The sequence below is a fragment of the Equus przewalskii genome, chromosome 26 (genome assembly GCF_037783145.1).
Source record: "Equus przewalskii isolate Varuska chromosome 26, EquPr2, whole genome shotgun sequence".
Classification (NCBI taxonomy): Eukaryota; Metazoa; Chordata; class Mammalia; order Perissodactyla; family Equidae; genus Equus; species Equus przewalskii.
The window spans coordinates 19,176,828-19,318,552 of NC_091856.1; the positions used below are offsets into that span (position 1 = coordinate 19,176,828).

General features: G+C 47.7%; 4 protein-coding genes and 1 long non-coding RNA gene across 8 annotated transcripts; 2 read left to right on the top strand and 3 right to left on the bottom strand.

The window, feature by feature from the left end:
- The first annotated feature begins 12,767 nt into the window (after positions 1 to 12,767).
- Positions 12,768 to 19,869, top strand: ATP6V1G1 (ATPase H+ transporting V1 subunit G1). The gene is made up of 3 exons (XM_008535952.2): positions 12,768 to 13,007; positions 16,487 to 16,587; positions 19,081 to 19,869. The coding sequence occupies exons 1-3, from the start codon at positions 12,926 to 12,928 to the stop codon at positions 19,252 to 19,254; spliced, it is 357 nt and encodes a 118-aa protein (XP_008534174.1). The 5' UTR covers positions 12,768 to 12,925; the 3' UTR covers positions 19,255 to 19,869.
- A 2,267-nt stretch (positions 19,870 to 22,136) lies between these two features.
- On the bottom strand, positions 22,137 to 29,784 carry LOC103561298 (uncharacterized). Its single transcript, XR_547413.2, has 3 exons — positions 29,628 to 29,784; positions 28,612 to 29,115; positions 22,137 to 22,343 (listed from the first exon to the last, which is right to left on the bottom strand). It is a non-coding gene; the product is annotated as an uncharacterized lncRNA (long non-coding RNA).
- On the top strand, positions 24,348 to 53,118 carry TMEM268 (transmembrane protein 268). Of its 4 annotated transcripts, XM_008535610.2 has the most exons (10): positions 24,348 to 24,648; positions 26,723 to 26,845; positions 31,409 to 31,597; positions 36,268 to 36,377; positions 37,786 to 37,893; positions 38,857 to 39,006; positions 43,252 to 43,362; positions 45,351 to 45,431; positions 46,568 to 46,753; positions 50,379 to 53,118. In XM_008535610.2, exons 3-10 carry the CDS (start codon positions 31,489 to 31,491, stop codon positions 50,556 to 50,558), a joined length of 1,035 nt encoding a protein of 344 aa, XP_008533832.2. In that variant the 5' UTR covers positions 24,348 to 24,648; positions 26,723 to 26,845; positions 31,409 to 31,488; the 3' UTR covers positions 50,559 to 53,118. The 4 variants fall into 4 exon arrangements, with proteins under 4 accessions (XP_008533832.2, XP_008533917.2, XP_070451228.1 ...); XM_008535695.2 differs by lacking the exons at positions 24,348 to 24,648; positions 26,723 to 26,845 and adding an exon at positions 26,910 to 27,189; XM_070595127.1 differs by lacking the exons at positions 24,348 to 24,648; positions 26,723 to 26,845 and adding an exon at positions 27,201 to 27,341.
- A 3,190-nt stretch (positions 53,119 to 56,308) lies between these two features.
- On the bottom strand, positions 56,309 to 58,215 carry TEX53 (testis expressed 53). Its single transcript, XM_070596573.1, has 3 exons — positions 57,350 to 58,215; positions 56,468 to 56,700; positions 56,309 to 56,422 (listed from the first exon to the last, which is right to left on the bottom strand). Exons 1-2 carry the CDS (start codon positions 57,522 to 57,524, stop codon positions 56,582 to 56,584), a joined length of 294 nt encoding a protein of 97 aa, XP_070452674.1. The 5' UTR covers positions 57,525 to 58,215; the 3' UTR covers positions 56,309 to 56,422; positions 56,468 to 56,581.
- Positions 58,216 to 68,740: 10,525 nt separating this feature from the next.
- On the bottom strand, positions 68,741 to 78,365 carry TEX48 (testis expressed 48). Its single transcript, XM_008536063.2, has 5 exons — positions 77,550 to 78,365; positions 73,227 to 73,333; positions 72,874 to 72,996; positions 70,239 to 70,367; positions 68,741 to 69,072 (listed from the first exon to the last, which is right to left on the bottom strand). Exons 2-5 carry the CDS (start codon positions 73,228 to 73,230, stop codon positions 68,969 to 68,971), a joined length of 360 nt encoding a protein of 119 aa, XP_008534285.1. The 5' UTR covers positions 73,231 to 73,333; positions 77,550 to 78,365; the 3' UTR covers positions 68,741 to 68,968.
- Positions 78,366 to 141,725: the final 63,360 nt, after the last annotated feature.

Below are 141,725 nucleotides of genomic sequence, written 5' to 3' on the forward strand. Positions count from 1 at the left end.
ATGTCTTATTGAGAAAAGATGGGGTTGGTCCACACCCTCCCTAAGAGATAGAAGCAGGGCACTGAGAGAGGTGGAGGTGGTTGGCTTTGTGCATAAGGCAGTATTTGGGCAGGGAGGCCCCCTTGTCCTCTCTCGAAGGCCAAGACTATTGCAGGGCTCCCGCTGTGGTGTCTGCAAGAAAGGACGCTGGCATTTTGTTCCACAGCTGGACATCTGTTTAACCAGCTGGTTTGCTAAGCTTCTCATCTGCTATCTGAGCAGGGAAAAAGAAAATCGTTAAGAGATGGCACTGTGAGGGGTGATCAGGTAGAGAGAGTGCCAGCCATGTGAACTTGAGTGCCTACTTCCTAAGCGTTAAAGAAGACGAGTCCACACCTCCACATAAAACACACTGTGAATGGCGCCCAAGGAGGTGAGCAACATGGCGGCCCTGAGGCATCGCCGGGGAGGAGGCGGGAGGCACGGGGCCCAGTATCACCACCTCTATGCTCAAGGGGGAAGGACGGTGCTCAGCCTGGCATCTGCCACTCAGATCTGTCCCAAACCATTTGTCTGGATCTTCAGGTCTTGTAGAGGGAGCCGTAATTAAAACTTGAATGAACCATCTCTGATTCTCTGACACCAACTGGGTGTCCGTCATTTCAATCTTATTCCAACATGAGCCACCCAGAGCTGGACTCCACAGGTTTCAGAACTCAGTCCTGCCAGACTGCCCTCACTTCAGATGCCAGGCCCAAGCTCTGGGTCCCCAAGCTATCCGCACTTCTTTCTGACTTGGATACAAATTTGAGGGCTCTCACACACCCCCTCCTCCCCTTCTGGTTTGATAATTTGCTGGAACGATTCTAGCCTAGCTCTGGGATGTCTTGTCTCCTGAGAAGCTCCTCAGGCCCTGTTGTAAATTCAGTCAGTTCTGCTATAATGTGACATATGTGCTCCTAAAAATCACCGTGCTGCGTAAAATTGTGCAATTACAAACCCCAAGGCATATGGGAAATATGGGGTTAGGGCTCAGTACTCAGAAAATTTGTCAGTGACACACTTAAAAAAAAAAGACAGGAACCTATTAAAATGGTGTCATGGTCTTGCACATGTTACCTGGTTAAGAAATATGTAAATACCACAATAAACATGGTACCATGTCTTACTGTGAGAAAGACTTGAAGTTTGCTTGTGGAAGTGGAAGGAAGGGTTACAGCTTGTGAGTTCTGGTGAAGTGGCGGGAGGAGGGTTATCTGAAATCAGAGAGACAGCTGGAACACCAGATGGGCGGAGATGTGGCTCCTAACCCACGTGGAGAACCGAGGCAGCTGGTGGATGGCTGAAGCGTGCGCCTGCGTGTGTTTTGCCCATTCCTACTGCCAATACTGAATTTAACTGGAGTCCTATATCCTGGAAAATAGCAATGGCTAAAGAAATCCCCTCACCTTTTTGTGTTCCAGAAACAGCTTCCTTGCAAAGAACCACACTTCCCGTGTGACTCAGATAAGACTCATGGGTGACTCCCTTGTTAACCTGCGTCAAGGTGAGACACAGACTCTCCCCACTCCCGTCCTGCGCCTTATGAATGGTTAGCTGAATTGTTTTGTCCCACTGATCAATCGGAACAAAATGCTTAGCCACACTTTGGTTTAAGACTCTGTCCTTCCACTAGGGCCCTGAACTCAGGGCCACACTCACCCAGAGCCAGCATACAGCCCCTCCTTAGAGGTCCTCCTGAGAAGAGGCGACATTCTCTGAGCTGCTCTGTCCATCCGGCCTGTCGCCCTTTGTTCCACACCTACTTCTTTCTGGCCTTGATGACTTCTCTCCAAAGAAGAAAAACCAGAACCCCTTGGCCTACCCCCTTGAGAGGCCTGCCGATCTCACGGTGAGGGATTGTCCCTGTTGCAATTGTCCCTTCCCCGTTTCCCCTCCTTGCAATGAACCTTTCAAATAAAGTCTCTCCTTGCCTCGGTCCAGATTTGTTTTCTATTTGACACTGCAGAGTCAGTTCAGGTGGGGGCCGTTTTCTGCTTTCACCCCATGTCCCTTGCGGATGAAATAAAAATTTGCATGATGTTCCAAAATTGTTCTCCAGTATATCAATGGCACTGGAACAAATTCGCATTTTCAAAACAAGCGTTAAAGCAGACTGACTGTAGATGTCTGGCCCAGACATTCTGGATCTTAGCAGTAGACACAGTTTACTCACATGCTGGGGGCCCGGTCACGTGATGGTTCCTTTAAACTTATGGAAAGGGAGATGCTGGCTTCGTACCCACCTCCCATCCTTATCTTTATCTTCAAGGAAAGCCTTTTTTCACAGGGCTTCCTCCTAGACTAGAGACCTCACTTTCATAAAAATCATAGAATTTCAAGGTAAGAAGGAATTTAAAAATCGCTTAGTCCAATGCCTGTATCTTACAAAGAAGGAAAATGATGTTGCCTACGGTGAACTCCTCAGGGCAGGTCCTGGGCCAGATTCGTATCTGAGACCTTCCTGCTTAACTCAGGACCGGGTGGGATCAGGCCCTCGGGAGGAATTGCGATGAATTCAGACCCCGAAGGGAGGATGCGATGACAGCCAGCAAGGCAGGGGGCTGGCTGGGTGGTCTCTCGAATTACTCCAGCTGGCCAAAGGCCACTCTTCCTTCCAAAGGTCCTGCTCTCTAGATGTTTCCTAAACCACCGAAAATATAGAAGCACTTTTGGGCTCAGGGAAGACTAAATTGGCTCTTTTCTATTTTTCCTTGTTTGATTATTTTTGCGCATATCACAGTAGATGATGCGGACTATAAATGGTCAGTCTACATACTCTAAAATGTGACTCCTCTGGGAGTTTTTAATCTATCCAAGACACAGACAAGCACAGCAGGGAAAAACGAAAATATCTCAGCTTCATTAGCGGAAATTTATGAGCTTGCCTAGGGTCGCCATGGTGACCAAAAGACAGGAACTATTTGCGGATGCCAGTACCCGTAGATCTCAGGTAAGCGATGGAGATATCATTATTGACGACAAACTGTGTGTCAGGCTGCTTCCACACATTCCCTTATCGAAACCTCACGCATCTCTGTGAAATGGCTAGAATTATTATTCCATTTGGAACTGAGGAAACCAGGGCTCAGAGGTGCTAAGTCATTTGCTGAAGACCACACAGAACTGATCTGAACTCGAATCTGTCTGACCCTGAAGCCTCTGGGAGTTAGACAATTGCTTCCTCTTCTTCTTCTTCTTTTTTTTGGTGAGGAAGATTGGCCCTGAACTAACATCTGTTGCCAAGGTTCCTCCTTTTTTTTGCTGGCAGAAGATTGTTGCTGAGCTAACATCTGTACCAATCTTCCTCTATTTTGTCTGTGGGACACCTCCACAGCATGGCTTGATAAGCGGTGTGTAGGTCTGCACCCGGGATCCAAACCAGCAAACCCTGGGCTGCCAGAGTGTGCAAACTAACTGCTAATCCACCAGGCCGGCCTGAAGTTGGACTTCTTAAGATTGTCAGGATTGCCATGATTGGGTCGACTCAGGTGACTGAAGTTGTTATGAAACTGCTCAGAGACGTATGCATGCCTGGGAAAGCACATTAGTAGGGTGGCAGACCCACCACCAGCCTCCTGCAGGATGCCACAGGCCACCATTCATGGGATCCAGCTCATCTGTTGCTATTGTCTTTTTCCCGCTTTAGTTTTTACCATCTCTGCCCCCTGAGAAGAAGAACCAAGTTGCTTAGGTTAATTATAATCATGTGCAGAGTGACATTCTGGCCAATCATGGGTGGCTGTCTTGGATCAAAGCTCACCCCTTGTCTAATCAGTTGAGCCTGGTGGTTAGCGTGGGTTCTCTGGGAAGCAGACACTGAAGCAAGGATCTGAGCACAAGTTTTTATGCGGACGGTACAGGGCAGACCGGTGGGGAGTGGAGAAGTGACCAAAAGAAGGCGCAGTGCATTATTAAGCCAGCGACCGCAGTGGGAGACTAGAGTTATTTCCCTGGGGAAAAACCAGTTCAAAATTACCAGACTATTGCTCAGAATTATCCCACCCAAAGGTCGAGGCAATAGAGAAGTTCCTTCCACACACCAACTCCTCAGTGCCACTGGTTGAGGGCTGCTCCCTGGGGTTGTTAATTCCAGGTCACTTTCAGCTGGTTCTGTGTTCCCTGTTCTGGAAAAAAAAAAGCCTTCGGGCTGAGATGCAGATAGCGGCAGCTGGAAATGGGCTGGAGCCCATAAAAGGTCACAGGGAATTGGGTGGGGCAGTGACAGCTTCTGCTACACCAGGGTTGCAGGGTCACAAGAGCAAAGGCATGAGGACCTGTGTGCAAGGATCTGCCTCCGGCCACTTGGCTCCTAAGTGAGCTGAGAGAGTGGCAGACACTGAGTGTGACCTAGATTCTTCTCATAGACAATGGCTTCTCCCTCCTTCCAGAAGACCAAACTGTTTTTCCACTATAGCCCGTAATAACAACAGGCTCACATTTCATGCACGATCTCAGTCTCTCATCGACCTCCCAACATCCCTGTACGGGAGGAACTATGATTTTCATTTTACAGAAGAGAAAACTGAGGCTAAGATAGCAAAGACAATAGTACCTATCTGGAGATATCTTTTTCAAAAGGTTGTTATAAGGGCTCAATGAAAGCTGTGATGATGATAACCCGTTTAAGAAGTAATAGTGTACTGCTCCTGGCAGGTTTATCCTCCCAGTCTGCACGCTTCACAAAGCGCTTTGCATGTAGAAGATGCCCAACGAATGGCGTGTTCGACTGGGTTGAAGCCACCCTTCCCGCCTTGCACTTAAGTGCCAAGATCATAGTTTCCAAACCAAGAAGTTCTGGTTTCTGAATTTCTTTATCTGAAAGATCTTGTCAAAGACGAAACACACAGGGGAATGAAGGAGACGATTTTATTCAGACTATTGCAATAGGGCGAGCCATCGGATGTGAAGATCAACGTGTCTCGGGCGAGTGGCTTTACCTGACGCTTTTATAGACAGAAGTAGACAAGTTACAGGTGGGGGTATGGAGAGTTGGGGTTGTTTTGCTGTCAGAGGACGTTTCAACCAGCTGATCAGAAAGTGTTTCCCTTTGTGTCTGGCTAGTTTCTGAGGGACAAACAACTCTAATGTTAATCACTCATGAGACAAAGAACGGGAAGCTGGAAAGTGGTCTGTGTTCGGTCTCGCCACAGGTACACAAAGGAGGCATCTTCGAATTTGCAGAGTCTTATCCGATTTATATGAGGAAGAGTGCTTCTTTCAGCTAAGGCATTTTCAGAAACACGAAAGGATGAGGGATTTTGGAAAACAAAGGTTAGGGGGATTTCTGAACTGTGGCCGTTTTCCACGAGCACAGCACTCGGATAAAGTTCAACATTGTCAGTCTCATGAAAAAAGGATAAAAATTAAAGTACATTTAATTTCATGGTAAGCCTCATTTACTAAAAAAACAAAAATGACTCACACACATACAGACAGATGCAGCAAGAGCAAGCCCAGCTACTCCACCGCTGGCTTCCCATTGCTTGTGTTTTGTTTTTTTTTTTTGAAAGATTGGCCCTGAGCTAACATCTCTTGCCAATCTTCCTCTTTGTTTTTTATCTCCCCAAAGCTCCCAAGTACATAATTGCATATCCCAGTTGTAGGTCCCTCCAGCTCTTCTATGTGGGAAGCTGTCTCAGCTTGGCTTAATGAGCGGCGCCTAGGTCTGTGCCCAGGATCCGAACTGGCAGAATCCTAGGCTGCCCAAGCGGAGGGTGTGAACTTAACTACCCAGCCATGGGGCTAGCCCCTTCCCATTACCTTTAAGATAAAGATTGACGTCTTTAGCAAGCCTCCAGGCCCCACCCCATCTAGCACCTGTCTGCCTCTCTGGCCTCATCTCAGAGCCCTCTACCTCTCCATCTGTGCACTCTAGCCTCATTGCTCTTTCTGGAACATTCCGTGCTCTCTTTTGCCTCAGAGTTCTTGCCAAACTTGTTTTCTCTGCCTCAAAGGCTCTCCACCCGTCTTGACCTCAACGCCACCCCAGCATAGACACCTCAAGCTTGGCTGGTTATCTGTTCACTTTTCTTTCGTCTAGATCAGGTTCCTATGTTAAAAATCCTCGGGGATCCCTGAGCTACCAGAAGTTTATCAACCTGTTTGATCAACTACTTATCTTCATTTGAACGTCTTCTAGAATATGTAAAAAGTAATAAATAAATGTATTTTCCATGTTACATGTATAAGAACGTCTATAATTGTATATGTGCCTTTGATGTATTTTCCCTTCAAGATTATCAACTGTGTGTTTGACAAGTGTATATTAAATAAATCTGTAATCAGTTGAATTTTTGGTTATAAACGTATTATAATAGGAATTGTCTCACAAACACAACACGTAAAGAAGTATTAAATGTTTAGCAAGCAAGTGTTCCGTAACTACTTTAAAAAGCGGTTATTTCTTTTTGCTAAAAAAAAAATCCTCGGAGATAAAAATTCTTTTCCTCTAGAGCAGCGCTAATAGAAACACAACGTGAGCCACATGTGTAATATTCAGTTTTCCTATTGGCACCTCTAAAAAGGTAAAAAGAAAAGGTGGAAGTTTTTATTTTTCAGGTGTGGTAAAATATACACAACATAAAATCGATCATCCTAAGCATTTTTAATTCCACAGTTCAGCAGTGTTAAGTAGATTCACATTGTCGTGCAACCGATCTCTAGAACGTTGTCATTTTGCAAAACTGAAACTCTCTGCCCATTAACAGCTTCCCATCCCCCCTTCCCCGGAGCCCCTGGCAACCACCGTTCTATTTTCTGTCTCTATGAGCTTGACTACGCGAAGCACCTCATGTAAGTGGAATCACAGAATATTTGTCTTTTTGTACTGACTTATTTCACTTAACAATGTCCCCAAGGCTCATCCGTGTCGAACCACGTGTCAGAATTTCACCCCTTTGGAAGGCTGAGTCATACTCCATGGGATGGTTTGTTTAGCCATTCAAGGACACTCGGGTTGCTTGTACTTTTTGGCCACTGTGAATAGTGCTGCTACGATCATGGGTGTACAAACGTTTCTTCAAGACCCGCTTTCAATTCTTTTGGTACAGATACCCAGAAATGGAATTGCTCAATCATATATAATTCTACTTTCCATTTTTTAAGAAACTGCCATACTGTTTTCCACAGCAGCTGCACCATTTTACATTCTCACCAAGGCACGAGGGTTCCAATTTCTCATCCTCACCAACATGTTATTTTCTGTTATTTTTGTTTGTTTTTTTTTAAATAACAGCCATCCTAATGGTTACGAGGTGGTGAAATTAATTTTAATAAGACATTTTCTTTAGCTCAGTATATCTAAAATATTTGTCAAGTCTACCTGTAATCAATTAAAAATTATTGAGATATTTTACTCTTTTTTTTCCGTACAAAGTCTTTGAAATCTGCTACGTATTTTGTACTGAGAGCACATTTCAATTAGGACTAGCCACATTTCAACTTCTCAACAGCCACCTGTGACTAGTGGCTCCCATATTGGATAGCCCAACTGAAGAGCCATTAACTCAATTCAATATTATGTACTCATTGGTAGGCATTTCTGATTGACTGTCTGCCCCATTCAGGCCAAGCTCCAGGAGGAAAAGAGTGTGTCTGTTTTGCTCACTGTAGGGGAGCAGAATTTGCCACCCCAAAACGCATCTCTTTGGCTTGATTATTTTTAAGAACAAAAGACTCAGGAAGAAACTTTGACATTCCCCTTAACTGCCTAAAAGAATTTAAGATGGAAGGCCCATTCCAGAAAGGAGCTATCACCATAGATAACTATAGTACAGTGTGAACTAGATGTGGTAGACAGGTAGGAACCTAGCCAGGCCCCTTTGATCAAAGTCCTCTCCAGCCATGTCCACTGTCTCTACAAGGCATGGTGAACATTTGCTTTCCCATCTCCGTGTGAATGGCCTTCCTCCTTTGTGAAGTCCCAAACCACTACCCCCAACATCCTCTTTTGTCTTTAGCTGAAGATGGTGTTTAAGGTGGTGGCTTCAGCCATTTTGCTGAGTCACTCAGCTTTCCTGGGTTTCTCCCATGTAAACATGTTATTAAATTTGTTTGATTTTCTCCCATTATTTAATTCTTAGACCAGCCAGAAGAACCAAGAAGGATGGAGGAAAGTTTCGTTCTCCCCCACATCACATAACAGCAGCTGGCTGAAGGTTGCCACATATAGACGCTCAATAACATTTTTCAATGAAGGAATTACTAGAAAATGTTGCTATTAATATCTCTGCTCATGGCTTTGTTCAGACTCATTCGTAGCTCATTTCTAGGAATAATTTGCAATTCTTTGTTTCCTTGATCCTGGCGGGCGGGTTGGATCTACGTCTGAAGAGACTGAAATAGCAAGGAAATGCTTTTGGAGGGAAGGAAAAATATCTTTCCTCTATTCACTTCAGGTTCTCAGCTGGGTTTCTGGAACAAAAGACAGATTAACAAGAAGAAAGCATGCAGAGTTATTTAGGATAAGTTTGACATGACAACAGAGTCTCCATAAGGAAATGAAGACCTGAAGAAGTGGTTAACCCTGAGCGTTCTTCTGCTCGGTTTGACGGAGAGTGGAAAGTCGTGGAAAATGTGATAGGATAAAAGTTGGATGAGGTAAGCGTAATAAACTGGAGGAACCTTAGCAAAGCCTGTTTGTTCTGCCCTCTAGGTCTCGGAGATAAGGAGGTTTCTTTCTTCTGCACATAAGGAGGGCACTTCTCACCAGCGGGCCCTTTGACCTGCTTCAGCAGAAGGTCAGAGTCCTTCCTGCACCCACTGTTCCCCAACTTCTTTCAGCCTAAATATTCAATAGGTCAACGTACCATATTTTGGGGTGGTATGTCCTGAACCTGGTCACTATCATGGCAACACACAGCAAACTGCGTTCATGAGAGGATAAATCTTATCTAATACCAGTAAGATGTGTGAATATAATCTTAGCCTGCTTATCATTATTTTCAGTATAAATCAACGGAGAGCAAGGGTTAACTATTAATCACTAGCATTCCAACATGGAAAATGTATAAGCAGAGGCCAGGGAGCTGTCTCCCTGGAGGCCCCACCTGGGGGTGGGGCGGGGCATTTAGTTCCACCAGGAGTTTTCCATGGTGCGTGTCAGATCCTCATCCTGGATGTGGTCACAGGACTACAACGTGACCCCATGGAGGCACAGTCTCCCTTCCTTGTGCAGGGAACAACCTGTTCAGTCAATTGCAGTGGTCCCGTGAAATCTCTCTAGAGCCATCACACTGTCTGAGGTCAACTTCCATTATTTAAACGAGGTTGACGCATAAAAGCAGAAGGCCCACTAATTATTTCTTGTCGGGAAGTCACTATCCTAGAGATCCAAATATTTATGTTCTTACGAGTAGCAGAGTACACTCTAAGCTAGTCACATGTATTAACTAATTTAATCCTCTTAATAACTCTACTATACTATTATTAATCCATACGAGGAGCCTGAGTTTCAGTAATTTGCTGAAGGTTGTGACCACACAAATGGGGGTCTCCTACTGAGGGGTCTATGCCAGGTCAAGTCAGACTGCCATGTTGCATTCAACCTGTTTTGACTGGTTTTGTTCAGCCATGTTGTCCTTCCTTTCTTTGCGGTTTCCTGCAAGCTAAAAATAACACATTAGGTTTATTCTGAGCAGGCTTGTGGTTAATGTCTTATGGGGCCAGGGGCAGGGGTAACACTACCCAATGCACATCAAAAAAGCCAATTATTACAGCATCACCTTTTGGGAAAAGAAATCAGCTTTATTCTGAGAAACTGATCTTCAGGGAGACAGGAGGCATGTGCCCTCACATCTGTCTCCCTGATCCAGGGCTTGGGGGGCAATTTATGGGATGAAGGGCAGGGCGGTCTGAAGTGTGGAGATGGATGATTGGAGGCGAGGAGAAGTGAAGTAATTGATGATCTGTGCAAGCGTGGCCAAGCTTCACAGCTCTTCACAGGACACACGTTCACAAAATGGCGGAGTTAGCATGATCTGAGCGTGGAGTTTTTAGCTCCTTGACATCAAAAAGATCACTTGTGTGGCATTTGCACAGGCCCTGTTGATGGGTTGCTGGTCTCAACCTGCCTGAACTGGACGAGGGGGTCTCAGCTCCTGTAAAACCCCTCTTAATTACTCTGTTGATAAGATGGGGTCCATTGAACTGGTCCTGGAGGGCCCCAGGAAGTAAATGACAGGGCTGGGATTTGAACCTTGTCTAGTTTCCTCAGCCAAGGCAACGACAGACCCCCCCTTCCCTTAGTCATTGCTGACCTGGGGCCTGGAAAGATCTCTGTTGCTCCTTCATCTTGTTTCAGGCTTGTGTCTGAACAGCTACACTTCAGAATGAGCACACTGTCTTCTTAGACTTGCTAATACATTCTCTCATCAGAACACAAGGCCTGGGAGCCCTTCTGTACCCTTCAGATGACTTTGAGAATCTTTGCTCTGACCTGCCGGCTCAATAACTGAAGGCTTCCCTTGGAGGGCCATTGCTTTACCCTCATTTCCTAGTTATTTCAGGACATCTTCCCCGGGGTACCCAAGTTCTGACAACTAACACCCACTCCAATAATCAGAAAATCCAAACCAGTCTGACAACTTCAGAGCGTGGATTGTCTAACATTTCTCTCTTTACACAATAAACTTTTGAAATGCTGCAAGCAAAAAAAAAAAAAAAAAAAGAAAAGCTGGAATTTGTAGATATTTAGATGCTTGGAGGCAGCTGGCTGTTAGAGGAACCCTGATGTGAAGGCTTTTGTTAAGTGGAGGACCAGATTTGTAAACCAAACAATTACCCCCAGCCAGATAAAAACAACAGCATCCATTTCCTGGCACTTGCTACAGACCAGAAACTGTGCCAGGCCTTCATATCCATCATCTCTCGCTCGCTCACTCGCTTTTCATAACAGCTTTATTGTGAAATGACTCACATACTGTAGCATTCACCCTTTTAAAGAATGCAATTTGATGTTTTAAGTATATTCATAAGGATGTGGAACCATCCCCATTATCTAATTCTAAGACATTTCCATCATCCCAAAAGAAACCCCATACCAGTTAGCAGTCACCCCTCATTCCCTCTCTGCCCAGCCCCCGATTAACCACTAACCTACTTTCTATCCCTCTAGATTTGCCTATTCTGAACATTTCACATAAATGGAACTGCACAGTATGTGGTCTTTTGTGCCTAAATTCTTTCACTTTGCATCACGTCACCAAGCTCCCTCCCTATTGCAGGATGTGTTAGTACCTCATTCCTTTATATGATCAAATAGTATTCTAGGGTACGGATACGCCACATTTTGCTTATCCACTCATCAGTTGGTGGGCATTTGGGTTGTTTCCACTTTTCGGCTACCATCATCTCTTTGAATCTTCATCCCACCCCTAGAAGTGGTTGTTGTTCTCCGTTGATTGAACAAATTATGGTTTCTTAGAATACCAAAAATGACAAATATTCCCAAGAAATCACCGACTGCACTTAAAAGTCCCAGAGACCAGTCAAGTACTGGTTCTCATATCAGGAAAGGATAGGAGTTCTGGATTTTAGACTTCTTTCAAACCTCATCTGTAAACTCAATCAAATGAAAATGTCCTGAGCCATGAAGCCGCCTCCTGCCTGAGGGCAGGAATACTTCTTTCAAAGAGTTCTGGCATCGTTTGATGCTGTCAGGGCTTGGTGGGCTCTAGAGATCTGGTCCTTTCCACAGCCCACAAGATTCTTGCAGAAGAGCACTGTGGATTGATGTTCCACTCGGCGGCCCTGGCTGGATTCAGATACCCTGTCTGACAGTTAATGGGGTGTGACTTTGGTCAAGCTACCTAAACTCTCTAAGCTTTAGTTTGGTCATCATAGAACGGGGTTAATACCAGCACTTGAAGTTCCAGTCAGGAATCAGGACAGTGCCTCTCACACTGTAAATCCAACCAGTGACTTCTCATCCACCTATTCCTTGTGGAGGATGTCTCTGTGTACGGTTGCTCCCCCTAAATCCACACATGCTGGTCCTTTTCCCCTGATCAACCCCAATTCTGCCCTCCTTCTTTCCTGGCTAACTCCTCATTCTTCTGATCTCATTTTAAATGCTATTTCATTGGGAGAATGGCCTCCGCATCCCCTCTCCTCATTCCTTCTGAAAAGACCCTGCATTCTTCCTTCATTACTTTATCACACTTGTCATTTTCTGTTTATTTTAATCTATTTTTCGTCCATAAACTGTGTGCTCCACTAGGGACGTTATTTATCTTGCTCTCTGCTGTACCCTCAGTGCCAACGTCAGCCGAGGATCATAGGGGTCATTCAGCAAATCTTTACGCAAACTTGTCCAATCCTTTCCTGAACTGGGGTTCCGAGACGGAAAGCACCCTCCCCAAATCACACAGATTAGCGCAGACTTGACCCCGAGTATCGCTATTCCCAATCCAGCCTCTATCCCCAGAACCGGGCAAGAATTTTCCTAACCCACTCCCTAACATGTTTTGAGTGCCAAAGAAAGTTCCAGAAAGGGAGAGAGTGAAGCAGTTTACAGAATAGGAGAAAATGATTTTGTTTGTCGTCTCCTCTCTGGACCTTAACGTGGGTATATTATAAAATCAGAGATTATGGCAATAACGACGCGGCTGGGCGGCCACAAGGATCGAACCGGCGAAAAAGCCGCCACTGCGTCGGGATTGGGCTGGCAGAATGGAAGACAGGCTACAGATCCTGCGCAGGCGCAGTCGAAACGCTCAGCACTTCCCTCCTCCGCCCCGCCCCTTCCCGCTGGAGTCAGCTGACGCGGCGCCGCGGCGGTCACGTGGCGGTGGGCGTGGCGGCGGCGCAGTGCGCAGGCGCTAGAGCTTGGGCGGCCGGGTCAGCTGACCCCAGGGGGCGATCTAGGCTCTTGAGGCCGTTCCCCTCGGCCTGAGTCGCCGCCGCCATGGCCAGTCAGTCGCAGGGCATCCAGCAGCTGCTGCAGGCCGAGAAGCGGGCGGCCGAGAAGGTGTCGGAGGCCCGCAAGCGTGAGTTTCGGGGCGGGGTAGCTAGGGGGGCGCGAGTCCGAGGAAGGCGGCCAGGCCGCGGGCGGGGCGGGGGGCCGAGGTCCGGCGGCTGCGGGGCGGGGCAGTGATGGTCGCAGACGCTGGGGGTTTCGATGCTCTCCATCCGAGGCTCGGGAAGGCCTCCAGGTCGACGGGACCTGCGCTGGGGAGAGTAGGTCGGGCGTGGAGACAATACTGGGTGTGCGCTCTTCTTGGGGTCTGGGAGGCGGTAAAATGTGCCAGACAAACGGGACTTTGTCTTTCCCCTCCCACTTGCTCCTTTGGGCTGCTCCGTCTCAGTGAAGGGAGCCACCATCAGTCGCCAACTTAAGTCGGTCGCCAAGGTGTCTTTATCTCTTTGCTTTTCCTCCATCCCTGCAGCCTGCATCTTAGACTAGGACACCAAGTTCTCGGAGTCTCCCGTAGCAGCCTAATTCGTTAATTCCTTAAGATTTTTTTTTTTTTTAACGCGGTTAATATGTACCAAACGCAGTGCCCGGTGCATCTGTGGTTTCCGGCACCCTGATGTTCAAAGTCCTGGTGAAGGAAGCGGAATAATCGCGGGAGGGATGAGGGCTAGAGTTGGGAAATGTAAGGTTGCTCAAGAACTTAGCAGGTGGAGCTCATCTAGTCTAGTGAGTGGGAGAAGGCTTCCTGCTCTGCTCCATTCCGGCCTCGCTGCAGTCAGAGTCAACTCGCTCAGATGCGAATAGGGCTTCCCCACCGCCTTAACAGTCAGCAAAGCGTAAGGCCCAGATTCCCTACTAGGGTGTAGAGGCGCTTATGCATCAGGCTCTTCTCTCATCTCACTTTTCGGTGCTCTCCTTCCGACATCCTGAACTACTGTGCTTCTTCCAAGGCTCCTTCTAGATTTCACTTGCAGCCTTTGCGCAGCTCTTGGCTTTGATGGGAAGAGTCATTTCCTAGTTTCCTTTTTTTGTTCTCTAACCCCTCGTCTTTAGATCTCAAAATTTAGGCAGCGCTTCTTGCAGGAAGCCTTCTCTGAGTTGTCCTTCTCGCCTCAGACCAGGCGAGGAGTCCTCCCAGGTGCTTCTTTCTGTCATTGCAGTGCAGTCACCTGTTTATATAGCTCAGTCACTAAAGTCGGGGAGAACAGGGACTGGGTTTAATTTGACTTTGTGTGTTCAGTTTCCTGTCTGGTGAGAGAGGAGTTTCTGTCCCTGTTTTACAGATGGAGAAAATGAGGCTCAGAGAGAGGTGATTTGACCATACCCCAGGAAGCTGTGTAGCTGGAGCTTAGAGGCCCCTTTCCCATGCAAGGGTGAAATACCAAGATCTATTAGTAATTCCTTGCTGTTTCTCCTAGTATGAGATAGACTCTTGATCCCACACCCCAGTAGATTGCAAGCATGGCTCGCTCTTTCTCAATTAGAGGTTGTGTGTTACTCTGGATTTCACAGAAAAGCTTTCTTTGACGGAGCTGGGGATGGCAACAAGCCTTTTATTCTTGCTTTGGCAACTGGAAAGTTCTGTGTTCTTCGCAGAGTTTTTCTGCTCATGCCCTTGATACAGTATTTCCAGAATGACTTGTCAGTTTGTCCTGTGATGGCTCATTAGTAACAGAAGCTCTGTCTGTTGGGAAGTGTGGGAGAATGCTTGGGGGAAGTGCAGGAGCAAAGACTTGGAAAATGGGAAGAATAATTCGGAGGGTCTTGGAGATAGGGGTCGTGTTTTGCCCCTTTCATTATTCCGTCAAGCCTGGAGCAGGGTCTTGTATATCTCAGGTAGCCGATCCTTGTTTACAGAATGCCTTTGTTTTAAAGGAGCGAGTTGATGGCTAATATACATCTCAGAATTTTCCATAATTAGGAACAGAAGTATTGAGAAGGGCTACAGTTTGGAAAAATTATTGCCTCTCTTGCTTTGTAATTATGGTTAATATGCCCACTTAGGAACTGGGAAGAGGCAGTGCATGAGCTGGTAAAATGGTGCAACCCACGTCTTTCATGAAATCATCGCTTTGGACCCTAAAATTTTAGAAAACCAAAATTTGTGTTATGATTTATTTCACTGGAGTGAGACGGAATACTAGCTCCCACATGCCCACATGTAAGGCCCTCAAAAAACAAGATTTAAAAGAAATAAGATTTTCTGCTCCAATATTTACTTTTGGCTTTCAGAGAAGCATATCAAAATTGAACTTTGAAGATGTTTGCTGATAGGCAGAGAATATTATCATCTTAATTAATTCAGCGAGCCGTGGGCATTGGGAGTGATCAGGAGAGTGGTATGGTGAAATTATGTGGAGCTAGCATAATGTTCAGCCCATAAATGTTATTTTAGATTGTTGGTTTGGAAAAGATCTTTGGCGTTGAAATATGGCTTTGAATATAGCTGAGGAGGAGGATAGCGTGTGGAGGGTTGGGGTAGCGGTCAGCTGGAGCAGAGTGCAGTGGGCCTTAAATAACACTGGAGTAAATATCTACTTGCACAAATAGTCCCTGGGGTGCCTGGAGAGACACCTGTTGATTGTTTCAGACCAGCCTGGTGATGTGTTGATGACATGGGGTTATTAAATGTACTTAATCACGAGGTGGAAGGTTTCAATTTGGTTTCATTCGTCCACGTGGGTTGAGTAGGGTTTGGGCAATTGATATACAGTGATGTGTAACAAAGTTCACCTTTAGATGCAGGATGTCCTTCCCTTGGAATTAAAGAAACGCTCAGGTTTATAGTCTAGGATCCCCTCCTTGTTTTCCATTGGGGTGTCTGAGAAGTTTGATTGGTGAGCAGAGAATCAGAGCAGAGTGTGTGCTGGTTGGTCTTCTGGTCTCTTTTCATGCAGCCTCTGATGGAACCTGGAGAATTTGTCGAGCTCTCGGTTAAACCGTTCTCTTCTAGAACCCGGAGCACCTCTGAGTGTCTGCTCACTTCTTAGGTGCTCATGCTGTCCTTCTGTCCCCTGCTGCCATTCAGGATTCCTCCCGGACCACTTTCATTACTTCTTTCCTGGTGCACAGGCATGGTTGTTAGTTTCCAGTGTTACATCATCTGTTTCATTAGTTACATTTTAGGTTGATGTCCCTTGGGAGCATATTAGCCTCCTTGCTAAGGTTCTGAGCCAAGCTCCAATTGTGATCAGCAGCATACCTAGCTGTTTGCTTTTGGGAGGAGCAAGAGTTCCCCAGATGGCTAGTGTCACCTGTTTTATGTTGGTTCTTAGTATTTGAGGTTGAGAGTATTTTGACACATTCTCAGATTTTTTCCATCCTTTTTCGGTCTGTAGTTATGGAGGTGGTCCTTTTTGTAACAGCCTATAGGAGGCAGGAAGCGATGTCATTGGTTACCTTCGAATTCCCTCTCTCCCTCTCATGTCTTTTGGGACTGGATCTTAAAACTGTTTTCTTTGTTTACTGTTGGAATCGTCCATCTCAGGGTCTGTTTCCTCTTCTGCTTGTCTTTTAACCACTTCCTGACACAGCTCTTTCCTTTGACCACAGGAAAGAACCGGAGGCTGAAGCAGGCCAAGGAGGAGGCTCAGGCTGAGATTGAACAGTACCGCCTGCAGAGGGAGAAGGAGTTCAAGGCCAAGGAAGCTGCGGTGGGCCCGCTCCCCTCATCACTGCTTTAGTCTCCCGAGGCTGCCCTCCCCTCCCCTCCCCCGGCTCTCCAAATAGCCAGCATTGTGTATCAATCGGAGATTCTGATTCTGGTAGAAATTTGAAAATTGGGTTATTGAGTGCTGAGGCTGAGTCTGTTAGGGTGATCAGTATTTAACTGACATTGAATCCTAGTGTTGTTCAGTCATTTAACAGATATCCATTGAACAGCTAGTGTGTGCCGGGTTCTGGGCCAAGTGCTGGGGGCTCAGCGGTGAACAGAAATAGACGAGATCCCTGCCGCATGGAGCTTAGCTTCTAGTCTCATCAGGGAGACTCAGTCATAAAGTGCGAGTCATGAAACCCACAGGTGTGGACAGAGCTGCCACCATCGTCAACACGAGTTAAATGGAGCCCCCCTTGAGTGTCGTGTAGACAGCGCCACTTACCAGGAGTATAGGGTGGACCACGATGCGTAAGATGCGTATGATAATAGTACAGAAACAGGTTGCAGAGAGTACAGAGGAAGCGGGGAAGATTCTGGAAAGGGGAAAGGATGGAGGAGGGCTTCACAGAAACTGTCGGGGACTCTTAGATACAGGTAACAGGAAGCTATTCCAGTTGGTAAGCACAGTAAAATTTATTGGCCTATATAATTAAAAACCCAGTGAAAGACTAACTTTATTTTCATCCGGGAGCTTAAATAATGATCTGAAGACTCTATTTCCATCTGTCCCCTCTGCCCTTGGCTCTCTGGGCTTCAGGCTCAAGTTCTTATTGCGGCCTCCGCTCGTTCACAGCTCCCCCCTCCAGTCCAAGTCCATGATAAAGACGCGTGCTCCCTCTCAGCAGTGAGTGGCAGAAGTTTCGTTCCTCTTTGCACTGGTGATTACAGTGCTTTTAAAACTTCACGTGTTTCTGACTACTGAACTGGGGCGCGTTGGTGCGTAAATTGTCAGACTGGTCACGAAACACTGCAGAAACACTCTCGTCAGGGCAGCCCCCTCGCCTCCTTGTTTTTACCTCCGGGTTGCAGTTGCTCACAGAGGCCCTGTCAGTGCCGCACTCTAAGCGTGAGCTCTGACTTGTTCCGAGTGCCACTGTAACCTCTTCGGTTTTAGCGTCCTGGGGCTTGACATACAGTTTACATTCATAGGAACAGAGATAGTGGTTTTTTTCTTTTTTCCCATGAGCAAGCGTTACGGACTTTTAAAAATACGTGTTAGCAACTGAGCTCACCACTGTGCAATGCCCCGGGGTATTCCTGTTACGTGAACAGTTGGAGCGTAGTGTGATGAGCCCTCAGTTTGAACTCAGAAAGCTTGGGTTTGACTCCCCGCTCCCCTTGACCTCTGAGCCTTGGTTTCCTCATCTCTGGAAAGGGCAGCGATGCCCTCCTTGGAGGGCGTGGAGGGGTAGATAACGTGAGAGCGTGCTTCGTAAGCTGTAATGTGTCACATAAACAGGAAGGGATGCAGTTGTTGATGTACACATAATGAGGCCAGAGCAGCTTAGCTGACAGAAAAGGCCAGACGCAAGAAGTTACGTCTTCACGAACCCGAGGGGGGCATGTTCTAGTAAAGTAGGCACAGAAGTTAACAAAACGCCAGCCATCCTGTGGAGACCGTAGAAGGTGAAAGAAAATTTATCGGTCAGTGTATGTTAATTGGGAGTGGAGACTGAAGGGTCAGACATGCGTATGATAAAAAATGCAAGCAACAAAACGAGGCGACAGTGAGAAGCGAGTGTCCCTCCCACCCAGACTTGCAGTCTTCCTCGGAGACCGGCACTGCCAACAGTTCCTGCTGTGTTCTTCTAGAACATTCATATTTAAAAGAACAGGTGTCATGTATTCATAATAGTGAATCTGCTGCTGAACTTAGAGCTAAAACATTAACTAGTAATGGCGAAACTCCGTATGTGCCCCTTAAATTGAGCCCCCCTTGTGTTTATTGTTTTCACACCATCTGTCTCCCTTTTGAAACCACACAAGGACACGTAGATAGGAACCACACTGATACGATTCTGTCTCTTGCTTTTTTCCCCTTAAACTGCATATTTTACAGTTCATTGCATCTTGCTGTACACATCTGCCTTGTCTTTCTTAATGGCTCAAGAGTGTTCTCTGGTGTGATGCCCCGTCATTTGTTTAACCAGCCCCTCGCCTCTTGAGGTTCATTCCAGTCTTAGACTCTAGAGAGAGGTGAACATATCACTCTGGGATAATTTCTGTGCAGATTACCTTTTGATAGGCGTTTTAACGTTGGCCACCACAGTGCTTGCATCAGTTGATGCTCCCATTAACTCTGTGGGAACGCCAGCTCCCCGCATGCTCGTCAGTCATGAGGTTGCTTTGCCGATTGCTGATTATTTATATTTATCGCTGAGACTGGGTTTCTGCGGAAGTAAGAAAGCTGCTTACCAAATGTTGTTCCTGGCCACCCGGCGTGCCGTCCTATGTGTCATTGCTGTGTGTCATTGCTTCCCACCCCCAGGCTCTGGGATCGCACGGCAGTTGCAGCAGCGAAGTGGAGAAGGAGACCCAGCAGAAGATGAGCATCCTCCAGACCTACTTCCGGCAGAACAGGGATGAAGTCCTGGATGACCTCTTGGCCTTCGTCTGCGACATCCGGCCAGAAATCCACGAAAACTACCGCCTAAATGGATAGAGGAAAGCGGAAGATGCGCCTGTTCCGTGGGTGGGCATTTCAGATGCCTTCATGGAATATGAAGCTTTAGCAGAGCTTGAGTTGCATTCTTGTGGAAAGGCATTAAATTATTTCTGTATATTATGTAGTAGATCCCTTTGCTTTTTGGAGAATAGCAAATCTAGCTTCTTCATACAAACTTAGAGCTTATCCAAAGATTTCATTTTTTTCACCTCATTTCTTAGAATTTTAATAAGTATGCATTGTTTGTTTTCCTATGCCTTTTAGCTCAAGCAGTATATATATCTATACTAACTTCTTCTGTCTTAGATGTAGTAAAAACTTTTTTTTAAGAAAGAAAGGGATAAAATATTTTTTTCCCTAAAGCTTTCTTGAAGGTCAGGGGCTTCTCTATGAAAAAGTAGTAAATAGTCATTTGTAACGTGTGAAGCAGCAGCCGGCCTTAAAATAGTCGTTTCTGCCTGAGGGTTAGAACAATGAACACCACTATAATTGCTTGGGCTGCTTTTAGTGTATCTAAGTCAAAATTGCTAGATGATAGAATTCAAGAACTTGTTACATGTTATCCCTTGGTGTACAGATAATCATTTAAAAGTAAAGACTCTTTGTCGTGCATTTTTTCCCCCTCTGGTTTATCCTTTTTGATAATGCAAAGTGCTCTTTGACCCGGATGTTGTGCAGAATTTCCCTTAGGAAACTCAGTTAGCACGTGTCACACGCACGTTCACACACATAGTTAGGAAAATATTCATGGTCTGTATCTTAGCAGGAAGGAAATCACTTGTGATTTTATCTAACAGCTGTTTTGAAAAATAGCAAGAAATTAATATGTCTGCAGTGTGCCTTTCTCTGTGGTGCGTGTCCTGGGGTAGGGCGGCCTTGGGCAAGTTATCACGTATATTTCCTTCCTGGTGGGCTAAACGATGTGTGTATTACATGTAGTAATGTGACACTAGCACTTAAGACTTAAATGCCCTGTGACCCTGCCTCTGTGAGCCAAAAGTCTTTGGCTGTGAAATAATTTCTGGTAGGCAGAAACCGTTGAAGGAGAACATTATGGGATTTCCTTGCTTCTGAAATATTACAAGAGAGTTAGATGGCCTTTTAAAAATCTTCTGTTTATGACTCAGGATGGGTTGATCTCAGGCCACTTCTGTCTCCAGTTCCTGTTCCTTTTTACGGTAGAATTCCTTAGAAGAGTTTTCTGTACGAGATTTTCCATTTTTCACTTTGAAGACAGTCAGGCTCGGCCTCCGCTGGGACTGCTTGTCAGGGTCAGCAGTGAGGACCAGATGGCGAGGGCCAGTGCTCTCCGCACTTGACCTTCAGTGCTGTTTGACAGGGTTGGCTGTTCCTTCTGGAACCACCTTCTTAGCCTCCGTTCTGCGCTCACGTGCTGCCTTGCTCCTCAGTCTCTTGCCTGTTCCTCTTCATCCTCCCGAGGATTTGCTCTTGGATTTCTGTACGTTCATTCCCTTGTTGAGACCATCTCCATTGCATGCCTTTAGGTACCATCTATATTGAAGACTCAAATTTATATGTCCAGCTTATCTCGTCTCAACTCTAGAGTTCTCAGATTGCTTATTTGATATTTTGATTTGGCTGTCTGGTAAACAGTCTCCATCTTAACACGTGCCAAACTATACCCAGTTTTGTTAGGGCTTTTTCTCTTGGTATTGCTAAGTGTACCTCTGCTTGCTGCAAATACCGATTCCCCAAACTGGAGGACCAGGAAGAAGAAACGCCTGCATTCACTGGTTTAGTTAGTATCTTTAGCTTGGTTGCCACCAGTCTTTCTGTCCTGGATTAATAGGGTTGCACTTTTATGACTGCTTGACTGTTAATTTCCAGCCAAACAGCTGAATGTTGCTAAAGTCACGGAAGTAACAGGGAAGTATTTCAAAAAATCACCATCTGAAAATTAAAGAGCTTGGTGACCTGGGAGGGAGGAACCTAAATGGTTTGAAGGGTGAATTGAAAGTGAGTGAGTGGAGAAACCCTGGGCTGTGAAGGGAAAGAAAGAGCCGTGGTGGTGGCTGATGGAGGACGTGGTTGAGGGAGGTGATGACATGTGGGCTGGTGGGGAAGGGAATAGAGGGAGCGAGACGAAGTCGCTGGGTGGAGTGAGATGCCCGAGGCTTCTGGAGGCCCCGAGATCCAGGGCCCAGGTGGAGGGCTTAGTCCTGTGGCTCTCCACCTTGACTGGAACCCGAGTGGGTACGCAGGCCCCTCCCCGGCCAGTTAAATCAATCTCGGGGGTTGCCTTTGGGAAGTCTAGGGGGCGGGCCTTCCCTTGTGGCCCGTGTGAGAAATTAGGATCTGTTTCCTTGACCGCTGAGGTAGGTACGTTGGTTCGGATCTGGAATGAACTCCAGAATACACATGTGCAGATCCAGGTGTGTGGTTTTTTCCCCCCACCTGAGTACAAAAAAGGATCTACACATGCCTATCCTTCTCTAGGCGGAGTATATCCGGGTATCCGGAAGGTAGAAGAAACCGGTGGCCATGGTGATTCCCTCTGAGAAATGGTTTGGGCTGCGATGGAGGGTTTCTGTTTGTACACAGTCTATAGGGGTGTTGACCAGTGTCCCTGACCGCTACCCACTAGGTGCCAGTCGTACCCCTTCAGCTGTGACCACCCAAGATGCCTCCAGACATTTCATTGTCAGATGTCCCCCTATCAGTTGAGACCCAGTTGCACTTCCACAGCAGCAACAGAATTATTAAAAATAAAGCACCAAGCATGATGCCTGGAACATGGTAGGCTCAGTAAATGTTTCCTCATTTTCTAAAATTTGCCTCTCCTTTTCTCATCGTAATCACCCTCGAGTACGAGTCTAATAATCGCTGTACTGGGCAGGATAGGGTAGGCTCCGAGACCTCAGGGCTTAATACAACAAAGGTTTATTTCTTAATAATCGTCGATACAGGTTGGGTAACTCCAGGGCAAGCTGTTCTCCACGCAGTGACTCAGCGACTCAGATGACTTCCACTGTGTGGCTCTTACATCTCAGCACACGGCTTCCACGATTGCAGAGGCAGGGGAGGAAAAGTTGGCAAACAGGCACCAGCTGTTACACGCTTCAGTCCTGAAACATGTGACACTTGTTCTCATCCCTTTGACCTGCAATGGGTCACATGAGCCAATCTGACCGCAAGAGAGGCTATGAAATAGGGGAAACCTACGGATATCTGGAGAGTAAAAATCTCTGCTACAATTGCTAACAGCTTTCTCGATGCCAGGTAGTATTCCAAGAACAACTCCATTTATATTAACTAATCCTCATAGCGTCTCTACTTATGGGATAGGAGGTGGTGAGGTTAAGATCCCAGCCCGAGGGTGTGCAGTGGAAGAGCCAAGATTCAGACTGGCTGCCTGCCTTAGCCTCTGTGCTTAACCACTGTGCCTGTGCTTGGTACGAAGCATACTGCACCCCTTTCATGTGTCTCACCTACGTGATTCTTCTCCCTTTACACATCCCAGATCCTGGACTGAATGCTCCTCTGGGCAACTTCATGTCCTGTCAACTCGTCTGGAGAGAAGGATGCCCCCAATATTGCCCCTTACACGCACAGAAACTGCCCATTCCATTTAGTGCCAAAGCTCAGACCTGCTCAACTTCTTGGAGAGAAGGTACAAAACAGCTTACAGTGAGGCAGATCTTGTGTAACGTCTTACACAAATTCCCTGAAGATTGAACCACTTCCACTTTATGGGGGGAAGAAAGCCCCGATGTTCTGAGAGGTGAAGCAGCTTGTCGGAGGCCATACATTGAATCTGCGTGCTTCTAGCCAGGGAGGCCCATTACGTGCCAGGTTCTTTGTGTAAACGTACACGGCCCTGCAGGTCAGGCAGTGCAACCCCACTTCCGTGGATGGGAAAGCTGAGCCCGTGGCTAATATTCCGCCTTTCTCGGCACTCTTGGCCTCTCCTCTGCACAAGAAGAGCCATGGGACCAGAAGTCAATGAAAGCTGTTAGCAGGAAAGGACCTGCTCTGGTGACTCTTCATGCCCCTCATTTTTCACCCTTTTTTCTCTCCTTCAGGGACAAATCTGGTAGATCTTAGAGTGTTTTCCTCCTGTCAGCCAATCTCCCATCACTCGAGTGGCTCTGAAATTACTGAAAAAGCTCCCGCACAGGCAGGCGGGACACATTTTGTTCCCCCGCTCCTCTTCAGGTAGGCAGGTCGTAAGAGCCAGGAGAGGCACATCCTTTATTGAAAGATCTGGGCAGTGATTCAGGGAGAGGAAGCTGCCAGATCGTGTCAACATCTATCTTCTCTGGCTTTTAAAACATTGCGAATGACGCTGACTGGCTCCTGGGTCAAGTGTGAATTCAAGGCCATACACAGCTCACTGTGTTGTGGGGGGGCAGGAAAGGGGGATGACTGATGGGGATCAGTGGGCTTCGAGGGCCTGGGGGCACTCAACTCCTTTTTTTCCTACTTGAAAACAGCCTGCAAAGGGGAGAGTGGCCGCATTCTAGAACAGATGGCAGCAGCTGAAGATAAGATTAGGAGAGAAGCGAGGCTGGTTGTTCCGAGGGAGCATGAGTGGGTTATTAAAGACCGGCCGGTTGAGCTTGCTGGTTTAAAGCTCGATTACCTTCAACTGCCCTTCCTTCCCGTCCCCAGCCAGATGGGAGTTCTCCGTCTTCGGGCCCTACCCCATTTTATTCCTGTTGTACCCGTCTGTGGTTGTGTACACAGCGTAGCAACAGATCCCCGACCCCTCAGGGGGATCGGTGGCCTTACTGCCAGGAATTCAGAGTATTTCTTCGGGTTTTGACCCAATTTCCTGATAAACAGCATGTGACTTGTCTTACTGCCCGCACATTCCTGACAAGGACAGCTGTGCCTTCAGTCCCCAGCTCTCATGAGCGTGTCTCGTAGTGGAGCACTCACTGCACGATGTGACTTCCAGGATTTGGACGCAGTGTCACGGAGCTGTTAGCAGTGGAGCGTGCTGCGGGAGCTGCTTTTGGGAACACCTTTTGAGTGGCAAACCACTCTCGAATGAGTGGCAAAGCCTGGATTGGAACCCCGGCCCACCTGACTTCCCAGCCCGAATTGCTGTCTGATTTACTTCAGTTTGCTCAGGCCATGGTGTCGCTTCAAACAGTATGTTTCTGAAAGAGAAAGTCAGTGAACCTGTAACCGGCAGGCTGGTTCCAAAACACAGGACCTATTTTTACTCTTTGCTTTTCACTGACTCATCCAGTGGTTCTGAGGCTCTCCCCAGACCGTCTGCTGCCACCCTTGAAGATTCTGCCCAGCTGGGAGGAAGTTCCGTCCCTCTTCCTTCATCCAGGTTGCCAGACAGTTGGCAGCCAGCCCTCAGGCACGGGTCTGCAGCCCTTGCAAACACAAGAGGACAGATGGCGCGAATGCGGAGTAAGGGGGGGCTCTGGCTGGGGTTTGTGGCTATTTGGATTTATCTGTAGTTGAGGCCCTGATGATTTCATCATAGCTCTTCATTCCCTAATTCAGATGCTATGACACACACAGAGGGCAGGGTGCTGGGGGCCAGCTATGAGCATGGGCAGAAACAGCCCCATGCCCCAAAGGTCAGCTCTCTCTTTGGGAGTGGGGACATTGAACAATGACCATACCGTGTGCTAGTGTGCTAGGTGTGGCCGTAGGTTAAGCAAGGGTCACTAGGAGAATGGGGCCTGGCCTGGGCGCAGGACAGGAAGGGGCTCCCAGAAGAAGGGCCCTTTCAGCTGGGACCTGAGATGAGGTGGTGAGGTGGGGATGGGGTTTGGGGGTTACTTGCCGATGGAGAAGGATGGCAACCACTGAGAACTGGAAGTGAGAGCACGGGGTGTAGGAGGAACTGAGAGATGTTCTGCATTCCTGGAGCTTCTGCCTTTTAGAGGTTGGAGGAGCGTGGGTAAAGATCAGTACAGAACAGGCTGGAGGTGGGCAGGGGCGTGGGCCCACTATATACAGCCTTGTGAGTCCATCAAGACGGCACTCCTCAAGTCTGCTTTCCAGGGTCTTTGCTAGACATGACTCCCCCTTTACTGGACTTTATTCACCTGTCTCCATTCGACGCGGAGGCCCGCTCCCTCACGCCACAGGGCCAGGCCTTGCCACGGGCTGTAGTTTCAGAGATGCAAAAGGCATGTTGCCTTGCTGCCCAAGAGTGCCACTCACTTGTGCTGAGCACTTTCTGCCAGGCACCTCATCACCTCGTTTCATTCTCAGTCTCTCAGTTGAGCAGGTTTGCTATCATTCCTTTATAAAGGAGGGATGGAGGCACAGAGACGTGAGGCGACTTGTGCAAGGTCACCTGCTGTAAGCGGCGGAGCCTGGTCAGCCGGTTCCAAGGGCCCACGTCTTCTTGCCTCCCTGGCCAAGGAGTTGGATGTGTCAATACCTAAGTTCGTGCTGGAGTGACCAGCAGAGAGAACGCAGAGTGAAGGCAGCCTGGCAGAAAGGGCAGGGGTATGCTATCGGGCTTCCCGGAGCAAGGAGGCCTTGCCCAAGAGCAGGGTTTATATAGACACTGCCCCGGCCACACGTCTGTCCCAGGATCCCTTTCAGTATCCTATGAGCAGTTAGTAAAGCTCCAACGTCTCACAGGCCTCTTGCTCCCATGCCCCCAAATCGTGTTTTGGGGAATTAGGCAAACTACTTAGGGATCCTGTGTGTCTTGCTTAGTGCTGTCCAGTACAACGCCTGGCACTTAGCAGGCGCCGAATGTCCATCTGTGGATGAATAAATGAATGAACCTCACTTTTAGTGTCCTACAGCCTGGATCCTCACTTGCCTGGTGAATGAGGGCGCCTGGGCCTTATCTGTCACTGCTCAGTTCCTCAATCACTGCTCACTGGCCCCGAGCATGCCACCCCCGCCTCTGGCCCAGCAAGCTGCCAGCTAAGTCCTGTGGTCTGAGAGGCCCCTAGCACTTTGGCAATACCTGCTGAAATTAGAAATGCATCCACAATCTGACTCAGCAAGTCCACTGGTAGCAACGCAGGCTGTGGCATGTACACAGGCAGCACTGTGGCCACCATACGGGCAAGGCCTGTGAGCAAGAGTGGGAACCCCCTCTGTGTCCCCACTGGGGAGGGGCACAGGAAAGAAAGACTTTTCTTACAATGCATGGAGGTTTAGCAGTAAGGCAGGGTGGAGTCTACTGGCATCATGTGACCACCAAGCAACTTGGTGGAATCAAACAGCAGGGTCCCCAGCAGAATAGAATAGGTTCCCTTTTGTATCAATACCCACGTGTGCACATCCATCCGTATGTGCTCCATGGAAAAATAAACAAGGTTAGCGCCTTCCTCAGGGGAGGGGTCCTTTTCACTGCAGATGCCTCTGAAATCCTGAGTGATGGTGGTGGGGGTGGTAGCCAGCATCCAGCGGGCAGTTATGCTATCTGGCACTTGTGACCACGTCACACGTTATCTCATTAAAGCTTTACATTATCCCATGACACGGTACAATCTGTTTTTTACAGAAAACTAAGGCACAGAGAGGTGAAATACTTGACCAAAGATGACCTACAAATCGGAGGGAGAGCTGGCCGAGAGCTCAGGCGGCCTGATCGCCACACCGATGCGCTTCCCAAGACGGTGCCCATGTAATTTTTCCTTAAAAAGCAAGTCCCTGAGAAATTTCTGGTCCCCAACATTGCCCCATCCACCGGATCCCGTGACTGTGTTGGGCGGGGACTGGACCTCGGAGGCAAGCCTGTGCTCTCAGGACGGGGAGACCGGGGCTGGGGGGCGGGACCCTTGTCCCCGGCGGGGGCGCAGGCGCCCCAGGACCGCTGCACGTGGCGGCCGAGCGCACAGGCGCTGCCCCGCGGCCCCGGGGGCTGCCCGGCTGACGAAAGGCGGCTCCCAGCCCGGCTCCGGCGCGGCCCCGGGAGAACCTTCCCTCCGGGCCTCGAGGCCAGCTTCCCGGGCGGCTCCTCCCGGTGGGGTGAGCGCGCGCCCCGGGGGCGGGCCCGGGAGGGCGGGGCGCGGCGGGCGGCGCGGAGGGGCCGAGGGACGGCGGGCGGCGGGGCCGAGGGGCCGAGGGGCCGAGGCCGAGGCCGGACCTTCCGCGTCCCCGGGCGGCGGCGGCGCGGCCGGGTGAGTGTGCGTGGGTCCGGGGCGCGCGCCCGAGTGTCTGCGCGCGGGCTCGGCCGGCCCGGCTCCCAGGCGCCGCATCCCGGCCTGGGGTGGGCGCCGCGGGCCGCACCAGGGTGCTGCCGTGCGCCCGGGTCCCCTTCCCCGCGGGTCGTGCGTGGGAGCCGCTCGGGCCGCTGCTGCTGTGAGCCCGTGGCTGGGGGCCGGGGGCCGGGGCCCGGGTGGGGGTGGGGTGATTTCTGGGGTCAAGGAGACGCCGAGGCAGCAGACCCGGGACAAGACTCGAGGGCAGCGCCTGGGACAAGACACCGCTGCCCAAGGCCAGGTGTGGAGGGACCTCCCCGGCCCCAAGGGGCCCGCTTCCGTTCTGGCGCCGTCCGGCCCGGCTCCTTGACCCTGGATAGTTCACTTTCGTTTCTGGGTCTTAATTTCCTCATCTGTAAAGTGGAGTGCTTGGACCCATTGTCTCCAAGGCGTTTTCACCCCGGCACTTCTGGGACAGCCCCCCTTAGGGACCCCTGGTGGGACTTTCCATTTTAACAAAAACAAAACCTGACTTGTGAAAACTGTAAGGTCTTTCTCTCTCTCCCTCTTTACCCCCTGCACAAATCTCAGTGGGGGACCTGGGTTCTGGGGAGACGGGGCCCTCAGCGTCTACTGAAGTGGGGACCCTGGCTCGGCGGAAGGTACGGCTGTCTTCCCTTGCGGGGGCTCGGCGTGGCTTAAGAAGGTGGATAATCGGGAGTTCTGGGTAAATGCAGACTCCGCAGAGGGAACTAGGGACACAGAGTGGATGACTGGTTAGTTTCGGGTGCCTCAGGGCTGTGCTTACTCCACGCCCCCCTCTTCTCGCCTTTATCACGCCTGTCCTGGCCTCTGCTCTGTCCCTCTCCCTCGTTGGCAGCCCCTTCTCCCACTTCCACCTTTCCCAGGCCTTTCCCCCACCCCAAGGTACTGCTCCCTCCCTCTGACTATCTTGTTGGGTCATTGTCTGTTTCTTCTTTCTCTTTCTCTGTGGTCATCCTTCCCACCAGGTGGTAATCCCCAGCCCAGAGGGCTGAACAGGGATTTAAGATTTTATTTCTGGTTTTATAGTCGAGAAAGCACAGGGCCTGGCACCCAGTGGTTCTTAGGAAATGTCTGTGGGGTAAAAGTGGTGACCCCTGTATTCCTTGGTCATTCCTATTTGCCGAGTGCCGCTCAGAGGAATTTACACGAATGAACTTTTTAAGCCTCGAAACAACCTAAAGCTCCCATTATTATCCCCACTTACATGTGAAGAAACTGAGGCAGAGAGCGGTAACTTGCTCCAGGTCACACAGGTGGGAAGTGGCAAGACTGTGCAGGTAACTTTTAGCCATGACACGAAATAGCCTTCAGGTGGATGAATGAATTCTCCTGATGCAGACGCTGTGGGAGGCTAATTGGGCCAACTGGGGTGCCGGGATTTCTTCTGGAAGACAGTGCCTAATTGTGGGATTTTGCCACCAATGGACTCTTCCATGCAGACTGGGCAGCTCCAGCTTGTGGGTGGTCCCTCCTGCCTGGAGAAGGGAGGATGGGCTCCTGGGTCCCACGGGCCTTTCTGGGGCTCCAGTCCGGCTCCCTGGGCTGCAGGCTCCCAGCTCTGATGTCCCTGCGTTCCTTGTCTGGATGATGGATCTGAGGATTCTGTTTACCTCGTGGGCCTGGCAGGTGCTCAGAGGAGGCAGGAAAGGGCTTAGATGATTGCTGGGGGCCGGGCAGACATCCTTGGGCTATTGTTGTTTTCATGCCCCTTGGGGGTACAAGATAAGAGGAAGGAAGTAAGGTGACACGATTGCCTGGTAAATGCTCAGCAGTATTTGGGAGTGGCCGCACGTGGGCCAGGACCTGGCTAGGTGAGGGGGATTTGGTCCCTGCCCTCCCGGAGCACAGCATCTCAGATGCTGACTGGAATTTCTTGCTGGGTCCCCCCTGGGAGATGCAGTCTTTCCTGACCCACTGTGGTTTTTTTTGAAGGTGGTGTAAGGAACAGGCTCCGAGACAGCCAGACCTGGGACCTGGGCTCAGGGACAGGACTCTGGAGCCAGATGGCCTGGGTTCACCTCCTAGCCACTCCACCTTGGACGGGTCCCCTCACATCTTTGACCCTCAGTTTTTTCTCCTGGGAGGAAAGGGGTCTGTTCGGTGGCCGGGGTACCAGACATCACGCTCCTGTCTCCCCGTTATCCCTGCAGCAGCTATGCCAGTCGCCCACCCTGAACCCATTTTACAGATAAGGACAGCAAGGCTCGGGGAGTTAAGTACCTTGACTGCAAATGTCACCCGGCTTGTGAGTGGCCCAGCGAGGATTCAGGTTCAGGTTCTTTGGTGCTAAAGTCCTTGCTCTTTTCATGATTTTTGTTGCTTTCTGGCCTCAGAGCCTGGTGTGGGGTCGGTGTTGGTGAAAGGCCCATTTTTGTATGTTCTTGGTTGGTGGGGGGGTGCTTAAAGTAAGGCTGGCTCCAGGTGCATCCTGTCTGCTCGTGCGCACCGGGCCCCCCACTTAGGACGGCTCCCCGCTTGGTTTAACGCTCTGCTGTCGCCATCTAGAAATTCCTCACCATTTTTGAACAAGGGCCCCCACCTTTTCATTTTGTGCTGGGCCCCACAAATTACGTAGCTGGTCCTTTGTCAAGGACCAAGAGTAACAGAAGGTGGTGAGGGCGTGTGAGTCAGGCTCCCCCCTTTAGGGGACCTGAGGGTAGGTGGTCAGCCCTCAGGCCAGCTCTGAATCAAGCAGATGTGTGCCGACTGCACACTTGCTGTCTTCACCAGCATTCAGAACCATGGCAGCGTAAGATGACTCCAGTAGACTCTTCAACAAGGTGGTTGGCAGGGCTGGTGTGTCACCCAGGGACTTAGGCATGATTTTCCTTGGTGGGGGGTGATTCTGAGGGCCCCAGGGGGACACATAACAGAGGTTAAGTGTGCAGGTTCCAGCTGGAGTGGGTGGCACCAGAGACTCCGTTTCGGCATCGAGACAATACCCATGAAGAGCATTTCTGCTTTTGCTGACCAAAGTGGGTAAGGGACATGCCTGCTGTGCTGTCACTGACCCAGCTCCCAAGACTTTAGAAGCCTTTCTGAGGTCTTTTAGAGGCTACCGCCAGGAAGATGCGTTGCTCCCCTCATCCTCCTTTTTCTTTTCTCCTTATGGGTAACAGGAACTGTCTCACGGACAGTATTTCCATTTTTGCTTTGGCCACCTGGAAGCTCAAAACCAAATTCTTGGCTCAGGCACGGCAACTGTGTCAAACCTCAAAACAGCAGCGATAAGGGCTAGTATTTATGGGATGTGTCCTTTGTTCCAGATGCTGTGGTCTGTCCTTGGCAGGTTTCTTCCCATCCATTCTTTGCAGCAACCCTGTGGGGAAGGTACCATTATTTGAATACAGGGAAGCTGGAGCTCTTTGAGGTTAAACCACTTGCCCACGTTTAGATAACTAGTCGGTCATGGAACTGATGATGCTTAAACGGGTTAGTCTGACCCTGGAGTCCATGTTCTTGAACATAGCCCTCCACCACCTCTGCTAGGGACCTCATTGTCTGAGTATCTGGTTATTTTTATTCTTCATGGGTCATTTTTTTTTTTTGTTAATTTATGTGTCCCACCATCTTGATGGTTTTCATTGCTATTTTGCAATGTCTCGGGGGAAGTTCTTTGAGACCCTTTGTATGACGAAGGCTCCTCATGCTCAATATACGTGTCCTGTGGCTGGTCGCCTGTAAGGGATCGGCAGTCCTGGATGCCCGGGGGTGGGGCCTGGCCAGCTCGTGAGTTCTCCGTGTGTGGGTCCCTGGATGTGTCTGAGCTGGAGAAGGCCCAAGACCAGAAAGGGCGTTCTCAGCCGAGGCCTTGGGGGATCTGAGTTCCTCCTCCTCACTCCCGCTGCCAATGTTGCTCAGCAGGATTGGAAAGACCAAAGTCTCTGGGAAGATGCCAGTGGCTCTCCCTGGCCCTGTGATGACCTCAGCCTTAGACGGCCCAGGGAGCCTGGCGTGCCCGGCCCCCGTCCTGAAGCTCTTTCTCGTGCTGTTTTCCGAAGGCGAGCGAGGCTGAGCCGACTGCTCCAGAATGAGCCACAGCTCTGAGAAGAGGAAGTAGAAACCCAGCTGGCTCTCCGTTATGGCTTGTGAACCGCAGATGGAGCCCCGTGGGGCGGCAGGCCCCGTGCCACCCTCCTCCCCCGGCTGGAGCGCCCTGCCCGGGGGGAGCCCTCCCGGCTGGGGGCAAGGTAAGGTCATAACCCTTCATTTCCTCCCCTCCTTCTCCCCCGAGGATGCTGAGCTGGACTCAGCTAGTATGACTGAGACGAGGGGAGTGGAGGGGCACAGAAGGGCCTTGACGTAAGGGTGGGCATTTTGAGATATGTTTCCAGGCCAGTTTCTGGACTTTCCACTCTTTCTCTCTGTCGCCAGCTCCTTAGATCAAGCCACCATCACACTCTGCTTGGATCTCTGGTGTAGCTTCCTAGCTGATCCCCTCGCCTCCTCACCTCTTCCCTCCATTCTCTACGTGGTATCCAGAGAGATCTTTTTAAAATGCACAACCAGCCATGTCACTTTCTGCTTCAGAGTTTCCCACTGGGCTTAGCGTGAAGATCTATCATTCACGGCTTGGAAGGCCTGCCTTATGGGCTCCTGCTGCCCCCGTTCTCAGTTCCTGCCATGCCATCCTGCCTCAGGGCCTTTGCATCTGCTGTTCCTTCTGCTTGTGTTGCTCTTTCCCTGCTTCCTTTCCCCTGCTTAATTTCCATCCTCCCTTCAGAGCTCCGTTCACATAGCCCTTCCATGGGGAATCCTCTCCCGATGGCCCGGCCAAAGTCAGGACCCTCTGATATATTCCTTCTCCTCATAGCACTTGTCACGGTCTAGGATTAACTAAATACCTGTGGAACAAAGGGTTGAGTGTCCGGCTTCCCCACTGGAATGTAAGCTCCATGAGGGCAGCACTCTGTGTTGTCCCGTTCATCCCTGTGTCTACAGTCCCTAGCACAGGCCTTGGCCCAGGGTCGGTGCTCCATAAGTATTTTCTTGAATGAATGAATGAATGAGTGGCTGGTTGTGGGAAGGGGAGACAGCATTCTGAACTGTAGGAGCCACAGAAATGGGGCTGGTTCCTTCCATGGTCTGCAACTTGACGACTTCAAACGAGTTTCTTTTATCATTGCTGTTATTAGGAAAGCAATTTACACACACACACACACACACACGCACGCAGGGCAGTAGAATGAAATGGAAGGAAATAATATGCCTTCAGAACTTTGAAGACATTGCTCCAGCAGTTTTTGGCAAGCCAGTTCTTGCTCTTTTATAGGAAATTGCTCTCCCCTACACACAGACACACACACACACAAACACACACACACACACCTTCTTTGGTAGCTTTTCAGATCATTCTTCCTGGCCTGGGTGTAAAAACAAGTATTTCTAAGTGGAGGGCTAGCTGTTCGCACTTTAATGAACAGACGAGAGAGATCATGGCCAAGACTCCAGGGACTTGTGGTTCGCAAGGCAGACAGAGACGCGGGGAAATGTCTTTGCGTGGCTGGGCAGGTGCCTTCCTCTGTACGTGAGGAGCCAGGCGGGGAGGCGGTGCAGACCCCCGGCCTGGAGTCCAGAGCCCCGTGGGCTTCCCTCCCGGGCTGTGACCGTCAGTCAGAGGCCCGGGGCCTGGCTGCCCGCCCTGGAGCGCTCGCTGCCTGTTCTCCCTGCTTTCACTTCCCCTGGTAACCCCGGCCGAGTTCTTGTTCGCCTTTCAGAGGCTCCGCTTCCCTTTCGGTGATCGTGGTGTCTAGCTTTGCGGGCTCTCCGAGGGTGAATTGAAATCTGGACTGTGGGGCCTGAGCCCCAGGCCATCCATAGAAGTCGAATTTTATAGTTTTGTCTTTTCACATTTTTTTTTTTGTGAAGCCACCGTACATCCTTTCTAGAACCAGGTGGCTGAGGGTAAAAACAAGTCCAGCGACATCACTGTTGCTTTATTGTAACTTTTGAGTTCTGACAAGCTTGCTTTTAAGTATGGCAACACTAGCGGCTGCTTAATCAGACCCATTTCACGCCACGTGCTTTATTTTCATCGTCCTTGTTATTTGTAAGGCCTCCGCGGGGGTGTGACGCTCCTCTGAGTGGATGGCTGCGGGTTCACATTCCTTCTTCAGGGTGACCTTAGTGAGAGGCTGAGCTACAGTTTGAACCCCAAGCTGTCTAGCGTGTGTTTTTCCCCGACTTACCACCCTGCCTCCATACCCCTCACCCCTTGCAAGATGTTTTTTTAAAAAAAGGGAAAGCAAAATAAAATTCTTTTTGGCAGGGGGTAGGATTTTTCTGGCACTCTTGAGATCATAGGCCATACCTTGAGGTATAAAAAAAAAGAACCCTATCAGGCTTGGGGACCAGAGTTCTATCATCTTATTTCATTTATACATCAAACATTTATTTAGTGCCTACTGTATGCCAGGCACTGAACTCAGCCAGAGGATTCAGTGATGTGCAAAACCAATGTGGGAGTGTAGAGTCTGATGGGGACAATGGACTTTAATCAAGTAATGGTATACATACAGAATCAATAATTGCATGGTATGTACTCATCGTTGATGAGCATAAAGGAGAAGAGCAGTAGTTATGCACAGGGTTAGCAGAAGGATTTGATCTGAGAGTTTAGAGTATCAGGGGAGACTCTGGGACAGTGATTAATGAGCTGGGATACAAATGATGAATAGGATTTAACTGCGTGAAGCTGGGTGGAAGGGGTCGAGGGAGAGGGAACATCATATGCAAAGGCCCTGAGGTAGGAGAGAACACTGCCTGTTCAAGGAACAAAGGAGGCTGGTGTAGCAAGACCCAGAACAAGGCCAGTGGCTCAAGGTGAGTTTGGCAGGAGGCTGGTTCTTCTAAGGGCTGGGGGAGCCTGGTGAGGTGGGTCGGTTTTCCCAGCAGAGCACCGAGAAGCTGTTGGAAGTTTTACCAGAGGCCTGGTATCGCCTGACTTGCACTCCGGCCGCCATGTGGAGAATGGGTTGTATGAGGGAAGAGTAGGTTTGGAGGAGCCAATGAGGAGACTCCTGCGCGGGAGAGGTGAAGCTAACTTACCCCGGGGTGTGGTGAAGATGCCAAGAGCTGCGTGGGTCTCGCCAAGATGCCGAGAGAGGCAATGTGTGTTGGCGCAGTTGGCAGGGCCCAGTGATGGACGGCGTGAGGGGTCGAGGGAGTGGGTGGGCCAGCGATGCCCAGCGAGGTAGGCTCCTCCTTTGGCCTGGAAGCCTCAGGTATCGCCCGGCGCTGCGTTCGGAGGTGACCGGAGTCTCGGCCAGCAGGGAACGTGTTTGCGGTCGAGTCCCTTCAGTGCTGCCTCATTTTCTAAGCAAGGGCCACGGAAAATGTGTTACAAGGTCCAGTCCCCAGCCTTGCCCGGCTGGACACGGGGAGCCTAGTCTCAGGCGGGGTCCCGCACAGCCCCTGGCTGCTGACTGGTGGCTCCCAGGGCCTCACCCCGTGTGGAGGGAGACCCCCATCCTCTGGTCTGGAGGGTCTTAGTCAGAGCCAGTGGCTGGTGGGGCTTCAGCCTCTGCCCTGCCTCCCCGGCCTCGCCTGGCCTCGTGGTTTGGCTTTGTTGCAGCCCTGCAGGGCGAGAGCTGTCATAGCTGTCATGACCAGCCTGGCTGGACGTACTCACTTTGAGATTAAGCTCAATTTATGCTTTTAAAGTGTTCAGGGAGGTGCAGATCCCCCGGGGAGGGCTTGCCCATAAGTCAGTGCCTTCGTTTTCTGTGGTCGCGGTAACAAGTAACCGCCAACACAGGGGCTTACAAAACGCCCTTGTTCCCTTGCAGTGCCGCAAGCTGGACTCCGACACCGGCCGTTTCACCGGGTCAGTGGCTGCCTTCCTGCAGGAGGCTCGGGGAGAATCTTTCCTTTCCTTCTCCAGCTTCTAAAGGCTGCCCGCCTTCCTTGGTCCAGGATCCCCGTCCCTGTCATCAGAGCTGGCCGTGTTCCATTTCTCTGTGTCTTTCTTCTGAAGTCACGTCCTCCTGACCCTTCTGCGGCCCCTTCTTCCACTTTTAAGGGTCCTTAGATTACATTATGCCCACCCAGATAATCCAGAATAACCTCCCTATTTACGGCCAGCTGATTAGGAACCCTAAGTCCCTCTGCAACCTTAATTCTCCTTTGCCACATAAGGCAACATATTCACAGGTCCTGGGGAGTAGGTGGGGACAGCTTTGGAACCTCATTGTTCTGCTTTCCACACTTGATCTCTCTCTCTCTCTTTTTTTTTTTGGTGAGGAAGATTTGCCCTGAGCTAACATCCGTTGCCAGTCTTCCTCTACTTTGTATGTGGGATGCCTCCACTGCGTAGCTGATGAGTGGAGTATGTCCTCACCCAGGATCTGAACCCGTGAACCTGGGCCGCCGAAGTGGAGCATGAGGAACTTTAACCACTCGGCCACAGAGGCGGCTCCCAGTGGGTTATCTCTTACTTAGCCTCTGAGCCCACCAGGGATGTCCGAGTTATTTGGTTGAGTTTCCTTTGCAGTGCTCAAATCAATGTCTGCTATGTCGTCTCCTCAATGTAGTTAGTTGTTCAGTCTCTGTTTAAATATCCTCCCCTGTGATGGGGACCTCACTACCTCGCGTTCTGTGTGTGGACAGCTCTCATTCTTGGGGAGTTCATCCTCATATAGTCTTGCATTGGGTCCTACTGGCCTCCACGCTCTGGTCCTGGTTCCCCCTCCTGGGGGCTTTTGGGTCCAGTCCAGTCCTTCTCCCATAGGGATTAGTGGACAGCCAGTGTCCCTTTTTGCCGTGAGAAGGTTCTCACGGCCAGAGGAGGTGACGCCATCAGGCTCTGGGCTCATCCAGGGTCCTACGGCTCAGCCACACGAAGCCTCTGGTCTGCTTCCAGGGCTGCACAATGGACAGGTCCTCACGGTTCTCCGGATCGACAACACCTGTGCGCCCATCGCCTTCGATCTGGGGGCCGCTGAGGAGCAGCTGCAGACCTGGGGCATCCAGGTGGGTGCGATTTTCCTGGCTCTCTACCATTTCCCTTCTATCCGTCCGTCCACCTGTCTGTCCGTCCATCCATCCTTTCATGCCGTTACTCACAGAATCTTTATGAAATGCTCCATGCCCGATGTGGTTGGGGATAGAAGGGAGATGTCTTAGAACCAGCTCCTCCCAGTGCATTCACGTCACAGATGTGTGGTGTGGGTGCCCACCCTGTGCCAGCCAAGAACCTGGGCAGTAGGCACAGTATTCAGTGGTGAAAAGGACCCACTGCCTGTGCTCACCCCGCTCCCAGAGCCCCGTGGGGGCGATGGACATGCGTCAGATAGCTCAGGACAGCGTGACATAAATGCTGCCGTGGAGGAACATGCAGGACGCCAAGGACACGCACAGGAGAAAACGATAAACCCGCCTGGGGAAGCCGTGGTTGTGAAAGCTTCCTAGATGAGCAGATACTTGATCTGGGATCTAGCAGGAAAAATAGGAGTTGGCTGGGTAAACAGGAGGAAGGGCATTTTAGGAGAGGGAACTGCATATGTGAAGCAAAGGGTACATAAATTCATTAGATAATAATGCAGTGCCTTCAAGCATCGTGACTCGAGGCATAGGCTCCCAAGATCCGTAGATGTGGATGCAGATCCGGCTCTGCGGCTCACTGCCGTGTGACTTTAAGCAGGTGACTTAACCTCTCTGAGCCACAGTTTCATCATCTGTAAAATGAGGGCAATATGAATAGAGTTACACAGAGCTTCTGTGGGGATTAAGTGACATAGTGTTTGAGGAACACTTGCACTGTCTCTGACACCAAGTGAATGTTCAATAAATTGTAGCTATTGGTGTTGTTAAGGTCCCACCTGTCTGCTTCTCTCTTCCCGAAGCCACTAGGCCTCCTCCCATACGCCAATACAATTGTTAGCTTATTTAATCTGCACACCGCCCCTACAAGGTGGGTGCTCTTATTATCCTCATTTTACAGAGCAGGAAACCGAGGCTCAGAGAAGTGGGGTAACGTGCTCCAGGTCACACAGCACATGAGTGGCAGGGCCAAGGTTTGGACCTGGGATTGGCTGACTCCAGGGCCTGTGCCTTAACCATTAGGCTCTCCTGGGTCTGCCGTGAGGTCCTGAGCCTGGGGCTGTGGGCGTCCCTGTGCGGGATGTCCTCCTGGGTCTTCAGCTGCCCACCTCCCCAGTGATACTGGGCCTTCCCTGAGCCAGCAGCTGCACCCTGGGATTGCCACCCAGCACTCCGAGCCCCTCACTCGGCCTCCTGGGTCAGCCCAGAACGCCCAGAACGAGCCTGCTCTTCCTCCTACACGATAGTCACATGACCTGGAAGTGACTTGCCGCTGGCGGGTGGGAGCTGGGGAGTGGTTCTCCTGGCTGATCGTTGCTTTGCTTTGGGCACCGAGCAGGTCCCCGCCGACCAGTACCGGAGCCTGGCCGAGAGCGCCCTCCTGGAGCCCCAAGTCAGAAGATACATCATCTACAACTCGCGGCCCATGCGGCTGGCCTTTGCCGTGGTAAGGAGGGTGGTGGCCCGCATTCGGACCCTGCCATGGCCCCGTGGCCCTGCTGACGTCGGCGTGGCCTCCTGTCCTGGAGGGGTGGGTATGGGATGTGGGGGCTGGTGGCCCAGCTGCCTGGGAGAGAGCAGTCCACAGGGGCCTGGATTTGTGGGGAGGGGAAACTTACAGGAGAGAGTTGTCACCAGGCCCCCGGGGAACGGAGGGGAGGCAGGGTTTCCCAAGGGCGGAGCTGGGGGCTGGGGATCCGCTGACCCACCTCTGAGGCTCTGGACTCCGTGTCTGGCTGGGTCAAGACTTTCCTCCCCTCTGGGACTTGGTTTCCTCTCCTGTTCACTAGATAGGTCCGTTTCAGCTCTAATCCTATATACTTGTGTAGACACACACACATACCTATAAACATATACACCTGCGCACACACACACCTATGGCCAGAACGGGAACCCAGGCAGACTGGATTCAGCATCTGTCTTCACCGTGTTGGCTTGCTTCCTCTCTGTGCATAAATGGGCCAATAGCACTCAGACTTCCACCTCCCGCTCCTAGGGAAGGAAAAGGGATGGCCATCGACATTTATTAATTCCCTGATAAGTGCTGCGCTGTCACGTATGTTATCTTCCTAACCCTGATGCAACCCTGCAGACTAGGTATTACCCCATTTTATAGATGAGGACGTTAAGGCTCAGAGAGCTGTGACACCTCGTCCAAGCCCACACAGCAGCTGAAGGACCAGCGTGGGCTTCTGACTCTGCTTTATCTTACTCCCAAGCCCCCTGCCCTTTTCTGTTTTATTTAAAATCCGGGCGAGCAAGGATCCGGGGCAGCTATTCTCAGGCCTGTCCTGTGCATGAGGACCAAGGGCTCCGCGCGCAGACCCCCATCCGTCCCTTTTGGCCCTGTGAATGCAGCTGCCTCGTCAGGACAGGTGTTCTGAGCGCGCTCCGTCTCTGGCCCCTGCAGGTGTTCTATGTGGTGGTGTGGGCAAACATCTACTCCACCAGCCAGCTCTTCGCCCTGGGGAACCACTGGGTGGCCGTGCTGCTCGTGACCCTGGCCGCGGTCAGCCTGACCCTGGCTCTCGTGCTCATCTTCGAGAGACACCAGAGGAAGGTGAGAGGTCGCGGGACCCCGGCCACGCTCCCTCTGGAATCGGGGTGGGAGGTGGATCCACGGCAGGGCGTTCTCTTTTCCCTGCGTCGAAGAATTTCTCCCACTGTGAAAATTCACTGCCCAGGTGCTCAGGAACTGCAAGAAATCAAATCACATGTGGGATTAAATCCTCTGCTTTTCCTGTCTCATCCCTGTGGGTTGTGTTTCTAGAAGCAAGCTGTGTCGCAAGGGCGTCTGGGAGGCGCAGGAGGGCGCTTTGAGTTCACGGAGCCCTTTCACGCACCTCCTGTCTCCCCGGATGCTCGCGACACCCTGTGAGTGAGGAAGGGGGTCCGGAGCCCACCTCGCAGCCCGAGGTGCCTGAGGTTGAGCCCCCGGCAGAGGCAGAGGCGGGCGGATGCTCACCTCGTGCTCTGTTGATGCTTGTGCCTTGTTTAACCCCAGCAGTGACCTTTGAGGCAGAGCGGGGCTGGTCCGAGAGTTTAGATCCCCCTGTGAGTGGCAGAGCGGGGTTTCCAAGCCCGAGCCCTCTGCCTCCCAATCTCATCACCAAGGAGACTGGTCCCTCCGGCTTAATGTGTAGTTCACAGTTGTGTTCTGCTTCTTCAGTGTCTTTTGCTACTTACTGAGCACTTCGCATGTGCTGGTTCGGCTGTTAAGGGCTTCGCACAGGTTAACTCCTGAAACCCCCCAGGAGGTCTCTGGGTGGAGTCTTTGCCACTCATTTTACAGATGGGGAACTGAGGCTCCAAGGAGGCTGGAGGAGTGGGCCAAGGTCATGCTCCCAGTAAATGGCGGAGCTGGAATTCAGGGCCGGGATGCTCTGATTCCAAGCCGTGTTCTCAGTCCGGACCCTACTGTGTTGGCCTTCTATGGCTGCTGGAACGGCTTCCTGTAAATGGAGTGGCTTAAAACACCACCAGTTTATCATCGCAGTGTTCTGTAGTTTAGAAGTTTGACGTAGAGGGGCTGCATCCTCTCTGCAGCTTCTAGGGCAGAATCTGTTTTCTTGCCTTTTCCAGCTCTTGGAGGCCACCTGCATTCCTTGGCTCGTGGCTCCTTCCTCCATCTTCAAAGCCAGCAATGGAGGGTCAAGTCCTTCTCACATCTTTGACTGTGAACCTTTTGCCTCCCTCTTCCACTTTTTTTTTTGGTGAGGAAGATTGGCCCTGAGCTAACGTCTGTTGCCAATCTTCCTCTTTGTGCTTGAGGAAGGTTGTCGCTGCGTTAACATCTGTGCCAATCTTCCTCTATTTTGTATGTGTATGTTGGCCACAGCATAGCTTGATGAGTGGTGTGTAGGTCCACACCTGAGATCTGAACCTCCGAACCCCGAGCCACCAAAGTGGAGCATGTGAACTTAACCACTACGCCACTGGGCTGGCCCCCCTCTTCCACTTTTAAGGCCTCTTGTGCTTCCATGGGGCTGCCTGGGTAATCTGGGGCCATCTCCCTATTTTAAGATCAGCTAATTAGCAACCTTAACTCCATCTACATCCTGGATTCCCCTTTGCCATGTAACGTAACATACTTGCAGGTTCTGGGGAGTAGGACTCAGCATCTTTAGGGGGTCGCTATTCTGCCTACGGCACCTCCGCTGTCTTTCCAGCTGCTTAGGAAGCTCCACCAGCAGCTGGCACAGAGCTGGACCCTGAGACCTGCAAACACTCCGCCCTTGCCTGACTCTGGGGGAGAGGGTGGCATGTCGGGCCGTGTGGTCCGGGTTTGGGGTGTGAATTCCGTTTGCTGTCTGTGCTCACGGAGACAAACGGGAACCTTATGGCTTAATCGTTCTGAAAAGATCTTTGTTGGGCTTTGCAACGAGGCTGCCAAAATAATGCTGCCCTTGGGCTCTGTTGGAGCTTTCAAGGCCCTTATGCTTGGCCTATAAAAAATAAATTGATCTGGCTGCTCCTGCAGCCAGAAACTTCTCTTGGGGAGGGGAAAGAGCAAAGTGTTGTGTGTTAGCAGGAGCAGGCAGCTGTCTGGCTCCTGGCAGGTGCTTCAAGGATGCCGTTGAGGGTGCCTCCTGGGCTCTGCTTCCTTCTCTCCCTCCTGTCTTTGTTCACCTGGTATTTATGAAGCCCAGCAAGTGCCAGGCAGTGTCCTAGAGAAGGACACAGAGAGGAACAAGACCCCGTGTCTTTCCAGGTACAGCACGGAGGCCCCAGGTACAGAGAGGCGCTCCTGTCATCGCTGTTTGCTCGTTCTGGGAGCCCCTCCAGGGTCCTTTCCTTCCTAGTAATGACCATCATTTAATGAGCACCTATTCTGTGCTCTCTGTTTGGGGCCTGAATCCTATGCCCAACAACAACCTGACAAGGAGGCAGGATACCTCTGCCATTGGCCAGCTCTGCAAGCTGGGTAATTTATCACTTAACCTCTCAGGGCCTTAGTTTGCTCATCTGTCAGTTGGGATCGTAATTGTAGCTCTCTCATAGGGTCATTGGGAGAATTAAATGACTTATTGCACGCAATATGATACTACTTGGTATAAAGTAAATGCTCACTAAGTATTAACTGTTAGGATTATTCACTTTCTTTTCCAGTGGGGGAAACCGAAGCTCAGAGAAGTTAACTCTAGTCTGTGGTCACACAGCCCCCCTCAGGTCTTCCTTTGGGCCTTAGCTCTTGTTCCTTCTTGGATCCCTTGTCACTCAGGACCATGCAGATCCCCCCCAACCGTTGTCACTCTTACTGTTAGTGTCCTACCTGCATCACGTGACATCTTTGAGAGCCTCAGCATTTTGCACACACTGCCTTGGTTTCCCCTTGTTTGGGGCCTTATTAGCCTTTCTCAGGATTGGAAGGCTTGTGAAGGCAGGCGAGACCCTGCCTTGTGTCCCCCTGCAGAGTGGAGCACATTGCTGCAGCACGTGGGAAGTTCCTAAAGATAGTTGCTCGCGGCCAACATGGTGCAGTGGAAGGCATGATGATTTCAGTTCAATATCGTCGTCATCATGATACCGTTAGCTGACATGCATTGAGTGTTCATTCTGCCACGTGTTCTCCGTGGGTTAACTCATTTCATCCTTATTCTAACCCTGAATATAAGGGGGTGATATTATCTCCAGGGTGGAGACGAGACGGAGCCAGAGGTGGTGAGTAATTTGCCCGAGGTCACGCAGGTGGTGAGAGCCGGAGTCAGGGTTGGGGCCTTGGTGACACAGGTTTCTGAAAGGGTGAACGGCCCCTACTAATGTTCTAGGAAAAACAAAACAGAATCTCGCCTCGATTCGCACAGTAGTGGCATTCCTGGAAAATTCAGTATATTTAAATCTCTTTAAAAAAACCTCACTTTAGGTTTCTATGTAAAATGGAGTTAGTTGGCCGGTCGGAGAATTATCAGCAGATTTTCGCTGCATTCATGCCCGGTGGGGCCTTTGGGGTGCGGGAAGGCCACGAGGCAGGTCTTCCGCTTGCGGGATTGTCTCCCGTGGGGCACGACCTTCAGTGGAAGGCACGCGTTTAGCATCCCTAGTCCTCATCCCTAAGTGCCGGCCTTGCCCATCCCATCCCTGTGATGAACAAAAGGACCTCACATTTCCAGAATTTCCCTCCTGGGGTCCTGCCCCTTTTGGGGACCATGGTGTTTGACTGGGCTGCCTTCTATTGCATCTCAGAGAGGCCTTCTCCCAAACCAAGGGTCTTCATACCCTTCTTCTTCCCAGCCTGCTTCGCTTCTGCTTTGTCAACTAAATACTTGACGTCGTTGTTTTGGGTGGGGAAAGAAGGAGATGGATTCCCAGAGCCTCCTCTGAGGACCAGCGCTGTCCTAGGTACTTCCGAGAGCAGGTGCCGTGTAGACAGAGCGGGTGTTTACTTACATGACCAACGTTCAGACCGTCTAACCCCCTCCCAACCCTCCTCCCCCCACACACGTCTGTTGCCCCCGACTGTGTCCCAGGCGCTGGGTTCCTACACACAATCTCAGTGAAATCTTACCACATCCTAAGAGGCAGGGACACTCTCTGTCCTTATTCTACAGCTGAAGAAAGCGAGGCTCAGAGAAGGCATGTAATCTGTCCAGGGCCACACAGCCAGGAAGTAGCAGAGCCGGGCTCCAGCTGAATTTATTGTCCCAACAACCCCATGATCTCGTTTTATCGGGGAGGCATTGTGTGTGTCTAGAAGATGAGGGGTGTCCCATGGCGTCCAGGGATGGGACAGTGCAGGGTAATTACTGGGGCCCAGAGCTCCCTGGTGGCATGGAGGTGTGGCCATGGGCGGGCGTCTGTCTTACAGGCCAACACCAACACGGACCTGAGGCTGGCGGCCGCCAACGGAGCACTCCTGAGGCACCGGCTGCTGCTGGGGGTGACGGACACGGTGGAAGGCTGCCAGAGCGTGATCCAGGTACTTGTCTCGGGGTGACTTCTCCTCGAGGGCCCGCTGGGCTGGGCTGGTGGCGAGAGGTGGCCCGTGTCCTCCTGTCTGCACAGGGTCTTCCGGGATGGCCTCGGCAGCCCTTCCCTCCCTCCCAGCCCCAGCGTTTCTTCCTGGAGACTTGGCTCTGGGCCTTAACCAGCTGCCTGGAACCCCCACAGGCCGGGGCTGGAAGGGAAGCTCAGAGACCATCCTCGCCGCACTCCTCATTCCGCGTTTATTCAGCAGACAGATGGGGCCTCCTCTGTGCGGAGCCCCCAGTGGCCCCAGGGCCCAGGCCAGGTCCCTGGAGAGGCAGGTCGCACTCGAAGGCCTTGTCCTCCTGGCTCAGATGTTTGCTTTGCCCCAAGGGCAGTGGGTAGACCTTAAGTGACTAGGACAAGGTCACACAGGAGGTCTGGGACATGGGCGGGGTGAGTGAGTCCCGGGGCTGCTGATCTGGCTGAGCTCTGCCAGGCAGGAATAGCTAAATCTCAGCATCACATCTGCTTTCTCACCTCCGCCTATTGCTACCCCTCACCCTGTGGGAGCCCGGGGTGGGCGTGCGGGCGGGCCCCGGAAGAAGCTCCTTGTGCGCGCGACCTGTTCAGCCTCAGATGTGTGCCAGGCGCTGTTCTAGGCGCTGAGGCTGCAGCAGAGCGCAGACCTGCACGGATCCCTGTGTGGATGGAGCCCAGCACACCTGAGACGGTCTAGGGTGTCAGGGGATCCTACCCAGCCCCGGGGGTGAGCTCGATGGCATCACAAGATTTCTGGCAGTTCAGGTGTGACATCTTAGACTGGAAGCCCCTTGAATCTGGGGGTCCTTTCAGCCTCGTGTTTCTCTAAATCCTCTTTATCATTTGGCACAGAGGGCTGATTCGGCAAGTGTTAGTTGAAGGCGTCAATGGATGGATGACAAATGAATGGCCACATCTTTTAAAATAATTAGGTTCTTTCAGTTTCAAAGTAGTCTCTTGGGATGAAGTGATACAATATCTTGGATTTTCTTTAAAATCACCAGCAATGGGGTGGGGGTGGAGGTGTCAAGGGTGAGTGGTGGTCAGGGGTAGAGATGAAACAAGAGTAGCCGTGGAGTGATAACCATTGAACCAAGATGGTGGGGAGGGGGAGGTTGATGACGTCATTTGCTCTCCTTTTGTGTATGTTTGGCAAATTTCATAATAAAAAGTAAAAAAAAATTCATCTAAAAAATATATCCTTGGGGATGAGACAGCGGGAGAGACTAGTTGGCAGAAAGATGTGCGCCTGGGTCTCGGGGGTCCGTCCCTGGGAGGAGGGAGCTCTGGGATCCAGAGGAAGGGGCTGGTGGGTGGAGGTGGGAGATGGGCCCGCAGATTCTTACAGAGCTCGGGTTGTGATGTGCGGCAGTGTGGACCCCACAAGATGTTGTAATGCGTGAACGTGGAGATGTCGGCCTGGCTGAGTGTGACCTGGCTTTCTGGGGGCTGTGAGGTTGAGGAGGAAGGGGAGGCAAGGGTGAGGTGATGGTTTCTCACCCCGCTCCCTGCCCCCCATGGCGCCCACGTGGATTCCCTCTGACCTGAGCAGTGGGGGGACGGCTCTGAAGGGTTTCACTCGTTTGCATGTTGGGCTCTGGGCAGAAGGGCACCTCCGCCCCTGAGAATGGAGGTGGTGGCTCCAGGTGGCTGCGAGCCATCCGGGACGATTGGGGTCTGTCTGGGAGGCTCCGTGACCCATGGGAGATGGGGCCGCAGCCATTTTGAATAGAGTTTGACATCTTCTGAATTTGCACACAAAGCCATTTTTCTACCAGCATACAAAGGAAGCTTCACGGATGGGGACTTTGAGAGAGAGCAGAATGGTACGTCCCCACCAGAGACCAGGCTAAGCCCAGTCGGCCTGAGCAGGGCTGGCCTCCAAGCGGAGGCAGGAGCTGGAGGTTCGAGGTCGGGCTGGCTTTGAGCCTCAGCGATCGTGGGGTCCTCTCTCCCCAGCTCTGGTTTGTCTACTTCGACCTGGAGAACTGTGTGCAGTTCTTGGCTGACCATGTTCAAGAAATGAAGACTAACCAAGAGGTAAGTCACCTTACGTGAAACAGCAGACAAGAAAATAAACCAGGAGGCCACAGTATATAGATTGCATTACCTCAGTGTTGGAGAAATGTCTAAGGGAAAGTTCCTTGAAAGGAAGAATTACCTATGTGGAGTCAGCACTTGTTTTTGCCTAGGGAATTTTGACTTTTTAATCTCATTTTAACAAATCCTCTCCTTTTTTTTTTTTTTTTTTGCTGAGGAAGATTGAGCTAATATCTGTTGCCAATCTTCCTATTTTTGCTTGAGGAAGATTTGCCCTGAGCTAACATCTGTGCCAGTCTTCCTCTATTTTGTATGTGGGTCCACCACAGTGTGGCCGATGATGAGTGGTGTAGGTCTGTGCCTGGGATCTGAACCCAGGCTGCTAAAGCGGAGCGTGCCTAACTTAACCACTAGGCCACAGGGCTGGCCCAAATCTCCTCCTTTTTAGCTAATCACATTTTCCACATTTCCTACAGTGAGTAGGTATTTATAATATAATAATATGATGATAATAAAGATCCTGTGGAGGAAAGTACCATGTAGTTTCACTTGTTCAAAATGCCTTCTTACCATTTATAAAGAAGAACAGGGAGCTTTTGCTTTCATTCTCCAGATGAGAAAACCGAGGCTCTGGAACTCCAGTCACCAGCTGCCCCTGGTCACACAGCCAATGGGTGATGCCGGTTTGGAGCCTAGCCCGCCTGTCCCTGAGCCTGGGCCTCCTTCCCGGGGGTCAGCCTTTTCCTGGGCCCCACAAGAGCTGGAGTCGGTCTTGAAGTCAGGGGCCTGGTTTTGCCCTGACCCCGCCCGGTCGTTCCCATGTGGCTTTGGGCAAGGCCTCTGGGCTTCAGTTTCTCACCTGCAAGTTATGGAGAAAGAGACCACATCCCAGGGTGCTTTGAAGAGCAAATGAGAGCCAGAAGGGAAGAGTGCCCCAGAGGCAATAAAGAGTGTCCCTGTGTAGGGAGTGACCTGATGGCTCCAGCGTGGCTTGGGTCCAGATCCGCGTGAGGTCAGCATCTGGGTCTGTAGGTGGAGCCATCTGTGCTCTGTGGGTCTGCAGCTCGGGGAGCGACTTGCCTCCCACCTCCCACCCAACTTGGGTCACCGCCCGAGCCCCCCTCTTTCCTTTGCAGTCCTTGCTGAGACGCAGACTGAGCCAGCTGTGCGTTGTCATGGAGACCGGGGTGAGCCCCGCCGCGGCTGAGGAGCCGGAGGACCCGATGGAGGAAGCTCCTCTCCTGCCCAGCAGGCCTGAGCCCCAGGAGAGGCCGCTCATGCAGACCGAGCTCCACCAGCTTGTTCCCGAGGCTGAGCCGGAGGTAACGGGTGCCAGCCCCTCCCCCACGGGGTGCTGGCAGTGTGTGTGCAGGTCTCAGGTTCTGGATGCCGGGGGACATGGCTTTCCTGAGTTGGTAGGGACCACGCACATCTTTTAGCTGACTAGTTTTCTATATTTTTTCCCCTCACCCCAACACTTTAAAAAATAGCTTATAGGAGGGGCCAGACCGCTGGCATAGCGGTTAAGTTCACCAGCTCCGCTTCAGTGGCCCAGGGCTCACGGGTTTGGATCCTGGACACGGACCTACATCTTGCTCATCAAGCCATGCTGGGGCGACGTCCCACGTACAAAATAGAGGAAGATCGCTTAGGGCCAGTCTTCCTCAGCAAAAAAAGGGAAGATTGGCAACAGGTGTCAGCTTGGGGCCAGACTTCCTCACACACACATGCACAAAATAGCTTATAGGAATCAGTTTTTTCACCCATTTAAAAAATATCTTGGATAGTCTTTTTGGTTATTTTGTTGGATGTTAGTTACATGTCTGTGGGTCATAGGCTGCCGAACTGTGAACATGTTGATGAGTATTTGGGCCATTTTTTAATCCGTTCATCAGTCAGTCGTCTCTCCATCCATCTACTTAAATTGCAGTGGGATATTTGAATCTTATATGCATCTCTGTTGAAGTCCAGTTCCTCCAGCCTCAGGGTTCTGTTGGGTCCTGCCACCCAAGCTGTCCAGGATGACCGCGTGCTGGTAGACCAGGAATCTGCTAATGCAATTCACAGCTGTGCTACCCTCTGCTCCCCGTGGTGGGGGCAGACCCGGTGTCTGGGACACAGGCCCCCAGGGGTGGCCTCAGGCATGGGGTGATGCCAGAGAGCACTGGCATTTTCTTTTCAGTCAACAAATTTGAAGATTAAAGGTCCAAAGGGGGCCTGCATATAATAGGACTATTTCAAGAGAAAATGATAAATGTCTTAATCTCTTCACTTGAATCCCATTGACTTTTTTTTTTAAAGAACAGAAAAAAGATTGATAAGGTCACGTACCTTATTGCAGCACGCGTGTGTGGGTTTGTGTGAAATAGCCTATTAAATACGATGGGTCTTTTAAATTATTTTTTCAAATTCATTCACATCAATGATAATACAATTTCCCGTCATGAATATCAAGTCTTAGTACGTGTGCACAGGTTTTTAAAGTAGCTGCCCTCATAACTTATAGGGAAGATATAATCAGAGCCCAGGTCTCAGCGTGGGCTGGACCGTCATATTTCAGTGGGAACCCGGTGTCCGTGAAAGGTGCAGAAATGGTTGTAATGATCTCTTATGTTTTTACAGATTTTTATTACACATAAAATCCTTTAGCAGACCCTCTGAGGTATGGAGTATTTCCCCGTCTTCCTTGACGGGTGAAATAAGCTTCCGAGAGGTCAGCTGACTTGCTCAAGGTCCCAGAGCAGCGGAGAACGTGACAAAGCCAAGGGCAGCGGCCAGCTCTGCGGCTTCTCAATAGGCCAGGCTGTCGGCCACCGTTCTTTCTTCTTATGTTATTGATTTTGGCGTAGATGGGCGAGAAGACCAATCTGAGCTCGTGAGCGGTAGGCTCTTTGAAGTTTTCAGTATTTTCTAGGACAAAGGCTGGCTCACGGGAAACACTGATCCTGCAGAACTAGGTGGCATTTCTGCTTTTTTGAATAATGATAGTAGGAACGACATTGACATTATCGAGCGCTAGGTTCTGCCTGGGCTTTCCATCCATGAGTTCCTTTAATCCTCACTCCAGCTCATGCAGATCGATGCTATGATTTCCGCTCTTTTACTGATGAAGAAATGGGCTCAGCAAGGGGAACAGACTTGCTCAGATTCTGTCACAGGGTGGCTGAGCTGAAATTCCCCGTTGGCTTGTTTTTTTTTTTTTTTAGATTGGCACCTGAGCTAACATCTGTTGCCAATCTTCTTTTTTTTTTCTCTTTTTCCCCAAAGCGCCCCAGTCTGTCGTTGTATATTCTAGTTGTGAGTCTTTACAGTTGTGGCATGTGGGACGCCGCCTCAGCATGGCCTGATGAGCGGGACCATGTCTGCGCCCAGGATTCAAACCAGTGAAATCCTGGGCCGCCGAAGCGGAGCACGCCATCTTAACCACTTGGCCGCTGGCCGGCCCCCTCCCTCGGCCTTTTTGATTTGAAAGCCTGTTCTTCGTCACTAACTCTACTGACATGCACATCCTTGATGTAGCCCCCTTACTTTAGTCCCTTCCCACTGGACACAAGTCTTACGGAAGACCTTCAGTGCCACGCATGAGGAATTGAAACGTTCTCCCTGAAATTCCGACTGCCAGACCAGGGAACAGACCTTTCGAGACCAAATGTGTTAATAAGTTTTTGCTCTTAATGCCATTGAGTTGATTCCGACTCCTAGCGACCCTGTGGACAGCAGAGCGGAGCCCGGCGCGGTCTTTTGGCGCCATCCTCTCGCCTTCTGGCACTGTGTCGGACCATGCTCCACTGCTGTTCACAGGATTTGCGTGGCCAAATTTTTTTGGAAGTGAGTGGCCAGGTCCTTCTTCCTATTCTGTCTTAGTCTGGAAGTTCCACTGAAACCTGTCCACCTTGGGGACCCTGCTGGTATTTGAAATCCCAGTGGCATAGCTTTCAGCATCACAGCTACACGCAGCCTCCACGGTATGACAACCAGATGGAGGGTGTGGTTCCCTGATGGGGAAACGACCCTGGGCCACAGCGACGGGAGTGCCGGATCTTAACCACTAGACCGCCAGGCCTGGCCTGGGTTACTAAGAGCATGCATTAGATCCAATTTTTAAATTCTGTTTTTTACTTTTTTTCGTTGCAGTAAAACATGCAAATATAAAATTTACCACCTCAACCATTTTTAAGTGTCCAATTCAGTGGCATTAAGTACTTTCACATTGTTGTATACCCATCACGGCCATCCATTTCCAGAAGTTTCCATCTTCCCAAGCTGAACCTCCATACCCATTAAACACAAGCTCCCCGTTCCCGCTTCCCCAGCCCCTGGTGACCTCCCTTCTACTTTCGGTCTCTATGAATTCACTGCTCTAGGCGCCTTGTATAAGTGGACTCACACAGGATTTGTCGTTTTGTGACAAATCCAGTTTTTACAAGCAAACTCTTAATACAGTGGGAGTATTTGTCTAGGGAAACCCAGCAGGCACCGTGTCTGAACTGAAGAATCCTGCCGTCGTGGGGTGCTTCCCCCGGCCCCGTTTGTTAAGGATCATCTTCAGGTGCATTGTTACCTTGAGCTGACGCATTATAGACTCATAGACATTTGAAATGTGAAGAAGTCTGTGTCTGTGTGTGATTGGCTGGGAGAAATCAGTAGTAATTTCTCAAGTGCTCTGAGGCTCCATAGCTTTTTTGTGCCTATATTATTGCCTATCAGCAGTTAGGTTACCCGCCTCGGAGATGAGGAAACTGAGGCAGCAGGAGCCCCACAGAGGGAGTTGGGAAGCAGGGCTTCCAGACCAGGCCAGGCATCTTCCAACGGCCCCAGGCGAAGTTCTGGGTGGGTTCTTCCCAGTGAGCATCGCGGCTGGTCCAGGGGGCATGAGGACCACTCGGCTCTGCCCTCGTGCCTTAGATGCTGCTCTGTGGTCCTCACTCTCCTCCCTGCCTCTTGCAGGAGATGGCCCAGCAGCTGCTGGCGGTGTTCGGCGGCTACTACATCCGGCTCCTGGTGACATCCCAGCTCCCCGAGGTAGGGGGCACACGTCATATGGACTCCCCGAGGGTTCCGTGCCCCTGCCAGTTCATAGAGGCCCACATCCTGGGCACAGGGTGCTGCCCGTTCCTGGCCAGGTGACCTGAGGACAAAGGGACTCATCTTCCTCTGAGACTGAAGGGGGGAAGTCAGCGAGGCCTCGGGAGCTGATCCTCGGGGAGGAGAGAAGCGTCTGGGGGCCCTCCGAAGGCTGTCAGTAACGTCAGCAATGGGGGTGTCTCGTCACTCTGCGACTCTTGACAGAAGTGGCTTGTCGACAAACCACGTGGAGCCCTGGCCTTTCCGGAAGCTGAGGGTTGCCGGGCTGGTCCCGCGCCAAGTCACTCTATGCTGCTGGGAACCACGGGCATGAATGGAAGGCTTCTCCCCCATCCCTTCCGTTGTCTGGACACCCAGGAAATGTGAAGATGACCTGACGGGGCCACACACGTGTCCGAGGCTCGGCCTCAGAGACGCTCCCATCTCCAGCCCCTTCGTGTCAGATGGGGAAGGGAGGCTTCGGGAGGACACTGCTCCTGGTGGCATTGCCTCGGGCCCCTAAAATGATAAGACTGCCTCTTCCCAATCGGAAGCAAAGAAGTCAAGTGGCAGAATGTTCTCCATTTTTAAGTTTTTCTTCTTCTGTATTCTGTGAAAAACAGTGGCACCTGTGTTTACTGTCTGCGGGCACACAGTCTTCCAGGGACGGAGGAAAGAAACCAATAGCACGCAGCTGTCAATGGGAACATTTGGACAGGAGCGAGGCTGGCTGACTGGAGGACGTATTTGGTTCAAAGGCAGGCTGCTGGTGGTTGTGGTTTTACACTGCAGGTGGAGAGCAACGGCCCTGTGTTCTGACACTAACACGCTCCTGGAAGGAAGCATAATCTGTCACTCGCCGAGCTCCATGGGGAGCTCAGGCTTCCAGGTTCTCTGTTTCGGAACAAGTTCGAAGATCCCTCATTCCATAGGCCCCAATTTCACAGCCCTGGCCTGGCATGTAAGGGTTCCCTAGCCCCTAAGACCCAGCCTTCGTCTGCAATTTTGGCTGCATCTCCCACAAAACTCCCTCATGAGGTCAAACTTTTTCCTGGACTGACATGTCTATTCTTTTCCATCTGTTGAACTCCTATGCATGCTTCAAAGCCCAGTGTTACTTACCCCTCTTTCAGGAAGCCTTCAATACAGCCAGCCCTGCTCCTCTCTGCCTCCTGTAAATTCTTGATGTAGCCGCTGCCTTTACTGACGTTTTAAGTTATTGATTCTATTTTCCTGTGCACATGCCTGTTTTTCTAGCTAGACTATAAACTCCTCAAAGACAAAGATTGCTCCTTGTCCTCTTTGTGCATGATCTGGACCTGCTACAGGAAAAAAAATCCTGTGGATTGAGTGCTTTGTCATCTCCGTAGTAGCTTTTGCCAATTGCTGTCTCTATTCAGTTGAATGATGAGGTTGGCACAGACCTGGCTTCTGGTCCTTAGCCACCCCTTCTAACTGTGTGACTTTCGGCTGGTCCTCAGTTCACCCATCTGTATAATGGGTAGATTGGAAGATTCTTAATGGCTCTTCCAAGCCAAAGTTCTGGGAATGTCCAGCTTTTTCTGCTCCATCTAGCCCTTGGCCTGTTTATCTATTGTCTTCTGCCTTTATCTACGTGTAGAAAGGTCCTGCAGCCCCACACGGCCAAGGTGTCCCAGACCTCCTGCTCCTTTGGACGGAACACTGGCCTAGCTAGCAGGAGACCTGGATTCTCATCCCAGATCTGCTGCTTCCTAGCTGTGTGACCTTGGCTAGGTCACTTAACCTCTCTGAGTGTCAATTCACTCCTTTATAAGTGGATCTGGTGAACATGAAATGTACTCATGCCGGTGACTTGCCCTGTTAAGAGATTAATCTGTTTGCTTTCTCTGGGCTGGAGAAGAGAAATCAAGTGTGTAGACCAGCCCTTTGCAAGTGGCTGTTCTAGGCATTTCTCTGAGGGCAGCTTTGCTGAATGAGAATTATTCATGAAGGCGATCACTGTCTCTCTCACCTGCCTCAGAGGAAATAGGAGCTGTGAATGCAATCAGTAAAGGCCCATATTTATTCTCTAACCGTGAAACCCCGGTAAGTGTAATACCAGAATAAAAATGTGTGCGTTAAATGGCAAAACAGCCATTTTTCCATTTTAAGGCTTCCTTAAAGAGCCCTTGGTGTGTTCTTTGCTGCCTTTCCCTCTCTTTAGAGTTTCCGATGGTCTCACCTGGTGGCTGGGCATTCAGGGGTGCCCACGACACACATTTTTTTTTGCACTTGTGCCTCAGTTTCCTCGTTGAGAAGACTCTGTGACCTCTGTCTTGCCTGCATCTCAGAGTCGCTGTGAAGATCAGAGTCCACAAAGGAGGAGGTGCTGTAAGATTGAATGCTCTGCGTTAGTGACACGGGCACGTGGCGAGGGGGCTTGCGTTCTAGAGGCACATTCACTCAGATCCAAGTTCCGCCACTTTAGGAGCAGCGTCCTGCCCGTCCTTGGGTCTCACTCCTCCTGTGTGGAATGGGGTAAGAATACCTACCTCATACGTCATTGTGAAGATTAAGTGGCACCAAAATTGTAAAAGGCTTGCAACTTTGAGTTGCAAGCTTTTGTAAGAGCTGAATAAATTGTGGCTATTTTTTTTTTAAACTCTGTGTCTTGTATACTGTAGGTGCCCGATGTGTATTTTTGTTGATGTGTGGGTCATTAGCAGTTACTGTCCATTCATTCTGTGCGAGACCTCAGTGACTCCAGCACCGGGGGCGTATTTCTGTGAATAAAGATTCTAGCCCCATCTCTCTGAAATTCAGTACCAGGAGACAGTCAGCGGGGAGGTTAAGAGCAAGCTGGTGATTTGGGGCCAGATGCTTCCCCTCTCTGTTCCTCTTCTGCTTCCATTTCCTCATCTATTAAGGGAGTGTGTGACAATAGGGGGCATAACTGAGGCAATGCCTGTGAGCTACAAAACTGGTCCACAGGACGGGCTCCCTCGTGACGGCCGTGCCGCTGCTGCGTCTGCTAAAAGCTGGCTCTAAGCGCTTCCTTACTTGTTCAAATTCATGTCCTCATTGACTGTGTTGGTTTATCTGATCAGTGACCAAGGGAAGAAAACCTCGAACTATGAGTGTAGACTTTCGGTTTCTCCTTTTACTTCTGCCAAGTTTTTAAAAAAATTGAGATATAATTAACGTACGATAAAATTCTCCATTTTAAAGGTTACAATTCAGTGGTTTTTCGTATATTCCCAAGATTGCACAATAATGACCACTATATAATTCTAGAAGAATTCCGTCACCCCCCAACCCCCCCAAAAAACCCCCTACTCGTTAACAGTCACGCCCCCTTCCCCCTCCCCAGTCTGCAGCACCCACTAATCTACTTTCTATGTCTATGGATTTCCCCATTCTGGAAATGGACTCATACAGCATGTGGCCTTTTGTGTCTGGCTTTTTTCACAGAACATAATGTTTTCAGGATTCATCCATGTATCAGTACTTTGTCGCTTTTTTTTTTTTTTTTAAAGATTTTATTCTTTTCCTTTTTCTCCCCAAAGCCCCCCGGTACATAGTTGTATATTCTTCGTTGTGGGTCCTTCTAGTTGTGGCATGTGGGACGCTGCCTCAGCGTGGTCTGACGAGCAGTGCCATGTCCACGCCCAGGATTCGAACCAACGAAACACCGGGCCGCCTGCAGCGGAGCGCGCGAACTTAACCACTCGGCCACGGGGCCAGCCCCAGTACTTTGTCGCTTTTTAATGGCTGAATAATATTCCGCGGCGTGGCTAGACCGCATTTTGTCTATCCCTTCACCATGTGGGTGGTTTTCGCTTTCTGGCTCCTCTGAATAATGCCGGTGTGAACAATTATGGCACAAGTTTTTCTGTGAAATATATTTAAGTTCCCTTCTGACAAGTTTTGCTCTGTTATTTCATGTATACAAATAGAGAACTGTTAGAACTTCCTAATGCGTCGACCCTTTTATGAAACGTCCATCTTTATCTCTAGTAGATTTTTGCCTTAAAAATCTGCTATTATTAATTATGTGATAAATCTCTGTTCATCCTTTACTTTCAAGCCGCCTGCATCCTTATATTTCAGGTGGCCCTCTCGTGGGCATATCAGATTTAAAAAAATCAGTCTCTATTTTTAAACTGGAGTATTTACTACGCCGTATCTAGTATATTTACTGATACATTACATTTGGGCTTAGATGTACCATCTTACTACTTACTCTCTTGGTCTTCTTTGTTCTGTCCTTTTTGGCCTTCTTTTGGATTAGGGTTTTGTTTTGTTTTAAATTTCTCCTCTGCTAGCCTATGAGGACTGTGTTTTCTTTTCTTTTAGTGGTCCCCTAGGTTACAACGTGCATCCTTGACTTATTCAAATCTCTTTTGACTCCTTCCTCCACTTTCTGGACAATCCAAAGACCTGAGAGCTCTTCCTCCTCCTGCCTGTTGTGCTCTTGTCATCACGGATTCCCGTTCTCTGTTTCAAACTGCAGCCGGCATTATTATTAATACTGTATGCAGTCGGTATTCATTCAGGTGTATCCACATGTTTACTTTGTATTATTCTTTATTTGTTACTTCTTTCTTACTCTGTGTTCCTTCCCGCGTTTGCACACCTCTGTCTAGGGTCATTCTCCTAGAACTACTGTAGGCGTTCTTGTATACTTAGAAATAAATACTTTAGCATTTCCCTTCCAGTTCAGATCTTCTGGTGACAGATTGAGTTTTTGGGTGCTGAAAGTCTCTATTTTGCTTTTATTTTTGAAAGAGATTTTTGGTAAGCAGAGAATTTTGGGGTGCTACGGTTATTTTCCTTTGGAAGCTTTGGAAGCTGTCCTTGGCGTTCATTGCTTCTGTTGCGAAGGCGGCCGTCAGTCCCGTGACTTCCTTTATTCCCCTCTTTTCTGAGGTGGGGGCAGGCACAGGGAGAGCTCCTATGATAAGCTGTCTTCTTAGCAACTCACTGCGTTCTTACTGCAAATGTGAGCAGTCTGGCGATGTCGCTTTGCGGCCTGAAACTCCTCTGTGGCTCCCCAGTGCCTTCAGGAGCCAGCCGAGCTCCGATCCCTGGATGTGAGGCTCGTGAGGATGCTCTGTTCCCCCGCTCCCACCGCGCCACCCTCAGGTTTTCACGGTGGTCATTCCACCCGTTGATGTTCGCTTCCCTCATACCCCTACAAGGTTGTGCCTCTATTTTCTGCTTTGCTTATTTTGTTCCCTCCTTCCGGAATCCCTCCCCACCCCCCGCTTTGCTGGGCTAATTCCTTTTCCACCTTCAGAAAACTCAAGCCCCGTCTCTTCCAGGAAGCCTTCCCCAACCCCAGGTCAGTGGCAAAATGCTCGCCGTTCTTTTGCTCCCAAAGTGGTATCCTATTATGTGAAAGTGAGATGCTTCTGTGCCCGGCTCCCTGGCTAGAGCGGAAGCCCCTTGGGGTCCCTGAGTATTGCTCCTGCCCGCATGCTCTGTGTTTTTGCACAAACCGCTCTGTAAATCTGCACTGGCTGTTCACTGCATCACCCTAGGGCTGCTGGCTGCAGGGTTTTGTGTCACCTGCTCCCTGTCACCCTGGCCCTGAGCACCTTAATAGAGGCCACAGTGGCGACCAGAATTGTGCCCTCCAGCTCTAGCTTTTAGGATGGCGTCCGTTTCTAGCTGCCTCTGCCACTAACTGGCCTCTCCTAAGCATTTCCTTGTTAGGTTGGTTAGGAGTGACTGAAAATATTTTAGACCGATAAAACCACATTTCTTTATGTGAGATGCTAGATTCTCATTGCTCCGCATTCAAGGGGATCTCGAAAGTGTGGGAAAGGAAAAAGAGGAGGGACCCAGTCCTGGGATGCAACCAAGGGCTTTAATTGGAGGCAGCTCCTCCTGCAGTGGCTTTTTCAGGAGCGGAAGTGACTCTTGCTCGCGGCACGGGGGATGGCTCAGACATCTTCTCCTCTGCGGGAGTTTCCGAATCCGGGGGATGGCTCAGACATCTTCTCCTCGCGGGAGTTTCCGAATCCGTCTTCATGACCTCTGTGCGCCGCCCTCTTCCTCCTGGAGACGCTCCAGCCGCTGTGCAGCCTCAGAGACCTGCATGGGGCTGCTGACTAGAAAGCTCAGGGTCTCCCAAGCATGCACCCCTTCACCACCCGATTGTTGGAGGGGTGGTGTGGGTGTCTCTTCTGCAAATTGTTTTTGCAGGAATCTCTGTTCACATCTGAAAGAGTGAAGGAAAATATTTATCCTTGGGAAGGGCTTTGCCTTACGCATCAATAAACAGTCTTGCTCATAGCCTGCTCGGGGATTGCTCGTCTTATTAATGGCTTTAAAAAAAATCCTGCTTGCTTGAGCTAAAAATAACCCCAAACTGGATTAAGCAATTGAGATTTTAGAGTTTACTTGTTAACCTCAGCCCAGCTGGTCCTGAGTAACACGCATATACAGTTACCATCTGTTGAGTGACTTCTTCACGTGGGGCCAAATTCTAGGCACATACGTTGCCTCATTTCTCCTCCTGACAACCTGAAACGTAGCTAGTGGGTTGTCATTGTCCCCAGATTGCAGAGGAGGATGCTGAAACGAACTCAGAGAGGTTCCGTGACGTGCTCAAGCTCAGCAAGGGGCTGAGGCAGAATTTAACTGGGATGCAGGACTAAAGCTAGTCATCTTAACTAATATCTAATAACTAATATAATCTTTAGGCTGTATTGTGGCGGGTTTGGGTAATTAGTCCCCTTCTGCAGCCCCAAAGGGCTGAAAGAAATATGAGGCTGCCCCAGTGGAAGGTAGGAAGACCGCGGTCCAGAGAAATAACCCAGGCCTTCTTGTCAACCGCCCCCCCCACCCCCCCCACCCCCCCCACCCCCCGCTCAACTGGAACCTACTGAAGACCCGAGGCTGAGGCTGGTGGGACGCTCTTGGGGAGCGAACGGTGGTTGGAGGCCCCTCGCTGGCCTGGCAGCAACAACAGAAGATCTTGGATGCCATGTTTTGGTGGGCCGTGGGGGGAGAGGAGGGCGCTGGGCCCCCTGCTCTGCAGCCGCAGTCCCAGAAGCCCATTGTTATTTAAGCAGTGGGTCATACTGGACCAGCCTCTCCCGTAGCCCTCCTCTCTCCCAAACCTCCTGTAGCTCCCTAGGGCTGGCTGGTCCAGACCCAGCTCCTTGGGCCTACCTCTGGCCAGTCCTTCCTCTTCCGTCCAAAGTTCTCTTACCCACGAAAGGACTTGGAGCCTCTACTCTGCCAGTCTTTACCTGCAGGGGCACCTTGTTGAATCAGCTTTTGGGGTCTGGCATGCTTCTTTGGGCGGGGCTGTTTGTTCAATGAAAATAAGACTGGCTGAAAATTGCCAGTCCCTCCTCTGCCAGGTCCTGTGGCAGCAGAACCCCAGCACGCACCGCAGCGCCCACAGGCACACCTGTGTCCAGGAGGCAGATTTGCTTCTGCTTTCTTTCTTTCTTTCTTTCCTTTTTTTTGCTGCTGAGGAAGACTGGCCCTGAGCTAACATCCGTGCCCATCTTCCTCCACTTTATATGTGGGATGCCTACCACAGCATGGCTTAGCCAAGTGGTGCCGTGTCGGCACCCGGGATCCGAACCGGTGGACCTGGGGCCGCCAAAGTGGAACATGTGCACTTAACCGCTGAGCCACCCGGCTGGCCCTGCTTCTGCTAAGTGTGTACTGTTGGCCAATTTTGTAACCTCTGAACCTCACTTTTCTACCTGGAAAATGCGAAGAATGGTGCCCACCTTAGAGGAATAAAAAAACTTACATAAAGTGACCACTGTGATGGCAGGCAACGCAAGTGCTGGCTCAGCGTTCATTCTCTTTCCATTCCCTTCCCTTCATGTAGGTCACTGGCTCCAGTCTTTGCAGCCGGGCCCTGGTCCTGTGGGAATGTGACAATGCAACACAGCTTTGCCAGGTCAAGTCCTGGCTCTGCCACTAGCTTGCTGTGTGGCTTTGGGTTAGTCCATGCCTGTCTCTGAGTCTAGGCTCCCATCTGTAACAGGTACCAGTTGGGCTGCACCATTTCTCCAAGGCTCTTTCCAGCTCTGATGACCCAAGGATGTAAGTCCTTGTCTTATTCCCAACCTCCTTTCTTCCTTCCAGGCCCCTGGCCATCTCCTGCTCTTGGGCCCCTGTCCCTGGGGCCAAAGCCCGACTCTGGCAGTTTCCATCCTGGCGGCTGTATTCACTCACTGCGCACTGGGTTCCGTCCATGGCCTCGCCCTTGGGCGCAGGCTTCCCACTCCTCCCTGGATTATTGCAGTGGCCTCCTCACCGGCCCCCTGCTTCTTCCACTCCCATCTTCATGAAGTGTCAGTGCAGCAGAAGCCTCTTATAATGAGTCAGGTCACGTCACTCTGCTCAGAGTCCCCCAGTGGCTTCCCGTGTCACCCAGGACAAAAGCTGAAGTCCTCCTCTGGGCCTCCCCTGAAAACATTTGTAATCTGCCCACTGCCTTCGCCTGCTCCCCTCTGCTGCCCCCACCCCCCCACCCCCCCACCCCCCCCGCTCCCCTTCACTGCATTCGAGCCCACTGAACGTGACCGACTTTGCATGTGCCCTTCCCTCGGCCTGGAGTGCTCTGTCCCAGGGATCCTCGAGACCCATTCCCTCCCCTCCTTCCAGCCTTTGCTTAAAGGCCACCTTCTCCAGTGAGGCCTTCTGGACTATTTACTGGATTGAATTCACCCTGTTTCAACACCCGTCCCTCCCCAGCCCTCCCTCATCCCTCTCCCCAGCTCTCCCTCCTCCCACTCCCCAGCCCTCCCTCATCCCTCTCCCCAGCCCTCCCTCATCCCTCTCCCCAGCCCTCCCTCATCCCTCTCCCCAGCCCTCCGTCCTTCCCCTCCCCAGCCCTCCCTCCTTCCTCTCCCCAGCTCTCCCTCCTCCCACTCCCCAGCCCTCCCTCCTCCCTCTCCCCAGCCCTCCCTCCTTCCCCTCCCCAGCCCTCCCTCCTCCCTCTCCCCAGCTCTCCCTCCTCCCACTCCCCAGCCCTCCCTCCTCCCTCTCCCCAGCCCTCCCTCCTTCCCCTCCCCAGCCCTCCCTCCTCCCTCTCCCCAGCTCTCCCTCCTCCCACTCCCCAGCCCTCCCTCCTTCCCCTCCCCAGCCCTCCCTCCTCCCTCTCCCCAGCCCTCCCTCCTTCCCCTCCCCAGCCCTCCCTCATCCCTCTCCCCAGCTCTCCCTCCTCCCACTCCCCAGCCCTCCCTCATCCCTCTCCCCAGCCCTCCCTCATCCCTCTCTCCAGCCCTCCCTCCTTCCCCTCCCCAGCCCTCCCTCCTCCCTCTCTCCGACCTTCCCTCCTCTCCTTCTCCCCAGTCCTCTCTCCTTCCCCTCCCCAGCCCTCCCTCCTCCCTCTCCACAGCCCTCCCTCCTCCCTCTCCCCAGCCCTCCCTCATCCCTCTCTCCAGCCCTCCCTCCTTCCCCTCCCCAGCCCTCCCTCCTCCCTCTCTCCGACCTTCCCTCCTCTCCTTCTCCCCAGCCCTCCCTCCTTCTCCTCCCCAGCCCTCCCTCCTTCCCCTCCCCAGTCCTCCCTCCTTCCCCTCCTGAGCCCTCCCTCCTCCCTCTCCCCAGCCCTCCCTCCTCCCTCTGCCCAGCCCTCCCTCCTCCCTCTCCCCGGCCATCCCTCCTCTCCCTCCCTGGCCCTCCGTCCTCCCCCTCCCCGCGTTATTCTCCACAGCTCTTGTCACATCCTAGCGCGTCCTAGAATTTCTTTATTTCATGTGCTCTGTCCTTCCTGCGTCAACCACACGAAGGCAGGGAGTCGGTCTCCCTTGTTCCCTCCTGCATCCCCAGGGCAGGGCATAGAGTGGGCCGTGGAGGAACATCTGTGCAGTGGTGGGATGAGCCTGAGCCTTGGTTGGACTTTGGTCCTGGGCACAAGCAGGTGCTGTCTGTCCCCAGGAAGCAGCAGAGGGTGAGGTGAATCGTTTTTTGTTCAAGAACCTCACAGCCCTTAGGACGCTGCTCGCCTCACCCAGCGCCAAGCTGACTGATGGCTTTAAGGACGACTGATAGGTTTGCTCTGGGCCATCTGCTGTGGCGGTCCCTCTCTTCCCCACCCTCTTCAGCCCAGCCCTATCTCTCCTCCTCCCATGTTCCCTATTTTGAGGTTAGGTCCCACTATTCTCTTTGTGTTTGGAGCCAGAAATGGGGAACCCCCTTCTCGTCCTGCCCCCTCCTCCCTTCCTTCCACGTTTCAACATTCATCCAGGCGTTTTAATTCTATGTCGTAAATATCTCCTCTATCATCTGTCACCCACCATCCCACGCCCTCACCACACCCCCGTCACCTGGACCACTGTGCCCACAGCTTCCTCACTGCCCCTCTGGCCCACCTGCCATCAGAAGATCTGCCCTCAGCGCAAATCCCATCTGGTCCCTCGGCCTCACACCCTCTGTGGCTCCCCTGCTCTCCCCGGACCTGCTTCGTGACCTGGCCCTCCAATTTTGCCAGCTTCATTCACCCCCAGCCTCACTCACTTCTCTCTGGCTGTAGGGGCTGCTGGCGGTGCCCCAAGTTGCTCACATTGTGTCACCACTGTGCCCTTGCACAAGCCGTTTGCTCCACCTCCATGTTCTCTCCTCACTCTTTCTCCCATCACACTTGAAGAGTCCGCTCAGGTGTCCCTCCCTCCAGGAAGCCATCTCTTACACCTGGAATGCATCAGGGGCCTCTCCCTTGTGGTCCCACAGACCTCTGGGCTTCCCTGGATCGAGCTCTTCCTGTCACTGCCCAGCATCTGCCTAACTCAGAGCAGGTGCTCAATAGATACTTGTTGAGTGGACTATATTTTTACTGTCCACTTATCAGCCCGGGAGAGTCTAGACTGCAATCTGTGATTTAAAAAATTTGTTCAGCATCTATTTATTGAGGCCCTCCTGGTGCCAGGCACCAGTGAGGGACATGGCAGTGAACATGAGCAAGAAAGTCTCGTTCTCAAGGAGGCAGGGATGGGTCCAGTTTCCCTTTGAATCCCTGTGCTCAGCCTTGCACAGAGGCGGTGCCCTCTCTGTGTCGCGTGGCAAACACATAAGCCTTCTCTGACCTTGAGGCAACAACATACCCAATGTCATCCCCATTCTCCCTTCCACTAGTGGGTGTTTCACTCCCTGCCCATGGAAATGGATAGAAACATCCTCATTCTGGACTTACCTCATTCTCCTGGGTGACTTCAATCTCCGAAGTTAACAGGGGAAGAGAGACAGCCCAGGTGTCAAGGACAACGACATTCATTGAGCATCTTGGGCAGGTCCTTTGACCTGCATGAGGTTCTTTAACTTTCATCTCCACTGGACAAGGCAGGCCTCTGTCCCAGTTCTCAGAGGGCGGAAGTGAGCCTCAGGAAGGTGACTTGTTTCGGGTCTTGCAGCCAGGAGGAGCAGCTGAGACTTTTACATTGTTTTGTCTGGTACCGGAGCCTGCACTGCCCACGGCCTCACCATCACACAATTCCAGGCAGGAGAGATGTTCAGAACCACCTTCTTCTCTGAGAGTTGATGCCAGGTGGTTTTCAAATGGAAAGGCTCCACTTGAAGCTTGGCAGAGCGGAGGAACAGTTAAGAGCATCCATTTTTTGTGTGTGTTTGTGAGGAGGATTGGCCCTGAGCTAACGTCTGTGCTCATCTTCCTCTATTTTATGTGGGATGCTGCCACAGCATGGCTTGACGAGCAGTGCTAGGTCTGCGCTGGGAACTGAACCTGTGAACCCTGGGCTGCTGAAGTGGAGCATGTGAACTTAACTACTACGCGACTGGGCTGGGCCCAAGAGCATGCATTTTTTGCTTAGATGGACTTGAGATGTAATTTCTTGCTGCACCTCGCTGTGTAATTTAGAGCAATTTAACCCCCTGGAACTTCAATTTTCCAATCTGAAAAAAGGGGATGGTAAAACCTACCCCAGAATATTGTGAGGGTTGAGTGACATAAAGATTGAAGTCTGGCACTCGGTAAGTACTTAATAACGTGGATGGCGGTGATGTAGGACGATTCTGGCTGGGGCAGGGTGCGGTGTGGGGTGTCCTGCACTACCACTGCCCTCCTCTAGATGGAAGCAGGAGCCAAAGAAAAGGGCCCTGGGGTTATCCCTAGTGGGCTGTGAACTTCAGGTCTCCAGTGACCCCACAGCACTTGGACCAGAACAAGAAAGATCAGTGAGGTCAAACGGGAGGGCTTGTGGAGCTGGAGGAGCCCTCAGGGGTCGCTCAGCCATAGGGGGAGAGACTGGGACCCAGAGAGAGAAACAGAGGGGTCCAGGTAAGTTAGGGGTGGCGTCTGCTTCCTGGAGCAAAGCGAAAAGGTGCCCAGGAGTGATGGAGACATTGTCTCTTTAAGCACCAAACAATTCCTCCCCCTGCTCTCAGGTCTGACCTTTGAGCCTTGCTCACCTGCAGCTGGCAGAGTGGAGGGGAGGCTGTCTGTGACGTCACAGAGCCGGAAGCAGGAATGTTGTGGACTGGGGGGGTGTGACTGGCCCCCACAGGCGGGGAGGAGGGGGAGGTCTGCTGACCTCTCTCCAGTGGTCCTCCCCTCTCTTCATGATGCCGTGCTGTCCACCGTACCCATTGGGTTGGTTGGAGTGGTTCTGCCTCACGTACCTCTTATCCTTCATGGAATAGTAGGTTAGCTGGGGCATGTTCTTCTCGTGGGGGTTCTAGAGGTGTAACAGAGAAAGCCCCATTGTGAAAACACATTTCTATGCCCCTACTGGTGTTCACCTGCTAAGTTTCCATTGGTCAAAGCAAGTCACGTGATGGAGCCCAAAGTCAAGGGGGAAGACAGTACGCGTCACCCAAGAAGATATGGCAGAGGAGGGTGAAGAGTTGGCCCATATTTTGCTCTGCCCCAGGGAGACACCATTGCTGTACCCATTTTGCAGATGAGGAAACAGGCACAGACACTCTAGTAGGAATATTGGCCAATGTGACACAGCTAGTAATTGGCAAAGTGAGGTGGGTCAGAGACAGGCTTTTTTAAAGGTTCAGTGTTGATGTTGTCAAATTGCTTTACAAATGGGTTCCACCAATTTAGTTCCTTCTCTGCCAGGGAGGGGATGCTGGTGTATGACCTGTTGCTGCCACTTCTCCTCCTTCTGTCCTGGCCTCTGGACCGTGGTGGCAGAAACCTGCCCTGGGGCTGGGCTGCAGAGATCCTCCCATGTGAATAGAAGGGGCCACCCAGATAATGGGGGATTGTCTCCCCATCTCAAGGTCAGCTGACTAGTGACCTTAATTGTGTGGCATCTTTAATCCTCTTTTACCATGTAAGGTAACATATTCACAAGTTCCAGGGAACAGAACGAAGACATTTTTGGGGGGCCTTTATTCTGCCCACCATAGTCCTTAAACACTTGGATCAAGAAAATAAAAGAATGAAATAAATATCCAATTCAAAAAGCTAGAAAAAATGAAGTAATCAAAACAGTGTACAAGAAAAGGAAGGACTAAGGATTAAAATCAGAAATCACTGGCGCAGAGTAGAGAAAAACAATAGATCTAATTAATAAAATCTTTTTTTTTGAAAAAATTAACAATAGAAATATTATGTCGTTAATCAGGAAAAAGGGAGAAAGCACAAATGTATAAAATTAGAAAGGATAAGGGGAAAATAACCATTGAAGCAAAAGAAATTTTTAAAAAGCTTGAGAGTACTTTATATGCCTTTATGCAAATACGTTTGAAAACTAGATGAAGTAGATACTTTCCTAGGAAAATACGGTTTATCAAAGTGACTGCTTTGGAGATAGAAAATGCTATCAATTTCTATAGAAGAAACAGAGAAATTTATCAAGGAGCTACTGTCCTCCCAAAAGGTAACAGGGAAATTTTGCCAATCTTTCAAAGACCGGAGAATTCCAGTGCCACATAAATCATTCTAGAGCATGTACAATGAAGGAGGGCTTCCAAATTCTCTTTACAGAGCAAGTATATAATATTGATAACTAAGTCTGATAAAGATAATACACAAAATTACACAGCAATGTCACCTATCACCTATCAATGTTGATACAAATACCAAATAAAATATTAGCAAACAATCCAACTCCATATTATGAAAATAATACATCACGATCAGGGGGAATTTATTTGTGAAGTGGAAATTTGGTTCAGTATCAGGAGAAAGAGTGTGTGATTTTTTTCCCATAGATGATGGGAAAAAGAAGAAAGAAAACAGAATTGATGGATATTTTCTTAACATGGTATTCTCTCTACCTCTCTTTGTCCTGAAATGAGCTTCTTACTTAATGGGCAGATACTAGACGTATTTCCTTTCAAACCAGGAATGAAACACAGATATTCACTATCTCCACTCTTTAACGTTGTGCTGGTGCTATTAACCATTGCAATTAGACCAGATCAGTCAGTCAGAGACAGAAGGATTAGACAAGGAAGCAGCTGAAGTATCTCTAGTTGCAGATGGTCTAATAGTAGTCCTGGTAAGCCACAGAGAATCAGTGAGGAAACTAGCTCAGACAGCAACAAGCCACAAGGGAAATTAACATGAAATTAACACAGTGAACTCAGTAGTGTTAATATGCGCAATCACGAGAGAGGAAAACTCCACTTACAACAGCAACAAAAGGATAAAATACTTAGGAATAAATTTAATAAGAAATTTGCAAAATTCATATTAAAAACATTAAAAAATAGCCCGGAAAGACAAAGAAATAGGTTTGAACCAATTGGAAAGCCATTTGTGGCTAAGGAATGAGTATCATAGAGGTGTCAGTTCTTCCGAAGTGAATTTATAATTTTTCCTAAGTTAACTTTTAAATTTTGCACAATCACAATGCAAATACCAGCAATATTCTTTATGGAGCTAGACAATTGATAATAAAATTTATATTAAAAAAAAGCAAGAATAAAACAAGATGGTAGCAGCAGATGCACAGACTCACCAGTGGAATAAAGTAGAAAATTCAGAAAGAGATCAAAATATGTATGAAAATTTAATATACAGTGATAAAAGTGTCATCTCAGGGGCCGGCCCCGTGGTGCAGTGGTGAAGTGCGCACGTTCTGCTTCTCAGCGGCCCGGAGTTCACCAGTTCAGATCCCGGGTGCAGAGATGGCACGGCTTGGCAAAAGCCATGCTGTGGCAGGCGTCCCACATAGAAAGTAGAGGAAGATGGGCACGGATGTTAGCTCAGGGCCAGTCTTCCTCAGCAAAAAGAGGAGGATTGGCAGCAGATGTTAGCTCAGGGCTAATCTTCCTCAAAAAAAGAAAAAGAAAAAAGTATCATCTCAAATGACTAGGCCAAAGATGGTCTTTTAAATAAATGTGTTGGAATGACTATGTAAACATTTGGAAAAAAGATAAAGTTAGATCCATACTTCATATAGACATAATAATAAATGCCAAATGGAACAGGGATTTAAATGTAAAAAATAAAACCATGGCAGCATATAAAGAAACATGGGCGAATTCCTCTAAAAACTGAATGCATGGCAAAGCTTTCTAACTATGACCCAAAATCCAGACGCAGTAAAATCTTAATAAATTTGACTTCAAGTCCAAAATTACCACAAGCAAAACCAAAAGACAAATGGAAAATAGGAGAAATTATTTGTAATCTTTATCTCATGTGAAGAACTAATATTCCTAGTCTATAAAGAATGCTTAAAAATTAAGGAAAAAAGACAATGGAAAATGAGCAGAAGAAATAAACAGATAATTGACAAAAACATGTAAAAATGGCCCTTAAATATATGAAAAGATGTGGATCTTCATTTATTCATGGTAAGAAAAATGTGAATGAAAACCAAAATGAGATACCATTTCTTACCTGTCAGGTTGACAGAAATGTAAAAGTTGGTGAGGACAAACAGGTACTCTCATATATCATATACTCTTAGAGGGGAATTTGGCAACATCTAACAAAAATATGTATGTATGTGTGGACTATTTGGCTCAAAAGTCCACACTTAGGAAATAACCCTAAAGGGTAGACCATCCATTACAAAAATATCCGTGGACAAGGCTATTCATTGCAGTAGTGTTTGTAATTGTAAAATATTGAAAATAATCTAAGTGCTCACATATAGGAGAGTAATTGAATAGACTATTCAGTTGGGGCCCCAGTGGTTCAATGGTACTATGGTGCGGTCACACGATGCAGAACCATGCAACGGATAAAGAATCAGATCCCCATGAATTCTTATGAGGAGATTTTCAGGATCTATTATAAAGTTAAAAAGAGTAAAGTAGAAAAGAGTTTCTATAGTATGTTAACTTTTAAGGAAGGAGAAAAAAGGAAATATTTGTGCATGTGCTTATTTTTGCAAGAAGAAACAGGAAGAATAAACCAGAAACCAACGTGAGTGGGAACAAGGAGGAAGGGTTTGGCGGAGGAGTGACACTTCTGTATGTACCTTCTTGTATTGTTTTGACTTTGGAACCAGATTCATGGTTTATATACCCCCAAAATTAGATCAACAAGGATGGGGAAAATGCTAAAATTAAATACAAACAGAAGCAAATGAAACCAACTCTATTTCAAAGGAATGATATAACCACCAGGAGGGGGAAAAGAGAAAGAAGTAACTTAAATAATTTTTGCAGTATTTGGATATAAATCTTTAGGTAACAGATAAAAAGAGCTGCAATTGTTCTGAAACTAATTTCAGGATTGGGCAAATGAGTAAATATATAGAAGATAGTGGGATCCAAGTCTTTCACGGCGAAAGGAATTACAAATATGAAAAGGGGAAACCAGCATAAATTCTATGGTGTTGGATTGAATTGGAGATATGAGTGTGAACTACTGTTTGTTGTTATCTCTTTCCCTTGTTTTCTGTGTTTGTGTGTTTTGTGAATTTATATCTGCATATGTGTATGTGTATTTGTGTATTTCCTAGCTTTGTCCACTGAAAAGGCCTAAAAGTAATGACGCCCCAGTAGCAGCAAGCACTCCTAAGGCTGAGCTCTTGCTTTCTGAAAACACTTCTTTACAAGAAAAACCAAGGCTCCTTGAAGAAATGGCTATTTCCAGGGCTAAGATGGGGAAAATATGAGTCTAAATACCTTGTGTGCTAAAAAAGAGCGTTAAAAGAATCATGGAGACATGTCAAAAGAACACAGGAGCTGGCTTCCAGTGGGCTCCCATTGGTCAAATATGGGACAATTTGAGCATCAAAATAAATAATGATAGTAGTAGATTATAGCCACTTTAATAAAATAAGGATTTCATGAATCTGAATTTATATAAACAAACAAACATACCAATAAATTAATAAAGGGCAAGAAGGAAAGCTTTTCCTTGCGGTAGAAGATTAACTAATGGATGTAGAAGGAATGATGAAATTGGGAAATTCACTATTTGGCAAATATCATCATAAGAATGGTTCTGGCAAGAATCTTTTATCAGTGCTGAAACTAGTGAGTGAAAGTTTGATGAGGACTAGGATATTCACAGAGCCTCCAAGTATCCCCCTCCCACACATTACTAATTAATTCCAAAGGGAAAAATAGTAATTCGTAGTGGAGGAACCTGGCAGCAAACAGCCCTTTAACCAAGTGAGTTAACATCGCCAATAATGGGACCTACGTACACCACGTACCTCTTGATATGATGCACCGAGGAGGACACAATATGGCTGTTGTGGTATTCCTGCCCAAAATGCAAAAATGGAATCTAATCAAAAGATAAACACGAATTGAGGAACATTCTAGAAGACACTTGTGCCTGTCTTCTGCAGAAATGTATAGCTCTTGAAGATAAAGACAGACCCGTTCCAGATTAAAGAAGACTAAAGACACGACAATTCCAAGCAATTCACAATGTGGGATTCGATCCTGGACTGGGCCAAAAAGTAGCTATGAGACATTTTTGGGACAATTAGTGAAATCTGAATGTACCAACATTGAATTCCCTGCTTTTGATAACGGGGCTGGAGTGATGTACAAGACCATCCTTGTTCTTAGGAAATACACACTGAAGGATTTAGGGGTAAAGGGACGTGATGAGCACAATTCACTCTCCAATGGTTCAGAAAACAGACGGAGAGAGAGAGACGAAATGATGAAGCAAATGAGGAAACGTAAAGATTGGGTGAATCTCGGTGAAAGGTAAATAGGAGTTCTTTGTACCGTTCTTGCAACTTTTCTGTAAGTTTGATATTATTTCAAACGTAATAAAAAGCTGTCCAAAAAGTTAAAAAAAATTGTTTTAGGTTAGTTAGATGTGACAGTATTTTTCAAAACGATAAGACACCGTTTGGAAGAGACTCCTAGGTAAGGGGGAGGGGAAAAGAGGAGGCACCCAGTCCTGGGATGCAATCACGGACTTTAATTGGAGGCAGCTCCTCCTGCAGTGGCTTTTTCAGGAGCGGAAGTGACTCTTGCTCGCGGCACGGGGGATGGCTCAGACATCTTCTCCTCCTCCTGGGGGAGTTTCCGAATCCGTCTTCATGACCTCTGTGCGCCGCCCTCTTCCTCCTGGAGACGCTCCAGCCGCTGTGCAGCCTCAGAGACCTGCGTGGGGCTGCTGACTAGAAGGCTCAGGGTCTCCCAATGAGGCAGGGCTGGAAGGGCCAGTGATCCCGGGAGTAGCGGTTTAGGTTTCTCTTGTAAAAACCTCTTTGGGAATCGTGTATATTCAGATCTGAAAGAAAAAAGGAAAAAGTTATGCCGGGCAAAGACTTTGCATTGGGCCTGGCTGGACTGTCCTGCGTGCCTCCATCCCGGGTCATTGTCACGTTGTCTCCATTACCGTGCGAGCCAAGCGGACTCCAGCCTGGGACGCGGAAGTCCTTTGTAATAGGGACAACTTTCTGCAGTAGGTTTCGTTTTGTAGTCCTTTGGTGCATTCAGCAATGGGAGGGTGTCTTGCAAAGTGCAGTGGCTTGGAAAGTTGGGAGAATTGGGTCCATCCTGGTTCTGACACTAATGCCACTCCTTGGTTTTGGAAAGCCCCTCCCCCCAGTGGGCCTCAGCCTTCCCTGTATGATGAGAGGCAGGTTTGAAAACTCGGTTCCGTGGAGCCTCTGGGGGGTGGGGAGGGGAGATGGAGGGGATGGATGAGCTAGTGGGACTCCCCGCCCCCCATCCTCAATTCAATTACAGCACGACCCCTTTGTTCTTTTACAAAACTTAGACTTTGTGTGAGATTTTGTTGCCAAAGACAGTTTAGCTTGTGGGAAGTCTGAAATGGCTGCGCTCGTTGATCCTTTGCTCTCAACATTCAGCCTCGTGGGGCGTTCTGAGCTATGTGAGGTCACCCAGGTACACAGTTGGTGCCCAGCCATGTGACTCCATTCCTTCTTCCTGAATGTGCCCGCTGTCCAAGACTGGGCTTCTGTCCTTCCACGACCCAGAGGCATTTCTCCCCCAACTGGAGTATGCTCAATCCACGAGAATTTTCTGGCATTCTTTCCTTGCCAGGCACCTGGCTGGGTTTGGGGGGAAGCCAAACTGACGTGGCCCCTGCCCTCGCGGAACTTACTGTCTGGTGGCCGAAGCAGACATTAAGCAAACAGTGACTCAAAAGACACATCTCAGACAATGCCCCAAGGACTTGGAAGGAGAGCATGGTGTGCTCTTTCCTCCCAGAGCCCCTCATGTCATCCCCAGCTCAGAGCATCACACAGGCGGGTTTGAGGCCCCCAGACCCTCTCTAGTGTATTCTAGCTTCCTGATAGGAGTGGTCCGTCCATCCTTCCTGTCACCCCCCCCAGCTTAGCTCAGATATCACTGGAGCTTGGGCATCAGGACCAGGGCCCCTCCCCTCGGGGTTCTTGGCCAGGGTTAGGATCTCAGTTTGGCACTCACCCTCAAGCTCACTGCTGCTGACAGCGGAGGCTGTCTTTGCTGGATGGACCAGCGGTCGTCCCGGAGGCAAGGAGGAGGCTGCTGTAGTGTGCTCGGGATTTTGTGGGCCAAGTTCATCCTTCTGCAAACCTGGCAACGATAATTGCACGTGGTCATGTGGGGAGGCTCAGAGGAAATGACGGCAGCGAAGGCGTTTTGCCGACTTCCAAGGAGTGCACACGGGCCAGTGGTGGCTAGTATGGGTTGGGGAGTCCCTGAATCTACCTCCTTCAGTCTTCTGAGTTCTCCCCCTCATAGGCAGGTATTGGATTCAAAATATGTATTTTGCTTTTTTTTGGTGAGGAAGATTTTGTCCTGCGCTAACATCTGCTGCCAATCTTCCTCCTTTTTGCTTGAGGAAGATTGGCCCTGAGCTAACATCTGTGCCCATCTTCCTCTATTTTGTATGTGGGACACTGCCACAGCGTGGCTGAGAGGAATATGTCAGCGCCCGGGATCCGAATCCGGGCTGCCAAAGAGGAACTCGTGGAACTTTAACCACTCAACCATGGGCTGGCCCCAAAGTATGTATTCTTCTTAAAAACTAAAATTTTCTTTTTTCCTTTTATAAATATAATACATATCCATTATAGAAAACCTAGGAAATATCTATGAATAGGAAGTAGGAAAGAAATTTCCCAAAGCCCCCTCCTCTCAGATATTATCACAGTTCCAGTCTTTTCCTATGCATATATATATATTTTTTTTTGGTGAGGAAGATTGGCCCTGAGCTAACATCTGTTCCATTCTTCCTCTTTGTGCTTTAAGGAAGGTTGTCATTGAGCTAACATCTGTGCCCATCTTCCGCTAGTTCGTATGTGGGATGCCAACACAGCATGGCTTGATGAGTGGTGAGCAGGTCTGTGCCTGGGATCCGAGCCTGAGAACCGCTGAAGCGACTTTAACCACTGTGCCATTATATTATAAACATTTTTCTCATGTCACTACATTTTAAGAAATAATGGTTGCATAACGTTCTGTTTTATAATAATTCAAGATTTACTTAACCAATGTTCTCTTGTTCGATGTTCGGACTGTTTTCGAATTTCACTACTACAAATACTGTTGTGATGAACGTTGTTGTATATAAGGCTGCGTTTTATATACTTGTAGATTCCCGGAAGTGTAAGATTTTGTCAACAGGCTGAGCGGTGTGGTGTGATGGAGCAGACGGCTCTGGCCTTGACCTGCTGCGTCCCTCGAGTGCATTGCTTCACCTCTCTCTGCCTCTGTTTTCAGACTTGCAAGGTGATGCATCCATTTCGGATAATCATGACCACTTCTTCGAGTTATCGTAGGCATTCAATCCTAACATTTTCCTGGTGTGCAAGCTCTGAAACGGTCGACGATTTATCTGATCACAGCTGGGCCCCTGGTGCCCAGACACGGCCTTGCCTGTAATAGGCACTTCATAATGATCATTATTATTATCTTGGAAAAAGGGATTGTTGTTTTTAAGCTTCTTGGTTTTTATTGTGAAACTCCTTCCAGGGGAAGTATTTTAAAGACCCTCCCTATGGATTTCTGGCAAAATATGCCATGAGAATTTTTTCCTTGACGTTGTATTGTCCCATCTCTCAGTGGGACTGTGCCAGATGCCTGGCCAGCCCCCCTGCCCCTACCACTCACCACCCCACTGTGTACCTGTCAGTCCTGGCTTTGCCTGATCCTGACAATAATGATGCTGTTTTTTTTCTGTTTGAAATTGCTGATTTTGACCCCCCAGCCTTCTCCACTCTGACCTTTTGTCCTGGATCATCAGGAAGGACATAGTTGCAGACTGAAGGCCAGGATGCTTCTCTCTCTTTCTCTATCTCTGACCTTGCCATGGCAGCCTTGGAACCCATGTGTTCCAGATGCCCTGGCCGAGGATGAGAAGGATGGCTGATGTGTACGAGACTTTGCGTAAACAAGAAATACACTTTCATTTTGTAAACCATTGAGATTTCAAGACTCATTTGTTTCAACAGCAGAGCCTGTCCTTCCTGACGAGTACTCGTATATAAATTCCATTTGTGGACATCTGTTGAATCTCTACTTTGTTCTGGCCCTGTGCTTGGTGCTTAAATATATTATGTCATTCATTCCTCCCAAGGACAGTGGAAAGAAAGAGTATATTATGAATATCCCCATTTTACAGGTCAGGAAACTGAAGCTCGGAGAGCGTGGTTAAGTGACCTGCCCAATTCTGTGGCAGAGCTGGTTGGAAGCAGCCCCGGCCCCAAAGGCAGAGATCTTCCCCACTGTCTTTGTAGCCTTCAGCCAAGTGCTTCTCAAACTGTAATGCACCTTCAGGTTTCCCTGGGAGTCATGCTGAAAGGCAGGTTTTGACTCAGTAGGTCTGGAGTGGGGTCTGAAAGAGCTAACCAGCTCCCGGGTGATGCTGATACTGCTGGCCCCTCGATCTCACTCTAAGGATGAAGATTTTAAGCTCTGTTGTTTATTGGTTCAGGTCCTTAGCCCCCCAATCCCCACCTCATTTTAGGTTGGAATTATCACTCAAAAACTGAAGCGAATCTGAGGGTCTCTCAGCAGGAGGGAGATGAGTAAATAAGGTCTAGAGAAGCCAGGCAGGCTGTTCTTGTCTGGTACCTACTGTGGATCGCTGACTGTTGCTCTTGGGTTTGACTGGAGGTCTTGGAGTCATCTATGGACTGGGGCTCCTCACAGTGTCTGCAGCACAGACAGAAGATCTTTGAGGCCAGGTTTTGGTGGGCTGCTGTAGGAGGAAAAGGAATGAGGGCCGTGGGTTCTGAGGTCTGAATTCCAGATGCCCACTGGAAATTTACTGTGCTGGGGGTCTTATTGGGGCAGCCTCTCCCAAGGTATAATAGCCCCCCTCTCGCCCCAATTTCTGTAGCTCCCCACGGCCAGCAGGTCCAGGCCCTTCTGCCTAGGTCACCATCTTTTTTTTTGGCCATTTCCCCATTCTATCCAAAATCGTCTTACCCATGGAAATGCGTTGAAGCGTCTACTCTGCCAGCTTTGCCTGCAGGGTGCCTTGTTGGATCGGTTGATCTTGAATTTGAAGCCAGCTCCCTGGGCAGGGCTGTTTCCTAAATAAACAGAAGACTGTGGCTGAAGAATGCCAGTCCTTTACCTGTGTTCACGCTTCAGAGAGGGTCCCACTGCAGCGAAAGCCCAGCTCATGCTGAAGTGCACATGAACATGGTCAGCTGGTAGATACATCTCTGTTCTCCTCATTCCCAGGTGCACGTTCTTGGGTAAATTCCTTAACCTTCTTGAGTCTCACTTTTACCATGGGGAAAATGGGACTCATCATGCCTACTTTGCAGAAGTAAAGGGTTAAGTATATGAATAGTACCTGTGGTACCAGGTACGCAATAAATACCACGTCAATAGTCTTTCCATTTCCTGTCTCTTCCCTTTATGTGGCTTGTTGGCTCCAAATTATTCCGGCTGGTCCAGGTCCCACGAGAACACGGAGAACATGGTCATGAGGCACCATCTTGTAGGTTTAGGTCCTGGTTCTGCCACTACCTTGCTGCCTGACTTTAGGGAAGTCCATGCTGTTCTCTGGGTCTCTGGCTTCTCATCGGTAATAAAAGGAGGTTAGATTGGCTGATCTCCTCAAAGATCTTTCTAGTTCTGATGGTTCAGAATCAGAAAGCCTTGTTTTAGTCCCTTTTTTTTTTGGTCTCTAGATGCTTCCTCTTCATACTCCCCTTTCTGAGGCAAACCCCCTTATAGGAAATTCTTATCACGGTGTTGGTTAATGTCCGTCACAATACCCAGTTCACTCTGTGAGTTATGTCCCTCATGGGACTCGCTTCTCATTTTCTCTACTGCTATACCTGGTCCACGCCACCATCATCTCTTGCCTGAATGATGGAAATCGCCTCCTAACTGACCGCCTTGTTTCTTTTATCCTTGACTTCTTAATAATGAATACAAAATCTTTAACTTCCTGTACATAAGCTCTTCAACATAGCACGATTTATATACTGTGGTCAGATATATCTAGCAGGCTAGACACACACAGATGTCCCCATTCTGTGGGATCCTTGGAGCACGAGGGGTACTCACTGCGTCCATTGAGCCCCAATCTCTAATTGTCTTTTGGATTGCTGCCAAGTGAGTTTTCCAACATGATTTGAGCTCTGGTGTATTTCATTGAGCTCTCCTTAATGAATTTATTATATTTTCTTAGGATTTATAAGCAAATAGAAATTTATATAAGGCATTTAGATCTTCTGTTTTAGGATGCCCCATTTAGCAAATATACTTGCCATTAATATGCTTATTGTGCTGCTTGCTTTAGTTTCAATTTTCTTCCTCTACTTATATAAACTCTTGTCTCCAGGGGTTTTGCTTTGGTCTAGATTGCCTTGTGTATGTTGAATGTAGAAGGAAGTGTTTCATAAGGAAGGAATGGAAGCATGGATCTGACAAACCCTCCCCACAAGTCAGCCCTGAGAACCAATGGTTGGAAGTCTGTTAGACTGGTGATCAATTTGTATAAAGCTAATTGCTAAGAGTTTGCCTTGAGTCCCTCCAAAGCATGAGCACATGTTCTGTCTTGTTAATTCAATGAAAGGAGGTCACTTTGCTCAGCCTATATTCTGGAGTCAGTGATTTCCAGGTCGTGGATCCTATGGACTCCTTTAAGTTCTCCTTGGCCAGGGAATTCAAGACACCATGCATAACTACAAACTGTAGTGTGTTCTTTCCTGTTTGTCATGGTCTCATCTACATTAAAGTTGCTGCCTCTTTCTGGAAAAACTCCTGCTTCTCATATATACTCCCGCTGCGTGCACTGTCTTGTGCTGATCCTAATAAATAGCAAAATTTTGCTAGATGACTTAGAATTCCATTGGCCATTACGGCAAACTTCCAGTGTCAAAAATAAGAGGTTCAAGAGGAGCTCTAGAAAAAAGAGAAGATGAGAACACCAGACCTTCAATAGAGGGCTTCTTTGATTGGTATGCTCTGGGCTCAAAAAGAAAGTAAAAAAAAAAAAAGGTCTCACTCCTACACAAACCTTCTGAAACCTCCTTTCTTTGCATCTCTCTTTCTCTCTCCACCTAGCTTTTTCTTAACCGCCCACTGACTCTCCTCTTGTTTCTTTCCCCAACTGCCTAAGTAAGCTTTCTTCCTGGGGCATTTTTCTAGAAAAGAATAATGAACATTGCACAATATCCTCCTAAAACTCGTATATCAGAAGGTGGATCTAGAGAGGCTGAGTTTAAATTCCGGGTGAGAGTTGAGTGGAGGCAAATATTTAGAATAATCCCAAATTTCAGAATGACAGGAAGTTGCTGCATAATTCAGGATTCTGTTAGTTACTCTGTTACTTATTGCCCTGAATTATTGTACTTGTACCAGTTAATTCACTTAATTGTTGACCTTCAACAGTGGGGCAAAATGTTTAAAAGCAGCAAGATGGAAAAGACCAGAAGATTTCCATAACCCCTCGCCACACGCATAATTCAAAAAAGTGGGTTTGAGAAGGTAAGAATAAGAAACACACCACGTAAACTATTTCATAAAACCTTTCTCTTCAGGGTAGATTGGGCAAAGATTCCAAATTGCAAACAAAATCAAGATGAATCAATAGAAGATTGAATATACTTCAGGACACTTTCAAAGAACATTCTAGGGCAGACCAACAGCTTAAGTAAAGGGGGCCTTTTCTTCTCTTTTTGCTGCAGGTTCAGACCTGAAATAGAGGACTTAGATAAAATAAATTGGAATGGGAATTGCCAACTTAGATCTCCTAATCATTTTCAAAGAGTCCTAAATATTTAACTAGAAATCGAAATAACCTTATGGCCTCTTGGATAAAACAGTTGGCTCCTGAAATATAAAACAGGACTAAAAGATCCTCTGTTCTTAAAGAATCTGGAGCCTGTGGATAAGGACACGGATTTGCTATGAGCAGAAAGACCACTGGAGGAACTCATGTTCCATAATGGTGGAAGGACAGCCATCCAAATCTGCCCAGTGATGCCACTCTGAGGAGAACTTAGCACTCAACACTTTCCTATCCTTCCTCTAAACTCCCAAGGGAATTGATCATATAGATGGACAAAAATACTGTTTGCTTCTTGATAGAGTTTGTTTCTTATATGGAAATCAGACTCTTCAATGTCAACTAGGACTAAGACTGATTGTTCTGTATGACGAATACTGGGACCATTCTAAGTATGGTCCCCCAAGGACCCTCAATGGACTACATCTTCTTGAACACAGCATTGGCAGGAATACCCACAGGTGGAGTAGACTTCTGAGGATGGTGAGTTCTCGATAGGAGCTGGACAACTTGCTCATTTTCCCTCACCAAATACTGCAGCCCATGCCCTGGGACTTAACCAACCAGTTGAAAATCCTTAGCTCAAGTAATTACGGATATTAGAATACCTGTGGATTTTATTTTGACTAATCAAGGGGAGTATGCACCATTGCTCGCACTTCATGTTCCACTTGGATTAACGCCACAGGTGAGGTTAATCTACATCTAAACCCAAAGAAAAGCCAACTTGGCTGTCTAAAGTAGACCCAGGGAATCATCTGAAATTTCTTTTCTTGGTCACGCCTCGGAAATCGTGGGTCATGATTCTAGAGTGCCGTTCAGACTCTTTTTAAAATACTTTTAATTATTATTGTTTGCCCCATAGTCATTCAGTGGCTGTTGTCCAGAGGGTCAAATACTTTTCTGCAGCCACTGGCTCAACATAGGGTTCCACAAAGACAAAAACAAGAAGACCTCAGGCTGGCTGATGCTCAAACTGAACAGATCTCTGTAAGTGGGAAAATGGAACTGTGTCTTCAAGGAATTTCAGCGACAGTGGTGAAGATCTGGACAGTCCTTGAGGCTCTCTTCTGCAGCTTTGGTTGAAGGCAGGCCAAAAGGGGGAGACCAGGAATAAAAAAGAAGTTCCCACACTCCTAAATAAAGACCGATTACTCTGCAACTATGGTCATAGGTAGTCACCAGAACCCGTTTTAAACCCATATGGTCTATTAATGAAACTCATCTTGGTGACTGCTCTCCTGAAAGCAATGGACACGTGACAGTGTTACACTTTCACAGCTGATCGTTTCCATTCCTAAGCACTCCTCCCTCTGAAATACCACTGCTTGTCCATCAACTCGACACCTCCCTAAAGACCGTGTATATCAGCTATTAGCTTTGCTCGGAGACTCTGTCATAGAAGCATAGTTTTCTCGTATAACGAGAAATAAATTGTTTTTGTTTCACCTATGGAATGGTGGTCTCTTCCTCTAAAGCAGCTTACGTATAATGAGTACCTTGGGTATTATTCTATGTTAACATGCAGCAGAGATTTGAAACGTAGCCTTGTCTGAGTCTAGCGCCGACACTTTCCACAGACCTCCTCCACCCAGCCGTTTCACGAGAACGAGGGAGTAGAACCACTTCCTCCTCCCAGTGTTGGCAGCAAAGAGTTATGAACTTTTGGACCCTCTTCAGAAATGGAAAGGTTTTAGGGAGAGCAGAGCAGTGGTTACAGGCACATTCTTTGGGATATAATTCTTAAAGATCTACTACTTATTAGCTGTGAGATTTAGAAGAATTTAATCTCTTTGAACCTAAGTTTTCCTATCTGTAATATGGGGATGCTAATAACAGTATCTACCCTAGAATGTGGTTGTGAGGATTAAATAATGTTGGAAAGTGCTGAGCACGGTGTCTGGCAGTCGGTAAGTACTTAATAACGTGGATGGTGGTGATGTAGGAGGAATCTGGCTGGGGCGGGGTGCGGTGTGGGGTGTCCTGCACTACCACTGCCCTCCTCTAGATGGAAGCAGGAGCCAAAGAAAAGGGCCCTGGGGTTATCCCTAGTGGGCTGTGAACTTCAGGTCTCCAGTGACCCCACAGCACTTGGACCAGAACAAGAAAGATCAGTGAGGTCAAACGGGAAGGCTTCTGGAGCTGGAGGAGCCCTCAGGGGTCACTCAGCCATAGAGGGAGAGACTGGGACCCAGAGAGAGAAACAGAGGGGTCCAGGTAAGTTAGGGGTGGCGTCTGCTTCCTGGAGCAAAGCGAAAAGGTGCCCAGCAGTGATGGAGATGTTGTCCCTTTAAGCACCGAACAAATCCCCCTCCGGCTCTCAGGTCTGACCTTTGAGCCTCGCTCACCTGCAGCTGGCAGAGTGGAGGGGAGGCTGTCTGTGACGTCACAGAGCCGGAAGCAGGAATGTTGTGGACTGGGGGGGTGTGACTGGCCCCCACAGGCGGGGAGGAGGGGGAGGTCTGCTGACCTCTCTCCAGTGGTCCTCCCCTCTCTTCATGATGCCGTGCTGTCCTTTGGGGCAGTGGACCGGAAATCCTGGTGCCTCTTGTGAAGGCATCTTGAGGACGGCTGGGCCAGAAGGGGGCAGCGTGGCACGGGACGCAGACCACCTGGGTCCGCCTTCGGTCTTGGCACACCAGCTGGGTGCTAACCTTGGGCAAATGGACTCCACGACTCGATTTCTTCCTCTTTAAAATGGGAATAGTAATAATTAAATGTCCTATATATATTTTTAGGATTAAGTGAGATCAGGTAAACATTTCACATGGTGCCTCGCTGTCGAACACATGCAAGAAATGGTTGTTATTAATGATACGTGCAAAAATAAAGGAACATTCTCTTCCCAGTCGATCTTTCAGGAATGTACCTGAAAGCTTTATTCTTGAGTCCTCACAGAATCTCTCACCATATGGGACACACTTTCAGTTCCTTTATTTAGGACAACCAAGTACTATTTGGGGAAGCCAAATTAGGTTAAAATGTTCTCAATCCGTGCTCTCTTTGGATGCTTATGGAGGTCACCTGAGACAAAAGATACAGAAGAAAGCACAGATTCGGCACCGTTTTGGAAGTCCCGGGGCGGGGGGGCGCGGTAGGAGTTGAGGTGGGAGGAGGATATGACCTAACCATCGCAAATATTTAACAGTCCTTTAAACCTCACTTATAAAGCAACACTCCTAAGTGGTCATATTGCAGCTGCTGAACTCTGGCTCCAAGTGTGGTTCATCCGAGGTGTTTGGGAAACCTAAGGACGCCCTGGGGTCTAACTCTAGATACATTGGAATCCTTGGGGAGGGCAAGCCTGAGCATCAGTATTTTTACGCTTTCCAGGTTCTTTTAGGTAACCAAGCCTGAGAACCACTTGAGCCGTGGTTCTCGGCTCAGGCTGTGCATAGCCTCGCAGGAGGAACTTTAAAAAAGGGCCACGCCCAGTGTCCGCTCCAGGCCAGTAAAATCACTATTTCTGGGCATTGGTAGTTTTTAGAGCTCCCCAGGTGACTTTTTACCCCTTTAAAAAACAGTTGAGATCTAAGTGACACACATCATTCTGTAAGTTTGAGATGTAGGACGCGGTTTGATACTTACATATCGTGATATGATTACTATGGTAGTGTCAGCTAACACCTTTATCATGTCAATTAATTGTCATTTCTTTCCTGTGTTGAGAACAGTTAACATCTAGACTCTTAGCAACTTTGAAGTTTATAATGCAGTATGATTTTAATTCTCGGACAGCGTTGGAACCACCGACCGACAGCTCAAATTAAAAAAACCCTAAATTTTCTTGATGCTGTGTGAACGGATCTTTTAGCTTTTCAGGAACAGCGTTGTACATGGATTCAAAAGGACTATTCTTCAAATAACTTAGAAAAGGAAATAATCTACTCTGGAAACTTGTGTGAGTTGAAAACCGTGAAGATGCTGAAGTGAAAGATGTGTGTGACGCGTTTGAATGAAATTGTCTTAGAAAGCGGGCGAGTGAGGACAGCAATATTTCCAAATTAATGTGTTTTATGTAATATGCCATTGTAAACACATAAAATGTATTGAATCAATGTACATAGAGGCTTAGTTCTTTCACGCAGAGCACTAAATGTTTCTGCATTTGTGTTGGCCAAAAGACTTGAAAAAATCTTTGCCTGGGGAGCCGAGGGGATTGTCTTCTGGTTGGGGTTGGTTTGTCATTCAAGTGTATGTGGTATGATTGCTTCCTTCCCCGTGGGCCTGGCTTCCTAACCTCCTATATGACCTTGGCCATGGCCATTAACCTCTCCAGTCCTCAGTTTCCTTATCTTTAAAGTGGGAACAATAATAGAGTTGATATGAGGGATACCTTAGACCAGCCATGGAAGGCCGTAAGGGTAGGGCCTGTAGGGAAGAGGGATTCAATAAATGTTGCTTATTATTATTATTCTTATTGTTTTCTGTTGACAGTGAAGGTTAAGGAGGAGCCTGGGCTGATGCCTGTGTCTCCAGCTGTCACAGCTGTGGATGTGAAATTAGAGAATTCAAGAAGAGGAGCAGATTTTGAATAAGGATAAATTTAGGTTTTGAAAAAACTTTATTTTGAAATAATTACAAATTCGCAGGAAGTTGCAAAGAAATGTGCCGAGAGGTCCCATGAACCCCTCACCGACTTCCCCAGTGTTAACGTCTCGCATCACTAATGATATCAAAACCAGGAAATTAACGTTGGCGCAATCCACAGAGCTTATTCGAAATTCACCAGGCGTCCATGCACTTGTGTGTATGTGTGTGTAGCTGTGTGCAATTTTGGCACGTGTGTGGCTTCATGTAACCGCCACCACAATCAAGACACTTAACTACCATCGCCACAAAGCTCCTTTGTGTCACCCCTTTACAGCCACCCCACCCCCTCTTCCCCCATCTCTAACTCCTGGAAACCGCTCATCCGTTCTCCATTTCTGTAGTGATGTCATTTCATGAATGTTACATAAGTGGAAACATGCAGTATGTATCTTTCTGAGTTTTTTTTTTCACTCAGCGTAATTTCCTTGAGATTCATGCCAGTTATGGCGTGTATCCGTAGTTGTTCCTTTTTATTGCTGACTCATAATCCACGGTAGGGATGTACCACCGTTTGTTTAATCAGTCACCCACTGGACGATAGATGCATGGTTTCCAGTTTGGGGCCATGAAGAAGAAAGCTGCTGTGAATTTTCGTGTACTACTTTCTGTATGAACATAAGTTTTCATTTCTGTGCGGTCGATGCCCAAGCGTGCTATTTCTGCCTTGTATGGTAAATCCACTTTAGTTTTAAAAGAAAGCGCCAAATTATTTTCCAGAGTGACTGCGCCATTTTAGAGTCCTACCAGCCGTGTATGCGTGGTCCTATTTGTCTCACCTTCTCCACTGTGGGTTTTTTTTTTTTCTATTTTTTATTTTAGCCATCCTAATAGATATGTTCTGGTATCACTGTGATTTTAAGGTGCATTTTACCCAGTAGCTAATGATGTTAAACATCTTTTCATGTGCTTATTGGTCAGCCATACATCCTCTTTGGTGAAAGGTCTCTCTTCATGACTTTTGCCTTCTAATTAATTGTTTTCTAAATTCAGTGTTTTAAAATGACAGTTTTATTGAGATATTCATACACCATAAAATTTATGCTTTTCAAATGTACACAGTTCAGTAGTTTTTAGTATATTCATAGAGTTGTGCAACCATCACCACCATCTAATTCCTGAATATTTTCATCACCCAAAAAGGAAACTCTATACCCTTTAGCAACTACTGTCCATTCTCCCTTCCTTTTAACCACTGGCAACCACTAATCTACTTTCTGTCTCTGTGGATATACGTATTCTGGACATTTCATATACATTGAATCATACAGTATGTGGTCTTTTGTGTGTGGTTTCTTTCACATCATAATCTTATCATGGTTCATCCATTTTGTAACATGTATTAGTTCTTCATTCACTTCATGTTCACTGCCAAATAATATTCCATTGTATGGATATACCACATTTGGTTTACCTGTTCATCTGTTGATGGGCATTTAGGTTGTCTCCACTTTTTCTTTTTTGTGAGGAAGATTGGCCCTGAACTAACCTCTGTGCTAATCTTTATTTTATGTGGGATGCCACCACAGCATGGCTTGGTGAGCAGTGCTAGGTCTGCACCTGGGATCCGAACCTGCAAACCCTGGGCTGCTGAAGCGGAGTGCAAACCTCACCACTGGGCTGACCCCCTAGGTTGTCTCCACTCTTTGGCTCTATGAATAATGCCGCTATGAATATTTATGTGTAAATTTCTTTCTGGACATATGTTTTCGTTTCTCTTGGGTATATATACCTGGAAGTGAAATTGCTGAGTCATAGAGTAACTCTATGTTTAACTTTTGAGAAATTGCCAACCTGTTTCCAGAAGGGGCTGTACCATTTTAGAATGCTTCCAGCAATGAATGAAGACTCCATTCACTTCGCATTGTTGACAACACTTGTTACTGTCTGCCTTTTTTATTTTAGCCATCCTAGAGAGTGCGAAGTAGTACCTTATTGTGGTTATGATTTGTGTTTTTCTAATGCTTAGTGATGTTGAGCATCTTTTCATGTATTTGTTGGTCATTTGTATATCTTATTTGTAGAAATGCTTATTAAATTCCTTTGCCCATTTAAAGGTTGGATTGTCCACATATTGTTGAGTTTTAAGAGTCCTTTATATATTTTGCATACTAGACTGTTATCAGATATATGATTTACAAATATTTCTTGCATTCTGTTGATTGTCATTTCACTTTCTTGATGGTGTCTTTAAAGCACAAAAGTTTTTTTTTGAGGAAGATTAGCCCTGAGCTAACATCTGCTGCCAATCCTCCTCTTTTTGCTGAGGAAGACTGGCCCTGAGCTAACATCCATGCCCATCTTCCTCTACTTTATATGTAGGATGCCTGCCACAGCATGGCTTGAACAGCGGTGCCTAGGTCCACGCCTGGGATCCAAACCAGTGAACCCCAGGTCGCCAAAGTGGAGCGTGTCAACTTAGCTGCTGCACCCCTGGGCCAGCCCCACAGAAGTTTTTAATTTTGATGAAGTTCAATTTAACTTTTTTCTTTTGTTCCTTGTGTGTGTGTGTGTGTGTTTTTGGGGCTGGGAAAGATTGGCCCTGAGCCAGTATCTGTTACCAGTCTTCCTTTCTCTCTCTTTTTTTTCCTTCCCCAAAACCCCAGTACGTAGTTGTATATTCCAGTTGTAAGTCTTTCTGGTTCTTCTATGTGAGCCACTGCCACAGCATGGCTACTGACAGGTGGGTGGTGTGGTTCTGCAACTGGAACCAAACCTGGGCTGCTGAAGCAGAGTGTGCTGAACTTTAACCACTAGGCCATTAGGGCTGGCCCAATGTTTCTTGTGTTTTGACGTCATATCTAACAAACCAACTACCTAACCCAAGATCATGAAGAAATACTCCTATATTTTCATCTAAGCATTTCATAGTTTTGACTCTTACATGTAGGTCTTTGATCCATTTTGAGTTAATTTTTGTATATGGTGTGAGGTATGGCTCCAACTTCCTTACTCTGCACGTGGATATCCAGTGGTCCCAGCACCATTTGTTGAAAAGACTATTCTTTCCACGTTACATGTTCTCAGCCACTCTTGTTCAGAATCAGTTAACTGTAAGTGTAAGAACTTAAATTTACTTCTGAGCACGTTGCATTTAATATTGTAAGGTACAGTCATATGAAGCTTTCCAGAAAGATCAAATGCGATATGGGGGGTAGCAATGGCATTGTTGGTCCCAATTCTTTGCTCCTGCCATGGTCATACCTTCGCCACGGCATCATTGTGGGTAGAATGTATTTCTCTGCTTTGGATTTTGGACTTGACTAAGTGACTTGCTTTGGTCAATGGCTTGTGGGCTAAAGAGACAGTAGTAGGGTTTTGAGTGTAGGCCTTCACATCCCTGACATGTTGCTTCCTCTGTTCTTGCTCTTCTGCTGCTGCCATGAAAGAATGTGCTCCATTGGCCCACTAGTCGCAGAAGGGACATGAGAGACAGAGATCAGAGTCCCTCCTGACAAGCACCCCAGCTAAGCCCAGCTGAGAGCAGCTGACCCCCGTGCAACTCACAGACAAGGGCATGGTGATAAGTGACTGTTGCCACTGAGTTTTGGGTGTTTTGTTACACAGCTGTTGAGTGAGACCCAGGGCATGAGATCCCCTTAGATATATAAAGAACCGTCCACAGGAGAGGAAAGATTGAGCTCACTCATTCACCTTATCTTAACCCACGTCTGTTTGAACAAAAGCTCTGATCAGTTAGAGACCTTGGGATGTTTGCTGGGGGCAGGTCTTAACACAGTATTTCCTGGTGGGAAGTGAGATGACTTAGGGTCACACGTGGACATGACACGATGTAGCATTGGATCACAGCATGAGAGAGCGGCTCCCGTATTAATCCTTTCAATTATATAAAGAAAGAAGCCTCAGTTAGGTGCCGGCCTCTGTAATGCCTGCATACATGTGGCTGATCTCTCTTTATAACAAGAAGAAAACAGCCAACAGGCTCCGAGCCTTTGGCAGGTGACAGCGTCAGACTGGAATTTAAGTACGTCATTTTGTTTTTATTGTATTTATATTTTTGTTGACCTTTTCCATTTATGGTCGTAATGTGTACATTTGCTTTAGTGTTAAAAAGCGAAATGGCTTGGGCTGGCCTGGTGGAGCAGTGGTTAAGTTTGTACGTTCTGCTTTGGTGGCCCAGGTTCACCGGTTCGGATCCCGCGTGTGGACATGGCACCACTTGGCAAACCATGCTGTGGAAGGCATCCTACATATAAAGTAGAGGAAGATGGGCATGGATGTTAGCTCAGGGCCAGTCTTCCTCAGCAAAAAGAGGAGGATTGGCAGCAGATGTTAGCTCAGGGCTAATCTTCCTCAAAAAAAAAAAAAAAAAGAAATGGCTTAGGGAAAAATATTAAGCAAATAATAGTAAAGATAATAGGCTGAAGCACAATGATATGTAAATAAATGGCATTTAGGAAATACTGATTGATGTACAACATTATATCTGTGACCTTATAATAAATGTTCTGGGATGGCTTTGTGCTTCCTTTCTAAGAAGCTTGTGGAAGGGCATCATTCTGAATGTAAACTTGCCTCTTGTTCATACTTTTTGAGCTGGAAATTCAGTTTATTCTTTCCAAGGATTTAGGTTTCTCAATTTCCAGGAATGCTAACCCCCGGACCCTCTTCAAAGCCCCAAGGTGATTGTCACAAATAAAACCCTTTTGTGGCTCTTACATAACAGATACTGAAGAACCTCTTGGAAAAATCCTCTGTAATTTCACATTCTAAAGATAGGCTTGACTTTTGGATTGCTTCTAAATAAAAACATTTTTCGATTACACTGGAGACAAAGAAAAAAATTTCCAGTATCAATTTGAGACTTGTGGGAAAACGGAGAGAATAAGTTTCACTGTTCTCGGTGAAGGTTTTGGTATTGAAATTTTGTCACATTGACTGACTTCTGAATGTGGTGGGGGTGGGGAGGAAGGAAGGGTGAATACTGTCACCAGTCATTTAACGTGTCACTTATTACTCAGATCTGACACTAAATGCAAAGGCTGCAGCAGAAGATGAAGCTCACATCACCGTACCTGCTGTGGTCCCGGAGAACATCTCTGAAACGCTATGGTTTCTCTGAGTAATTACTGAGTCATCTCTTTATCACGGTGAAACTTCACAGTGACATTATCTGCTGCGGAGCAGAGCCAGAGAGCTTCCTTCTGCGCCTTCTTGGGTAGCAACCGAAAGGACTTGGGTTCCAAAGAGAAAGCTTTACAAGTCCCTGTCACCTGAGAGGGGTCCACAGAACAGTGTCACAGTCATTGCTGGTCATTTCTCAGGAACACCTGGTGGACACTCCCTCTTGGTGCTGAATTTCGTTCTTTCTCCCTCCTGTTTTGGGAGAGTGGGTAGGGAAGAAGGGGCTGTGGGCAGTGTGGGGTAGCATGTCATCTAGAGTCAAAATGTGGGCTTTCCCCATTCCTTCCAAGGATGCTTTGGTCTTACCACCAAATCATCTGCGAGGTGCATGGCCCAAAAGATTACTTATCCTTAGGTGGATTCAGACTTCTGCCTTTCCCACTCAGGCGAGTCACTTCTCTTCTCTGAGACTCCTTTACTCATCTCTGAAAGGGAACCCACGATTCCCATCTTGCCCAGGGCGAGAAGAACTGGCATCTGTGAAATTGCTGTTGAACTGCACCATGTGGTACATTTTGGAAGGACATCTGCGTCTCCCCCAATGTCACACCAGGCTGCCTCTTTGTAAGCTTTGTGCTCACAAAGCTCTGTCATATTACCTGACCCAGATGGAGGTGACTTGACTGAAAGATAAAGGAGCAAGCTCAAGCTTCCATCTTTTTCTTTTTTTTTTTTTTCGCCTCTGAACAGCAATACTAGTTGTCTCTTTATATTACAAATCCCAGCACAGTGCCATATCTCCATGGAGGATGCTGCCCAAATACACTTCGATTGGATTTGAGTAAGAATCTATATTTATGGTGGCCTCACTGCTTGAAAGAAGAAAGCAGAAGGGATGTACGAAAACATACCCTCAAGGAGTGCCAAGCTGTAGGGGGACAGAAAAGAAGCGTGTGACAAGACAAGAGACACATTCTTCCGGGAAAAAAAAATTAAAAAGCAGTTGAGAAAGAGAGATTGAGGATTTCCAAATCAGTAGCTTTATCTACCGATGTGCCCCCATCGCTTTTTGCAATGTTTTCTCTGTCTGCTCCTGGACAGAGGCACGGCGTCGGAAGGGATGCTGTCTCCACGTGCGACATCTGGCGGCTTTCTAACATCCGCCCCCTGGACTGGCTTTGTCAGTCATCTCTCCAACTGGATGAATTAGAAGCTGCTCCCTGGAAACTGAGGTTGGAGACTAGCAAGATGAGGCCCCGCCTTTCACCGTGATTCTCCACTTAGCCTTATAACTGATTTCAAGCCAGTGTGCTCACTCCCCAGGGACAGGGAAGAGATTATTTCTGAAGGCTGTTTTGCTGAAAAGCGAAATCCAACATTCTCAGAAACCAGGAAAATAAGACAAATCCTCTCGCTTTGGGGAGGATGCTGGAAGTCTCCAGAAGGGCTTATGGGCTTCTTTCGTGGAAGTCAGCCGGAAGCTGTGGGTAGGAATCCCTGGGACCACCTTGCCCAAATACAGGCAAGACTCATTTTATGGGGAGTCAGCATAATAGTAACATGTATGAGGCTCTGCACTAAGTGCTTTGTTCTGGAGAAACTGCCTAGGATGAAATTCCAGCTCAGCCCTGCCTCGGCTGTGTGACCTTATACACGTTATGCAGCTTCTCTGAGCTTCAGTGTTCGTGCCTGTAAATGGGATCGTAACACCTAACTCTCAGGGTTCTTGAAGGATTCCTTGAGACACTGAACTCAAAGTAATAGGTGCAGAGTAAACCCTTTAGACCTACTGTTGCTCTTTTATTGTTGTTATTCATACGTTTCATACAAAATTCAGGACAGCCACGAATTTTGTGGCAGAGGAGCGTTCTGTTGGCCCTGGGCTTCAGTGCCATTTTGAATTATTTCCTTCCATGAGGAGAGAGAAATACTTGCATTTTAAAGTAAGAGGATTTTTGAGTGATAAATTAAATGAGTCTGATTTATAAAAGGTTAATAATTTTGACTGGAAATCCAATAACCATGATTTCAAAGTAGGTGAACACAAAGCCATAGACAGGCTAATTTGGGAAGAAAAGGTTATTACATATATTAGACGGAACGGACTTTTTTACTCTATAAGGTTTGAAAGCCGCATGATATTGTCGTTGCTGGCAGGGAGTAGGTCGTTTCTTTTGTCACAGAATTATAAGGCTTTATAAGACTTGGAGAAGCCCTTATTAGACTCGGAGCAAAGGTTTCTTCCCCCTTTATGAAGTGCACGTGTGGGCTGTATAATTTGATGGTAGTAAATGACAATGTTTCGGTTTTCCATTCGCACTCCGCACAGGGCCACGTCACGTTGCTTGGCTGCGTTTTAAGCATCTGACTGCTCCCTCCTCAAGTCTTTTTGGGTCGCAGCTTCCTGGCAATGGCTCCGGGGCAGGAGCTGACCGATAGAATATAATTAGATCTTTGTTCTCTGACCGCAGCTAGGTGCCTGAGGGTTACAGCTAAGGTCAGCCTTAGAAGCTTCTAGACCCCCAGACAGCCACTTTGCTGTCACTTGAAAAGTAGCAGTGAGCGAGCTCAGGAAGATGTCTCTTTCTTCGACACAGGTTTGCGCTTGGCATGTGCCCCTTGGGTCGCTAGATGCTGTCACCCTGAAGGGGGAACGTCACCTGGATGTGTAAATAGGTTTATCTTTGCCACCATCTCATGGAAGGCCACGCCCTTCAGAGTCTTCACTCTGTGATTCTGGACAGGAAAGAGCCAGAGGGGATTAAGAGACGGTGCAGACCAACTGTCTCCCTTGCCTCCATTGTACAGGTGGGAACACTGAGGCCCGAAGAAAGACTATTCCCGAGGTTATCAGTTGAGCCCCTGGTTGAGCTGTGAAATGGATCTAAGTCTATTTGATCCCAGATGTGTGATACCTGTTTGTCCTCGCAGCAGAAACTACTAATTGTTTCTCACTTTCCATCCTCCATATCTCCCTTAATCATAGAACCTTCAGTTTGTGGCTGGGCATGTAACTGTCTGGAATAAAGATTTATTTTCCAGTCTTCTTTGCAGTAGAGACTGGCTGTGAGACTAAGCTCTGGCCAATGACAAATAAGTAGTAGCATCCTGTGCAACCTCTGGAAACATTCCTTTGTCCTTCCTCTCTCTTGCTGGCTGGAATGTGGAAGTGAGAGCTGGAGCTTAAGCAGCTGTCTTGGATTGTGAGGTGGAAGCCATGTATTGAGGACGGGGGACTATCCAGATAGCAGGCTCCTGGGAGCCTGAGCAGAACACTACACCAGCCCTGGAATACCCATCTCTGGGCTTTTTATATGAGAGAATAAAAACTGTGTGTTTAACAACTGTTATTTTTTTTGAAAAATAGTTGACTGCACCTGGATCTTATCTTTACTGATACCCCGCTACCTCATTCTGCTTCCAGATCAGTTTTCTTATTGTTAAGAGGACAGATGTTAGGTCTTGGGAGTTCTGCTGGGGGACGGTGGCACAAGATCCTCCTAGATAAAGAGACGTTCTGTGCATCTCTTCCAGCAGATTGGGATCCCTATGAGGGAGGACCATGACTGAGTTTTCACCGTGGTTCAGAACTCAGCATAGGATGTAGAAGACAGAGGCAAATGTTGTCGGATCTTGGATCAGTTATTTATTGCCAAAATAATGCTGGGGGACAAAGAACCACAAAGCCTCGGTGGCTTATGACAATGCCTCTTTACTGCTCATGTGTCTGGGTTGTCAGCTGGGCAGCTCTGTTGAAACTGGCTGGGCCTGATCACACATCTCGGGAGTTGGCTGGCTACTGGGTGATCTAGGGTCACCATGGCTGGGACCTCTGGGGTGACTTGACTTTGCTTCAGATGTCTCTTATTTCCCAACAGGCTGGCCCATCCCAATGGAGGAGGCCACAAGTGATGAGTGCAAACACACAGGTGATTTTTCTTGCCTTTGCTTGTGTCACGTCTGCTAACATCCCATTGGCCAAAGCAAGTGCCCCGGCTGGACCCAGGGACAGAGGAGAAGGACACTTTACTGTTACATGGCAAAGGCATGGGGATGGGGCAGGATGAGAATTGGGGCCTTAATGGATCCAGTCCACTCCAGATGGATAACTGAATGAAGGGAGGGATGGATGGAAAGAGAGAGGAAAAAAGGCAGATGGGGAAGGAAGCTCTACTCACTGTGTCCAATACAAGGGAAAGAAAGCACTGGAGGGCAATTCCCTAAGTCTCTAATGCTCTCTGGGGTTAGCCACTGTGCGGCCATCTTGGCTTGGGGACTGCCCATGGCACACGGGGGCCTGGAGCTTTGGCACAGACCCAGGCTGTGGGGTGTTTGTTTCATGACTTGCTTCTGTGCTGGGGAATCTTTGCTTCTGAGTGAGTCATTGTGAAAGGCTTCACAAGCTTTACCGCTGGTTGGGAAGAGTCTGTTTTGGAGACGAGAAGCCTTTTCAGAGATAACTAATTCATAACATGAAGACAGTTGAGCTGCTGCCTGAGAACTAAACTGGGAAAGAAGGGTCCTGGGTTTCAGTCCTGCCTCTGCCAAGTCAGAAAAAAATACACCAGAAATACTAGCTTCTCTTGGGCAATTTCTAAGCACTGTAGGACTTGTCAGAAGGAAGAAGGCTGAAAAAAAAAAGTTTTAAAGAATACATTTTCTCCTAGTCTTCATGGTTGTTTGAGCTCCTGATAATATATTTTTTAAGAAGGTGAAAATTCCCCTAGCTCTAATAAATTGGGTAATTTAGTTTTGTTCCATACGTTGAAGATCCTTTATCGTTAGTTTTTAAAAATACTTTCAAAATAATGCTTAAATATTTATGTAAATCATAAAATGATGGCTAGCATAAAAATGATGGTTAGTGTGAAAATTAAAGTAAAACACTATTAATGTGAAAATTAATAATAATTCTAAAGTTCCTAATAGTTGATGCAAGAGATTTAGTGTAAGTATAGCCAAGTTTTCCTCAAAGATGGGAAAAAAAACCCTCAAGTTGTTTTGATGGTGTTAGGATGAACGACTCACTTGGTCATTTTCCTCCTGTTGCAGAAATAAAAATGGTTCTAGCAATTTTCCTGAATCTCCAACACAAAGTAAATGCTTTTTTGCTTACTCAGCTTAAATGCAAGCAAAATGAGATCCGATTCCTTGGCACCTGCAAATCCTGTTGGGTTTTCAGAGTCAAGGTCAAGGGCACCAAAGCAGGCCAATTTCTGAAGGGCTGAATTCTAGAGGCCTGAAATGGGTCTTTCTGATCCTCGTTATGGTCCTTCACCCACCTTTAAATTGCGGGGAATACTGACGCCTGGAAGAGGAAAGAGACTTGCCTACAAGTCTCAGGGGGCCACCAGGAACACTGGGTCTTCATCTTGGTTCTTTACACATTGTGTGAGATAATTTCCTTCCATCCTACACAGTTCATGTCTCTTTAAATGGTGACTTGTCAGTTTCTAGAGGCACAAATTCAAACTATATTTCTGTATCTGCTTTCTGAAGAGAGAAAACGATGTTATATAAAGTTGCCCCAGGGGAAAGTGGAGCCATAGCTATTTCATTCCCTCCTCACTTGAGCACGCTCAGCTTAGCCTTTGGAAGTTTGTTAACCAGACCCAGGGCCTGTCTCATTCTGTGTCCATCCTTGTATCCGCTTCCTCTGTGGCTTACACTCAGATGTCGAAGAGATGCCTTCCTTGTCCTGGTGCATGGTTTGTGATTTCACTTTATTATGAATTCAGGATGGGCAAGAGATTGAAGGTGTCGGCACCGGGCACTGACAGCTCTGACATGGAAGGGCTCCTGGGAATGCCTCAAATCTCCTTCCATCAGAGGCCAAATAACTCATACAAGGAGTGTGGCCCAAGGATTCTGGTCCTGTCACTTTGATTCACGTGGGACAACGATGCCTGCAGGCAGAATGATGGCTTCTAATGCAAGAGCTGATCTTGAGATTTATCTCCTGATTTCTTGAGTCAAAACCTTGCAGCTGGAGTCTCACCTGTTTAGAGAGAAGCAATGGTCCCTGACAGTGGCCAGGATTGAGCATGCCTCTGGTATCAAGATTCACGACTACTTCTTTATATGTTGTGTTCTTAAATAGGATGAAAATGACTACCTCCAGACTATTGGCTTGGAAGGCTTTGGGGGCTAGCGTTTGGAGTGTCTTCAGAGACCTTAAAATCCCAAGGCTCTCTCACTGGAGTCTGTAGAATCATCTGCCCTTCTCTGACCTCAGTTTCCCCACTGCTAAAACTGATATCCATGTAGATATCACCCTAGGTGATATCTACAAGGTCAGCTATAAATCTCAAGATCCTCACTTTTCTCTAAAGGCTGAACAGAAAGGGCCCTGGCCCCTTGCACGGGCTTCCAGCAGAGCAGCTCCACCCTTATCAATTTCATAAATTGAAGTTACATGGAAGATTGTGTTCAAACACAGGGTTCTGCTGTTACAAAAGAAGCTTGAACTCTTGCTCACCTCTTGCAAACGTGACCCATGCTTGACATCTGAGAACCTCTGTTCTTAAATCCTCCAGGGATGTGTGAGGGGTCGTGAGGAAACATAATTCCCCAAACTCTCCATCATCTATAACATCTCAGCAATGTGTGGACTTTTGAAGTATTTTTGTTTGTCCTCTTATTTGTGAATCTTTTCTTCATATCTCTGGCTATTGGCCCTGGTTTGAACCCCTGATTATCCCCTGAATAGTGATTAGTCTTGGGAGCTGACTCATTTTTTCCAAGTTCATAAGAGACTCATGTACAAACTAGATGCCACGATCCCTATAAATAAAAAAGTTGTCCATTGGTCTGTTATTTCATGGTATAAAAATATTGATTGAAATCAGAGATTATGTTTTGGAGGAAATAACCTAAATAACAGTCTCTGTGGCTGTATTAGTTTTTTTTTTTTTGCTTGATAATGCTGCATAACAAACATCCGCACCATATCCGTGGCTCATGAGAACACATTTTGCTTACAGATTTGTGGGTCAGTTCATGTGGTTCTGTGGGGCTTAGCCTGCATCCTCAGGGATGGCTCTAGAATGTAGGGCGGTTGGGTCTGCTCCACATGTCTTCATTCTAGAACCTGAACTGAGGGGACAGAAGCTATTTGGGGGAAACTCTTATCATGGCAAATAGCAGGGGCACAAGAGAAGGGAGCAGAAACGTGTGATGCCTCTGAAGGCTGTTGTGTGGAACTGGCACTCTGTCCGTTCCCTCCGTGTCCCATTGGCTCTAACAAGTCTTATGGCCAAGTCCAGTGTTGACGGGCTACTATTCAGAGGTAATGTCAACTCACAAGGCAAAAGGATATGTAGTCCTAATAATAATGACCGGGCAGGGAAGAATTGGGAATAGCAATCCAGTTATATTCACTTAGCGGGAGGCACTGGGGAGCTGCTCCAAGAGACAGCCATTCACCTCCCAGAGCAGAGGAAGTTGAGATACAGTGAGAGCCCCTGTTCCGCTCCTCCTCAGAGTCATAGCATGTAAGACAACAAGTACTGGTTTCAAATATGACCTCCAAATTGAAAATCCCAATGACACCCGCCCCCCCCCCAGAATGGAGGTATTGATCTCCAGGTGAGCTGTTCCCCACATGGCACCTGTTTACTGTCCTCCAGGGCTGCTGGAAGCAAGTCCTGGCTGAGTCCACCCTCAAGCTCAGACCTTTGGTGTTTTCAAAAAAGATCAGAATTCTTTTAAAGATGGCGGGGCTCATGAGTTATATGTCCACTGATCTTATTTGCATTCTCAAGGAATTGGCCGAGCTGTAGATTGGACTGTGCCTGTCACCTTCATGCTCTGCCCACAGTAATGCCAGTCAACATGGCAGAAAAGAGAGGGAAATGAATGCAGACCAGGACAGGAAGTGGAGTGTGACCAGTCCCCCTGCAATACTCAAGTGTGGTCTCTCCTGCTGAGCTCACGGGCACCCACCGTCTTCTCAACAAAGAGCTCCACGCAGCCATGGCAATCCATCCAGCTGAGAGGAAAACTCTTCCCCATCTTTGCCCTAAGAGGAAATGCCCATGGTGCCACGGATGGAATTTCTGTCCTCAGAGATCTCCAAGGGGAGCCGCAAGGCCATAGAATGAAAAGACCTTTGACCCAAGAGGGACACAGGTTCCAATCCCAGCCCTACTGGTTACCTCCTGTGTGGCCTTAGGCAAGTATTTTCCCTTCTCTGGCCTCAGTTTCCCCAGTGCTACAACTGCTATCTATGATGGAAGATGTGGGTTTTAGTCCTGGCTCAGCTGTGTGTGTCCCCAGTCAAATCATCTGAGCTATCAGAACCTCATTTTTCTCATCTGGTAAAAATAGGGTCAAATTTTCTCAAATGACTGGACAAAAATGATGGGTAAGCTTCCAGTTGTCAGAGAAACGTGAAGGGCCTTCATTCGGGCTCTACGTTTGGACCAGCCCCGGAAGAGCGAGGATTCTGCCTGCGGTGGGTTTTCCAGTGGACCTGGGTGGAGGCAGAGGACCGGATCCTGAAGCTTCCGTGTCCTCTCCTGTCTGACTTGGATGCTTTGGCCAAGTTTCCTTCCAGAGAAGGGGAAAGTCCCCCTGGTATGTCGGTGTGAGTGTGCATGCTGGAAAAAAACAAAACAGAACGCCACCACTTTCTAGCCTGGGGCCTCTTCTGAATCTCTCTGCACAGAGAAATCAGGGATGCCCCGAAATTGAGAATGTGGCCGAGAACTGAGACCAAGTTGCTCATAACACGGCTATGTGACGGATGCTCAGTCATACCAGGACCCAGAAGATGTGCAGAGCCCTGCCCTGCGGGCTGTTTGAAGGTCACACCGACTTCGCCCTGCTGGGAAACGAACTCAGTGTCTGTTTGTGGGTTCCCTGTGCCGAGGGTACTATTCTCTGGGGCTCTGCGTCCCCTATTCCCACTGCTGCGTGGCCATCTCTACCACCCGGCCACTGACCCTGCCCCAGAGCCCCTCCTGGTCGGGGGAGGTGGGCGGTGGGACTGTTAGACTTCATTTTTTTTGGTACTTTCCTTTTGTGTGTGTGTTTTCCTCAAAATATGTTATGATGGGCTGACTTGGGGCAGGAAATGTGGCTGTGGCCTGAGGCCATTCCCATCTAATTGAATCTGGGCCAGAAAGGAGGGCTTGTGACTCATTTTGGGCAAGAAGCTGCTGTCTTTATGTCTTGTAACTCCTTGGGGGAGTAAAAGCCGGATGACTCCTGTCACAGCCCTGGGGTCACAGGGCCACCCAGGAGGACGAAGGGAAAAGATCTCTCTGGAGCACCCGCTATGAGGCGTTTTGTCTAAATCGTCCCATTTGAACCTCACAAGGCACAGCCAGGGAGTGGTAATACTCCCTCTGTTTTGCAAATGTGGCTCAGGGAGGGGGAGTGGGGAGGGCTCCAGGGGTCCCTCTCCCAGGCTGGTGGGGGGGGAAGGGAGCCCCCCAGCACCCCCTTTTTCAGCCCCTCTGCCTTAAAAAGTGTGTGCTGTAGGGGAGAAAGCGTCAGTCCCACTCTGTTCTGTGTCTTTAGGAAAATCCCTTTTCCTCTCTGGGCCTGTTTCTGCTTCTGTAAAATAAAGTCCTGGGTGTTAGGTTCTGAGCTCAGGAATCCTGTGCCCTCTTACTGCTTACATCAGCTCTCCCTAGCTCCAGAACAGGCCGGCTAACTTCCCAGATGTCGGCATCCACTTCAAGGGGTGATCCCACGGACAACCGTGGATCCAGTAGATAAGACGACAGAGGTATGCTTGAATGTTGCAGGAAAGATGGTGAATGACTTTGAAATGGACCAAAAAGATTACAGGGTGTCTTCAGTGGAAAACTAGGTGTTTCTATGGGCATTCTGTGCCTTTCGTTGCCTTTGAGTTCTTTCAGAACCCTAACTGGTAGCTAACTGAGGGCAATGCAGGGGGTTCTTGTGTATGGTTACACACGTGATGTTTTTCCGGTGGAAATATAATTGGCTTACCACACCCTCTGTGGAATAAGCCAGTCGTGCATCTATTTATAAGTTCATTCCAGCATTTCTTGTTTGTGTATATGTGATTCTTGGGACCCATTGTGACACCTTACTGGTTCCCTCACTAATTAATGAGCAAAATCCTTGATATAAGTTTATTTTATCTTTCTATGAGGGTCACGATTATATCTGTGCCAACTGAAGTAAAGAGTCTAGATGATATTAGAGGAGTTTATTTAACAATCAGTGTGAGGAGGTGGAACCCCGGGAAACAGTTCTGCAGAGCCCTCTGATGGAGCTGCTCCCAGGGGTGTGAGGTTACGCACAGCTTCTGTTCCATCTCTTTCACAAACAGTGTATGCGCAGGGAGGGGGAAAAGAAAAAAAAAAAACCTTACAACTCGATTTCGTATATGTCAAAAAAGGGAGAGTACACTTGGCCTTTGCTCTGGGTGATACATCGAAGGTGACATAAACAAGAATTCCGTGTTTATACCTCAGACCAGTTCAGAGATGCTGATGCTCTCGATGTGTGGAGGGAGGTGAGGACCAGTTTTGTTAATTGTTCCCTCAATCTCTAAGACATGCAGCTGGGAAACATGAGAGCCAGCTACCCTTTATCTTTTCCTGTTGTGCATCTGTCCAGCCGGCGTCTTCAGTCACGAGCTGAGGGGTCGCATCGTCATTCTAACACAGGCTGAAGACATCCTGCATGGCTGCTGCATGGGACAGCACAGATTTTTATTGTACTGACTTCAAGCCTGTGCAGTTTGCTTGCTGGATTCACCTGTTAGAGCAGGGAGAGGGGTCCCGAAGATCTGTCCACACCTGTTTTTAGAAATTATCCTTTAAGAATATATAGCTAACTACAACACGAGTCTGTTTGGCACTGTTGGTGGGAAAAGGGTTGAAGGTAGGGGTATGTAGCCCTTTGTCTATACTGCCAGCCTAGAAGCTGTTTTTCTGGTCCAAACTGTTTCGCACCAACACTGGTCCCCTGGGTTTCTCTCTTTACATTCCCTGGAAAGGAACCAGTTCTTCCCAGCTACCCACTTCAAAACTACCCCGGAAGCCTTGCTGACCTTCCACCTCCTTCTGTGTTAGCATTTGACCCATCACGAGTGGAGGAATAGAAATGCCTCCCCCGGGGCAGTGACGAGGATTCGGTTAGGTCGCACCTGTCTGAGGGTACTGATCTATACTCATTCCAGGTACCAACGGAGGTGTCCCTCAGGGGTTGGTGCCTTGTGCCTGCCCCGTGTTTGTTTATGAGAATAGGGCTCCCCCAGCCCCAGGCCACCCCTCTCCCCCTCTCTGGCCCTTAGCAAGGCTGGTGGAACTGTCTGTCACTTAAAGATGAAATCTGAGCCTGAAGAGCCAACCAGACCAGGATGTTAGGTGGTTCCGCTTCTCAGACTTGGCAGTGGGACTCCTGGAGGCCTCCGGTCTTCCCAGGAATGGTCTTTTCCAGGATTTCCTCAGCAGCACTTTTCTGTTACAAAATGCACTTCCATCCATTCTGAGCCGAGCCCTAGGATCACTCCTTGAGCTAGGCAGGGAGAGTTTGAATAGCCTCTACTTTACACACAAGGGGTACGAACTTCAGAGAGAGGAAGGGACTTGCTCAAGGGGAGGGTGGCAGGGAAAGGACCCAAGGCCGGACGTGGCAGTCCCCCACCTCTAGCTCTACCCTCCACTTTGCTCCTAGGCTGCCAGCTTCTCCCAACCTTGGTTGTTTTAGACGTTTGTGTCTTGGCCAAAGGGAGGATCTGGTTGAGGGAGGGGCAGACTCTGTTCCAGGGTTCCCTTCTGCTAGGGATATTCTAACTGGGACATTAGCTGATGTTAACTGTCCTTTGAGATGCAAATAAAATGAGGTTGATCCCTTGAATGTTGTCCCATGGACAGTGGGAGCCCTGGGGCTCTGCCAGCCCCTGTCCCTGGTAGTATCAGTTAGAAGCCATTTGGCTGCAGGTACCAGAAAACTCAATTGACAGTGACCTAAAAATTAGGGATCTATTTTTCTTCCAGAACAAGGAGTTTGGAGGTGGGTGGCTCACGATCAGGGTCAGAGATCCTAGAATCTTCTAGTTCTAGCTGTCCAATAAGGGAGCCACTAGCCGCATGTGGCTATGTAAACTTAGATTAATTCAAATTAAATAAAAACTAAAAAGAATTCCATTCCTCAGTCACACTAGCAGCATTTCAAGTGTCTACTGGCCACTGTCTTGAGTCAGTGCAGATGTAGAACATTTCCACCATCGCAGAAAGTTCTATTGGACAGACGGGAGCAAGATGGCTCCTGCAGTCTGGTGTAGTGTAAGTGCTCAAAGGAAGAAGCAAGATAGAACGTGACGGTGTCAGCCATGTTTGTTCCTTTTTATCAAGAAGGAAACACTTTTGCAGAATTCCTACAAGACTGCTGTCCGTATCTTACAACTAGAAGGATGTCTCATGGCCCTTCCTAGGGGCAAGGGAAACTAGGAAAATGAGGATCTCGAATAGGATTGGGCATTTTGTGGCCCCAACCAGAATTGGGGTCCCAACAGCAAGAAGATGGGGGAAAGGATGTTGGGCAGGCGATTCTGCAGTGCAGAGAGGTTCCTGGGCACCCCTGCTCTGAGGTCCTTTCTCTGCTCCGGGTGTGCATCCATGCTGTGGTTGTCTCCGTCTGTGCCGACCTCGTCTGCCCCACTTTCCCCAGCAACTCTTCTTCACTTGGTTCAGAAAGCAATAAAAATGCTCACACAAGGCTTTTGCGTGCGGCACACTCTAAAGACATTCGAGGGGTGTGAAGGTGGTTTACAGCTATTAATGCAAATCACTTAATGCTAACCTCAGCCGTTCCAGATCATACTGCTCTGTCTGTCCCACGCTGTCATGCTGCTCTGCCAGCCTGTTTCTCCTCTAACTCCCTCTGCGTACTCACTCCTTAGCCCCCTGCCCCGAGTCCGCTCCTTTTATCAAGTACAGCAATTTAGGCTGATACTACAGGCCACGTGGCCTAGGGGGGCCCCCTTGCACAGTCAAAGGCCCTTAAAGTGATGGCAATCTTCTTTAACATGCCCCACCTTTGCATGCGTTCAAGAGAACCGGGGAAAGGCTTTGAAATGTCCATCTGTTCCTTTCTCTCTCCCTACCAGCTTCCAGACAAAAGGGCACCACACACATTTCTCTTCCCTCGGATAGGAATCACTTCACCTGTCCTTGGAAGGCAGAAACAACCACAGCCAGTTTTGATTTTAAATAACATTTTTTCCCCCATTGCATTCACATTCAGCGTTTGCGTCATTGAACATTGAAAAGGCAATGAATCAAGCATTTTGGTTAAGAACCAGGGGTTGATGGATTTTGGAAGAAACAGAATAAAATAAAGCATTCTTAATTCTGGAGGCAGAGTGGCTCAGGAGTAAGATCTGAGTGTGAGCAACATCCGCTATCGCTGAGTGACCTTGTGCAAATGCCCTTACACTCTTTGGACCTCGTCTTTTCCCTCCCTGCAAAGAGATGGCTAGAGGAATCAGACATCTGCGGACCATGGCGTTCAGGCCAAAGCCTGCCACGGACCTGTTTGTGCATGGCCCCTGCGCTAAGAATAGTTTTTACAATTTTAAAGGGCTTTAAAAAAATAAAGCAAAGACTATGTGACAGAGACTAGCTGGGCCGGCCCAAACCTAACATGTTTCCTTCTTGGCCTTTTTCAGAAGAAGTTTGCCCATCCCCGGCTTAGATGCCCATCTCTGAAGGGTTTTCCACTTCTCAGGCTCTGGATGTCTGGGATGCTGCTGCCTAAATGTTGAGGGCCTTGTGGGGCTCAAATAATGACTGTGGTTTCCCTCGTTTCTGGGGTCCCTCCATTCCCGCATCAAAAGGGATAGGGGAGGGGGCATGACTAATCAGGAGCTGGGGCTGGAAGCTATGAGCTGATGACTTTACGGGAAACCTGCTGACGCGGTCTGTGAGCAGGTGAGCAGCCGGTGTGTACGTCAGAATCTGGAAACTGTGGGGCAGAACGTTCTGGCTTTCCAGCTACAGTCAGACCTGCCTGGAACAGGTGTCGACAGCTCTGCTTGCGGTCAGCTGGGCATCCCTGGCACTGGGCGGGGGCTCGGATGTGGGTGGGGGCGGGGGGAGGTCGGGGGTGGGGGAGTCAGGCTGGAGCAACTGAGTCACATTTGCTCCCCCATGAGAGTACGGAGGGCTTGAATTCCACCTTGGGTAGGGGACTTTGTCGGGGGACGGGCACCCTCGGCCCTCTTGCTCTGAGGCCTGGGAACACAGCCCTCGAGCACAGGGCTTGAAAGACACCGAGTCTTCACTTCTGTTCATTCGCAAGGTGACCTTGGGCAGGTCACTTCACTTCTCTGAGACTCAGTTTTCCCAACAGTAAAATGGCGCTGATGAATCCTAATCTATAGACCTTCTTGGGTTGTTGAGAGGGCAAAAGGAGGTGTTATATGAAAAATCACTTACAAACAGAAAAGGACTTTTCAAGACCTAGAAAGACAATAAACTTCTGGAATTGGTGCTCCTAAGTGGCTCTGAGCATTGCTCATCCCATTCGTGGGGACGACCAGTATTGCTATAGAGCAACCTCATCTTTGCTGTCTCATGTCATTTGATTTTGGCTCCTGACAAATCACAGGCGTGATTGTTCCTGTGACACCTCTTAACTGGAGTATTTGTATTGCTTAGTAACATTAGAGAAAAGGAAAAAGACAAATGTTCTCAGGAAATGACAAAAAAAAACACCCTCAACCCAAAATAAAATAAGAATAGCAACGAAAAACAGTTAAGATGAAATTTCAAGCGAGTTTTGTGCCATTAGAGGTTTCGAAAGCCTTTGATTTTGTCTTCCCTCTCCCACTGCTAATGTTCATCTTTTCTGCCCGCGTTCTGAGTAATTATGGGATGAAAGCGTTTTAGAATTACAGTTGTCCAGTCACACCTGAATAATAATTATCCCTTTATGGAGTCATGCTATCGAGTTTTCTAACCACTTTTATTTCCATCTTCTCAGCTGGATTTTACAGAAGGCTTCTGAGTTCTGGAAAGCACTCTATCTATCGTCCATATGATGAAATGGAGGCTCAGCGAAGTTAAGTGAATTGCTTAGGGGCACACAGCTGTGACTCTGTGGAGGCAGACTTTCTAAGACTCACCGCATCTAGCCACCTCCTCTGGGGAAGGCAGCCGACCCTGATTTCGGGGTCTATGATATTAACAGCAGCAACCCCCACAAACACTGGCTGGCTGGGTTTTAATTACTTCTCCTCTTTTAACCTTCACAACAACCCTGCAAAATAGGTATTTATTATCATTGTGGTTTTACAGATGAGGAAATAAAGACTTAGAGAGGGGGGCGCCAGGTTAATGCAGCCAGTTAGAAGCAGAGGCAGGATTAGAACCCATCTCTCCTTGACTCCAGGACCCACGCTCTTGCGCTGTCTTCTCTGCTGGCCTTGGCATTGCTGGGCAAGATTTAAATGAGGGGGAAGGGAAGGAATGGGGTAGCATGGTTTCAAGACCCAGTGGGCTTTTACTGGCCCATTGGAGAGATTGGCCCGTGGGAGAGGGTGAGTCTGGTGGGTGACCTTAAGGCGGGTTCGGTGGTCAAGACTGAAGGTGTGTCCCAAATCTCTGTCATCAGGAGATGGGTCTGTATTAAGGCAGCTAAAGGGACGGTCTACAAACAGCCTCAGTCTCCTCCGTTTGGGCAGGGGATGTGTGTGTACCTGCATGGGTGTCTTCTCCCTTCTTCTTTTTTAGCTCAGGATTCAAGAGTTCATAACATTTATTAAGCCCCTCTTGTATACCTTAAGCTCACTGCACGATGCGTATTTATGATCTGCGTTTTATGGTATTTTTGTTGACTTTTGTTTGATTTGACTTGTTTTTTGTGGTCTCCATTTGAAAGCGGAGGAGATGGAGGCTGGGAGATGACCTGACGTGCCCGAGGTCCCCCAGCTGGAAGGGGCAGAGCTTGGATTTACATGCCGCTCCCTGGTTTTGAGCCATTCCACCCGCTGCTGCCTTGTCATTCGGTCCAGGACCGCTGCTTTTTCAAGAAGCACTCACTGCCCTATTTCTAATCTGATTTGTCCCCAGGCTCAGCTTCTGGGGAAGTCCGTACTGGGCCCAGGCTTGAGAAAACTCAATTCCTGGGATGCAGATGCTGCTCCTGTGTACATGCTCTGTTGGGTCTGCTGGCTCCCATCTTCCAGTCCTCATTCCCTTAGCAGCAACTTGTGTGGCCTCGTAGGCTGTCCCCAAGCAGATTAATGGCTGTACTCGCTAACAGATGCACGGCTCTCCACGCTCACGCTCATTCTCCATGTGAATTGGGAAGACTCAGATATTTCACGGGTGCTGCCCCCTTCCAGGACGGGGGTTCTGTTCTAGCTCTGCCAACCATCTTTGCATGAGCTTGGCTCCGTGCCTTCCCTTGCCTGAGCCTCAGCTTTTGCATCTGCGCATGAAGGCCATCCTTAGAGAGCTTCTAAGGGATGGAGCTGAGGCCTCTGGCTTTGGGGTAAAATTCTGTCTTCCTTTGTCTTTTAAATTTTGATCTTTGTTAAAATGTTTTATCTTATAGAAACACCCCAAACAAACAAGACAACTCTCTCAATGCTTTTTTATTGTTGTTGGGGGAGGGCATTTTTTCTTATCATAGTGTGACCTGTGCCCAAATAGAATTGATTACTCGCCTCTACTCCACCCCGCAAAAATAGGGAAGCGAACTTTAGCTTTGAGGCGATTACTCCTAATCCAGCACAAAGTCTCCCTTGCCACAGTCAAGAGCTGAGCTCCTAACAGCACATCTAATGAAGACACACATTTTCCACCCAGGGGACGGTATCTTTTTTCCATCGCCAACCTCATCCCTCTCTCCCTGTTACCGAGTGTGCCATTCTTGGACAATTTCCAGAGGTCGTTTGAGGGAAAAGCCCATTTTCCACCTGACGCAGAGCTTTCTTTTTAAATCAGCTTTGGAAACTGCAGCCCAGGGAAAAAGATGGCTTCCGTTGCTTTGCCAAATGCTGTGTATTTTTCCCCTTTTTGGTTATTTCTCTTTTGAGTGTCCCTTTAACCCATTACTATGCCAACCCTCACCTCTGTGCTAACCGGAAGCGCGGGTCTGGGATGGTAAACAGGACATCAAACCTGAAATTGTTCTTACCAGGCTGCAAAGAGAGCTGCAAGTTTAGGGGTCTTGTTCCATTCGTGTCCACTCTGTCCTTACGGCTGCACAGCATCTCCCGGCCAGGATGGGGACGTTTTCCTCAACTCTGAAGCATCACACATCAGCTGCCCCTTTCCCATGCTTAGCTGAGCCCTCGAGGTTGGCAGAGAAGCCCCAGGTCTACTTTCTGTCCTCAGGGGGTCTCCCTCTGAGGCAAGGAGATTTGATTGAAAAAAGTGCAGAGTTGACCCAGAGTGGTCTCCTGGGGCTGCAGTGAAATTACTGACAGCTGCCTGCCCCGCCCACGAAGTCTGGGGCTGCAGGCTCTTCCGGGCTCGGGCTCGTTTGTGCTAACCACCTGGGGCTTTGCAGATCAAAAAACAAATTTAGCTATTTGGTCTTTGAAGGCCGCAAGACAGCCCGGTAAAATACCACTTTGGTAGTGTCCTTGCTTTGCACAAGAACACTCAGTGATTCCTCGTAATCGTTTTCTGTTTGTGTGTCACAAAATTACCCCCAAACCTAGTGGGCCAGAAGTTTGGGAGCAGCTGAGCTGGGTGCTTCTGCCCTCAAGAGGGTGTGTCCTTGCACCTCAGCAAGGGAGAGAGATTCACCGACAAATATCATAGCTATGATTTGCGGTAACGGCTTTGGGTATAAACATGGTCACAAGAAATTATTAGGAAATATATTTTAAAACCAAAAAGCCCTAAAGCATCATGTGAGATGGGTGAACCCAACCTATCCTAAGAAACAAAACATTCCTGACACTGTGGAAACCCCTGGGTATCCACTTCCCTATCGCCTCCTCCCTATCACCTCTTCACACCACCAGGAACCAATTCCTCGAATTAGGTGTGTATCATTCCCAACCATTTCTCTTATATTTCTGCTGCAGAAGGGTGTATGTATCGCTGAACAATGGATAGCATGGTGTTGCATGCTCTTAAACTATGTTAAATTATGTCATACTGCATGTGATTTTCTGAAATTTGCTTTTTTTCACCCAACGTGATACTCTACACGTGAATACGGGTGTTCACCCATTTTTCACTGCTGTATAGTATTTTGCAGTGTGGATGTACCATAATTTATTTGTTCATTCTCTTGTTGATGGATACTTGGGTTGTTTATAATATCTTTCAAATTAATTGCAGGAGCTCTCCCTGCCCGGATTAGCAGGAAGTTCCCCCTCTCCATGCTAACCCCACCAAATGGCTAGGACTTTCCTAGTCATAAGGGATGAGTTCTGCTCAAGAGCCAAATCAGTTCGTGGCTGCCCTTGCTTCTGTGATGTCACTGCTCAAAACAGTTCCACGTGGTCCTTTGTGTCCTTATTCCCTGATGTGGTGGCATCCCCAGAAGAACAGCTGGGCTGGTGAGTATGAACCAAAGGGCTATGAGTGGGAGTGCGAGCCTGGGCCACTGCTGATTGCACACAGGGCTCCAGTCATCAAGGTTGTCCCTGCTGCAGGGCATAGGGACAGAGCCTCCCTGAGCAGCACCCACCAGCCTGGAGAACACGGATCCAACTGTGGCTATAGCCCCCCTGACAGGTTGGGATGCTGTTGCTGAGTTTCTAGAAGCACAGCCTTCTGTGTGGGTCTGCATTAAGGTGTGCCTTCATTTTTCAACATCAGTCTCCTGGCCTCTGTTTTAGTTTCCTCATCTGTAAAGAGTGAATTATCCTCACTGAAAGAAAATCACAGTCATTGATGGTTTAGCTGGAAGCAACCACACCTTGTTGGCCCCCAACCCCTACATGGCCCCTCCTCCTTTGCTAGGTAGTAATTTTTACCTGGATGAAATTAGTTTATCTAGGAATGAAGTCCTCTACAGAATAAAAATCTAAATTCAATTAAAGAACATAAAAGGAAGTTTGGAATAAATGGAGAGCTATTCCATATTCATGGAAGAATAATATAACATTGCACACACGTCAATTCTCTTCAAATTAATTTATAAATTTGATGCAATTGCAATCAGAATTCCAGATAGATTATGTTGAGAAACTTGACAAACTTCTTCTGAAATTAATAAGTATAAACATCTGCAAATAGCGGAGCCAACTTTTAAAAGTGGGGGACAGCTCTCCTAGATATTAAAATATAGTAAAAGTCATAGTAGGGACCAGCCTGGTGGCATAGTGATTAAGTTCACGCACTCCGTTTCAGTGGCCGGGGATTTGCAGGTTTAGATCCTGGGTGCGGACCTACACACCACTCATCAAGCCCTGCTGTGGTGGTGTCTCACATACAAAATGGAGGAAGATTGGCACAGATGTTAACTCAGGGGCAATCTTCCTTACCAAAAAAAAAAAAAAGTCACAGTCATGGACTGTGGTTCTGATGGAAGGGCAGGTCAACAGCCCAAAGGAAGAGGATAGAGAGCTTGTTGACAGAGCACGCACATATGGGAACTTGATATAAGATGAATACAACCTCATAGATCAATGAGAAAGGTCCCACTAACTAGTAGATGGCTTTGGAAAACTGGCTGACTACACATATCAGAACACAACTGGATCCTACTTGACCCAGAATGCAAAAGTGGACTCCAGAGAAATTGAAGACTTAAACGTTGAAGCCTAAACAATAAAGCTGAGTAAACATTTTAATAACCTAGGAGTGAGGAGGGCTTCTCAAACAAGATCCCCCAACACAAAGCGCAAGATGAAAACTTAATGAATTTAAGTTTTAACCAAAATTATGGATTTCTAATCAATGGGATTAGATAACCAACATCCAAGGTGGGGAATAGCCTATAGACCAGTGCTTCTCAAGTGGGGGCGATTTTGCCCCCATTACAGGACATTTGGCAGTATCCGGAGACATTTTTGTTGTCACAACTGCATGGGAGATGCTACTGGCTTCTAAGTGGGTAGAGGCTAAGCATCCCCCAACGCATAGGACAGCCCCAGAACGAAGAATTATCTGGCCAAAATGTCAATAGCACCTAGACTGAGAAAGCCTGCTATAGACAAATGTCATCCACAGATGCCTCATCTGAAACCCACGTGTGACTGAAACCTAGAATAGACAAGAAGTCCCATAAATTGTTAATAAAAAGAAATGAAACCCAATAGAGCACTGGGCAAAGTGTATAAACAAGCAATTCACAGAAAGGGAAACCGAAATAGCTCATAAATAAATGTAGGGCTGCTCAAACTCAATAATAATTGGAGAGACATAGTTAACACAGCAGTCAACTGTTGCTTTATACTCACTAGAAAGTTGGATGACACCAAGTGTTCACAGGGTTGTGGGGAACCAGGGACGTTGCACGCCCCTGGTGGCAGCGATTTGGAGAGCCATCAGGTGGAATTCAGTCAAGAGAAATTATCCACAGTGAAGGATCCAGCAGTCTCATGGTGAGCGTGCCGGGTCCTCGACACAGGTCCAGAAGGGAACACATGCAAACATCTTCATTGAGGCCTTGCTTTCTGTAGTAGGACGAAGGAGGTCCCGGGTACACCACTGGGGGAATGGAAAAGTAAATGTGATGTAGGCACATGCTAAAATATCATGCATTAGTCGGAATCCACAAACGAGATATCCCAACATAGATAAATCTTAAACAATTGTAAGAATAAATGAAATAAATTAAAAATAACTTTGAACACAGTCAGCTTTGAAGATGTCTTTGCACGTGCCATTTAGATAAATTTAAAAGACACACGGCACAGGTGTTACCAGAACATGCGCACCTGTGCTTCAGAACATGCGCACCTGTGCTTTCAGTTGACCTAAACTCATTCTGCGTCTTGCTTCTTTCGCTCAGTCCGACGATATTAGTTAACACTGATTCGGAGCTCACCATGCGCCAGGCTGTATTCTTTTTATCACCCTCCTCCTCGTGCCCTGGAAGTAATAATTTTAAGCAGTTTGATATGTATCAAGTGTGGGGGATAATAAAAAGTAATAATAAAACAGAACAGGAGTGAAGTATTGTAACACTCTGCTTGGACTGCCGTAATAAAATACCAGAGCCTGGACGGCTTAAGCAACAGAAATTTATTTTCTTGCAGTTCTGGAGGCTGGAAGTCCAAGCTCAAGGCGTCGGCAGGGCTGGTTTCTCCCGAGGCCTCGCCCCTTTGCTTGCAGACGGCCGCCGTCTCCCTGTGTCCTCAAGCGGCCTTTTCTTCGTGTGTGTCCCTCCCTGGTGTCTTCACATTTTCTAAGGACACCCGTCCTATTGGATAGCACCCCACTTTATGACCTCATTTAACCCTGATGACCTCCTTAAAGGCCCCGTCTCCAATGCGGTAAGGTTGGGGGTTAGCTTCTGCATATGAATTTTGAGGGGGACACAATTCAGGCCATAACAGATATGTTACATTAATGGATTGTCTGAAGGACTATCTTTGTGGTAATACTTGATCCTAAGATATTTTGACACATTGCTAGCATTTAATATAAGACTTAAAAAATTCCATGGCCATATTTAAACTTGTCTTACACTTTATTTTATGGTGCCATCCCTGCGAGGTTTAAGTATCAAGGATATAATAGCTTTATAAAATGAGATAGATAATTTTTGCTCTCCCTTCAATTCTACTAAAAACTCTTATAACCTCATTTTACGTGTGCCCTGAAGGCTTGTGAAACTGAACGGTAAAACTCTATTGTCTCAACAAAAAGTAAATCAAAGGGGGAAGCCGGAAGGGGAGGGGGCACTCATAAAGGTGGGTGATGATCAACGCCATGAGAGTATTTTCTGCCAGTCCCTCCAGGCTTCTTCCCCAAACCTGGAGCAGGGTCAAATGCATTCGCTCCCGCTCAGAATGCTGCCCTCCCCCCATGCCCTGTAGATCTCCTCCAGTTCCAAGCTCAGATGTCAGCTCCTCCAGGAAGGCTCGCGGTCCTCTCCCATGCCCCACCCCCAGGCTCCATGAAATACCCCTGTTCTGAGCTCCTTCCACCCCCGTGCTTCCCCCAACCTCAGCCTTCCCACCCCATCTCTCCCATTGCCAGGAGCCCTTCCATGACCTGGGCCTATAGCCGTGGGCTCCAGACAGTCTCTGCAGGATGAGTGACAATCTGAGACCCACAGAGTCACATCCTGGAAACCATCTTCCCCTAATTAAACATGCAAAGAAATGGGAGCCAGCCTTTGCTTTGAAGGCCCGACCTTTTTGGAGAAGATGGTGGCTCTCGAAGTTAAACTAAAGTTACCCGAGTTCTTATTTCAAAATGAGCTGAACTTGGGGGGGGGGGTGGGTGGGGGGAATGCAGCCCCCTCTGTCTTCTCTTAAGTCACAAAGTCTGGGAGAGGTATCTTCTTCCAGCGCTGCTCTGGGCTGGCTGAGACAGGCACCTTCGCTCTTAAGGGAGGGTCTCAAGTCTCTAACCTTAGTATTATCTGTCCTTCCTTCTTTCTGCCTTGGATGGTCCTGTTTGAAAAATGTTCGACTCTTCTTTGAGCCCCAGGGGTGTTGGCCCCTTGTGTGAGAGGCTGATGGTGTATCCTGTGAGTCTTGGGGAATAACCTCCCCTCCTGCATTGTAGACACAGGGAAACTGAGCCTAGAGAGAGCAGGGGCTTGTCCCATCAACCTCCAGCAGGGGTAGAGGCAGTCTGGATACAGGGCTCTAGGTACCAGGTGGAGACCCTTGGCAGTGTGTGTGTGTGTGTGTGTGTGTGCGCGTGTGTGTGTTCTAGGCCCAGTGTGATGCCGTGATGCCCCCTACCCCCACCCCCACTGGGCTGCCATCTTCCCTCGTCATGCCGCCTCCGCTCTCCTGCTATGGATTGAATGGTGTCCTCCCCACATCCATATGTTGAAACCCTGTCCCCCAATGTGACTGTATTTGGAGACAGGGTCTTTGGGGAAGTAATTCAGATTAAATGAGGTCAAAAGGGTGGAGCCTTGACCCAATAGCTTAGCATGCTTATGAGAAGAGATACCAGAGAGCTAGCTCTCTTTCTCCACCATGTGACGACACAGCTAGAAGGTAGCCGTCTGCAAGCCGGAAAGAGAGCCCTCACCAGAACCTCACCATGGTGGCACTCTGGTCTCAGACTTCCAGCTTCTACAACTGTGAGAAAATAAAGTTCTGTTGTTTGAGCCACCCAGTCTGCGGTCTTTCGTTATGGCAGCCTGAGCAGACTGAGAAACTTCCCCAGCACTGATGGATCTTCGAGAAACCTTCCCGTCCCTCGTGGGTCTGCTCTTCTCATTGTCTCTGACCGCTTCGACTGTCTAATCCTCGAGCTCTTTTTCTTCCTAACATCCTAAGTGTTGGTGTTCTCTGAGGTCTGGCTCTTTACTCCCACTCCTTCCCCTTCTTTCTTTCTGTTCCCTCTCTTTCGTCTTCTTTCTTCTCTTTTCCAGTCTCTGGCTGTCATATCTGCAATTCTACCATCACTGTAGGTGACATCTCCATTTATTATTTCTCTCCTGACCCCTAGGTAGCGTCTCCTGGCACCTCCTGCACTTTCCTACTTGGATCTCCTGCTGTCAGGGGTGGGCATCCTCTCCTCTCTCACCAACCAGAAGATTCTTGCCCCTCCTGCCTTCTCTATTTACATCCTTGGCATCCCTTCTGCACAACAGTCATCTCAGCCTTCCACTCCCTCCCTCTGGACCAGAGAGGAGTGGGTGTGAGTTGCAGCCTTAGGGAGTGGTGAGCAAACTCGATTGCATAGTCAAAAAGCACAGCTCCTCTAGCCACAGGATTTGAATACTCGGCAGGAGTGGCCTCTGTGAGTCATGAAGGATGAAACCACAGGGCCCCCTCCTCTTGCGTTTTTCTTGGAATCGGGTGTGTGGGTGTGAGTGCCCTCTCATAAAAACCTCTGAAGTGTTGCATCCTGAAAGGAGGCCAACAGCTGACCTGTACAGAGCACTCTGCAGTTTACAAAGCGCTTTCACACACCTTGACTCATTTCCACCCTACGACAACCCCGTGAGGTTGGGATTATCATTCCCAGTCAAGAACTGAAGAGACTGAGCCCCTGAGAGTGGCTTGTCCACTATCGTCACTGGTAGATGGCCAAACTGTGACCGGAAGCCTGGTCTTCCTGCTCACAGACGGAGAAGAGCGTGTCCTGGGGCCCTCTCACTACCAGGCCCTTGTCAGTTGTTACCTGCATACGTGAGGGAAGCTGAGGCTCGCTAGGTTTGCTTAGCAATTTGCTCAGGGTCTCCAACCAGCTGGTGAGTGCTGTCATGAGGGGCCGAACCCATGTGGTTCTAACTCTAAAGTCAATGGATACATGAATTTATTCGGTGAGATCATCAGCCGTTTGGTCCTGTCCAAAACATCCATAAGACATTTGGTCCGTGCCAAAAGGTCCTTGATATTTGGTCATATTTATTCTTGTCCAAAATGTCTATGGAGACATTAGGTCCATGCCAAAAGGTTCTTGACATTTGGTCCTGTCCAAAACCATTTGGCATGGACCAAATATGCTCATGGACATTTTGGACAGGACCAAAGCTCAAGGACCTTTTGGCGTGGACCTAATGTCTTATGGACGTTTTGGACAGGACACCCTGCAAGGATTAGGATGCATGGCCTCCCAAATCCCAGGTCTTCTCCTTGACCCAGAGGGACTTCTCCATGGGCACTGAGCTGTGGCTGGTCACCCTGTTGCAGTGGTTCCTAGTCTGTCGAGAGTCATGATTTCCAGCATCACCCTTACCCTCGTCATCACTTACTAGGTGCTTACTATATGCCAACGTCTTCACCAGGAACATTATGTAACTGATGCTCTGGGCTGAATGGTGTCCCCTCCAAATGCATGTGTACCTCAGTACCTCAGATTATGACTGTATTTGAAGATAGGGTCTTTAAAGAGATAACAAATGTAAAATGAGGTCATTAGGGTGGGCCCTAGTTCAATATGACTGGTGTCCTTATAAGAAGAGGAAATTAGGACATGGACGCACACAGAGGGAGAACCATGTGAAGACACAGGGAGAAGACGACCATCGGTAAGTCAAGGAGAGAAGCTACACAAAGAACCAATCCTGCCGACACCTTGATCTTGGACCTCTGGCCTCCGGAACTGTAAGGAAATACATTTCTGTTGTTTAAGCTGCCAGTGTATGGTACTTTGTTATGAGGCCCTGGCAAACGAATGCACCTGTCTCATTTAGTTCTCACACGCATTGTGGGGGCGGAGATTCTAATCCTTGGGGTGCCCAAAGAAGGGAGGAGAGAGAGGGGAATGAGCCTCATGAGGTTGCTGACACCCAGACTGGTACCCAAGAAGTGGCGATCATCCTGGTGACAGTGCCATGAAGGGGCTGGTGGCCTCAGCCCTCAGCTGTGTGAGCTCAGAAACCCCAGGGGCAGCCCACTGAGAATGAAAATCACACAGCTTCCCTTGACTGGACTCTGTCCCTCTGCCAGGCACACGCTTGGGGCTGTACACATACCATCTTGCTTCCTCCTTGCAGTAGCCCCATAGGTTGAGCATTGCCATCTCTTCACTTTGTAAGCGGGGACATGGAGGCTCAGGAAGTTTCTGACTTGCCCAGGACAATACAGCTCATGGTGACTAGGGGTAGAATGTGAAATCAGTTTCGCCCAGCTCCAGAGTCAGACCAACCAACACAGGAAGAATGGTATATACATATAGATATAGATGTATAGGTGTGTATACAGGTATTTAGGTATATACACACACACCCACCCTGTATATATATGTCTGTGTGCATACATATATATACCCGCATATCTATCTATATCATCTATATCTATCTCTATATCTATACACTTGATCCCAAGGGATCAATTTCCAATGAGAACCCACCCTCTCTGTGATCTGGACTGTGCTGGGATTGCTGGGTGGCAGTATTTTGTTCCCCGCAGCTATGCTTGTCCACAGGTTGAATGGTAATGCTGGGATGGGAGCAAGGAGAGTGAGAAAGCGTGCGTGTGTTTTTTTTGCTCGGCAGCCAATAAGGCACTGTGCCTAAGAGAACACACCCACAGGAGGCAGCCTGTGTAGCCTGCCATCTCAGCTGCCTCACTTGCCAGCTGTGGGACCTAGGGCAGGTTGCGTAACCTCTTGGCGCCTCTGTCTCCTCGTCCGGGAAGCACAGAAGTGTGTACCACAGAGCCCCTCGGGGGCTGTTGGCAGGACCACTGGGTCCATGTGCCCAGAGCCCTCTGCAGCTTCCCTTCCAAGTGAGGTGAGCGGGGGAGCACACCTCTGTCGAGGAGCCCAGTGCGCCGAGATCGGGAGACCCAGACACTTTCTGGGTAGTCTTGGGTGACTCTGCCTTGTCCTTCCTTTTCTAGACACCACACCTGACCAACCCTGGTTTGTTTACTGTCCGCCTTCCAACAGAAGCCAGTCCACTGACTGCAGATCATTTTCCCTGGGGTTTAGGAAACCAGGCTCTTCACTCACACGTTCTCCCGGCCTGCACAGAAGGCCCGTCTCTTCCTTGGTGGGTGGATGTTGGTAACTTGAATATTCCACCCCTCTCTCTTGCTTCTAGGACTTTGTATGTGCCTTTCCCTTCTCTTGGAAACTTTTCTCTCTGTCTCTTTGTATGACCAACTCATACTCATCCTTCAGGCGTCAGCTTAGATACGACCCTTCCTGAGAACCGTGACTTCATCCTGGTTTCTGGGCCCCCACAGTTCCCACCACAGAAATGCCCACGGCACTGCAACTTCTCTTTGTTGTCATGGTCTGTCTGTGCCCCCGCCTCCCCCTACCCCATTAGACTGCGTGCTCCCTGAGGGCAGGAACAGGCCCTCTGTCCACTGTTGGATCCACGGGGCATGTCTGACACACAGTGCATAATTCACAAATTTTTATTGGCTGAATAAACCCAAAGGTCATGTTTTAGGAGAGGACAAAGATGATGAAATTAACACCGCCGGCCCCACTTATCCCTCCCTTGTTTTGCAAGGAGCACCCTCGGTTGGCGTTGCTCGTTGGCGTGTGGAGAGGAGCAGGGCAGAAGCTTTCAGGGCTGGGGGAGGGAAAAAAATTTGACTCAGGTTCTGTGGACGAATGTTCTGGAATTTGAACAGTGGGAATGAGTGGGAAAGGGGGCAGAGATTTGAACGGACACCATGAGGAAGAGGACTTGTGGAGAGCGAGAGATGTCGAAGGAGGATTTGTGTGTGTGTGAGCAGCTGTCAAAATCCCTCCTCAGTGTCCCCACCGGGCTTCAATCAAGGGTGGCCCCTGGACCAGCAGCAGCAGCATCACTGGACGGTCAGAAATGCAGCTTCCCTGGCTCCGCCCTGGACCTATGGAATCAGGGTGGGACCTGGCACTCTGGGCTTTAACAAGCCCTCCAGGGGATTCTGACCATGTTCGATTGAGTCTGGGCACCAACTGCGGTTAAAACCTACACGTCTTTTTACTCCTCTTTAGAGCTGCTCCTGCGCTGTCTTGGGAGAGCCGCCCCGGAGGCGTCAGGCTTCAGGATGGAGCAGGAAGGCCAAGTTCTCTTCCCACTCACTCACAAGCTCTTGGCTTGCATCTGCTTTACCCTCTCGGTCCTGCCAATGACCTCTCTTTGACAGGGAAACTGAGGCTCAGAGAGGTAAGGAGCTGGCCCAAGAGAGATCAGCGGAGTGAACGAGTTGGGCTCTGGTGTTGGGACCTGATTTCTAGCACCACTTTGTGCTTTTCTAAGGCCTTTGTCACTCTGAGTCCAGGCTTTACTGTCTGTAAAATGGGACATGGGTGCCTTGAGCCAGCGGTGGGGTCGAAGGGTGGAAGGAAAGTATAAAGAGCCTCATGTGGAAGATGCTATGACAGTAGAAGTGTACTGTCTGGTTGCTCACTGGGGACGTGGCTTCTCCAACTTGACACTTCTAGTAATTTGGGGGTTGCTGACTCCAGGGCATACTACTGTCCAGGACCCGGAGCCTGCAAGAGTTGCTGTGGTATTTCTGCCAGAGAGAGGAAGAGAAGAGAGAGACAGAGACAGAGACAAAGAGAGAGACAAAGAGAAACAGAGAGACAGAGAGGGACAAAGGTAGAGAGACAGAGACAGAGACAGAGACAGAGACAGAGACAGAGGCAGAGACAGAGAGAGAAACAGAGACAGAGACAAAAAGCCCAAGACAGAGAGACAGAGACAGACAGATGGACAGACAGAGAGACAGAGATAGAGAGACAGAGATAGAGAGAGAAACAGAGAGAGAGAGAAAGACAGACAGACAGACAGCGAGCAGGCGAGCAGACAGCGGCAGCTCCTGTCTCCTGGACGCGTCTGGAGGGAGCCTGTGTGGGGCTCTGACCCCAGTGCGCTCATGCAGGACGGGAATGAAAGTCAGCGGTGGTGTCCTGGGACGTTGCTGCAGACCTGTGGTTCGCAAGCTGGGCTGCCCGTTAGAATCCCTGGGCAGCTTTGAAGAATTTCCGCGTCCCGGCTGCACCTTGACCGATGACTTTCGAGTCTCCGTGGACCGGGCCTGGGCTGCTGGTGAGGCTTCCTTCTGAAGAACTGACTTCCGGCTGCCACAGCACTAAACATAAAAGCCAAGAGACGGTCATAAGGAAACGGGGGCGGGGAGAGCGCGTTTGTTGGAATCTCTTCTTCCACGGTCACACACTGGCTGAACATAGCCTGGAGAGGGACTCGGCTCTCAAGGACACGCGTGATTTGGACTGACGATCCAGGTTAGACACCGGGAATCCAGGATAACCGCCCATCTCCAAGTACTTAACTTTACACACATCTGCAAAGTCCCTCTTGCCAAGTAAAGTAATATTTTTCACAGGCTCCAGCGACTAGGAATGGGGGCATCTTTGAGGGGCTGTTATTCTGCTCACCACAAGTGCTCAGCACAGTAAGGACTTGGGGAAGGTTAGTTATGCTGATCTCATCTAGGTCATCTAGCTCAGCTGGTTCTGCTAATGACTTGGAGAGGCAGACACTGCTACACGCCCAGATTCTGTCACTTTCTTGCTGTGTGAACTTCGGCTGGTTACTTAGCGTCTCTGAACCTCACTTTCCTTCTCTGTATAATGGAGGATAAAGTACCAATCTTACAGTGTTGTTTGTGATAATAAAGTGAAATAAAGCCGCTTAGAGCATTGTCTGGCATGTAGTAAGCACTAAGAGGCATCATCTAAAATAATATTAACAACAGCAGCATCAGTAGCATCATCTTCATCTTACACGAAGGATGTAATCGGCCATTCACAGTTGCAAGGTCTGTTGCAGACGCAGGCCTGTGGCTCCAAGGTCTGTGCTTTCTTCAGGAGCGAGAAAGGGACCTGTGGGCTCCTCAGGGAAGAATGAAGGCCGGGGGTGGACTCTCCAAGAAGCAGATTTCAGCTCAATGAAAGAACTTTCTATTAGGCCAGTTGTCTGGCAAAGGTGAGCCTCCTTTCCTGGGGGCTGCACAGAGACCCCCCACGGTCCCTTCTTCCAACTCCAGAGTCTCTGAGTAGGGTCTTCAGGATGCATTTGGCTGGCTTCCCGACCTCCTGCAGGAACGGGGCTGACCAGGTGCCGGGAGCTCCCTGTGGAGCGGGGTGGCGAGGGCTTCTGTGAGAAAGGCGTAGCTTCTGGTCTCCCCTCTGCACTCATCTTCCATTTCTCAGGACACCCTGTGGCTGGGCTGTTGGCAGAGGCCATGGGAGTTCGCCAACATACGAGCGGAAGGACAGACATGGCAGCCCCTGCTAGATCTTTGGTTTCTCACCCTTCATTCTACAGATGAGGAAACTGAGGCCCAGAGAGGTGCTGGGGTTTGCCTGAGGTCGGTCGTAATGCAAGTGGGAAGAGACCTGGGACTGGAATCCAGATCTTGCAGCTCGCAGGAACAGCTTCTCTGTCCTCCATCCCTCCCAGTACAGACGTACTGCATGAGAGACACTGTGCCAGATGCTCCCTTTTCAGCAGAGAAAAGATACACACCCTCCCCTGCATCCAAGCTCTGTGGATTTCCTCCCCTGACAGTCCATCCTTGGGGGCCTCCTGTCGATCACCCCAGTGTGCCGAACGCTTTTCAGCCTCCAGGCCTTTGTCCCTGCTGTTCCTGCTGCTGGAGCCCCTTCTCCCTGCTCCGTGCATGGCTCACTCCTTTCCTTCCCAGCACCTGGCCGGATCCATGGTGCCTGCCTCTTCTCTCTCTCTGGGGCTCGTTTTGCTTCCTTCGCTGGCTCCCACACAGCAGTCTGCTTGAGCTGATTTCTTGCTCATCATCCGTGCCTCCTCTAGGCTCGGAGCCCCCTTAGGGCAGGGACTCTGTCACTGTTCCCACCACCATGTCTCCACGGGCTCTGTGCTTGAAATGTACCTGGTGACTGACTAAATCAATGTCTGCTTTCCAGTGGGCAAAAGAGTTATTAACAAGGCGTCCTGCACATGAGTAAGTAATTATGAATTGTGGGAACTGCTGGGAGCGGGGTCTGCAGTGCTCCCGGGGGCCCGATATGTGGGGACCTGCCCCTGCTGGGTCTCCGCCAGGGCACTGAGACCTTGGGGCAGCAGTGGGTTCCTCTGAGGAGGAGCCCTGATCCCCCAGACCAGGGCAGGCCTCCCGTCCTGTGGCTTGATAGCTCCCTAGAGGCTTTCTTTACAGCACTCATTGCAATGATACCCATGTACACAGTTAGTTCTATTTTTATTGTGGTTAAAACCCCATAGCATACATTTTACCATTAGTGACATTTAGCGCATTCACAATACTGCTCAAACATCACTGCTGTCTGGTTCCAGACATTTTTCATCATCTCCAAAGGAAGCCTCACACACTTTAAGCGGTCCCTTCCCGTGCTCCCACCCCGCGCCCCTGGCAACTGCTAATCTACTTTCTGTCTCTATGAATTTGCCTAATCTGGATGTTTTATATTCATCGAATGAAATTAGTATTTAAAAAAAATTTTTTTCTGTGTCATCATCTCCCCCAGGGTAGGAATTGTGTCTGTCTGCCTGGCTTGCCTTTGCCGAGTTCTGGGCACAGACAAACAGCCGTGGCGGCACAGGAGGACGTTTTCTCCACCGCGCGTCTGTGAGCTCATAGGAGGTGGGCTGTGCGTCTTATAGGACCAGCGGCGTGCGCGTGCTCAGGTTCAGTTCCTCCAGCTGCCTCTTGCTGGATCAAGTGTTACCTGAGGACAGTTGCTTAATACCTCGAAGCATCCATTTCTTCATCAATAAAAAGTAGATAGTGGTGATGTTCGCCGCCTTGGGGTGACATGAGGACAGATGACCTGCCGCTGGCGCCAGGGCCTGGCCAGGAGCAGAAACTCATGAACGTGAGCTATTGTTATTATTTTCCAAGTTTTCAATCCCATGCTTTAGGATAGATAATGAGCAGAGTCCGAACTCAGCAAATGCATTTTAGTTGGAATGATGCGTAAGAGGGTTTAAAAATTAGGCCAGTGGACGTTCAGGTCAAAACTGCAGATAGCTCATTTGGGGTAAAGACAAGAAAGAGACCCCTTGCATTAGCTTTTGCTAAGTTATTCTACGATGATGAACATCAACAACCTGGCAGAGGCTTACAGCCATAGGGGTTGGCTTTGCTTTCTTTGTGGGTCCCTGTGGACCAGTTGTGGCTCTGCTCCTGTGTCTTTTCATTCCAGGGTCCAGGCTGAGGAAGCTGACCTCACATCTGGGATGTGCCACTCCTGTGCCAGAGGGAAGAGGCAGGGATGGCTGACATCGTTACCACTCACATCCGGAGGCTACGCCCATCACATTGCCAAGCTTGGTGTCTGGGGTGGGGGCAGGGCAGGGACTGTACCGCCCTCCTCCAAGCGGGCACCGCAGGTAGCCGAGCAGGGAGTAGGGATGGATAATCCTCTCCCAGGGAGGGCAGCCAATAACTGGGAATAATCATAGGCGGGCCACCCTCTGCCCTGAGAGCTTTAGTTATTTTGGGGGCGTGGTCTGACGCATCTCTTCAGCTCGCTCACTTCAGTGCTCCACCTACAACCCAGCACCATCACCCTAGGAGATTTGGGGGGCTGTCAACTAAGAATGGGTACAGTGAGTGGTCTGTGAGGGTCTCTTGCTCTGCAGATTTGGTCCATACACTGAAACCTATGAAACCCCCTTCTTGGCAGTGTTATCTATGGTAGTAGAAAACGAGGAATAGCCTAAATATCCCTCAATAGGGGAATGACAAGTGAACAGTGTTTTGTTCATGCAAGGGCATCTCTACTACCATTGAAATAGATGAACCACAGCTAAATATTAAATTGGAAGACTCTCCAAAATGTAATGGTGAGTGGAAAAAGCAGATGTAGGATGATATCAATAGAAAAACATGCAGTCTTTGAAACAGGGAATTCCTCAAAATGTTAAACACTGAGTTACCATATGACCCGGTAATTCTGCTCCTAGGCATACACCCAAGAGAATTGAAAACACTTGTCCACACCAAAACTTGCATATGAATGTTCATGGCAGCATTATTCATAACAGCCAAAAAGTGGAAACAATTGAAATGCCTACCAATAGACGAATGGATAAAAAAATGTGGTATATCCACGAAATGGAATACAATTCAGCCATAGAAAAGAGTAAAGTATTGATACATGGTACATGGATGAATCTTGCAAACATTCTGCTAAGTGGAAGAAGCCAGACTCAAAAGACCATAGATTGTATTATTCCGTTTATAGTAAATGTTCAGAATAGGCCAATCTGTAGAGATATAAATAAGATTCGTGGTTGCTAGGGGCGGGGGAGAGGAGGGAGTGACTGCTGAAAGGGTACAGGGGTTCCTTTTGTGGTGACGAAAATGTTCTGGAACTGGAGAGTGGTAATGGTTGCGCAAAATTGTGAATATATGAAATGACACTGGATTTTGTACAGCAACCTCCCTTGTCCACAGGGGAAACGTTCCAGGACCCCCAGCAGATTCCTGAAACCGAGGATAGACTGAACTCTACATATGCTATGCTTTTTCATATATATACACGCTTATGATAAAGTTTAATTTGTAAATTGGGCACTGTACAAGATTAACAACGGTAACTAATAATAAAGTAGAACAATCATAATGATATTATGTGATAAAAGTTACTGTGGATCTTAGCCACCTCTGCATATAATTTTTTTCTTTCCTTATTAAGTTGAGAGCTTTCGCCTTTTCGCTTAAAGGAAGCACTGTTTGGCTTCTCTTTGGCAACTCCGAACTACCAGCATCCCTGCTCTTGCACTTGGAGGAGGTAAAATAAGGGTGACTTGAACGTGAGCACTGTGACACAGTGACAGTCAATCTGATACCGAGCTGGCTACTAAGTGACTGACGGGCGGTAGCGTATAGAGCGTGGATACGCTGGACACAGGGATGGTTCACAATCCGGGCGGGATGGAGCAGAATGGCGCGAGATGTCGTCACATTACCCAGAACGACATGCAATTTAAAACTTAGGAATTGTTTACTTCTGGAATTTTCCATTTAATATTTTCAGACCGTGGTTGACCGCAGGTACCTGAAACCTCAGATGAGGGGACTACTGTACTTGAAAATGATTAAAATGGTCAGTTTTATTATGAGTATTTTACCAAAACAAGAAAAACACATACAGAACAACGCATATGTAGTGTGTATGGAACTGCGTATACCCATATCAGAAGAGTGGTTATCTCTGGGGAGCGAGGAAGAGGAGCAGGAGGGTGGGCGGATGGTGAAGTGACTGTGACATTTTATTGCCTTAAAATGCCCTGAAGCGTAAAATATCAACATTTATTGACCTGGGTTAGAGTGTGAGTATTTATTGTATGATTCTCCGCAATTTACTCAATATTTGAAATAGATCATAATTAAAAGAGAAAAAAGCCCAGAGGCTTTGAAGCCTTCTGAGCAGCTGGAAATGGGAGCGTGTCTTCCACCCCATTGCGCTCTGCGAGCAGGTAACTCAGAGAACCGAGAACATTAGATTTCGTTGTATTTTTGCCTGGCTGCACCCATTATTTTCGATTCTATTGAAATTAATGATGTGGGGACTTTATTTTTTTCCTCCTAGACCTGGAACTTTGACTCTGATCAATGAATTCCATCTTCCAGAGGCAGACTGATGGGCTGGGCATTTTCCTCTCGGATAATTGCTTTTTTTCCCCTTTGTTTGGTGGAAGACAGAATTTTCCTTTTAGGCCCAAACTATTCAAAGATAAGGTAGTAAACTTATTTTCTCAGTTCGTGATTTTTTAAATGAATTATTCCATCATCATTATAAGCAATTCTCCAATCTATAGAACCTCTCAGAGATGATGAAGTGGAAGAGGGAAGAAACCCGGGGGCTAATTTTAGATGTTGCCGATTATGTCATTGAACAAACAAATTGGGAGAACATCTCTGGGGACGAAGCAGGTTGAGGGTTATTTTTCCTCAATAAGATTTAATACCTCTCCAGTCCTGTTCTTTTTCTCCATAAAATAGAGTGATTGTCTTGGTGGTTTCGGAAGCATTTGTGCAATAAAGTTAACAATGATTTAAACAACATTTAACTAAACTCATATATCCAGCAACAAGCATAAGGCCACTGGGGTTGCCATTGTTCAAACCTTTCCTGAAGCTCCCTTCAAGGTCATGTTGCCCAACAAACTCATTTTACAGATGAGGAAACTGAGGCCCAGTTTGGCAACAAGTCTTGCCCAAGATCCCAAAGTCTGTTTTTCTATTTCAAGGTCAATTGAAAGGTCTATTTCAAGGTTTCTATGTGGTCTACTTGCAAATCGCGCTTACTCACCAGTCTTGACTTCAAATGTCTATTGTGTATTTCTAAAAATCAAACTTTCCCTTCCAAGGATGTAGATTCCCCATAAAAAGATTTTTCTATGAAACAATCGTGCTGTGAAAAGAACTCTGCATGTTGGACTCAGAAAACCTGGTTCAAATCCTTGCCTCGTTTAAGAACCTCTGTAATTTGGGGCCAGTCCCTTCTCTTGCATAAGTGTCAATTTCCTCCCCTAGAAATTGGGCTCTGGATCCTCAAATCCAAGGGCTGTTGTGACATGGCAGACGTTTCCTGTGTTTGAGAAAACTGAAGTCAAAGAGAGGGGCCCAGCTGGTAGGAACTGGGCATAAGCAGGAGTTCAGACGGCAGTAGAGTCAGTCTTCACACTCTGGCACACTGCCCATGAATGCTGGCTTCCCCCACGCCCTTATCATGTGCTAAGTAAGTACTGTGCTTATCATAGAATTCTATAATGTAGATGTTATCATTATCCCTTCTATGATGGGAAACTTTGGCACAGATAGGTTAAGCAGCTTGCTAAAGGTCACACAGCTATGGAGGATGAGCCAGAATTCACACCTGGGCACCTTGGCTGCCATGCTCCTGCATGTAACCACAGAGCTGTCATTCTTCTCCACTTCTCTGTCCAAGGAGGCATTTGCAGATAAGTTATATGTCTTCAGCAGGTGAGCCCCAGCACTTTCTTGTCTCAATCCCAGGAATCTTTGGAGCATCCCCATGGGTAACCAAGGGACATTGGGGAAAGATGCAGCAGAAAGTAATACATAGATGATGCCAGCCAAGCCTTGAAGTTCCCATCCTTGGCAGGGATAACCTTGCGGTTCAATTCCTGGCTGTCAGCAGGAGGGTTTCTAACAGAAGAGCTTGTGCTAGCGCCATACTGTTTTCATTACTGTAGCTTTGGAATGTATCTTGAAATCAGGAAGTGTGATGCCTCCAGGTTTGTTCTTCCTTCTCAAGATTGACTATTCAGAGTCTTTTTTGGTCCCATATGAATTTTAGGATTGTTTTTTCTATTTCTGTGAAAAATGCCATTGGGATTTTGATGAGAATAACATTGAATCTATAGATTTTGGACAGTATGGACAGTCTAACATTGTTGTCTTCCAATCCATGAACATGGGATGCCATTCATTTATTTGTGTAAAGACAGACATAGAGATCAATGGGACTAATTGATCTTTGACAAGAGTGCCAAGAATACACAATGGAGAAATGACAGATTCCTCAACAAATGGTGTTGGGAAGACTGGTTATCCACATCCAGAAGAATGAAATTGGACCTCATCTTACACCATACACAGATATCAACTCAAGATGGATTAAAGCCTAAATGTAAGACCTGAAACTATAAAACTCCTAAAAGAAAACACAAAAGAAAATCTTCCTGACATTGGTCTTGGCAATGATTTCTTGAAAATGACACCAAAAGCACAGACAACAAAGATAAAAGTAGACAAGTGGGACAACATCAAACTAAAAAGCTTCTGCACAGCAAAGGAAACAATTAACAGAGAGAAAAGGCAACCAATGGAATGGGGGAAAATACTTGCAAACTCTATATCTGATAAGAGGTTAGTAGCCAGGGGATATAAGGAACTCTTACAATGCAATCACAAAAAAACAGATAACTAGATTTAAAAATGGGCAAAAGACCTAAATAGACATTTCTTCAAAGAAGACATACAAATGACCAAAGGGCATATGAAAAGGTGCTCAATGTCACTAGTCGTCAGGGAAATGCAAATCAACACCACAATGAGATATCCCCTCATACCTGTTATTATGGCTATTATAAAAAAAACAACAACAACAAAAGGATGTTGGTGGGAATGTAAAACAGTACAGCCACTATGGAAAACAGTATGGAAGTTACTCAAAAAATTACAAATAGAACTACCATATGATCCAGCTATCCCACTTCTGGGAATGCATCCAAAGGAATTGAAATCAGGATCTCAAAGAGATATCTTGTGCTCCCACGTTCAATGCAGCATTATACACAATAGCCAAGATATGGAAACAACCTAAATGTCCATCGAAGGATGAATGGATAAAGAAAATGCATTGTGTACATACGATGGAGTGTAATTCAACCTTAAAAAAGAAGGAAATCTTGCCGTATGTGACAACATGGATGGAGGGCATGGTGCTAAGTGACGCAAGCCAGTCACAGAAGGACGAATGTTGCACGATTTCATCTATAGGAGGTATCTAACATAATCAAACTCATTGAAGCAGAGAATACAATGGTGGTTGCCAGAGGCTGGGGGAAGGTGGAAATGAGGAGGTGTTCAAGGGGTATAAAGTTTCAGTAACGCAAGATGAATAAGTTCTGGAGACCTGCTGTGCAACATGGTGCCTATAGTCAACAATGCTGCATGGCGCGCTTAAACACTTGTTAAGAGGGTGGATCTCATGCTAAGCGTTCTTACCACAATAAGAAAAATCAATGAGCTTCTGGGGTTTCACTTTCTCGGGGTGAGGAGAGGCTGAAGAGGGAGATCGTGTGCTTTGAAGGGCTGTTTTCAAAAGCTGACCCAGGACGAACGCTCCTGTTTTCCAAAGTCCAGGTCAGAGCAACTCTCTCAGCATCACTGCTTCCACCCACTCTGTCTGCATCAGAACAGCAGAACAGCAGGTCAGCGCTTCGCCCAACAGGACTTCCGACATTGTCCCATGTGGACAGAGTCCCCTGAGGTTTTCACTGCAGTAGGATGGAGCCACTGAGAATGGATTTGGGTCCTGGGGAGAACATTTCTTTGGTGCCCCCGGCAGAGGCCCTGCTAAGAATCTTCGCACGTGGTTTGTAACACACGCCATATCGTTGTGCCCTGGACCTCTTTCTTGACTGCTGCATAGGCTCCTGGCCCTCTGTCCACACCACCCCACTTCCTCCCTGGGTAGAGCGGAAGGTCAAGGAGAAGGCAGCAGTTCTGATGGCCTTGTTGTCTCTTCCCTGCCCTCTCCTGCTCTCCCTGCCCCATCCTTACGTTTCCTTTCAACTGTGTATTTACAGCTTAATGGACCAACCGACTCTCCCGTGGCTCCCATCCTCCCCCAGTCCTTGTTAGCGTGTATTTTACAGGTTGGTGGAGCGCATTCTATTGATTGCTCTGTTTTTCTTTTTCCTAGATAAGTTCTTCAGTATCATTACATAAGGAGGGCCCCTCTTCATCAACCTAAAAGTGTGTGTTGTGTTCTTGCTCTTATTCAGGTCCTCATCCCTTGTCTGCAATTCTGAAACCTACGATGCACCATAAAGCAGAAGCTTTTCTGGGAAAACTCTTTTTCCTGAGCTCCCCTGGACTGATGTGAGACTCTTTCTATTTTTTATTTATCCCACTGGGGTTGACTCTGCATCTGTTTTGCTGCAGATATTACCGTGTGTGAGTGTGGGATGCTGCCCCAGACTCTGCTGGGCATGATACACAATAGGATAGAAGCAACATATAGCTTTCTAAAATTGGACACGTTCTGATTCCCAATATATATCAGACCCTGAGGGTTTTGGATAAGGGATTTTGCACCTGTGTCATGTACCACACAGGCTGCTTAGCTGTTCTCCTGTCGCGTGTGTTTGAGATGTTTTTAACTCTACACTATCCTATAAAATGTCCCTCCTCACCAACCCCTCCTCCCTTTGGGATTATTTCCTGGGGAACACTCCTAGAGTGAAATTATTTTATCAGAGAGGAGGAGTGATTTTATAGCTCTTGTGCCTGGTGCCAGGTTGGGTGCCCCAAACTGTTAGGTTTGTGGCTTTTACTCACACCTGGTCACCCTCTCCACACTCCAGGGAGGGGGACTTCCGTGAAGATGCTGTCTTGTTCAGATGAGGCTATGAGGGTGAGCAAGCAGTGGGACTCTGTACAGATAATCAGTTACTCTGTGAATGCCTCTGTGAATGGCTTCTTGGGTTTCCTGGGTGCAATCTGATCTCCTTGATTCTGTTGGCTGGCTGAGGCCCCCACTGTTGGCTGGCTCTCCACAGGGCAGAAGCTAAGAGAGTAGGGATGGAAGCCTTTACCGCTTCCTAGGACTTAAAGCATGCCAGGGCCCTCTCAAATGTGGTTCTCAGGATGAGAGAGAGAAAGAGTCATCCATCCATCCATCCATCCGTCCATCATCCATTCTCCATCCTCCATCCTTCATCTATCCTTCATGGAATATTTATTGGGGATCTAGCCCTTGTCTAGGAACTGGGGATAAAGTGGCGAGCAAGACAGACAAGGTTCTTGCTTTCGTGGAGCTCACAGTAGGGTCGGGGTGGGGAGTGGGAAATGGGCAATCAACCACAAGTCAATAAACAAGATGGTATCAGATAAAGGGAGGTATCATGATAAAAATAAAACTAGCCAACAAGATTGGGGGAGCCTGCTAGTTTGGACAGGGTGATGGAGGAAGATGATGTTTGATTTGAGGCCTGGATGGCAAGAAGGAAGCCAGCGTGAAAAGATCTCCAGGGACAAGACTCCAGCAGAAGGAACAGAAAGTGTAAGAACCTTGAGATGGGAAGGAGCTGTTATTTTGCAGGAAGATGTGGGGGCTACTGGTTACTGACAAGGGCAATAGATCAAGGACACAAAACTAATGCTCTGAGGATGTCAAAGAAGGACTTGAATGAAGAAAAGCAAGAATAACAGATAAAACTGACCAAAAGGTTCTCATGCTTCTCTGGGACTCTGCACCAAATCCTTTTCCTTTCCGGGCCTCCAATACTCTGGGCAGTGGGTGGGTTGCCTGAGTGGTCTCTAAAAAGTCCTTCTGCTCTAGTGTTCTGATCTTTTCCAGCCTGTCTGTGATGGATGCCTCCTCTGGGCTCATGCTTGGCCTAATCCTGAGTTGTCTGAAATGGTAGCCACTAGCCACAGGTGACAATTAAAATTAATATTAATTAACATTTATTAAAATAAGAAATTCTGTTCGTCAGTTGCACTTGCCACATTTCAAGGCCTCAATAGCTGCATGTGGTTAGAGGCTGCCTTTTTCGGACCATGCAGATGGAAAACATCTCCATCATTATGCAGAACTCTCTTGGACAACACTGTCCTAATCTGAAAGTAATCATTTTCCAAGGAGCCCTTGGTGACTGTTGTGGGTTGAACTGTGTCCCCCCCCTCCCCCCCAAATTCGTATGCTGAAGTCCTGACTCTCACGACCTCAGAATGTGACTGTATTTAGAGGTAGGGTCTTTAAAGAGGTGACTGAGGTCAAATTAGGTCATTGAAATGGGCCCTACTCCAGTATGACCGGTGTTCTTGTAAGAAGAGGAGATTAGACACAGACATGCCCAGAGGGAAGACCACGCAAAGACACATGGGGAAGACAGCCGTCTGCAAGGCAAGGAGAGAGAGCTCAGAAGAAACAACTCTGCCAACACCTTGGTCTTGGACTTCTAGTCTCCAGCATTTTGAGAAAATAAATTTCTGTTCTTTAAGCCACCCAGTCTAGGGTACTTTTGTGCTACTTTTTTTTAACGTTAGCTTGAGTAAATTAACTCTGTGACTTTTCTTTGATCTGCTTGTAACACAGGAGAGTGCATTGACCTCTTTGGGAGTGCACTTCAGTCCAGGCTTGGCCTGTGGAGGTAAACTAGTCTTCATAGCCCTGGCGTGGATGTGAACTCAAACTCCCCTCTGGATTCCGGAGCTGTGACAATCTCCTCCTCTCACCTGACTTTGGAGAAATACATGCAGACTGCCCTTGTGAGTTGCTTTCTTCCTGTAATTAAGTTTATAGCCTTAGTCTTAGGTCCTTGGTGGATGTCTTTCTTAATCAGTAACTGAGTTATACAACCTGCTGACGAAGTAGGCATAAGAAAACAATTCCTAAGACATTAACAGGATCAGGAGCAAAGACATCAGATTTCTAGCCCAACATTGAGTAGCATGGGTTTGAAAAGTGTTTCTATGTAATATGCATGTGTGCATCTGTAAGTATAGACATAGATACAGTGAATACGAAGAATCATAGTGAAGTAGGTGAGCCCACCGCCCAGCAGGGAACTTTTCCAGAACGATTGAATTGATCCGTGTGCTGCTCCCTAACCCTACTCCTCCACTCTCTCCCAGTGGTAATCTCTACCCTGAAATTTGAAAACAATAATTTCTTTGTTTTTAAAAAGTGTGGCTTTACTACTTCTCTGTGGACCCTAAACGTGGTCTAATTTAGGGTTGCTTGTGCTTTGTGCTTTATAGCAGCACTCCCAGGCTTCCATGGAGGGTTCCATGAGTTGGTTCTTTTCATTTAATGTTATGCTTCTAGGATACCTCCATGTTGCTTATAGCTATAATTTCATTTTTTTCAGCTATATACTATTCGATTGTACAAATATTCCATAATTTATTCATTCTTTGTTGGTAGACATTTGAATTCTTTACAGTTTTTTGTGTTATAAACACTGCTGTTTTGAACTAACTTTCTTTCTTTTTTTTTTGTGAGGAAGATTAGCCCTGAGCTAACTGCTGCCAATCCTCCTCTTTTTTGCCGAGGAAGACTGGCCCTGAGCTAACATCCGTGCCCCTCTTCCTCTACTTTATATGTGGGATGCCTACCACAGCATGGCTTACCAAGTGGTGCCATGTCCACACCCGGGATCCGAACCGGAGAACCCCGGGCCACGAAAGTGGAACGTGCGCACTTAACCACTGCGCCATGGGGCCAGCCCATGTTTTGAACTTTCTTGCATAAGTCTCCTAATGTGTATCACAGGGGTCTTTCTTAGGTATGTACCTGCGATGCTTTTATAATTAAAAAAATTTAAAGGGTGTGTAGAAATGTAAAATACACTTGAAAATAATTCTACTCTATTTGATTAAAATTAAACAAATGGATTTTTTTCTTGTTTGAAACTGTCTAAAAATCTTAACTCTAGTACCCCAGTCTTAAGACATTCCAGAAAGGCTGATATTTTATTATATTATTAGCATTTCCTGTAATGATCTCATTTCTTAAAACAATAAACATAGTTCAGAATCTTTAACTCAGTAGCTTACATCATTGAAGTATCTTTAAAAGTTCTTAGTTGAGAAACTCTAATCTCCCTTTTATTTTTGTGTCTATCTCCTGGTTTCCTGACTGGATGGTAAGTAACATGAGGGTATATAATATCTAATGAAGATATATTGCCTCCATTTATGGGGAAGGAAACTGAGACTTAGCGAAATTAAGCAATTTGCCCCAAATCACACAACAGAACTGGGAATCAGTCCAAAGCCCATGCGCATCTCACTGCATGATGCTGCAGGCCACAGATGTTTGTCCCCTCCCCTGAGGTCCACTGTCATCTCTGGCTACTGGCGTTGGCATAGAAGGAAAGCAAGTCTCTGCATTTGTCAGGCTGATTGTCTACTAATTGATACCATTTCTTGAATGCCTACTGTGTGCATGCCAGACACTTCTAGATACTCACAGTTGGGTGTGAATTAATTCTTATATCAACAGTATAAGGTTATTATTATCCACATTTTCCAAGCTGAGGAGAATGAGGCCCAGAGCCGATGCATAGTCAAGGTCAAACAGGCCTCAGGGACGGCAGAGTTGGGTCTCAAGTCCAGGTCTGTCTGACTCCTAAGCCTTTATTCTTCCTAAAAATATCAAATTGCCTTCAGACGGGGGAAACACCAAATGTGCTCCCAATGTGAGGTCACTTCCTGTCTGGCTCTGATTACACATAGACACCTAGGTTGCTAGAAGGATGCCGAGTGATGACAAAAATCTTCAGAATGAGCATGAAAATTCAATTTAGAGGTGCCTTTGGGAGGACACTGGGCTCAAACTTAAACAAAACCTTTTGTAATTTGACCTTCAATCCCTGATTGACATCCCAACCCCTACTGGGATTTAGCTAAAGGATGGTACAGAAGTTGGGCTGCGTCTGCTCAGATAATCTTCGGAGTGAGTTGGGCTGGATTTCAGAGTATAGATTATGAAATCAAGTGGACTTGGCCTCAAATTCTGAATGTTCCATTTATAAGCTGTTTGACCTTGAGTGAGTTACTCAGCCTCTCTCAGCCTCAGTTTTTCCATCTGTAAAATGAGGATAATCGATAGTGCCTTCTTTATAGAGTTCCGGGGGGGATTGAGTGAATCCATGCAAACCTCTTAGAATAGTGCTACTGTAAACACTCAATATTAGCTATGTTATTGTTGAGTAATAATAATAAATAAATAGAGCACTGAATCAGGCTAAGTTTCAGGGTCTGGTCAAGAAATGAGAAGAACACCCAGATTATTCCATCGTGGGTGATTGAAATTCTGCACATTTGTGTGTCTGTGATCCTGCGATGAAGCCCATTAGGTCCTCTCGGTAACCCTGCAAGGCTGGCAGGACCAGCCAGATAGTGCCCTATTACCCAGGAGAAAGCTGAGTGGGAGGAAACACGTGACTCACTCAAGGTCCCTGCTCTGTCTGGGGACAGAACTCAGGTGGCTTACTTGAGCCCTACCTGGGATGAAATCTTCTTTGTGGGATTTTCAAGTTCCAAAGGGATGTAGAGGCTAAAACAAAGACTTCTAGGAATTCCCTTGAACAAGACATTTCTTCTCCTTTGCAAGGACCCAACACGACCCCCTTCTTTGGGCATGCATTAAGATGGCTAATTGGGCACCATTAGAATGTGAGGTCTTAGGTAAGTCACGCTTGGTTGGCAGCTGTGTTGATTGATTTTTAACGCCTCTGGATTGTTCTATCTTCATGGACATCTACCTGTGGGAGTGACTAGTGTCTGAAATAAAGGGTTTCTTTATCTCATGGGGAAATCAGGTATTCTGTTGTTCTTTTCTCTGAGAATTATCCAGTCACGCTTGAAAGTGTTTTCTTTCTCCATTTCCAGGAAGTTGCTGTAGTTATAGCTCGGTTTGTTTGTACCAAAATCAAAACATTAACGTGGTAGGTGTTAAAGAGAAGTAACCTAACTTTTTGACAATATTAACTGGGTGGGGAAATTACCCAATCTTGGGCGGGGTTCAGCTGAGTGCTACTTGCCGTCAGCATGGCTGAGTTGTGCCAAGACTTCAGGGACATGGGGACGCTGATGACAAGCAATGAGGGTTTCTGTGTTTCATGTCAGAGAGAATGACCTTGGCCCTGGATGGGCATTAGGGACTGGCGTCTGACCTTGGCACTGACATTTCCTCTTGGTATGACCTCAGGCAGGTCACTCTCCCTCTTGGGCCTTTTGTTGTCGTCACATGTGTGAATGAGGATGTTAGATTACATGGTCTGAAAGATCCCTTTCACTTCTGGAATTCCAGGATGCCATGAGTTCTGTTTTTGTGGCTTTGTAACCCATTTGAAAACCATACCCTTCCCACTTAAATCCACCAGAGGGCGATAGGACCTCTGTTTTGGCCCTACCCCTGGTGGCAGAGCCCTGATCACGATGCTAAGAGCCCTGGAAGGGGAAAGAAACGACGTAGTCCTTGCCTTCCAGGGGAGGTAGATGAATAGAGACAGTATTGAAGTTGCCCCTTAGGTCTACAGTTGACAGGGGGTCTTCAGATCAATTGTGTTTTTGATCTCACATGAGGTCCCCAGGCCAGATGCTGGCTTCCCATTTCACAGGCCAGGGAACCAAGATCCAGATGTTGAAAGGACTCACTTTGGGCCACGCTGGTTTCCAGTGGTGGCCTCAGGACCTTACCTCCTCATCCCCACTCATTCCTCTGGACTTCAATAGGCTGCCTCTGTTTCTAAGGGACTGAGGTTGAGCTGAGGGGGGCAGTTCATATACAAGCTGATTAGGGCAAAATTTGAATCCATATTAGACAGAGTCAAGGGTAGGAGCTGAGCTGCCTGGATAGACTAAAACTTCTTTCCAATGAAGCTCTTCTTTTGGAATTTAAATTAAATGATCTGTAAAATGCGGTGGGTGACGGGAGCTATAATGGTCCAAGTTCTAAGCTGCAGCCAGCAGAATCCACCCTGGCTCATTGAAGTAGCGAAGGAATTTCTGAAAGGGTAGGAAACTCTCAAAATCTCCAGGAGGCCCAGAGAGAATCTGAAATTCTGTAGTCAGAAACCATGGCCAATCCCACTGTGGGGGCTTTTCTAGGAAAAAACCACTGCCACAGCTGCTTGGCGCTTACGATGCTTGGGACCGGGTACCAGCCCAGGAACTACTATTGATTGAGTCCCTCCCATGTGCTGAACAGATGCTTCATCTCAGTTGATCTTGCCAGATTGGTATCATTATCCCTCACTAACACTCAGTTAAACCCAGGCATCTCTGACGTCAAAGTCTGGCCTCCAACAGAACAAGAGGATACGGATGTTGAGGTGGAGGTAGGGTCTACCTCCGGTCCTCACAGGGCACACTCAGGAGGGGAGGGACTTTCTTGGTGTTTCTTCCTGCCTTTGTGATGCTTTTGTTTTCCAGTAACGTGGAAGGTGAGGAGCAAAAAGAAATGTTAAATTCTCATTTTCTGTTTTATCCTCTCGTGCCTCTGGTCCCTCTGACAAGTAGGAATAGTGCTGAAGGAAGGGAATATTTCCCGTCTGACACTCTATGGGCATTTCTTGGATGGAGCTGGCTCCCTTGGAATATAAAATTGTTGTACTTGGAAAAGACCATGACCTAGACTTGCCCCATCCTGATAGTTTTTTAACCAGGAAACTGAGGCCCAGAGCAGGAAATTAATGGCTCAAAGCCATGTAGTAAGATAGCAGCTTTCATGCATTCAACAATTATTTCATGAGTGCCTACTATGTGCAGGCACTGCACCCAGTCTAAGACAGACGACTTCCCTGTTGCCATGGAGCTATACGTAAACAGAGACCCCAGAGGTAGCCTTGCCTCAGATCTCCCACTTTAACTTAATCTGGAGCAAAAATACTTTTAGTTCTTCTTAATTTCTAAAAATAAAGAATGCTGAGTGGCAGATAAACGGGAAAAATTTTTAACTTTACTATTTATCAAAATGTACAAAGAAACCTTTTTTTTCCCTTTCTATTAAATTGCAATATTTAAGAAAAAAAGCCTACCCGGGGTGGTGAAGGTATGTGGTGTTCTTGTAGTCTCGTCCACTATTGATGTGAGCGTAAATTAACCCTTGTGAAGGAAACAAATGTCAATGTATCAAAACATTCTTGACCCAGAATTTACTTGTTCGACCGTCTCCTAGAGAAGTAGCTATGAATGTGTCTGAAGATGCATCTGATAAGGGTCACGGTATTGTTTATAAGAAACAGCAAAATCTGGAAAAAAAAATAAATGTTCAACCAATTGATTGATTGATAAGCGTGCTGTAGCCCCTCTACCAGTCAGGGTTAAATTTGGCCACGTATAACAGAAACCCCAAAATAACAGTGACTTACACACGCATGGATTTATTTTTCTCTACCTAAAAGAAATCTGGAGGTGGGTAGTTAGGGGTTGGTATGGAGAAGCAACAAAGTCATCTGAAACCCAGGTTCCTTCTCTCTTTTAGTACTGCTATTCGAAGTGCACGGTCAAAGGTGGCTGCTGGAGCTCCAGCCATTGTGTTCACACCCTATGTGGAAGGGAGAAATGGCAAAAGTGAGCCAGAACTTAGTCACTTGCCTATGTGTATCTGCAAAGAGACTCAGAAGGGGGGATTTTCAGCAGGGCACATTGCCTGCAGCTCTGGTATAGAGAATAAAAAGAAGAAAGAGAGAATGAGTATTGGATAGGCCTATGGCCTTCAAACATTTCTGCTCACATATCCCTTAAAAGAATTTTGAAAAATTATCAACCATCTTGTACACTTTTGGTTTATCTCTTAAAAATATTTTTTATCACAGGTGTATGTGGATGTGAAAGATACAATTTCTGGCCCATTGTAAATATTGACGTGAAAAATAAAACTATCATATCACCTTTAAGGTATGGTGGGGTGAAAATACCATTGTGGTGTGATAGCCACCACCCTCCATTTAAAAGCAATAAACGAACAAGCTCTTAAACATCTGGAAATTTTCCATCATTTCTTTTTTCTCATTCTACTTCCTCTACTGCTTTTTTTTATATGTATTTTTTCTGCTTGAACTTTTTTTAATTGATCGCTTTGTCCTACCTCTCAGTCACAACAATATGTTTAGAAATGGAAATTTTAATTTTAGTTTCATGTGGCTATAAGATTCTAAAGCAGTAAAATTTTTCCTTGCATTTTCATTACAATTATTGATACTACACAATTGATTAAAATAATATAAACATAGCATACATTTGGCAAATACATAACATAAAATGTATCTCGATGAGAGCAATGAGGCTTTTAAAGAACTAATTTATGTGTCTATGGATGCCTCTCAATGCTAGGAGTGTGGGCATAACCATCAACTATATTTCTGATTTTATGTAGATTCAAGGATTGAGAAATCTTGTTCTATAAATAAATAAGTGGAAATGGAAGGGATCATTTTAAGGCAATGACACACAGTTCCCTAAACCCTTTTGAGGTACGTGTCAAACATCACACAGGGGCTACCATCAAATATTATTTTTAATCCTCTGCCAGCTGACAACTCACTCCTTCCATTTTGTTGAGAACAAGAATTGGAAACGACCTGACTTACAAATCAATTTGTTATCCAATCAATAGCTTCACTGATGGTCTCAACATTGACACCAAAGTTTTGAATTGTCCCTTTGACAACCTGCACCATAATAAAGATAATCATATTCAGGATGCATGAAAAGTGTGTCTTTCTTTTGTACAGTGGGAAAAAAGTGACTTTGAAAGGGAAAGTGGGAAAGAGGTGAGTTCAAAGTCTTCCTTTGACCAAAGATGCATTCCCGGGAGGGTCGGTTTGGGGAAAGTATCCAAATGGACAGAGATGATCTACTCGTTGATGTCCTTAAGACTGTCCCTGCCCGAGTACCCCTTGGAATAACCCCTAGTCCAAAGACCGCTGGGGAGGCGACTAGCAATGTCTGCCATATCTATACAAGGTTAGAAAATACCATTGTATTGTACAGAGCCATTGTACCCCAGTAGGCGCCATGTTATTGTAGGACAAATTACAAGAAACATCATCAATTTAGAAAATGACTACAAACCAACGCGAGTAGTATAATCTCATTTTTGTTATGTATGTGTTTGGAAGGTTAAAAACAAATACTTTTTTCTAGGTGAAGGAATTAGATACAACTTTAATTTTTCTTATAATTCACATATCCTGAGCCTCACAAACAGGTGACTACATCTTCTTTCCTCCCTCCCTTTTTTCCACAATTTAATAGACATTTTAAACTGATTTTTATATATTTTAAATTACTTTTATATTTTTAATTGATTTATAATATGTATATTTAATATGTATTTTTAATTCAAATCTTAAGTGTACCATTCCATCAATTTTGATGAATGCACATCAAAACATGAAACATTTCCATCAACCCAGAAAATTCCCTCATGTTCCTTCCCTGTCAATTCTCCCCTTATTGGTAATACCCAAATAACCACTGATTTGATGTCTATTGCCATAGGTTATTTTTGCCTATTCTGGAATGCTCTGTAAATGGAACCATGCCGTATGGAATTTTTGTGCTTGGCTTCTTTCACTCAGTACAATATCCTTAAGATACAACCATGTTGTGGCATTCATCATTCATCTGCTCCTTTTTATTGTTGAATAGTATTCCATTGTATGACAGTTTATTTCTTCTGTTCATGGACGTGAATTCAATTGTTTAAAAATAAGCTATCTCTTTGGCATAGTTTTAGATTTACAGGACAATTGCAAAGATAGTACAATTTCCCCTGTTTTAACATCTTCCATTAAAATAGTACGTTTGTCACAACTAACGCAGTAATATCAATACCGTATGACGTGAAGTCTACGATGTTTTCAAATTCCTTGGTTTTCCTCTCATGTCTTTTGGTTGCTGTTGTTGACTGAGGATCCCATTCAGGATGCCACATTGCATTTGGTGGTTTTTTGGCTGTTTTTGTTTTTTTCAGGCTCCTCTGGACTGTGACAATTTCTCAGACTCGCCTCGTTTTTGACGACCTGAACATCTTTGAGGAGGACTGGTCAGGCATTTGGGAGAAATGTCCTTCAGCTGGGGTTTGTCTGGTGTTTTTCTCATGGTTAGACTGGGGTTAGGGGTTTGGGGAGGAGGACCGCAGAGGTAGGGTGTCATTCCCATCACATCATAGCAAGGCTACACAGTTTCCACATGACCGATCTGATGATAAGACTGATGATGTTAAGTGCGATCACTTGGCTGAAATAATGTTTGTCAGAGTCTTTCTTGGAATGCTACCCTTTTTTCCCCTTTTCCGTACTCTGCTTTCTGGAAGGAGGTCATCTTGCTCAGCCCACACTTAAAGAGTTACGGAGTTATACTCCACTTCCTCGAGGGCAGAATATCTGCATAAATTATTTGGAATTTTTTGTCATAGGAGATTTGTCTGTTGTCCCATGTGTGTTATTTACTCACTCATTTATTGATATGAGTATGGACTCATACATGTTTATTTTACACTTTGGGGTATAATCCAGTACTGCCTTATTTATTTTTTTGCCCAGTTGTTCCAACTTCGGGCATTGAGAGCTCTTTTAATTGGCTCCTATCCCTTGGACATGCTTCCATCTTTTTGTTTTTCGAGGATTTTCTTACTTTCTGGAACTACAAGATGCTTCAGGCTCATCTTTCATATTTTCTTCCCCAGCCCTAGGACCAACCATTTCTCCATTTCCCCGAGGAGTGCTAGTTCTTTTTATTGGAGAATGGTATTACAAAAAAATATCTGGATGCTGTGTCATGTATTTCTTTTTTTTTGAGGAAGATTAGCCCTGAGCTAATGTCTGTGCCCATCTTCCTCTGTTTTATATGTGGGACACCTGCCACAGCGTGGCTTTATAAGTAGCAATATGTCTGTGCTCAGGATCCGAACCGGTAAAACTCAGGCCCCCGAAGAGGAGCGCATGAACTTAACCACTACACCACAAGGCCGGCCCAACATTTCTTTTTTATACATAACTTTTTTTCATCCACAGCTCAGCTCTGAGAGGTCATTTCTGAACACCTGATTTAAAATAGCACCCCACTCCCAACCAATCACTCTCTATGACATAATCTTTAAAATATTTTTATAGGACTTATCCCAAGTGAATATACTTCTCATGACGTATCTATATACACAATACTTGAAATCAAACCATGCATTGTGTTCTGCAACTTGCTTTTCACTTTCACATTAGATTAAGGATATCTTTCCACATCAATATATGTGATTCTATCTTATTGTTAAAAATAACTACTTGATATTCTTTCTCTTTCTCTGTCTCTCTGCACACACGTAATAATTTTTACATTGACAGAACATTAGAGAATTTCAAATTTTCTGCTATTACAAATAGTGCTATAAGGACTGTGTTAGGGCTGGCCCGGTGGCGCAGTGGTTAAGTGCTCATGTTCCACTTCTCGGTGGCCTGGGGTTCGCCGGTTCGGATCCCAGGTGCAGACATGGCACCGCTTGGCAAGCCATGCTGTGGCAGGCGTCCCACATATAAAGTAGAGGAAGATGGGCACAGATGTTAGCTCAGGGCCAGTCTTCCTCAGCAAAAAGAGGAGGATTGGCAGCAGATGTTAGCTCAGGGCTAATCTTCCTCAAAAAAAAGAAAAAAAAAAAGAATGTGTTTACCTTTGTGAATTCTTGTGTGTTTAGCAGCTCATATTTTTCAAAGAAATTACTAAGGGCTTTTACATGTGTTAAATCGTATAACCTTCAAACAAATTGATGAGGTGCTGCTACTGTTGTTCTCAATTTATAGACTAAAAGGGCTTAGATAGACTAGACAGTTTGTTCAATGTCCCACACTTGGAGGGTGGCAGAGTCTGGATCTGAGTTTCATATATGTCTGACTTCAAAGAGGTTAAATATTATGCAATTCTTGTATATAAAAGGAATTTGAGGGTCAAAATCTATGCACATTCCTAAAATTCCCAATGTATATCCAAACTGTCTTTCCAAAAGTTCTAGACGGTCTTTGACTCTGTAATTCTGCCCCGTCTCTGGCAAAAGTAAGAATTCCTGCTTTTGATAAGAGCTAGATGGTTAATCCTCTAATAAAAATATTTCCCAAGGGAACCTATATTTCTTTACTTCGATACCTAGGAGCCTCCCATTTTGACCCTGCAGGAGCCGTTAGTGCTGCTTATCAAATATTTTCAGATCCTTGCTTTCTGAGTATATGGTGGACTTGTACATCTTCCATCTTTGAGTTTAAGCATGGTAATATTCCTTACTTTGACAAAAGAAATGTGGCCAGGGGCCAGCCTGGTGACATGGTGGTTCAGTTCATGCACTCTGCTTCAGCAGCCTGGGGTTCGCAGGTTCGGATCCTGGGCATGGATCTAGCACTGCTCGTCAAGCCATGCTGTAGTGGCATCCCACATAAAATAGAGGAAGGTGGTAACAGATGTTAGCTCAGGGCCAATCTTCCTCACAACAAAAAAAGAAAAGAAAGAAATATGACCAGAAGTGACGTGCGTCAAGCACACTGGACATATAGCATGAGCCAGAAATTAACTCTGGTTGTGTGCCGCCATTGAGATTATGATTCTGTTTGTTAATGCAATGTAACCTCACTTGTCCTGACTGTTACAGCTCAGTCTACATTTCAAATTTTCTTTCCTATAATTCTCCAGCATAGAACCCTTCCTCCATTCAGATTTTAAGAATACTTTAGCCCCTCCTTTCCCTGACCCTTTTCATTGTCACCTTCTTTCCGTCTTTTAAAATCTTCCTTATTTGCTATATAGCCGCAATGAGGTTATACTTCTTCCAGGAGACCTCTCCAGACCACCCAAACCTACAGGCAAAATGTGTGGAATAGTGGCTTTGGAATAAGGTAAACCTAAATTCAGATCTGTTCTCTGCCACTAACCAGCTGGTTGACTTTGTACAAGTAATTTGACTTTGAAGTTCAGTATACTCTTTAATGAATGTTAGTGACAGTAAGGAATAAATCCCTAAACTTTGGTGGCTTACCCCAATAAAATTTTATTTCTCACTCAAAGTCCAATAAGGGGTCATCGTGTCCCATGCAATGATTCAAAGAATCAGACCAAAAGAGTCTCTGTCATCTTCAACATGTGCCTTCCAGGATTCTCCTGGTACGAAAAATAGAAAAGGGAAAGTGAAGTATAACATAGGGTTTATACGGGCCTGGTCTGGAAGTGGCACACGTTAACTCCTATTGGTCACATATCATACCCATAACAATGGCTTTTGAGAAATAGGATGAATTTCTGTGAAATAGGATGAATGAATAGGATGAAGAGAAATGAGTTTGTCCGAGGTTTGCCCATCTTTGCCACACTGAGTTTCCTCTCCCACCGTATATAAAATGTGGAAAATCATTTCCATCTCATGGTTTGTTGTGAGGACTGAATGCGATGCTACATGGAAAGCCCCAAAATGGTACCCGGCATATAGTAGATGCTCAAAGATGTTACGTTTCCCCATCTTTTGAATTTAGGGTTTCATTTGGGACTTATACAGAAGACTGCGCTGGCTTGTCATGCGTCTTGTTCATCACTGAGCTTTCCATGGTGTCAGGCACGATGACTGGCGAATGGTAGGTGTTTGATACGCGTCTAGTGGTTGATTGTTTGCATTTGCTGAGGATGGAGAAAGTGGAGGCCTGCATACTTCAAAAGTCCGGAAGTTACAGACGTCAGCGAACATGGACTGACCTAGCTCAGCTCTGAGCAGAGAGAAGTGGTTTAGTAACTTTGGTAGTGTTTTACTTCCTTTTTGCATAATTTTTGCATAATTGCCTGAAGAAGCGAGGGGAGTGGACATTGCTGTGATACCAAGACTACCGTGGCCGACGAACCATGGGTGTGCCAGGTGAGGCTAGGGGGTGGGTGGGGACCATTCTCCCACAAGAGGAAACGCTCCCTTTCGCCTGATGTTACCTCCCTATGTACAGGGACCATTTTAACCCTGGGTGAAGGGCTGGCAAATTGTGCGGTGGAGATGAAGGAAGTCCAGGCCCCAGCCCTGTCTGGTGGGGAATTTGAGATAGACAGAAATGACTATGGGTGATATCTCTTGGATTTTCTTCCTTTGTTCCTTGAAACAGGAAGTGTGGCCTTCCAGGGTGATGTTAACAGTGATCAGCCCCAAGTTGGTCTCGAGAATTTGGCCTTTGGGGCTTCCTTTGTTCCTAGGGGCCCCTGTAGTCAAGCAGAGTTCTGTCTCAGCTCCACTTCTCCTTGACTTTAAGACCTTTCACCTCACAGACTGTTAGTGTCCCCAATTATGAGGTGGGAAGAGTGTTATCTATCTTAGAGGGTTGTTGTGAGCAGTATGTAAATAATGTAGGATATTAAATACACCAGCTTCCCATCCCCTGAGCCTAACCTGTTCTTCCCAGGGTCATCCAGCTTTGAGAGTAGCACCATCACACACTTCGTTGCTCAAGCAAGAAACCTGGACATCGTACTTACTCTTCCTTCTCTTCCAGCTACTACTGTCGGTCAACAGTCAAGGGCTGCTAAATATGCCTTCTTTGTTTTTTATTCTTTTTTCAAATTTTTAAATTTTATTGAGGCCACAACGGTTTATAACATCATGTAAATTTCATGTGTATATCATTGTATTTTGGCTTCTGTATAGACTGCATCCTGTTCACCACCGAAAGTCTAGTTACCATCCGTCACCAACCATATGTGTCCCTTCACCCCTTTTGCCCTTCCCATTCTCTTCCCCTCTGGTAACCACCAATCTCTTTTCCTTATCCACGTGTCTGTTTATCTTCCACATATGAGTGAAATTGTATGATATTTGTTTTTCTCTGTCTGACATATTTTGCTTAGCCTAATACCCTCAAGGTCCATTCATGTTGTTGCCAACGGCACGATTTCTTCTGTTTTTAAGGTTGAGTAGTTTTCATTGTTTATCAACTAGGAGAAGATATTTGCAAATCGTATTTTTTTCCAATCGTATATAATTTTTTTCCAAATCGTATATAATTTCCAAAATATATAAAGAACTCATACAATTCAACAACAAAAAAAGAATAACCCGATCAAAAAATGGGCAGAGGATATGAACAGACATTTTTCCAAAGAAGATATACAGATGAATGTGCCTTCTTCATATCTCTGGTCTTCATTCACCGCTCCATCTCTCTGACAACACTTTAGTCCAGGCCACTGTCAGCTCCTCCCTGAATGACCACAACTGCCTCCCAGTAGGTCTCCCTGACTCCAATTCTTCCTCCTGAGTGTGGCCAGAGTAATCTCTCCAGGCTGGAAGTCGTATCAGGTTCTTCCCCTGTTTCATGGCTCTCCAGGACCCTCTAGAGAAAGTGCAAAATCATGACCATGATTGCTACAGGCTCCATCTACCTCTTCAGCCTCGTCTCTTGTTGTGCCCCTCCATCTCCCTTCTCACTCCTGTGATCTTCTCTCAGCCATTCCGCATCCCCTCCAGTTTCCCAAACACACCAGCCTGCCTCGTACCTCCAGGCCTTCTCCTGGGCTCTCTTCTTCTTAAAACCCTCCTCACCAGGTTAACTCTCATTCAGCCTGGGAGGAGCAGCTCAGCTGTCCCTTCTGCTGAGGAACTTGCCTGTGAGGCCCTCTTCACTCCTTCCTTTCCTGTCCCATCTGGTTCCCTGTTATCTCCTGCACTGGGAATAAGCTTGAGATAATAGCTAGCCCTGTATCTGGTGGCCATAAAGTCTTTCACTGCTAGCTGTTATATTGAACTGAAGTGAATTTAACAACATAGTTTCTTTTTTCAAAGAGTCTGAGGGCAAGACGAAGATAGCAACTACTGATGTTAACTACGCGCACACCACGCTAGGCACTTGTTTTCTCTCTCTGGATGAAACAGACTGGTCTGAAACAGCATATTTTCATGTCACTGGAGGTTACCAGGTAGTACTGGGTTTGCAGTAAAGATAGCACCATGTTGAGTTGCTAGATTCCCCCAGACCTGCTTTAAAGAAGGTCTAGTTCCTGGAGAAAGACCTTCCGTGTGCCCCCAGGTACAAGAGGCTGAGCAAGGTTGATGGCCTTTACCACTGAGAAGGGAAGGAGTTTTTTTGCATTCTTTGATTGCCAGTGAAGTTTAAACGTTTTATTATCTGTTTATTGGCTGTCTGTTTTCTTTGTGCGTAGATCCTTTGCCCATTTTCCATTGGAGTGTTGTTTTTCCTCTTGACTTGTGAGAATTCTTTAAATAGTAATTTTATTAATGTTTCCTAGTTTTTGGTTGATTTTTTAAGTCTTAGTTTTTGACTTAAAATATTCATCTAGTCCAAATATCTTTTACTGTATGGTTCCTACTTTTGGAGTTCTTAGGAAGATCTCCACCTTTATATGCATAAGTATTTTATTTATATTTTCTTCTAGTACTTTTACTATTTTATTTTTTATTCCTACCTTATAGTATATTTCTCAGTTTTGGTACGTTGTAAGTTGGAAGTTGAGCTTAGAAGAATTGCTAGTAGGGTCAGAATGAGATTTATTTCGGTTTCATTTTTTTTAGCCAAGTTTGTGAGCTTGAGTGAAGGCAATTAGTTGTCTGAGGTTTCTTCCCCACTTGAACTTCTTTCAATTCACTTCTGTCAGGCAGTGGATGTGTGGAAAATTAAAGACGGCTACACCTTCTTTTCTTATCTCCTATTGATAGGCAAGGTCTATTTTCCCTCCCCTTGATTCTGGGCTTACTTTGATCAATAGAACGTGGTAGCAGCAGCGTTCCATGACTTCTGAAGCGAGCTGATAAGAAGCCCTGCAGCTTCTGCCTGGGTGGGTCTCACAGACTGGCGCCTCTTGGGACACTCCTTCTCGGATCCCAGATACCGGGAGAAGTTCAAGTTACAAGAAAGGGTCACATGTAGCCACTCTGGTCCACAACCCAAGTGGAGCTCCCAGCCAACAGCCAACATTAAATTCCAGTTATTGAGTGAGCCACGCTGGACGGTCCAGCCTGATTGCTTCCAGATGACTGTAACCATCCTCACTCACCACCCAATATCTTGTGCATAGAGGAACTGCCAGTAAACCTACAGAGCTGTGAGAAATAATAAATTGTTCCTTCCAAGCATTAAGCACTTGGTAATTTGTTACTCACTGACAGATAACCGAAACAGATCCCCACTGCCACACTGAGACACAGCTTATCAAGCGTACCAATGGTCTTCCTGTCAAATCCTGTAGTCACTTCTTGAGTCTTACCTTGTGTGATTTCTCAGCAGCATTCCTTCTGAAAGGC

Coding starts and splice junctions, on each gene's coding strand:
- ATP6V1G1 (XM_008535952.2), top strand. CDS start 12,926: ATGGCCAGTCAGTCGCAGGGCATCCAGCAGCTGCTGCAGGCCGAGAAG. Junction 13,008..16,486: donor GGTGTCGGAGGCCCGCAAGC/GTGAGTTTCGGG, acceptor CTTTGACCACAG/GAAAGAACCGGAGGCTGAAG. Junction 16,588..19,080: donor TCAAGGCCAAGGAAGCTGCG/GTGGGCCCGCTC, acceptor TCCCACCCCCAG/GCTCTGGGATCGCACGGCAG.
- TMEM268 (XM_008535610.2), top strand. CDS start 31,489: ATGGCTTGTGAACCGCAGATGGAGCCCCGTGGGGCGGCAGGCCCCGTG. Junction 37,894..38,856: donor TGCGGCTGGCCTTTGCCGTG/GTAAGGAGGGTG, acceptor TGGCCCCTGCAG/GTGTTCTATGTGGTGGTGTG. Junction 46,754..50,378: donor TTCCCGAGGCTGAGCCGGAG/GTAACGGGTGCC, acceptor TGCCTCTTGCAG/GAGATGGCCCAGCAGCTGCT.
- TEX53 (XM_070596573.1), bottom strand. CDS start 57,524: ATGGGCTTCTGGGACTGCGGCTGCAGAGCAGGGGGCCCAGCGCCCTCC. Junction 56,701..57,349: donor GCCTCAGCCTCGGGTCTTCA/GTAGGTTCCAGT, acceptor AAGGATAAATAT/TTTCCTTCACTCTTTCAGAT.
- TEX48 (XM_008536063.2), bottom strand. Junction 70,368..72,873: donor GCAACAGTCAGCGATCCACA/GTAGGTACCAGA, acceptor TATCGTTGCCAG/GTTTGCAGAAGGATGAACTT. Junction 69,073..70,238: donor CAGCAGCAGTGAGCTTGAGG/GTGAGTGCCAAA, acceptor TTTTTCTTTCAG/ATCTGAATATACACGATTCC.